This window comes from Coregonus lavaretus (assembly GCF_964263955.1).
Source record: "Coregonus lavaretus genome assembly, chromosome: 14".
Classification (NCBI taxonomy): Eukaryota; Metazoa; Chordata; class Actinopteri; order Salmoniformes; family Salmonidae; genus Coregonus; species Coregonus lavaretus.
This window is the reverse complement of record NC_140001.1, coordinates 46422559-46566737: the sequence shown is the minus strand read 5'-3', so window position 1 is coordinate 46566737 and position 144179 is coordinate 46422559. Positions and strand designations below refer to the sequence as shown.

At 43.5% G+C, this 144179-nt stretch overlaps 1 protein-coding gene across 1 annotated transcript; it reads left to right on the top strand.

Annotated features, from left to right (window-relative positions):
• The first annotated feature begins 64195 nt into the window (after window positions 1–64195).
• LOC311141625 (zinc finger MIZ domain-containing protein 2-like) lies at window positions 64196–134620 on the top strand. The gene is made up of 19 exons (XM_084177014.1): window positions 64196–64683; window positions 103461–103565; window positions 110520–110634; window positions 110904–111097; window positions 111932–112112; window positions 112613–112837; window positions 113302–113511; window positions 113681–113779; window positions 114052–114226; window positions 115441–115582; window positions 115803–116013; window positions 116294–116399; window positions 122009–122166; window positions 122519–122586; window positions 122703–122771; window positions 123071–123315; window positions 128047–128213; window positions 128823–129038; window positions 133782–134620. Exons 2-19 carry the CDS (start codon window positions 103516–103518, stop codon window positions 133887–133889), a joined length of 2739 nt encoding a protein of 912 aa, XP_084033140.1. The 5' UTR covers window positions 64196–64683; window positions 103461–103515; the 3' UTR covers window positions 133890–134620.
• Window positions 134621–144179: the final 9559 nt, after the last annotated feature.

The following is a 144179-nucleotide window of genomic DNA, read 5'->3' as shown; positions in this document are numbered from 1 at the left end:
CAGTCTTGAAACCTGACTGGTTTGGATCAAGAAGGTAATTCTGAGAGAGATAGCAGGAGAGTTGGCTAGAGACGGCACGCTCAAGAGTTTTGGAGAGAAAAGAAAGAAGGGATACTGGTCTGTAGTTGTTGACATCAGAGGGATCGAGTGTAGGTTTTTTGAGGAGGGGTGCAACTCTCGCTCTCTTGAAGACAGAAGGGACATGGCCAGCGGTCAAGGATGAGTTGATGAGCGAGGTGAGGTAAGGGAGAAGGTCTCCGGAAATGGTCTGGAGAAGAGAGGAGGGGATAGGGTCAAGCGGGCAGGTTGTTGGGCGGCCGGCCGTCACAAGTCGCAATATTTAATCTGGAGAGAGAGGGGAGAAAGAAGTCAAAGCATAGGGTAGGGCAGTGTGAGCAGGACCAGCGGTGTCATTTGACTTAATAAATGAGGATCGGATGTCGTCAACCTTCTTTTCAAAATGGTTGACGAAGTCATCCACAGAGAGGGATGAGGGAGGGGGAGGAGGAGGGGGATTCAGCAGGGAGGAGAAGGTGGCAAAGAGCTTCCTAGGGTTAGAGGCGGAGGCTTGAAATTTAGAGTGGTAAAAAGTGGCTTTAGCAGCGGAAACAGAGAAAGAGAATGTAGAGGAGGGAGTGAAAAGATGACAGGTCCGCAGGGAGTCTAGTTTTCCTCCATTTCCGCTCGGCTGCCCGGAGCCCTCTTCTGTGAGCTCGCAATGAGTCGTCGAGCCACGGAGCAGGAGGGGAGGACCGAGCCGGCCGGGAGGATAGGGGACATAGAGAGTCAAAAGATGCAGAAAGGGAAGAGAGGAGGGTTGAGGAGGCAGAATCAGGAGATCGGAGGGAGAAGGATTTAGCAGAGGGAAGAGATGATAGGATGGAAGAGGAGAGAGTAGCGGGAGAGAGAGAGCGAAGGTTGTGACGGCACATTACCATCGGAGTAGGGGCAGAGTGAGTAGTGTTGGAGGAGAGCGAGAGAGAAAAGGATACAAAGTCGGAGACTTGGAGGGGAGTTGGAGTGAGATTAGTAGAAGAACAGCATCTAGTAAAGATGAGGTCAAGCGTATTGCCTGCCTTGTGAGTAGGGGGGGACGGTGAGAGGGTGAGGTCAAAAGAGGAAAGGAGTGGAAAGAAGGAGGCAGAGAGAAATGAGTCAAAGGCAGACGTAGGGAGGTTAAAGTCACCCAGAACTGTGAGGGGTGAGCCATCCTCAGGAAAGGAACTTATCAAGGCATCAAGCTCATTGATGAACTCTCCAAGGGAACCTGGAGGGAGATAAATGACAAGGATGTTAAGCTTGAATGGGCTAGTGACTGTGACAGCATGGAATTCAAATGAGGAGATAGACAGATGGGTCAGGGGAAAAGAGAGAATGTCCACTTGGGAGAGATGAGGATTCCTGTGCCACCGCCGCGCTGACCAGATGCTCTCGGGGTATGCAAGAACACATGTTCAGACGAGGAAAGAGCAGTAGGAGTAGCAGTGTTTTCTGTGGTAATCCATGTTTCCGTCAGCGCCAAGAAGTCGAGGGACTGGAGGGTAGCATAGGCTGAGATGAACTCTGCCTTGTTGGCCGCAGAACGGCAGTTCAAGAGGCTGCCGGAGACCTGGAACTCCATGTGGGTCGTGCGCGCAGGGACCACCAGATTAGAGTGGCAGCAGCCACGCGGTGTGAAGTGTTTGTATGGCCTGTGCAGAGAGGAGAGAACAGGGATAGACAGACACATAGTTGACAGGCTACAGAAAAAGGCTACAATAATGCAAAGGAGATCGGAATGAAATGAACTAAACATCTGGGAAAGCAGGAGAGCGGGGCCTCCCTCACTTACATTTCACTGAAACACTCAAATATAAGTCTCCCAACGTCCACTTTAGAAATTATAATTGTTGTAAACTACAGCGGTTCAATGTTTTCTAGGAATAGACTCTAACTTAGTTTATTCAGCTAGCTAACTTGGTACAGTATTCTTCCGTGAAAACCGTCCAGGGCACCAAATCCTATGACGCCATTGCCAACTAGCATGCCAGCCTCCAATAACATGCTTTAGCACCAATACTCGGTTACAACAACCCAGTGTGTTAACACGCCAAACAGATCATTCGTGTCCGTGTCTAACGTTGTGTAAAGTCTTGGGTTAGTTTTGACAGTTTGAGTGAGTACGTCGTCAACTTATTCAGCCAGTTAGTTAGCTAGAATAGTTAGCATACTAGCTAGCCATTGCTCTCTGCCAACGAACCACCCCTCCTCCCACGGCACGAAACACACAGAGAGAGCCAAGCTAACGTTAACTAGTCACCCATGTCCCGAATTCCCTTGAACGACTCTTGTTACCAGTATGTAAAAACAAAAAACAAAATATGTAGGTTATAACTTACCCTTAGTAGCTACTGTTAGCCAGTTAAGTGCAAAGCTAGCCACTGAATCGATTCAGCCAGTTCGCGTCTGTCCCAACGGAGAGAAAGCGTCTCCAAATATTACAGCTAGGTCGTTCCAGCTATTGTTTAGTTAGCTATCCAGGTAGCAACAAGCTAGCTACATTTCGAGTACAGTATCTACTAACTACCTAACGTTAACGCTTCAGATAATGAGGTTAGAAAAACAGCTGAATGGTAGGTAGCTAGCTGGCATAATTACAGGTACTCTTAAGCGTGAAATAACATTGGAAACAACTATCCACAGTTGCTAATAGTTACCAGTAGCTACCCGCTAGCTAGCTTTATTGGTCCAGGTAGGTGGTTAGCTAACCTCGTGCTTCACCGGGCTCAGCCGAATACAATACTTACCTACAATAATTACCTACACTAACTACCTAGATAAACTACCTACAATACCTAACTACAATCTAAATACATGGTTTAAGCTTTACTCGACACCAGACCTAGAGAAAACACAACCTCACCTGACCAGACCACAAAGCATCAGTGCCATTTGACTTTTATCAGGTATCAGACAGCAAAAGTAATTTAATTTCACTAACATATCACTATATGTGTACATTCCATCAAAATACAACTGTTTTGATGTTGTTTCCAATGTTCTCCCAGACCTCTATACGTGTTCCCATTAAAATAAACTATACAATGGGAAAGTTTGACTCCAAACTGAGCAGATTTATTAGAAACTATAAACAACAAAATTGAAAAACAAAAAGTCCACACATCCCAAAACTATAAACAATGATATGGTGTCCTTGGGTGGGTTGTCACACAAAATGTAGACCTTTTTTACCCTAGACTTTGCTGTCATGCCAATCCTTGAAACAGTTACGCTTTGATGTAATGCACAAAGGGACTTGGGACTTCCTGCAGTACACAGGTGTTTTCACTTTGCCAACATCCAGACATCTCCTACAGTTCTTCCTGTCTTTGCTGGCATCATCACCATAGTATTCTGGCATTCAGGATGTTGTGGTTCAGACTGTTTAGCAAAGCTCACCATTTCTGTGAGTAGCTTTTCCCTGAACTTCTTTTTTGTTGTTGTCATTTAGCAGACGCTCTTATCCAGAGCGACTTACATGAGCAATTAGGGTTAAGTGCCTTGCTCAAGGGCACATCGACAGATTTTTCACCTAGTCGGCTCGGGGATTAGAACCAGCAACCTTTCGGTTACTGGCACAACGCTCTTAACCACTAAGCTACCTGCCGCCCTTCTTCTGTGTGTACGGCTTAGTGGGGTGTTCTTATGGAGTTCTTTGTGAAGTACAAAACTATTTACAACAGCAATATCAACAAAATGAAAAAGAAAAGTCTTATACCATTTCATCGTCTTGTGGTGAACACTGTATTATCCAATCAATGCGTCGGATAAAGGAAAGGGGAGACCATGACGCAGTGGTGTCGATTGTGGGGCCTGGGACTCTGGTGGGCATAAACCGGATTGGGTCTGGTCGTTCATCATTCTCTTCTCTATTATGACACCTATCTTCTTCTTCCTCTTCTTCCTCCCCGACTCTTGGAGTGGCAGGCCTACCTCCACCACGCTGACTTGGATGCGCTGACTTTGAGAAAGCTTTCCCTTTTCTTTTGGGTTGAGGGCTCTTTTACAGGGGACTCAGTGTCCGATGAAGACCGTGGCCGAGGGAGAGGAGCAAAGTGCGTTGTCTAGACAAGCGGCCAGGCTGAGGAAGAGGAGGCTCTGCCTGAGGAAGTGGAAGCTGTGGCTGAGGAGGCAGATGCTCTGGCTGTGGCTCATCACCCCTATAGTCATCTTCACTGTGCAAACAAGACAAAAGAGAAAATAAAATCATGACTAAAACACACTTGTATTAATTCATTGACAAATCTGACTCAAAACAGTCAGATAAAAAAATAAGTAAAATAAAATAAGTAGTTAGAACTATGAGAATGTTGACTAAAGTGATAATTCAGTGACAATAAATAATACACATAGCATTCTATTGTAAGTAAACTTGCGTGTGGGCCTCTAAGCTAAGCTAGCGCTAATTTACGTTGAGCTTCAGTTACTCAAAGAGATATTTTAGAATGTATGTTTTGTACTCATACAATAAATTAATAATAGTAGTATTAGAAGTAATAAATAACAATGGGATTACATACTCTTCTGATGCTTGAGTAGGGCCCTGGAACCTTCGTTCTCGTCGTTGGGGTTTGGTTCGTCCGGTCTAAGCAGGTCCTCATCGTCCGATTCAGAGTCAATGGGGATACATGGAGTCCAACTTTCATCTGTTACAATTAATAACGCCTCTGTAACTGTATATTTGTTACTAGAGCCTGCCATAATCCGAAATTCAAGTGCTGTTGTGTGCTCTGCGTAACCGTGCATAATGCAGCAAGTCAACTAATATGAGACAATGAGGTGCGCACTTGGATATTTCAACAACCGGTTGGTCGATTTTGACGTGACCCCTCTATGGAAAGCTCTGGATCAGTAGAATTCAATTAGCACAATTGCAAGCCACTGTGATTGCATCATATATCCAGAAGGTGGCGACAAAACAGTGCCTGTTGTGATTGAAACAAACTACTGACTTCATCTTCAAACACATTCTTGGCCATGTAAAACAATGGAAACTCATTGAAATCGACTCGGAATGAGAGAGAGACACTAGAGTATCTTTTCAAGTGATTTTATTCGATCAGACACTACTTTTGGTAACAAAAACAACAAAGGTAAGACGCAGTTTGTTGTTGTGATAAAAAAAAATTGAAGTTTGTTATTGACGTTCTTTGATTAATAGTTTAGTGAGTGTTGGTCATAGAGGAACACAGCTATCACTGTTGGAATCTGTGAGGTAGCAGCTTTCGAATGTTGTATCATTTGTGTAGATAGATTGAGAAAAATAAGTTATCTGTCTACGAATATACGGGCATGCACGGTTTCAAAATACTGTACTCGTTTTGCTATATGCTTATATATTTGCTTGGAGTCTGAATATTATTTAATTTGGGCAACAACAGTTTAGCTAGATTCACAGTTGAGACGCTTCTCGTTCCAGTAGTGTATAACATTCAGGTATTCACACGTTTAAAAACCGTACTACGTCATTGTTTGAGATTGCGGGAGGAGTACCCCGGATATGGGGAACCTCATGATGAAGAGGTTAACACCATCCATATTGGATTTCTATTTGCCATATATTTTTCAACTGTGCTGTGATGTTTCACAAAAGTTCTGAACCTTTCTATTCTTATATCAATCAATCAATCAATCAATTTTATTTTATATAGCCCTTCGTACATCAGCTAATATCTCGAAGTGCTGTACAGAAACCCAGCCTAAAACCCCAAACAGCTAGTAATGCAGGTGTAGAAGCACGGTGGCTAGGAAAAACTCCCTAGAAAGGCCAAAACCTAGGAAGAAACCTAGAGAGGAACCAGGCTATGAGGGGTGGCCAGTCCTCTTCTGGCTGTGCCGGGTGGAGATTATAACAGAACCATGCCAAGATGTTCAAAAATGTTCATAAGTGACAAGCATGGTCAAATAATAATCAGGAATAAATCTCAGTTGGCTTTTCATAGCCGATCATTAAGAGTTGAAAACAGCAGGTCTGGGACAGGTAGGGGTTCCATAACCGCAGGCAGAACAGTTGAAACTGGAATAGCAGCAAGGCCAGGCGGACTGGGGACAGCAAGGAGTCACCACGGCCGGTAGTCCCGACGTATGGTCCTAGGGCTCAGGTCTCTCAGTTGGCTTTTCATAGCCGATCATTAAGAGTTGAAAACAGCAGGTCTGGGACAGGTAGGGGTTTCGTAACCGCAGGCAGAACAGTTGAAACTGGAATAGCAGCAAGGCCAGGCGGACTGGGGACAGCAAGGTGTCAGCATGCCCGGTAGTCCTGACGTATGGTCCTAGGGCTCAGGTTCTCAGAGAGAAAGAGAGAACGAGAGAATTAGAGAGAGCATACTTAAATTCACACAGGACACTGGATAAGACAGGAGAAGTACTCCAGGTATAACCAACTAACCCCAGCCCCCCGACACATAAACTACTGCAGCATAAATACTGGAGGCTGAGACAGGAGCGGTCCGGAGACACTGTGGCCCCATCCGAAGAAACCCCCGGACAGGGCCAAACAGGAAGGATATAACCCCACCCACTCTGCCAAAGCACAGCCCCCGCACCACCAGAGGGATATCCTCAACCACCAACTTACAATCCTGAGACAAGGCCGAGTATAGCCCACAGAGGTCTCCACCACAGCACAAACCAAGGGGGGGCGCCAACCCAGACAGGAAGATCACGTCAGTAACCCAACCCACTCAAGTGACGCACCCCTCCTAGGGACGGCATGAAAGAGCACCAGCAAGCCAGTGACTCAGCCCCTGTAACAGGGTTAGAGGCAGAGAACCCCAGTGGAGAGAGGGGAACCGGCCTGGCAGAGACAGCAAGGGCTGTTCGTTGCTCCAGAGCCTTTCCGTTCACCTTCACACTCCTGGGCCAGACTACACTCAATCATATGACCTACTGAAGAGATAAGTCTTCAGTAAAGACTTAAAGGTTGAGACCGAGTCTGCGTCTCTCACATGGGTAGGCAGACTGTTCCATAAAAATGGAGATCTATAGGAGAAAGCCCTGCCTCCCGCTGTTTGCTTAGAAATTCTAGGGACAATTAGGAGGCCTGCGTCTTGTGACCGTAGCGTACGTATTGGTATGTACGGCAGGACCAACTCGGAAAGATAGGTAGGAGCAAGCCCATGTAACGCTTTATAGGTTAACAGTAAAACCTTGAAATCAGCCCTTGCCTTAACAGGAAGCCAGTGTAGGGAAGCTAGCACTGGAGTAATATGATCAAATTTCTTGGTTCTAGTCAGGATTCTAGCAGCCGTATTTAGCACTAACTGAAGTTTATTTAGTGCTTTATCCGGGTAGCCGGAAAGTAGAGCATTGCAGTAGTCTAACCTAGAAGTAACAAATGCATGGATTAATTTTTCTGCATCATTTTTGGACAGAAAATTTCTGATTTTTGCAATGTTACGTAGATGGAAAAAAGCTGTCCTTGAAACAGTCTTGATATGTTCGTCAAAAGAGAGATCAGGGTCAAGAGTAACGCCGAGGTCCTTCACAGTTTTATTTGAGACGACTTTACAACCATCAAGATGAATTGTCAGATTTAACAGAAGATCTCTTTGTTTCTTGGGACCTAGAACAAGCATCTCTGTTTTGTCCGAGTTTAAAAGTAGAAAGTTTTCAGCCATCCACTTCCTTATGTCTGAAACACAGGCTTCTAGCGAGGGCAATTTTGGGGCTTCACCATGTTTCATTGAAATGTACAGCTGTGTGTCATCCGCATAGCAGTGAAAGTTAACATTATGTTTTCGAATAACATCCCCAAGAGGTAAAATATATAGTGAAAACAATAGTGGTCCTAAAACGGAACCTTGAGGAACACCGAAATGTACAGTTGATTTGTCGGAGGACAGACCATTCACAGAGACAAACTGATATCTTTCCGACAGGTAAGATCTAAACCAGGCCAGAACTTGTCCGTGTAGACCAATTTGGGTTTCCAGTCTCTCCAAAAGAATGTGGTGATCGATGGTGTCAAAGGCAGCACTAAGGTCTAGTAGCACGAGGACAGATGCAGAGCCTCGGTCTGACGCCATTAAAAGGTCATTTACCACCTTCACAAGTGCAGTCTCAGTGCTATGATGGGGTCTAAAACCAGACTGAAGCATTTCGTATACATTGTTTGTCTTCAGAAAGGCAGTGAGTTGCTGCGCAACAGCTTTTTCTAAAATTTTTGAGAGGAATGGAAGATTCGATATAGGCCGATAGTTTTTTATATTTTCCGGGTCAAGGTTTGGCTTTTTCAAGAGAGGCTTTATCACTGCCACTTTTAGTGAGTTTGGTACACATCCGGTGGATAGAGAGCTGTTTATTATGTTCAACATAGGAGGGCCAAGCACAGGAAGCAGCTCCTTCAGCAGTTTAGTAGGAATAGGATCCAGTATGCAGCTTGAAGGTTTAGAGGCCATGATTATTTTCATAATTGTGTCAAGAGATATAGTACTAAAACACTTAAGTGTCTCTCCCGATCCCAGGCCCTCGCAGAGCTGTGCAGATCCAGGACAGCTAAGCCCTGGAGGAATACGCAGATTCAAAGAGGAGTCCGTAATTTGCTTTCTAATGGTCATGATCTTTTCCTCAAAGAAGATCATGAATTTATTACTGCTGAAGTGAAAGCCATCCTCTCTTGGGGAATGCTGCTTTTTAGTTAGCTTTGCAACAGTATCAAAAAGAAATTTTGGATTGTTCTTATTTTCCTCGATTAAGTTGGAAAAGTAGGATGATCGAGCAGCAGTGAGGGCTCTTCGGTACTGCACGGTACTGTCTTTCCAAGCTAGTCGGAAGACTTCCAGTTTGGTGTGGCGCCATTTCCGTTCCAATTTCCTGGAAGCTTGCTTCAAAGCTCGGGTATTTTCTGTATACCAGGGAGCTAGTTTCTTATGACAAATGTTTTTCGTTTTTAGGGGTGCAACTGCATCTAGGGTATTGCGCAAGGTTAAATTGAGTTCCTCAGTTAAGTGGTTAACTGATTTTTGTCCTCTGACGTCCTTGGGTAGGCAGAAGGAGTCTGGAAGGGCATCAAGGAATTTTTGTGTTGTCTGAGAATTTATAGCACGACTTTTGATGCTCCTTGGTTGGGGTCTGAGCAGATTATTTGTTGCGATTGCAAACGTAATAAAATGGTGGTCCGATAGTCCAGGATTTTGTGGAAAAACATTAATTGATTGTAAATTAACGATAAACAATTTTGCTAAAAGTATTATATTATTGATCATGACTTTAAAAATGTTAGTAGACGCTCTTATCCAGAGCGACTTACAGTTAGTGAGTGCATACATAATTTTTTTATACTGGCCCCCACAACCCTGGCGTTGCAAAAGCCATGCTCTACATCCCTGCCGGCCATTCCCTCCCCTACCCTGGACCAATTGTGCGCCGCCCCATGGGTCTCCCGGTCGTGGCCGGCTACGACAGAGCCTGGATTCGAACCAGGATCTCTAGTGGCACAGCTAGCACTGCGATGCAGTGCCTTAGACCACTGCGCCACTCGGGAGGTTATCACCCAGTACTGCTATCTGCAGAGTTGGCTCCAGGTAAACGTTGCAATTCTTCAGCTATTCCTGGACCTGTGACCAAAAACAAGCTACATATGGACAGTATAAAAATTATACGTTTTGGTCTTTAATTCAGGGCCGACAGACAAGTTCCTTACTTTTTCCCCCCTTCCACTTGCCTCTTCCATTTTTGCGGTAATGCTGCAATTAGTTGGTTGTAATTTTGGGTAGAGCAGACATTTCCATATATTTTTGTTAGCCGCATGTGTGACATAACTCCACGAGTCTTATTAGGGATATAATTTACAAAGATTGTACATTTTTGAAACATTTTATCGATTTTTTTTTTTTTTTTTATCAATTAGAATATTTGAGTTTAACCACAATATTTGTTAAAGTATTTGTTCTGTCTTTTCTGTTGGATTAAACTGAAATTGCAACCAACTTTCTATGGCTTGTTTTAAAAATAGCAATATTTAGAAGATTATTTCATTTTAAAATAACCAAAAGTGAGAGGTTGTTATCAGAATAAAGGGAAAAAGGCCATTCTTGAACATGGGGTGAGACATTCTTACTAATTTGCTAGAGAACCAGTTCGCATTTAAGTAAAACTTTTGTATGACTGATGCCTTCAGTGAGAGGTCTAATGCTTTAATATTTAATAATTTCTGCCCCCCCCCCCGGCTTGCCATTTCAAATACAATTGAATATTTTTTTGCTCATATAATTAAAAGAACAGGTCGCTAGGTGTAGGCAAGACCATAAGCAAATAGGTAAACTGGGATAATACTAAACAGTTAATCAGGGTGATTTTCCATAAATTCCATGGTAGAAAGATCTTATCTATTTTTGCTAACGTTCTATTAAAATGTATTGGAGTGAGATCATTTATTTATTTCGGGATATGTATACCGAGTATGTCCACATCACCGTCAGACCATTTTATTGGTAAACTACACTGTAATGTAAAAGTTTTATTTTTTTAATGATCCACTTATCATAATTTGGTTGTAATCCAGAGAGGTTAGAAAAAGTATCTAGATCCTCTGAGGCTGTGGAGGGATCCAAATTGTGGATTTAAAAGAAAACCGGAATCATCAGCGTACAATGACACCTTTGTTTTTAAGCCCTGGATTTCTAACCCCTTGATATTATTGTTGGATCTGATTTTAACAGCTAGCATTTCGATGGCAATAATAAATAGATATGCTGATAGTGGACATCCTTGTTTTACTCCTCTTCACAGTTTAAAACTTTCTGAGAAGTAGCCATTATTTACTATTTTACACCTATGGTTACTATACATAACTTTAACCCATTTTATAAGAGATTCTCCAAAATTGAAATATTCCAGGCATTTATACATAAACTCCAGTCGTACTTTATCAAAAGCCTTTTCAAAGTCAGCTATAAATACCAGGCCTGGTTTCCCAGATTCTTTATAGTGTATCGTCCATGTAAAAAAAAACTGTCTGATTAGGATGAATAATATCCGACAATACCTTTTTAATTATATGCGCTATGCATTTTGCTAGAATTTTTGCATTATAACACTGAAGTGTAAGAGGCCTCCACTTTTTTTAATGGACTGGACCTTTATATTTACTACATAGATCCTGTTTCAGCAATAATGAAATCAGACCTTCTTGTTGAATGTCTGATAATTTACGATTTATATAGGAGTGGTTAAAACATGCTAATAACGGTCCTCTGAGTATATTAAAAAAGGTTTGGTATACCTCCACTGGTATGCCATCCAGCCCTGGAGTTTTCCCGGACTTAAAGGCTTTAATTGCATCAAGAAGTTCCTCCTCTGTAATTTGGCCTTCACATGAGTCTTTCTGTACAGCTATTAATTTTACATTATTAATAGAAAAAAAATCCATACAATTAGCTTTGGTTAGTGGAGATGGAGGAGACTGAAACTAAAACATATGCTTAAAGTACTTTACTTCCTGTTTCAAAATATAGTTTGGTGACTCCATCATTTGTAACAAGTTTCAGTAAATTCTTTTTGGTAGCATTTCTATGTTGAAGACCATCCCCATATTCCATCCAGTTTGCTTTATTTTTATAATATATTACACTTGGTCTTTCTTGAATAAGTTCCTCTATTTCTTTTTGTTTTTCCTCTAACTTATTCTGAGCCTCTATGGTACAGTTTTATTGCTATCTATCTGTACTGTTAGTCCTTCCATTTTTTGTTAATATGGACTCTTTTGACCTAAATTGCTTTTTGTTTTAGAGATGAGTACTGAATTGCATGGCCTCTAAAGGCACATTTAAAAGTGTCCTATACAATAAGGGGATCTGCTGTACCTATCTTATGTTGGGAAAAAGTAAGTTATACATTTTTCTGTCCTTGTTAAAAACAAGTTATCATCCAATAGGCTTTAATTACATTTCCAATACCCTCGCCCACGTGGAAATTCTGTAAGAGTGATATATCTCCCCAGAGAACACTGCTACTCCAGCTGCTCTTTCTTCATCTATGTTTTCTGTCATAGTCCGAGAGCATCTGGTCGTCGCGGTGGTGGCACAGGTCTACTCATTTCTCCTAAGTGTAGATTTTCTATTTTCTCCCTCTCTCACCTGTCCATCTCTTCATTTGAATTCCATACTGTCACTTGTCCACTTAAGCTTAACATTATTGTAATCTATCGCCCACCAGGTGCCCTTGGAGAGTTCCTCAATGAGCTTGACACCTTGATATGCTAATTTCCTGACGATGGCTCACCGCTCTTTGTACTAGGCGACTTCAACCTCCCGACGTCTGCCTTCAATTCATTTCTTTCCAACTATCCCATTCCCCTCCTTGCCTCTTTTGACCTCACCCTTTCCCAATCCCCTCCAACTCACAAGGCAGTCAATACGCTTGACCTCTTTACTAGAGGCTGCTCGCCTACTAATCTAACTGCAACCCCGCTCCAGGTCTCTGATCACTACTTTGTTTTCTTTTCTGTCTCCCTTTCCTCCAACCCTAACCACTCAGCCCCTACCCAGATGGTCATGCGCCGTCGCAATCTTCGCTCTATCTCCCACTACTCTCTCCTCTTCTATCCTATCATCTCTCCCCTCTGTGTGCCTGGCAGATATCTCAACTTGGATGTCGGCCCACCACCTCAAGCTCAACCTCGACAAGATGTAACTGCTCTTCCTCCCCGGGAAGGCCTGCCTGCTCAAAGACCTCACATTTAACCAGCACTCCCCCCATCCCACCCCCTCTTCTAGCTCTGACTCTACTGATAACTACTTTAATGAGGAAAAATGTACTTTCTATGCCTGTGATATGTGGTTGTCCCACCTAGCTATCTTAAGATGAATGCACTAACTGTAAGTCGCTCTGGATAAGAGCGTCTGCTAAATGACTAAAATGTAAAAAAAATTAAATTATTTGATGGTCCGACCGCATTCTGTCCCCTATCAACACTTTTTAAACTTTTGGTGCCAACGAGAATGACATAAGAAAGAAGTCAAGATGACTAGCTTGATTGAGTCTCCGCCATGTATATCTCACTAGGCCAGGATATTTAAGCCTCCATATATCCACTAGTTCCAATATATCCATGACATTCGTTATTTCCTTAAGTGCATAAGGGTGATAGTTTGTAGAGTGGTTTCCTTTACGGTCCATATAGGTATTTAACACAGTATTATAATCTCCCACCATAATAATAGAGTATTGTATTGCTTGCAGGATTGATAAATTATTATATATATTTTCAAAGAAGCGTGGATTATCATTATTTGGACCGTATAGGTTAATGAGCCATATCTGTTTATGGACCAATAACATATTTAAAATCATCAATCTCCCTTGAGGATCTGTTTGGACAATTTGCACATTCGGATCAAAATTAACATCATCACCCCTTTAGCCTGTAATCGAACGCACAATTGCTGATGCTCCAGAAACTCAACTAGTCTCAAGAAGGCCAATTTTATTGCTTCTTTAATCAGCACAGCAGTTTTCAGCTGTGCTAACATAATTGCAAAAGGGTTTTCTAATGATCAATTAGTCTTTTAAAATGATAAACTTGGATTAGCAAACACAACGTGCCATTGGAACACAGGACTGATGGTTGCTGATAATGGGCCTCTGTACGCCTATGTAGATATTCCATTAAAAATCAGCCGTTTCCAGCTACAATAGCCATTTACAATATTAACAATGTCTACACTGTATTTCTGATCAATTTGATGTTATTTTAATGGACAAAAAAATTGCTTTTCTTTCGAAAACAAGGACATTTCTAAGTGACCCCTTTTGAACGGTAGTGTATGTATTACATTTATACACTTCAACAGTGTTTACCAATCCTGGTCCTGGGACATCAATGGTCACACATTGTAACTATGCAATAGACTACAAACATGATTTAACTAGTTAAAGGCTGATTTGTAATTCATATATACAGAAACAGATTTTTTTTAAACAGTACACTACACTTCCCATGCATCATGTAAATACTCTAAAACCAGTTCATCTCACTACCTAATTTCCTTCATCTGCATTGATCTGAGGACACAGGATAGGTGTAGGATTTCATCAAATGAGACCTAATTTAAACCAGTAGAGAATGTGAAATGCTTTATCGAAAGAAGTTAATTATCCAAGTGTTATAAATACATAATACATGCATTATAAATATTATAATTGTAATATTATATTATAAATACAAGTTAAATCTGTACTTCAATGCACATCTGGGGTGCATTATAAAAACAGAGGAAGAAAGAGGAGGTGGGGAGAGAGGTGTAAGAAAGAGGAGGTGGGGAGAGAGGTGTGAGAAAGAGGAGGTGGGGAGAGAGGTGTGAGAAAGAGGAGGTGGGGAGAGAGGTGTGAGAAAGAGGAGGTGGGGAGAGAGGTGTGAGAAAGTTGAGGTGGGGAGAGAGGTGTGAGAAAGAGGAGGTGGGGAGAGAGGTGTGAGAAAGAGGAGGTGGGGAGAGAGGTGTGAGAAAGAGGAGGTGGGGAGAGAGGTGTGAGAGAGTGTAAAAGACAGAAAGGGAAAGAGGTAAGAACAGAGGAGCAGGGAAGACAGCATATGATTAATGAATTACAGCGCTACTAAACTTCATATTCTCGTTGTTCATCACAATTACACAATAGCTAGAGGTAGAGCGTGGCGCTTGCAACGCCAGGGTTGTGGGTTCGATTCCCACGGGGGGCCAGTATGAAAAATGTATGCACTCTGGATAAGAGCATCTGCTAAATGTCTAAAATGTAAAATGTAAATGTAATAGTGTCTCTAGCAGTGTCTCCTAACCAGCCTTGGGCCCCCAGTTGGCCCAAAGGTTATCTTAAGAGCGGGTGAGATGGTGATGACGGGACTGGGGGTTGGCACCCTCTCTCACATCAAAACATACCTGCAGACGAGAGACAGATGGAGAGAGAGATAGCATGATTAAGCCTTGTGTTTTTTTTATTCTAACACTCAGTCATCATAATCATCAGGAGGTGAAATGCAAAACTGACCTTGTATCATTAACTATGGGACTACTACATCTCTCTGTATTTCAATGTAAAGCATCTCTTTAATAATACTTCCTGTTGACCCGACCAAGTGACCTCTCACCGCTGATCATGCTGTGCCCTCTGTGTGTCAGTCAGTTCAGATGCGGGAGGGTTTCACCGACACAGCTGATATAACCTAGAGGATTTAGGGAGAAGGGGGGAGAGGGATGAAGTGAAGGAGAGAGACTGTCATTGAGAAAATAAGGTAGTTAAAGAGACAATGTTCAACAGGAATCTGTGTGTGTGTGGTCTCACCTGGTGTCCCACTATTCCACCCGCTAAAACTCCTTCTTAAGTGGCTGCAGAGTACTTTATACTGAAAAACAAGCACAGACACATGAGGACAAACAATATAGCGTAGTTATATAAATAATGAAGTGTCTTACTATTCTCCATGGTTGGTCCTCTTGCCTATTCTTTGAAGGTGGAAGGAGCCAGTTATACGCCTGAATCTGCTTACTGCACAACACAATCCATCAATCAGATTGATACACAAGTGTGTAGGTGTGGGTTATAGGGTGTCCTATTGTTCTACATTTTTTCAATTTGGGTGACTCTTAAAAGAGCCTGTTTTGTTTTTGTACAGACATCACCCTTACCTGAACAGCACCCTCACCTGAGAAGTAGAAATCAAAAGGAGAGAAATTGGGAATTTAATAACTACAGTTGACATAGCTAAGTAAATGGAAGAATACTCTTATTGCAATGTAGATGGCTCTTAAAAGAGCATTTGGTTGTGCATAGTGTAGTCTATGGTGTTGTTAGGGAACAACACCCTCTTCGAAGAAGTAGGAGGTGAAGATCTCCCGCACTTGGATTGCCTCCCGTGCTGCATTGTTGGCCCCCATCCTTGAAACATCCTGCAGAGCAGCAGACCTCTCCTCTGGCAAACTTCGGCGAGCTGCAGATCCCCTCCTGGTCCTTGTGTCCATCCTCATGAACTTATGCAGAACGCAGGTAGCCTTCACACACGCCTGAATTCCCCCAGGAGGCAGTCCCAGATGGCCCTGGTCACCCAACCTTGCAGTGCCCTACACGGTAACTGTAGGCAATAGTTTTGAAGGAATCTCCAGTTACAAGGTATCTGTAGGAATATGGAAGATAATGTAATTATTAGACTTACATCAGCAGGTCATTGTGGATTACTAAAGTATAATATCCCTTATAACAAATCATGATAACATTGGATAGATATGTGCATGTGTAGCATGTGACAATAGCAGGATCATCTCAAGGATAGCGTCACAAATGAATACATAAATACCACTTGAAGCTTGATGATGACTTGATCATTTGAATCAGCTGTGTAGTGCTAAGGCAAAAACAAAAATGTGCACCCCTTTGAGTCCCCAGGACCATGACTGAGAAGCACTGCTCTTCATTGGGACCTCTTCATCTGCATCTGAGGACAGAAAACCACACAAGAAACAGACTAAATTATACTCAAATTAGACAGCACTGAATATTATGTTCTCTGTCCTCACTTCTAGGGACGGGAACTACACAAAAATACCTGCCCTATCCAGAATAGCCTACTCTCTCACTTTGACAGATGGGGCTGCTATCCTTTCACCCTCCTCCATGGCTGTTAGCTAGCCACTCTGGGCGGCTGAAGCGGCACGCGGCAGTTTACCACGTGCTAGTGTACATGGGGCATAACTTTTTCACCGCCTCCCACGCCACCTTCGCGCTGCCCGAAGGTCCCCCGCCCTCTCCGCTTCTCACCGCTTTCCTTCCATTGAAAATGAATGGGAAGCGGTGTTTCTTAATTTCGTACATTTTAAATGCTAGCTTTTGATGACAACTGAGTACGCTGCCCAGCCTTACATCATTACAAAGAGGAGATTCTCCTGATTAAAATGGTGTATGACTTGTAAAAATGTAAATATAAACATTGAGATATTTTGTGAAATAAACAGACATACCTCTATTTCCCCTATAGGAAACAATGGGATGACCTCAGAGTTCCATGAGTAAATTTGGTATTTTTGACGTTAACTTCCAGCAATTGGTCACAGGATAGTACGCTGCCCAAACTTTCATTATTAGAAAAAATAGGTTATCCTGATTAAAATGGTGTAGAACTTCAAAACATCAAAATACATACACTTTGAGATATTTGGCGAAATAGACAGACATGTGTCACGCCCTGGCTCTGGGGACTCTTATATGTTGAGCCAGGGTGTGGATTTTCTATGTGTTATTTTCTATGTTTTGTTCTAGTTCACGTATTTCTATGTTGGCCAGGGTGGTTCCCAATCAGAGGCAGCTGTTGCTTGTTGTCTCTGATTGGGAACCATACTTAGGCAGCCTGTTGGCACTTTTGTTTTGTGGGATCTTGATCCGTAAGGTTTGTTGTTTAACCTAGGACTTCACGTATCGTTTGTTTTGGTTCGTGTTGTACATTTAATAAAGTATGTACGCCTATCACGCTGCGCCTTGGTCCGCTTCATCATGTGACGATCGTGACAACATGTCTCTATTTCCCCAAAACAATGGCAGTCTGAAAGTTCTAAGAGCAGTCTTATTGAACCAGTTTAGCGTTGATCTGCTACCATTTGCCTTTTTGTTTTTAAAATTGTGGTTTGAACTAGGTCTCTATGTGAAACCGTGGCAATAACATATTAACTTTTCATTATTCACAGATCTACTCCTCTGATGATATGTTAGACAGGCAGACTCCTCTGATGGCAGGCACACTCCTGAAAACAAACTCCTCAGCAAAGCAAAGGCTCTTTTGAAAGCCACCAGATTTATTTAATAAAGCTAATTTTCTGTGTCCAGTGTCTGTGTTTACATGTTAAGAGGGTGTTACTTTGGCAGATAATGTAACCCATGTAAAGAAATAGTGTTTTTTAATAATTCAATGTATGGTTGTTTTGGTTTATGTGTATGGCCCGTCAGTTGTATTGTTCATTGATATGCTTGCTATAAATGGTTATTTTATGGTTGTAAGTGATAAAATGAACTAGAAAATATTGTATATTTTGCAATTCTGAGTAATTACTACTTAATTAAGGATATACCCTTTAAATCAAATCAAATCAAATTGTATTTGTCACATACACGTGTTTAGCAGATGTTGTAGCGAAATGCTTGTGCAGTAATATCTAACAATTACACAACATATACCCAATACACACAAAAAAGTCAGGAATGGGATTTAAGAATGTATACATATATGGACAAGCAATGACAGAGCGGCATGGACTAAGATACATAAGAATATTATAGAATAGAATGCAGTATATACATATGAGATGAGTAGTGCAAGATATGTAAACATTATTAAAGTGACTAGTGTTCCATTTCTTAAAGTGGCCAGTGATTTCAATAGCCAGCAGCAGCCTCTACTGTGCTAGTGATGGCTATTTAACAGTCTGATGGCCTTGAGATAGAAGCAGTTTTTCATTCTCTCGGTCCCAGCTTTGATGCACCTGTACTGACCTCGCCTTCTGGATGATAGTGGGGTGAACAGGCAGTGGCTCGGGTGGTTGATGTCCTTGATGATCTTTTTGGCCTTCCTGTGACATCGGGTGCTGTATGTGTCTTGGAGGGCGGGTAGTTTGCCCCCGGTAATGCGTTCGGCAGACCGCACCACCCTCTGGAGATCCCTGCGGTTGTGGGCGGTGCAGTTGCCGTACCAGGCGGTGATACAGCCCGACAGGATGCTCTCAATTGTGCATCTGTAAAAGTTTGTGAGGGTTTTAGGTGATAAGCCAAATTTCTTCAGCCTCCTGAGGTTGAAGAGGCTCTGTTGTGCCTTCTTCACCACACTGTTTGTGTGGGTGGACCATTTCAGTTTGTCGGTGATGTGTACGCCAAGGAACTTGAAGCTTTCCACCTTCTCCACTGCGGTCCCGTCGATGTGGATAGGGGGTGCACCCTCTGCTGTTTCCTGAAGTCCACGATCATCTCCTTTGTTTTCTTGATGTTGAGTGAGAGGTTATTTTCCTGGCACCACACTCCCAGAGCCCTCACCTCCTCCCTGTAGGCAGTCTCGTCATTGTTGGTAATCAAGCCCACTACTGTTGTGTCGTCTGCAAACTTGATGATTGAGTTGGAGGCGTGCTTGGCCACGCAGTCATGGGTGAACAGGGAGTACAGGAGGGGGCTGAGCACGCACCCTTGTGGGGCCCCAGTGTTGAGGATCAGCGAAGTGGAGATGTTGTTTCCTACCTTCACCACCTGGGGGCGGCCTGTCAGGAAGTCCAGGACCCAGTTGCACAGGGTGGGGTTCAGACCCAGGGCCTCAAGCTTAATGATGAGCTTGGAGGGTACTATGGTGTTGAATGCTGAGCTATAGTCAATGAACAGCATTCTTACATAGGTATTCCTCTTGTCCAGATGGGATAGGGCAGTGTGCAGTGTGATGGCAATTGCATCGTCTGTGGATCTATTGGGGCGGTAAGCAAATTGAAGTGGGTCTAGGGTGACAGGTAAGGTAGAGGTGATATGATCCTTGACTAGTCTCTCAAAGCACTTCATGATGACAGAGGTGAGTGCTACAGGGCGATAGTCATTTAGTTCAGTTACCTTTGCTTTCTTGGGTACAGGAACAATGGTGGCCATCTTGAAGCATGTGGGAACAGCGGACTGGGAAAGGGAGAGATTGAATATGTCCATGAACACACCAGCCAGCTGGTCTGCGCATGCTCTGAGGACGCGGCTAGGGATGCCGTCTGGGCCGGCAGCCGTGCGGGGGTTAACATGCTTAAATGTCTTAATCACGTCGGCCATGGAGAAGGAGAGGCCACAGTCCTTGGTAGTGGGTCTTGTCAGTGGCACTCTGTTATCCTCAAAGTGGGCGAAGAAGGTGTTTAGCTTGTCTGGAAGCGAGACGTCGGCGACGTGGCTGGTTTTCTTTTTGTAGTCCGTGATTGTCTGTAGACCCTGCCACATACGTCTTGTGTCTGAGCCGTTGAATTGCGACTCCACTTTGTCTCTATACTGAAGTTTTGCCAGGTTAATTGCCTTGCGGAGTGAGTAGCGACACTGTTTGTATTCTGCCATATTCCCAGTCACCTTGCCACGGTTGAATGCGATGGTTCGCGCTTTCAGATTTGCGCGAATGCTGCCGTCTATCCACGGTTTCTGGTTAGGGTAGGTTTTAATAGTCACAGTGGGCACAACATCACCTATACACTTCCTGATAAACTCTGTCACCGTTTCAGTGTATATGTCTAAATTATTTTCGGAAGCTACCCGGAACATATCCCAGTCCGCGTGATCAAAATAATCTTGAAGCGTGGATTCCGATTGGTCAGACCAGCGTTGAATAGTCCTTAGCACGGGTACTTTCTGTTTGAGTTTCTGCCTATAGGAAGGGAGAAGCAAAATGGAGTCGTGGTCAGATTTGCCGAAAGGAGGGCGGGGGAGGGCCTTATAACCATCCCGGAAGTTTGAATAGCAATGATCGAGGATTTTAGCAGCGCGAGTACAACAGTCGATATGTTGATAGAACTTCGGCAGCCTAGTCCTCAAATTTGCTTTGTTAAAATCCCCGGCTACAATAAATGCAGCCTCAGGATGTGGTTTCCAGTTTGCATAAGGTCCAGTGAAGTTCTTTGAGGGCCGTCATGGTATCGGCTTGAGGGGGGATATACACGGCCGTGACTATAACCGAAGAGAATTCTTGATAATTCTTGATAATCTTGCATTTGATTGTGAGAAATTCTAGGTCGGGTGAACAGAAGGACTCGAGTTCCTCTATGTTACTACAATTACACCATGAGTCGTTAATCATGAAACACACACCTCCGCCCTTCTGCTTCCCAGAGAGATATTTATTCCTGTCTGAGCGATTAATATGAACTGAGAACCTATCTGGCTGGACCGATTTCGACAGAATATCCCAAGAGAGCCATGTTTCCGTGAAACAGAGTATGTTACAGGCCTTGATGTCTCTCTGGAAAGAAATCCTTGCCCGTAGTTCGTCGACTTTGTTAACCAAAGATTGAAGATTAGCGAGTAGAATACTTGGAAGCGGTGGGTGGCCACTGGAATCAGTTCAGTTGCCCTGGGGAGAGCAAACAAAGGATCTGCTTTGGGAAAGTCGTATTCCTGGCCGTAATGCTGGTGAGTTACCGCCGCTCTGATATCCAATAGTTTTTCCTGGCTGTATGTAATGATGCAAAACACTTTCTGAGCTAATAATGTAAAAAAGAATACATAAAAAAAACAAAATACTGCAACGTTTCCTAAGAGCTAGTCGCGAGGCCGCCATCTTGGTCGGCGACAGGTACAATCGAATCGGCGCCAGGTATTCAGTGTCCTTATGTATAGAAACTTTGTTGATTTGATCAACACATTGTTAAAAAAATATGTATGAACTGGGATTGCTAAATAATTCCAATAGATGGCAGCATAAGACCACGAATGACATTTCAGGAGATTAGTTTTCTCCCTGGATACACCACTCCCCCTCACCAGCAGCCAGCTCGCCGTCACAGGAAAACGCCTGCGCATGCTTTTTTCTGTCCGGTTCCACACTTTTTACGCAAGAGGAAGGACAACAAGTATTTTAACAGATTACTGTGAATCAACATAATGATGATTTATTATTACCTGTTTTCATGCTCATGTTTTGAAATGATACTTGATGACTATTTCAGTAACGATTGTCAATAATCCCTGAACATTAATTCAGTCACCTCTGGTCGAGAAAAACGTATTTTCCGAGTACATTCATTGTCAAATTCATCAACCAGCATCAAGCCGGTCTGCCTGCTCGCATAGGTAGCCAACTCAACAAACCCCGCCACAAGCTCGTGCCCAGGCAAGGGGCATGTTGAGGTAATTTGCTAACCGCGAGGGTTGCATGATGTAATCTCTTGGCGGGCTGTGGAAGATGCACTCTTTTGTACTCCGAGGCTGTTCACCTGCACTGTCAAATGTGATATTAAGATGTTTCTAAATGCACGCATACTAGGGTTAGCTCATCTCACTAGTAATTATTTGGCAGGGGTTCAATACCTGCAATATAAAAAAATGTGTTTGCTCTCCCAAAACCAACACAGGCCTAATTCGATAGCTATATATATATATATATATATATATATATATATATATATATATATATATATATATATATATATATATATAGCTAACTGTAAAGTAATGAGTGGCCATTTTTAGAAATTCATTGGACATTTAATCTTTGGTTGCATGCTATTTTATGTCAATCATATTGCTGCTTGTAGCCTATAATTTATGCTTCGTGGTCTTAAAAGTTATTATTTCACAGCAGACCATAAAGACATTGGAGAGGCAGCTGAGAAATAAAGTGTATTTTTCTTAAGCTAGAGATGTTTTTTTTTTGCATGGGCTGCGTTTCAATCCACCACATCCGCCAATATCGCCCTTCTGCATCTTCGGTGAAAGGTGGCAGAGCTAGAGCGGTGTTTGTCAGACCATGAGAAGAAAGACCGGAAGATCTTCTCACAAAAACGTCTGTATTGTCCGAACGGTTTGGCCTACAAACAAATACGATGGTGTTCTGTTTTGCTCTAGGACGCCCAAAGGCCTCACAAGACTTGTCTGAAGGTCCCCGGTACCAAAACAATTAATGTATATATGTATATATGGAAATAGTTTAGTGCCTAAAATAAGGGGATGTTAAAAGAGTTTCCTGATCTTTCTTATATCTCTCAGATATACACTACCAGTCAAAAGTTTTAGAACACATACTCATTCAAGGATTTTCTTTATTTTTATCATTTTCTACATTGTAGAATAATAGTGAAGACATCAAAACTATGAAATAACACATTGAATCATTTAGTAACCAAAAAAGTGGTAAACAAATCAAAATATATTTTATATTTGAGATTCTTCAAATAGCCACCATTTGCCTTCATGAGGTAGTCACCTGGAATGCATTTCAATTAACAGGTATGCCTTCTTAAAAGTTCATTTGTGAAATGTATTTCCTTCTTAATGCGTTTGAGCCAATCAGTTGTGTTGTGACAAGGTAGGGTTGGTATACAGAAGATAGCCCTATTTGGTAAATGACCATGTCCATATTATGGCAAGAACAGCTCAAATAAGCAAAGAGAAACGACAGTCCATCATTACTTTAAGACAAGAAGGTCAGTCAATCCGGAAAATTTCAAGAACTTTGAAAGTTTCTTCAAGTGCAGTCGCAAAAACCATCAAGCGCTATGATGAAACTGGCTCTCATGAGGACCGCCACAGGAATGGAAGACCCAGAGTTACCTCTGCTGCAGAGGATAAGTTCATTAGAGTTACCACCCTCAGAAATTGCTGCAAAGTTCAAGTCACAGACACATCTCAACATCAACTGTTCAGAGGAGACTTTGTGAATCAGGCCTTCATGGTCGAATTGCTGCAAATAAACCACTACTAAAGGACACCAATAAGAAGAAGAGACTTGCTTGGGCCAAGAAACATGAGCAATGGACATTAGACCGGTGGAAATTTGTCCTTTGGTCTGGAGTCCAAATTGGAGATTTTTGGTTCCAACCGCCGTGTCTTTGTGAGATGCAGTGTGGGTGAACGGATGATCTCTGCATGTGTATTTCCCACCGTAAAGCATGGAGGAGGAGGTGTTATGGTGTGGGGGTGCTTTGCTGGTGACACTGTCTGTGATTTATTTAGAATTCAAGGCACAATTAACCAGCATGGCTACCACAGCATTCTGCAGCGATACGCCATCCCATCTGGTTTGGGCTTAGTGGGACTATCATTTGTTTTTCGACAGGACAATGACCCAACACACCTCCAGGCTGTGTAAGGGCTATTTGACCAAGAAGGAGAGTGATGTGAGTGCTGCGTCAGATGACCTGGCCTCCACAATCCCCCGACATCAACCAAATTGAGATGATTTGGGATGAGTCGGACGGCAGAGTGAAGGAAAAGCAGCCAACATGTGCTCAGCATATGTGGGACCTCCTTCAAGACTGTTGGAAAAGCATTCCAGGTGAAGCTGGTTGAGAGAATGCCAAGAGTGTGCAAAGCTGTCATCAAGGCAAAGGGTGGCTATTTGAAGAATCTCAAATATAAAATATATTTTGATTTGTTTAACACTTTTTTGGTTACTATATGATTCCATATGTGTTATCTCATCGTTTTGATGTCTTCACTATTATTCTACAATGTAGAAAATAGTAAAAATAAAGAAAAACCCTTGAATGAGTAGGTGTTCTAAAACTTTTGACCGGTAGTGTATGACAGACACTTTTGAACCAACTTCCTTTAGAATTTTTTGGGGACTATCTGTTGTTCGATGTAGTGAATCTGTTATTCAATGCATTTCTATTGTCTAATAGCAGTAATGCCAAATTCAATGTTTCATACAATAATTTTTTTTATATATTTTTTGCCCACGAATGAACAGATTTTGACCCATATCAAATTAGCCAGCAGCCATTTAGAAACAACAAAAATAAAAATGTTATTTTTCATTAAAAAATGTATTCTGGTGGTTTAAATTGGCAACATATTGAAAAAGAGGACAGGGACATTTTTTTAGTAGGTTTTACAAATTTTTCTGAAAAGAATATGGTAAACCATGACCAGAATATTTTTTCTTTTTGATGGATGGGCGTCAGCCATCTCTTGCACTGTGGGTCACCACAACGTGTACCCAGGCGAACAGTGATATCGCTCAGCAAGTAGCCTTAACCGTGTTAATATTAAGTTACCTTAGGTAACCCTTCAAGGTTTACGTAGGTAAATATCATTGATAACAATTGTAAAGCTGGCATTGGGACGCAGAACAACGGGCTGGGAATAGAACGTTCGGAAGGCGAGTTGGTGCCACGCAGGGTTGCCATGTCCGTGGTTTTCCTGAAAATTGGGCTACTTTCAAAACAATGTCGTTTTGTATCGGTTGCAGGGTTTTGGGCTACTTCTAAATTGCACTGCGGTCGCCATGGCAATTTCTTTAAAATATATATTTCACTGTGACCTGCTACTGCAGACTATCAGGCAATGAGGCAGCCTGTTTCTGAGTGAGAGGTGGGGAGGGCTGGAGGGATGTGTATGTATTGAGACTGATCGCTGCAGCAGGCAGCCGAGTCATGTGGGTGAACAGAGACAGAGCAGCACGAGTGCCCCTCATGACAACTTTTTACCAGTTGTAGGTAGGCTATTTAGATTGTCATTATGGAGACACCTATTTCCAACCCTTTTTCCATAAAACATATTAACGCGTTAGAATTGATGCGCATCAAGAAATAACGGTGACAGCACAGGAAAACGACATTAGGTGCTATATAGCGCATTAGATAAAGTCGCTTGGAGGTGGTTTAAACTTGCTTATGGAAAACAAATCGAAGGGTTTTATGCATGCTCAGTTCTTGGGTCTCGAGCGCTGCTGGAGTGGACATTTGAAATTGAAGTTATGGAACTCTCTCACGTGCTTCTGTCATGGGGGAAAAGTCCACAATGAAACTGACATTAAATGTGGAGAATGATACATTTGCATCTGTTGGCCATCAATTAGCCTATACATTTCTATGCCTATGTAGGCTACTGTAGCCTACTATTTTATAGAATAAATATGTTGAAATGACATACTGTATCACTGGAGTCATTGCAAATAAATTTGTGCCACTTGTGTTGCCTACCTGGAGCTGGCAAACAGATTTAATAAATAGCTTATAACTTCAGGTTATTGTTGTTGTAGCCTTGTGTTATTATGCAATTATTAATGGGCATGTTTAGTTAATTAAATTGGAAGTTAGCAATTGTGATCATGGTAACAGTTCTATAGCAATTTCTGATCAGCTGTTGTTAGAATGCATTAGATTGATGGTAACAGTCAGTCAGATTAGGCTACAGGTAAAAAACAACAACACTGGATGTTGTTGACAAGCATAGGCCTATTCAGTTCATATCCATATTATTAATATTTGATTCAGTGATTGAAATTACGACCCCATCCTCGGTAGCCTATTCCAGCAGGCTATTGGGCAACGGAAGCACTTCTTATCACGAAATCGCCTCACTATTCATGTTGAATGTCAATTTGAACTATGAAAGCTGCTAAATCTTTAATCTTACATCTTGCCTAGGCTACTGTAGGCTATCTGAAATTAGATGTAGGCCTATCAGGGGCTATAGACTACCTGCATCTAGCTAACCAAACCATGGAAAAGTTTAATTACAATCATAAACTCAGATTTTAGTCAGTACCTACTGTACCTACTGAAGTCAGTTTCCCAAATAGGCCATTTATAACGGTTTGTAGTCTTAACATCTGGCACATAAATAAAGACACAATTGCCAGAAAACAACCTAACATACTTTTTAAAAAGTTTAGTAAGGGCGAATTAACTTTTCTCTTGCAACACATACAAATTCCTTTATTAGTCACAGCTCGCAATAATTATTATTTTGATGGAAAACCGAATTTAGCTTCTTAGGTTGTTAGAAGTTAAGTCGAGATTCCTTCTTAATTTGGTCAATAACGTTATGGAAAAGGAGTTTATTTGATAAATGTGGCAACTCCTCTCTTGCTTCCCCAAACATCTTTTGGGGCTAGTTTTCAGGCCTTGTGGGCAGGTTTTGAGTAGTAATTTGGGCTAGACCAGGCAACCCTGGTGCCACGGTGCTCAATAGAACTAATAGGAACTGGCAGGGTGAAAGATGTCCTAAATAAGGCCAGTTCTTTTTGCAATTACTTCAAAACTACGGCAAGCAGCTGGGACATATGGTAATATTATGAAACTGGGCTCCATGGCCGATGCAATGAACTTATCATAAAAAAGCTGTACAGTCTACAACTAACCAACCATAGACAATTTATACATACAGTGGCTTGCGAAAGTATTCACCCCCCTTGGCATTTTTCCTATTTTGTTGCCTTACAACCTGGAATTGAAATTGATTTTTTGGGGGTTTGTATCATTTGATTTACACAACATGCCTACCACTTTGAAGATGCAAAATATTTTTTACTGTGAAACAAACAAGAAATAAGACAAAAAAACAGAAAACATGAGCGTGCTAACTATTCACCCCCCCCAAAAGTCAATACTTTGTAGAGCCACCTTTTGCAGCAATTACAGCTGCAAGTCTCTTGGGGTATGTATCTATAAGCTTGGCACATCTAGCCACTGGGACTTTTGCACATTCTTCAAGGCAAAACTGCTCCAGCTCCTTCAAGTTGGATGGGTTCCGCTGGTGTACAGCAATCTTTAAGTCATACCACAGATTCTCAATTGGATTGAGGTCTGGCCTTTGACTAGGCCATTCCAAGACATTTAAATGTTTCCCCTTAAACCACTCGTGTGTTGCTTTAGCAGTATGCTTAGGGTCATTGTCCTGCTGGAAGGTGAACCTCCGTCCCAGTCTCAAATCTCTGGAAGACTGAAACAGGTTTCCCTCAAGAATTTCCCTGTATTTAGCGCCATCCATCTTTCCTTCAATTCTGACCAGTTTCCCAGTCCCTGCCAATGAAAAACATCCCCATAGCATGATGCTGCCACCACCATGCTTCACTGTGGGGATAGTGTTCTCGGGGTGATGAGAGGTGTTGGGTTTGCGCCAGACATAGCGTTTTCCTTGATGGCCAAAAAGCTCAATTTTAGTCTCATCTGATGAGAGTACCTTCTTCTATATGTTTGGGAAGTCTCCCACATGGCTTTTGGCGAACACCAAACGTGTTTGCTTATTTTTTTCTTTAAGCAATGGCTTTTTTCTGCCCACTCTTACGTAAAGCCCAGCTCTGTGGAGTGTGTGGCTTAAAGTGGTCCTATGGACAGTTATTCCAATCTCCGCTGTGGAGCTTTGCAGCTCCTTCAGGGTTATCTTTGGTCTCTTTGTTGTCTCTCTGATTAATGCCCTCCTTGCCTGGTCCGTGAGTTTTGGTGGGCGGCCCTCTCTTGGCAGGTTTGTTGTGGTGCCATATTCTTTCCATTTTTTAATAATGGATTTAATGGTGCTCTGTGGGATGTTCAAAGTTTCAGATAATTTTTTATAACGCAACCCTGATCTGTACTTCTCCACAACTTTGTCCCTGACCTGTTTGGAGAGCTCCTTGGTCTTCATGGTGTCGCTTGCTTGGTGGTGCCCCTTGCTTAGTGGTGTTGCAGACTCTGGGGCCTTTCAGAACAGGTGTGTATATATACTGAGATCATGTGACAGATCACGTGACACTGAGATTGCACACAGGTGGACTTTATTTAACTAATTATGTGACTTCTGAAGGTAATTGGTTGCACCAGATCTTATTTAGGGGCTTCATAGCAAAGGGGGTACATATGCACGGACCTCTTTTCCGTTATTATTTTTACATTTTTGAAACAAGTTATTTTTTTCATTTCATTTCACCAATTTGGACTATTTTGTGTATGTCCATTACATGAAATCCAAATAAAAATCCATTTAGATTACAGGTTGTAATGCAACAAAATAGGAAAAACGCCAAGGGGGCTGAATACTTTTGCAAGGCACTGTATTCATCTACTACCAACACACAGAGAGAGAGTTAGCTATATCGACAATTCTATTTGTAGTAACTGAGTGTTTTACAGACAAGGTGGCTACCAGAGTTACTCTTGTTTGATAACGTTAGCTAGCTTACGTTAGCTGACTTTACTCAAAGATAGAACGAACAGACAAACATGTTTACTCTGCTGAATTTACGGTAGTTACCAGTCTAGCAGTGACTACCATGGCATAGGCGAAATTGATTGACAGTGTGTATTCAAATGATTGCTAACTATATGATTTAGCTGATGGCTTTCAGAGTTCAATATTAGCTAACATAGATAATTTACCTAGTCCAGCTAACGTTACATTACCTCTACTGTAATCGAGAATCTTCCACTTTGTTGTGGGAGAAAACGATGGTATCGCATCCCTTCTCAGCTGTCGTCTAAATGGATTAATGGCTTCCCCATCCATTCAGCCTAAAAATATACGTCTGATAATCTTTGGTTACCATAAGCATAATTCTTGATAGCCTCAAACCACTGGCAGCATCTGGGTAAATCTCTGGTAGGTAGAACGGTGAAAGATAACTCATTTTCGAGCTTATTTGTACTTAGCACAGACAGAACACCAAACGGGCATGATGACAAACGTTAGTGAAAACAAAAGTAAAAATTAAAAAATGCTTAGAGAAGTTCTAAGATTACTGTGTGTTGGTCGTTCTAAGTAAACAACGCCATGAACCAAGTTTGTGGCCACGCCCCCTCTATCTAGCGGGGCTGTATCTGCATTCGCTATGAATGCTGGACTTGGGTCTACTTTGAACAGACGAATACACAGGAAGTCAAAACTTCCCGATTCTACCATTTAATTGAAAATACGCTCGTTCTAGCTTGTGGTTTGGATAATGTTGACATAATGTTATTAATATAGTAACGTCTATATGCCGCGTCAGAGCCAGGGTGAAATTCCCCGTTAAACAAAATACAATCATCTATTAATTTGACATAAAAAAAATTGAAATTCAGTTGAAATCGCACTGTGGATGTATTAGACTTCAGAATTGCATTGGGGGCATACTTATACAATCGATCTTGGGTCAATGAAATGTGGTATAAACCTACTCAGTGACACCTGTATCAATATTGATGTTACTCATATTGATGTTACACAGGAAACGGAAACCAATTCTTACTTATCGTCTTCATGTTCTTGATGTGCTGGTTGACAACATGCATAGTAAAGTTTGCTTAACTAGATATCGTTGTCTGTCGTGACTGCAACACAAAGCATATTGAAACATGGTGGCAGTGGTACTCAAAAGAACCTGGATCTCATCAATTTAAATGAAGAATACATCCCAGGCGGCAGTTTGGAAAAGTGCAGCGTTTACAAGCACGTAAACGCTAGCTGGCTATCGTGAGTGACTCTGTGCTAAAAGCTAACTGGCTATTGGACACAAGCAGATTCGTGAGTAGCTAACATTACATTCTACAAATAAATCGCCATGGAAAATGCACTGAAACCTCCGGGAAAAATAAACTTTGATTGTAATTTAGCACTGACCTGGTAAAGATGGAAAGAGGTATTCAATTTGTACATGGCTCTTACAATGGGAGGAAAACCTGATGACTACAAAGTGAAGCTACTGTATTATCTCATTGGGGAAAAAGGCAGAGAGATTTGTGAGACCCTCCGTGTGGGCAGTACAAAATACAATCTCTTTGTTGAGGAAGTAATTGCAGCACTGGATGCATTTTGTGATCCCAAGAAAAATTAAACAATTGAGAGATATACTTTTTTAATGCGCAGTCAGGTGCAAGAGGAGAGTTTAGACACATATCTCACTGAATTGAGGACTCTAGTGGCCACCTGCAACTTTGGAGTAATCACAGACTCTCTTATCAGGGACAGGATTGTGTGTGGCATGTGTGACCCACACTTAAGAGAGCGCTTGCTCAGAGAGACTGATCTCAGTTTAGAGAAATGCATACGGATTGGAAGAGCTGCAGAACTGTCCAGACAGAGAGCTAAAGTCATAAATGTGCAGGGCCCTGTAGCAGTGCATGCAGTCACACAGAAAGAGAGACCGAGAGGGAGAGGAGACCCTACAGAGGGACAGAGCATTATACAATGCAGATACTGTGGACGGACACATGAGACAAAAAATGAAAAATGTCCTGCATATGCACAAAAATGTAAATCCTGTGGAAAAAACAATCACTTCTCTACGATTTGCAAAAGTGCTGGGACCAGCAAGAGAAACAAAGTCCTGGCAATGGAAAATGTGTCAGCTGACTCAGAGAGCAGTGAGGATGTTCTCTGCATCACACTAGGGCCAAAATCAGAGAGCATCAACGTGGTACAGGAGAAAACCACATACCCCAGTGCAGCTCTCTTTGCAACCATTTTCAGCTAGATTGTGGTGCTAGTTGTAATGTTATCCCTGTAAACCTCACAAAAGCCAGTCACCTAGAGCCCTGCAGTCAGGTATTGGTGATGTATAACAAGAGTACTCTGACACCACTGGGGAAGTGCACACTTAAAGTGATCAATCCACACCATAAGAAAACCTACAGTTGAGTTCATCGTAGTCAACAAGAACACACAGGCCCATTCTAGGCAGTAAGGCTATCCAGGCAATGGAGTTGATTACTGTGCAGCATCACAACATCCTGGCCATCAAGAAAACAACAGGATCCTGGACTAAAGAGCAAATAAAACAGGAGTACGCTGATGTATTCCAGGGAGATGGATGCTTACCCGGCAAACTGAAGCTGGAAGTGGATGAACGAGTGAAGCCTGTCCAGCTGCCAAAGAGAAGAATGCCAGTAGCACTATATAAACCACTCAAAGATGAGCTCAGTGGTCTAGAGAAAAGAAGGATGATAAAAGCAGTTAAAAAAAGCACAGATTGGATTAGCAGCCTGATCGTAATGCAAAAACCGTCTGGAAAACTATGAGTGTGTATTGATCCAACACCTCTCAACAAGGCGCTCAAGAGGAGCCATTATCCACTTCCCACTATTGAAGATGTGCTGCCAGATCTGAACAGAGCACGCGTGTTCTCTGTTTGTGATGTAAAAAATTGATTTTGGCATGTGGAACTGGAGGAGGAATCCAGCTATCTCACCACATTCTCTACTCCCATGGGACGCTACAGGTGGCTGCGCATACCAATGGGAATCAGTCCAGCCCCAGAGATCTTTCAGAGGAAGTTGAACCAGACAATGGAAGGTCTTCCAGGAGTCAAAATCATTGCAGATGACATCCTGTATTGTGGGAGTAGGAGACAACGATGTAGCAGCGACTCTGGACCATGACAAGAACCTGAGAATGCTCCTGGACAGATGCAGGAAGCTCAATATCAAGCGGAGTCTGGAGAAGCTGCAGCTCAGGCTGAAGGAAGTGCCCTACATTGGCCACCTGCTAACATCAGAGGGGTTGAAAGTGGACCCAGGACAAGTGACAGCCATCAGACAGATGCCTAGGCCTACAGATGTGCAGGGGGTGCAGCGCTTCCTGGGCATGGTAAACTACCTAGACAGGTTCTGTAGCCACGCCACGGAGCTCTGCGAGCCACCGCGACAGCTAACTGTGTGAGTGGTCAGAGAGACATGAGCTGTCTTTCAATAAAATCAGACATACCATTGCACAGACCCATGTGCTGAAATACTACAACCCAACAGAGCAGCTTGTACTACAATGTGATGCTTCAGATAGTGGGTTAGGAGCAGCTTTGATGCAGAGAGGACAACCAATAGCATATGCCAGCAGAGCCCTGACAGAGACTGAAAAAGGGTATGCACAGATAGAGAAGGAGCTGCTTGCAGTGGTGTTTGGCATGGAGAGGTTCCACCAATTCATATAGGGACGAACTGTGGATGTGCAGTCAGATCACAAGCCTCTAGAGAGCATCATGACAAAGCCTCTCCTCAGCGCACCAAAAAGACTATAACGCATGCTCATGAGACTCCAAAACTACGAGGTCAGTCTCCGATATGTTCCTGGAAAACATGTGGTGCTGGCCGACACCCTGAGCAGGGCGTACCTCACGGAACAAGAAAACAGAGGCCCTGTGGAGGTCGAAGTGGAATCAATCAACATGATACACTACCTGCCTGTGTCAAGCGAGAGACTAAAGGCCATCCAGAGAGACACTGAGCTGGACCGGGAGCTCCAGACACTGAAAAATGTGATCCTGCAGGGGTGGCCTGAAGTGAAAGAACATGTAACCTTGGAAGTAGCCATGTATTTTCACAACAGAGATGAGCTGAGTGTGCAAAATGGAGTTATCTTCAGAGATGAGCGAGCCATTGTGCCTGCTGCCCTCAGGTCAGAGATAATGCAGCGAATCCATTCCTCACACATAGGAATCGAGGGATGTCTGAGAAGAGCTCACGAGTGTGTTCACTGGCCGGGAATGAATGCACAGCTGAGAACATACATAGAGCAATGTAGCACCTGCATTGCATGGGGTGTGAAGCAGCAGAAAGAGACACTGAGGCCACACAAAGCACCAAAGCGTCCCTGGGAAAAAATAGGGATTGACCTGTTCCAGTTCAACAACAGAGACTACATGGTCACAGTTGATTATCTCTCAAACTTCTGGGAAGTGGACCATTTGGAGAACACACAGTCGAAAACGGTCATTCGAAAACTGAAGACACTTTGCACGCTATGGTATACCTGACATCCTTTACTCAGACAATGGCCCCCAGTACTCTTCAGACGAGTTCCGAAGTTTCAGCAAGGCTTGGGACTTTAAACACAAAACATAGTCTCCAGGATACCCGCAAAGTAATGAGAAAATGAAATACCTCATCCGAGTCTGAGTGGTTCCTCCTTCTGAAAATAATATGTGGCACAACCTCTTCCAGGTCCAAATAGGCCTACTTATAATAATATGGTTATGTAGCACTATACCGGATCACTCCAATATGGTATCCTTCCGCTCGGCAGGATACATTCCGAGTAAGAATTTCAGATTAGTCCCGTGTACTGGGTAGTGCTGCGGCTGACCCCCTTAAATAGCTGCCGCCGCACTACTCCCACCTCTTCCTTTTCTCGGCTCATTCCAGAGAGGATTCCCTTGGTAAGAGCTCTATGTTAGAGTGTATAAGCGCAGAAGTGTACCCGCAGCTATTCAATAGCTTGGAGCAGCTAGCTAGCTAGCCTCTCCACCTGGGTGCTCTGCTGTCCCCCCACTCAGTTTGGCTTGTGCCATCTCGTTTTGGTTTTGTCCTGGTATTTAATTACTTGTGACATTGTACCAACTACAGGAGGTTGGTGGCACCTTAATTGGGGAGAACGGGCTTGTGGTAATGACTGGAGTGGAATACGTGGAATGGTATCAAATACATCAAACACAAGTTTTCCAGGTATTTGATGCCATTCCATGTACTCTGTTCCGGACATTATTATAAGCCGTTCCCTCAGCAGCCTCCTGTGGTACCAACCTGGGCGATACTTGGTTTGGTCGGCGCTGAGGGTTTGTCCTAGTTGTCTGTGTCTTGTCTGTCCACCGGAACCTTCCCGGTTAGCCTTCGGGCTCGGGGACCACGCCTAAACCCGCAAGATCGGGACTCTGTGTATGTTTCGCTCTGGCGGGCTTGCAGTTCTCCCCGGAGAGTGAATCGTGTCGCTAGGCGCACCACGCTTATCTCTCACAGGACGCAGCCATCTTGCCTAGACTCTTGTGTGTTCCATGGTGAACAAGCTATGTAGTAGCGATCTTAACGAGAGCAGACCACTGCAGGACTAAGCACACTCCTTACATCCTGCCAACACCCCTACGTATAGTAGAATAAACTATAACGTGGCGTGAGTTACAGCTGACCCACACTTATAAGCTAAGATTGAGCTAACGTGAGTTTGCGTGCTCTGCCTCTCCCCGCACGATCAGGCAGTTCACATCCCGTTCACTTCTCCTCTCCTTCAGATAGTGTATGAGACTAAGGCTGGTACTGTAGGTCTGTAGTATCTGACTAATACAGTATTGCGCAGTGTATACTATAGATACATAGTAATATCACACTGTTGGCTTCACTTTCACAGAGAAACTACATAACTATTATGGTGTTTCATTTTGAGAGATGTGGGGTACCCCTGCCTATGGGGGATGCACACTCTGCCTGCATAACCTGTCTTGAATTGGATCACGCACAGAGAGCAGTTGAGAACCCAATAGTTGTTTGGCCTGCGCCGCCTTTGGAGAACGCATGTGCTTAGCACGGCTGGATGGGATGAGGGTCACAGTACAGTCCTCCCCATCTGATGACCGTATTCCCCCCTCTGGGGTGATGTGTCATCCCGGCAGCACCACTTCGGCTGCTTTGGGCCCCCCCCCCTCCCCCCTCCCCCCCCCCCTCCAACTCAGTATGGCAGAGGAGTTGATCCGCCTCGAACGTCAGGCGGAAAGCCTGTGTGGAGAGATAGGGTGATGACGCCCTCTCTCTCCACGCTGGAGACGAGTTTGAGTTGGGTGACAGTGCTTCAGTGTTCCGAGCACATCAGGGATCGACCCCCTCCCCCCCCCCCACACACACACATGCATACACACACAACCCACCCGTCTCTACCTATTGTCGTGGAAATTCTACACATGGGACACTCAAAATCAATCTTAAATGAATCATTGTTTATTAACAGCAAGCTGGAGAGGTCACAGTCAAACTTAGATGCATAAAGTACAGGTCTGAAGTGAGCTCCACCGGGGCAGTCCCGTTAGATCTTTGATATACTGCTTACAGACACATTACATAGGCATGGTTCATAGGGTTGGTTCCGGCATGTGTCTGGCACCGTCTCCTATCTTAACTTATATAACATATTCTGGGCATTCTGCCAGATGGTCCTAAGGAGGGGGTCATGTCGCTCCCCCTCATATCTTCACCAAGCACAGGCAGGAACCAAGGATTATTTATGACACGAAAGACAAGATGAACATTTTCAAGGCTGTCTCTTCACATGATAACATCTTCCATCACACTATGTATGTAACCACGGTTCCTCATGTAAATAAATCTGTGGCGCAACCTTTTCCAGGTCATAATACTTATAATAATATGGTTATTATGTGCTAAAAGAGCAAGGATTTCCTTCTTACTAAAGCCAATTCTAAAGTATAGTTTCACCAGGTCATCTAACTCAGTGTTTCCCAACCATGGTCCTCGAGTACCCCCCAACAGTACACATTTTTATTATAACCCTGGACAAGCACACCTGATTGAACTTGTCAACTAATCATCAAGCCCTCAATGAGATGAATGAAGTGTATTTGTCCAGGGCTACTGTTATGATGAGTTTTCTGGTATCAAGTAATTCAGTATGCAAGAGAATAGTTAAACACTTAGATGGAGAGTTGGTTCAAAGTATTTAATATTACAGTACCGGATTCAGCATAGGTTGGTTGCCCCCAGATAATAGGTTGCCCCTCGTTATCTGAATGATAGGCATACAAAATCTCTCAGTTTATATACAGCTTTGCAAGCTAATTCCATCCAACAGTTGCCAACCATTATTGAGTGTCACTCCCAACAACAATACTATCATCTTGCAACCCAGTCAGCTTGCACCCTAATAAGGCTATTCCATCACGTACTCATTCTAAGATTAACACAAGTGGGCCCCCTAGACCTCCTTGGACCGCATACCTTCTGGCACCCACCAGTGACAGACATAAATACATGGAATGTCCTCATCCTCCAACTCCTATGCAGCTCATAAGATAACATGAACTAATACTGTATAAAATACGAAATATCAGCTACAACTAAAATGTGTACTGTTGGGGGTACTCCAGGACCAGGGTTGGGAAACACTGATCTAACTCAGACATTTCAACGATGGCGTGCACAGCAACAGGGAGCCAGGGAGACATGCACTTAGACAAATCCACTACATTAATCTTGAAATATAACTGAGACTTTGTTCTCAAAATATTGGCACTTTATTCACAAAATTTAATTTAGAGTTTATTCTCGAAATATTGCCACTTTATTCTTGAAATATTGCCACTTTTTTTAAAGTACTATCGTGCAAAAAACTATAATCCAAGTACCACCACCTGACGCTTGTAACACCATCTCTACCCTTGTAAAGTACAATCAAACTCACAGTCACAATATGCAAACTTAAAAATATATATATATTATATGACTGGAGACATGCAAAAGGTAACAGCAGATGTGTACAAAAAAACTATTCAAACATTTGAGTGAAACATATGGTAAGAGCAGCCGTTTCATTTGGAATGGTCTATTTTTGAAAGCATACTAAAGAAGAATTCTCATCTCCATTGTGAGTCATATTTACAGTTATCCAATCACCTCAGCCCAGATCTAACTGATTAGTTATTACCTGTATCCAAGTGCATTGCTGGATAATTCTCACTGCATAACCATCACCATGAAAAAGCATAATCCTTGCCTTCCCCAGTCACGGTTATTCGAGTCTTAATGTGAACAATGGGTCTGGTCACCTCTCTTGGCAAGGGCATCAAAGTCTGGTGTCATCTTTGATGTAGAGATTCTCAGAACAGCTGACAAGTGGTCATTTGTTAAATTTGACCTGTGACAGGATTTGTTGTAATTCATGACTGAGAACGTTTGTTCACACACATATGTGGACCCGAATAAAACAAGCATCCTTTGGGCGTGCTTTTTAATGTTTGGAAACTTTGTTGCATTCAGTGAGCCATAGAACTGGTCTGTTGTTGCTGTTTTGTACTTCTCATTCAAAGCACTGTCACATTGAATGTCGATGAGCTCCAAATGTGTGTCTGGTGGTGCTTTCTCACTGTCGAAAGACAGGGGGCATGATACAAGCTCCAGCTCAGTCTCAATCTTGGTGAAGTCTGAGAAGCGGCGGGAAAACTCAGCATGCAGGTCGATCAAAGTGCTACTGTATGTCTCAGTGCGGCACTGCGATGTGGCCGCGTTCAGTGCGGCAAGTGTCTAAAAATGAGCGAGAGACTGGCTGCTCATTTGTCTGGAGAACAACATAAGTTTGGCCTTGAATGCTTTCACGTTGGAATACAGTTCATGCACAAAAACACTATTTCCCTGCAGTTTCACATTTAGATTGTTCAGATACCCCAATATGTCCACACCGAAAGCAAAGTCGCCCAGCCAGTCTGTGTCTTTCAACTCGGAGAAGTCGTCAGCTTTACCAACCGTATCAAGGAACATACCTATCTCCCCTCTCAGTTCCCACACACGGCGAAATACTTTTCCCAGGCTTAGCCAGCGCACATTTGAATGGTACAACAAGTCCTGGTGCTCTGCCTCTGTGTCATTGAGCAGCTGAATGAACTGACGATGGTTAAGCCCCCTTGCCCGTATAAAGTTGACAAGTTTTACAACCACTTTGACAACATTTTCCAGCTTTAACACACTTTTACACAGGGCTTCCTGGTGAATAATACAGTGAAAAAATATAAATTCCTCTGAGTTAGGGCTTTCTTCTTTTACTTTGTCTTGTAATCTTTTTAGTAGGCCAATGTTTTTACTGGTTAGATTTGGTGATCCATCTGTTGTGACGTTTGTCAGTTTTCTCCATGGTAGATTAATTTTTTCCAAGAAGGCAGACACCCTGTCATATAAGTCAGAGCCCATGGTTGTTCCCATCATTGATTCCATTGCAAGAAGTTCCTCTGTTATTTCAAAGTTCTCATTTATTCCTCTCACAAAAATTTAAAGTTGAGCGGTGGCTCTGATGTCAGTACTCTCATACAGTGCTATAGAAAAAAGATTGAAGCCATCTGCTTTTTTCTTTAACTCGGAGATTAGCTCCTCACCTATCACTTCCACGCGCCTGGTGATGGTTCTGCGTGATAAGCTAATTTTCTCGAATTGGCTTTTACTCTCAGGACAAAGTATACCAGCAGTCTCCACCATACACTCTTTCACAAACTCCCCTTCAGCAAAAGGCTTGCAATGCTTTGCAATTTTATGTGCCACTACGTAGCTTGCCTTAGTTACGGAGTCTTGAGTAGAGCACCATTTAGTAAACGTATTTTGTTGGGCTTTTAAGTTTGTGGCAAGTTTTGAGGCCTTCCTTGCCTTTTCCTGAGAGGACAGATTGCTAGCGTAGTTAGCGTGCTTGCTTGAAAAATGACGATCTTTCTTGGCCAATATTAGTAAAAAAAGTATTTTGCTGTCCATTCTTCTTTAAACACACGACATTCAGAGTCCACTTTTCTCATTTTCACAGCACTCATTTTCACGTCAAAAGTCGTTAAGCAATGAAGTGGCTATGATGACTGAGCACATTCTGAATCTGACTCTAGGCCCAAATACAGAGTGCATTGCCAGGCTACAGCGCCATCTATTGGAGGTTGTTTGTATATCATGGAATGAGTAATTTTAGGCCAAAAATCGTAACTCAAATATAATAATATTTGGGCCGGATTGAAGTGCCCGGCGGGCCGGATTGAAGTGCCCGGCGGGCCGGATATGGCCCGCGGGCCATTCTTTGTTCCCCCTTGCTCTAGGTCCTCTACTCTTTTCTATTTTTACGAATGACCTGCCACTGGCATTAAACAAAGCATGTGTCCATGTATGCTGATGATACGCATCAGCAACCACAGCTAATGAAGTCACTGAAACCCTTGCAGTCTGTTTTGGAATGGGTGGCCAGTAATAAACTGGTCTTGCACATCTCTAAAACTAAGAGCATTGTATTTGGTACAAATCATTCCTTAAGTTCTAGACCTCAGCTGAATCTGGTAATGAATGGTGTGGCTGTTGAACAAGTTGAGGAGACTAAATTACTTGGCGTTACCTTAGATTGTAAAGTGTCATAGTCAAAACATATAGATTCAATGGTTGTAAAGATGGGGAGAGGTCTGTCTGTTATAAAGAAATGCTCTGCTTTTTTGACACCACACTCCAAAAAGTCCTGCAGGCTCTAGTTTTGTCTTATCTTGATTATTGTCCAGTCATGTGGTCGAGTGCTGCAAGGAAAGACCTAGTTAAACTGCAGCTGGCCCAGAACAGAGTGGCACATCTTGCTCTTCATTGTAATCAGAGGGCTGATATAAATACTATGCATGCCAGTCTCTCTTGGCTAAGAGTTGAGAAGAGACTGACTGCATCAATTCTTATTTTTATAAGAAACATTAATGTGTTGAAAATCTCAAAATGTTTGCATAGTCAACTTACACACAGCTCTGACACACGCACTTACCCCACCAGACATGCCACCAGGGGTCTTTTTACAGTCCCCAAATCCAGAACCAATTAAAGAAAACGTACAGTATTATATAGAGCCATTATTGCATGGAACTCCTTTCCATCTCATATTGCTCAAATGAACAGCAAACCTGGTTTAAAAAAACAGAGAAAGTAACACCTCACGGCACAACGCCTCTCCCCTATTTGACCTAGATAGTTTGTGTGTATGTATTGGTACAGTATGTAGGCTATGTGTGCCTTTACTTTATTTATGTATTATGTAGTTCTGTCCTTCAGCTGTTCTTGTCTATTCATGTTCTGTATTATGTCATGTTTCATGTTTTGTGTGGACCCCAGGAAGATTTCTATTTTTGGGGATCCTAATAAAATACCAATACCAATATGAGCAAAGACGCTAATATTTGTGAAAACTCTTCACAGTTGTGTTCTGTGGGTGTCAGTGAGTAGGCTGATTCCCCTTTCATGGACCCAAGATCCATACGTAAAGCTGTACAGTGCAATAGGAATGTCAATATGCACAACAGGCTGAATAGTGAGGTGATTTCCCACAGTTAAAGTTCCTTAATATGAGCTACGATGCTAATTTTTGTATAAACTCTTCAGAATTGAAATGATTCCACTATTTGTATCCGTTTGCATTACTTTTAATAGGTGACCTTTTATTTTGAAGGCGAACCGCAAATTCCACTATTATGGCTAATCCTTATTGTGGCTAGCTTCACATAGCTTTAAATACGGAAGTCATTTGCCTCCCGCAGCTGTCAGCAGTATCTATCTAATGTGGCCAGTTGTTTCTACCCCACTTTATTTGTAGAAGGATAGCAGCCTACACGAAAAATAACATGTAATATTGGTAGTAGCAATCTGTCACCGTGACAGTCTACTGCTCAATGGGGGAGTATGCGCTGCAGCAGGGCACAGTGTCACCTGTGTCCCGCAGTACAGTGAGGGAAGTAGCTTGCTAGTGTAGCCAATATCAGGGTAACAGCTAAAGCACAGTTATTGCAGTGATTTTCACCAAAAATGTACAACTACTACTGCATTAACTAATCTTGAATGAATGATTCTGAACCCTTTACCAACTCCCCTGCTGATAAGGCTTACCCTGGCGTGACGTTTTGATAACCATGTAAATCTCTCTTGGACAAGGTGACTTTTATCAATATATTCAGCTTTATTTACTCTCAGATTCAAAAATGCTAATTAGTATCAAAGTAGACATCATGCAAGACTACAAATCCCTGCAAGCTCCTGCACGTCATCTCTAGCTGACACGTTTGCTAACAGGTATTGTCAATTTAAAACTTGCACAAGGCAGTTCACAGAATTGTCGATTTAAATAAATGTAGCCAATTACTAAATTTAGCTAACTTTAGATTCTTACCTTCGACTCGATTCGGCAGTCTCGTCCAGATCATCATGACATTTGTAGTTCTTTATGATAGCCACATTAGCAGCTTATTAGCGTTTCATTTTTGGGGGGTAAATACAGGTGAATACATTGATAAAATTCACATTGTCCTAGAGAGATTTACACGGTTATCAAAACGTCACGCCAGGGTAAGCCTACACAAAACACAGTCCTTATTTGAAGTGTTTCTAAAAATCCCCTATGGGAAAAATTAATGGTGGACAAATGATTGGAACCATTTCCTTGTTTGACCACTAGGTTTTATGGGTATTATGAATCATACTGTGGTACTCTATTGTGTGGATTGAGGTGTAGGGGCGGAGCTTATGATTGAAAGACACTGCTCCTCCTACCTGCGTGACCGTGCACTCCTCATAATGAAAAGCTTATATCTCGAATGGAAGATGCGCGTCACAACATGGAAATGCTAATGCCGAATAGAAGCCGCATAGCTCGAATGTGCTTTCACATGCTCATTAACATTGCTCAATACAAGCATTGAGATTTAAACATTTGAGGTGTGTTTATGTTATTTGTAACTCGACACAGCCCATTATTCATTATACAATGTGTGGATTCTATTGTTGAATTTTTTATAAAAAATGTTCTCCATATTTTTCATTCCTTAGGGAGAGGTCAAAATGTACACAATAGTTACCCGGATGAAAATGGGGGAGGGAGAATTATTATAGTATTTCATGTGTGCTCGATGATGCCCCTCATCCCTGATTCTCTGCTGGGCGCGCAATATTAAGTGTGCCTAGTGTGCTTTCAATAAAATGATCCATAGCCTATACCAGCCTTACGAAAACCTCGGCCCGTGGACCGGCGCCGGTCCGTGGAGGAATGCTTGCTGGTCTGCAGCATATTTGTCTTGAATATGATTGGGGTTTTTTTGTGGTCTGCGGCATATTTGACTCAAATAAATACTTGCCATAGGCCTACTTGCGCAATGCGCTGAACTATGCATGCCACAGTAAACAAATTGTGTTGCCATGACTAAGTATAGCCACACCCAACACACACAAGCTAGCCCTGTTGTGCTCTCTCTCTCTCTCTCTCTCTCTTTCTCTCTTCCTGGATTTGTTTAAAATAACAGCCTCCCACCAAAACCGGTCTGTGTGATATGTTAGACTTGCCATCGAAAATGCACACAAATTCTGAAACAAAGCATCCACATCTCAAGGATAAACCAGACAATTTATTTTTTACAAAAAAGAGATCAACAACCAAACAAAAATGAGAGTTTACTGAAGACTTCATACTTACTCTCTCATAACATTTCCAAGTGCCAGGCTCCTTTCACTATAGTTGAAAAGCTGGTCATGCTCTCAGTTGTGGATGCTTGCTGAGAAGTTTTAGGCCCAACTGCTGCTACAAAGATCAGTGAAATCCCACTTTCCAATGACACTGTCATGCGTAGAATCCAGGATATGGCAGATGATATTGAATCACATGCAGACTTTAGACAGAGCCCGCACATCAAATTGGTTTGCAATCCAATTAGATGAGAAAACTGACATTTCAAATGCCCGCTTCTTGTATATATTCGCTACATTTATTAATAATTTATTTGTTGCAAAGAGTTGCCTCAGAATACAACTGCAGGTGAAATATTCTGTGTTCTGATCGAGTACATAACGGGGCATGGATTACAATCGGGCTGTTGTATCGGGATCTGTGACAAGACTGCTGCTGAACCTCTCCATGCAGGGACGCACAAGTGGCATTTTCCAAGCAAACAATAAAATTGCAGATTTCAAGAAAAGTGGATAGATGCATTTTCAATATGTTCCCCCTATTCTCAACTCTGGCTGATGTGGGTGATGTAGACATGGATCACATGCATACATTGATAGGGACATCTGAGCAAAACTCAAATTCGAGGATTACTTCCCCTCACAATCTGATCCACGCCCGGGAAAGCAGTGGATGGGTAATCCGTTCACCAGTACTGAAGAGACTCACAGCTTGTCACCGGTTCTTGATGATAAACTTTTGGAGCTGTCCTGTGACCAATGCCTGCGTGCTCGTTTGAATGAGATGCACCTGTCCACATCCTGGCTGTTCAGCAGCGGAGAATACCCGCAACTCAGCGAGATGGCAGTGAAGACCTTAATCCTCTTTCATTCTACCTACTTATGTGAGTCCAGCTTCTCCTCTCTTGCTGCAACAAAATAGAAATATCTCAACAGACTGGCTGTTGAAAACATCTTGACACCTCTGGGGTGTCCCTGGCACAAAAAAGTTAGGGAAAGTCTGGCCTATAATATAGGCTATAGGCCTAGGCTATTCGAAGAGCATGCTCGGAGAAGCACAGGGCAAAGTTATATTTCTAAGAAAATGTACTTGCCTCCCAAGTTTTCGCGTTGCTGCGATGGTGTATATAAAACTAGGCTACACTGCATTACACTCTGCAATGGATAGGTGTTCCCAATCATAAGCCCCGGCCTGCCCTGCTCTTGCTGATGTAAACCCTTTTGTGCTGCCTAACCAATGACTGTGCTGTGTACGGTGGCACTTCAGGAGGCGAGTCAATTTGTTTTTTTTTTTTAAAGCAATATCTGTGCGCACGGACCAGGCCTACTGATGTCCTATTCAGCTTGAAAGGGAGAGCGTGAAAATGAGAAGGAGGACCGGAGGTAAGCTTGCTATTGCTATAATTGATTTGAATAAAAACTATGTTTCGTCGCCCATAATGAAGCTATTTATCAGAGTTATTGACCTCACAATAAACCATATTCGAGTAATTTACATACATTACTATGAAGCGGCGGAGATGGACAGCGCATGGGTGCTGAAAGTAGGCTAATTCGAGAAGACCTAATTCATTTAAATAGTCTTCATTTTAATTTGACTTCAGGCTACTAACAACAAGAGGGCTTTGTGTTGGAGACTATTTCTTCCTATTCAAGAAATAAGAGGTAGCCCTACCTGTTTTACAGATGAAATTATAGTCAACTGTCCATAGATTTTGTCTGCCAATTCCTTCAGTCACCATGCACTCCTTACATATCTGTGTCGGTGAAGAGCTTGGTGTGTTTAGTTAAAACCATGGCTCGAATTGAGGGGGTATGTGAAGGTATTGTGGCTTTTGTTAAAGAAAATGGCTAAAGGCCTACCCCTTGTAAAATTGTGAAAACATTTCATGGACCTGATTATATAAAGCGATCTGTAATGACTCTTTAGTCCGCAATGCTTTATGCTAGAAATAAGCTGTGAAATGCCGGGGAAAGACTCGATGCATATGGGATATATTTTGTTTGTCTCTATGACATTCAGAGGCTGTGCTACAAACTTCTATAGCCGAGGACGAGGAGACACATTTTTTTACTTTGCTTGGGAAGTAATGATTCTGTCACTATCAATTGACATTCGACAGGCTATTAAACAACATACTAACTCTATATCAGTCATAATGTTATAATTGATATATTTTCACCCTTGTCCGCGGTGGTCTGCGAATCCACAACCTTCTGGCTACTTCGCCATGTGGTGATTTTAGCATGTAAATCTTGGTGGGGCAAAAAAGAAAAAAAAAATGTATGCATGCCAGCAAAGCCACTACACAACACAACACTAAATAATACATTAATTGCACAATAACGGTGACAAACAGTGCCCACAAACTGTTAGAGCCTACATAAAGCTGTCTCAACAACAGAGTCCCAACACCTTACCACTGCTACACCTGGCTATCAGCGGAGCCTTGTCTGGCAGCGAAACAGTTCATTCAGAATAATTTACTGCCTTAATTTTTTTTTAAACATAGCTGATATGGCTGACTTGCTTAAACAAATGTGGTTTCTACTGACAATTGAGATGTACAAACTATGTCATAAAGGGACGACGAGTGGATAACAGGCAATCCGTGATTTTGATTAAGACATTAATGAGCGAGCTAGGACGGACGTAGTCAATATAACTATTTGTTCAGCACTTTTTTAATGTACAGCGACAGAATTCAGAACATGAGCCGTTCTTACAGTATTCTTCCTGTACACCAAGTCAGAACTGTAGGATAAATAAAGGGGGCATATAAGCAGACAATGAAAGCTCTTACAATATTAAATGATGACATTTCTCTAAAACAGGCTATAGGCTACATGTGCACCATCAACAGCTAACAGCTTACTACACAACATACACTTAGTATTACTTTCTTAGCTACAGTGGGGGGAAAAAGTATTTAGTCAGCCACCAATTGTGCAAGTTCTCCCACTTAAAAAGATGAGAGAGGCCTGTAATTTTCATCATAGGTACATGTCAACTATGACAGACAAAATTAGAAAAAAGAATCCTGAAAATCACATTGTAGGATTTTTTATGAATTTATTTGCAAATTATGGTGGAAAATAAGTATTTGGTCAATAACAAAAGTTTCTCAATACTTTGTTATATACCCGTTGTTGGCAATGACACAGGTCAAACGTTTTCTGTAAGTCTTCACAAGGTTTTCACACACTGTTGCTGGTATTTTGGCCCATTCCTCCATGCAGATCTCCTCTAGAGCAGTGATGTTTTGGGGCTGTCGCTGGGCAACACAGACTTTCAACTCCCTCCAAAGATTTTCTATGGGGTTGAGATCTGGAGACTGGCTAGGCCACTCCAGGACCTTGAAATGCTTCTTACGAAGCCACTCCTTCGTTGCCCGGGCGGTGTGTTTGGGATCATTGTCATGCTGAAAGACCCAGCCACGTTTCATCTTCAATGCCCTTGCTGATGGAAGGAGGTTTTCACTCAAAATCTCACGATACATGGCCCCATTCATTCTTTCCTTTACACGGATCAGTGGTCCTGGTCCCTTTGCAGAAAAACAGCCTCAAAGCATGATGTTTCCACCCCCATGCTTCACAGTAGGTATGGTGTTATTTGGATGCAACTCAGCATTCTTTGTTCTCCAAACACGACGAGTTGAGTTTTTACCAAAAAGTTCTATTTTCATATGACATTCTCCCAATCCTCTTCTGGATCATCCAAATGCACTCTAGCAAACTTCAGACGGGCCTGGACATGTACTGGCTTAAGCAGGGGGACACGTCTGGCACTGCAGCATTTGAGTCCCTGGCGGCGTAGTGTGTTACTGATGGTAGGCTTTGTTACTTTGGTCCCAGCTCTCTGCAGGTCATTCACTAGGTCCCCCCGTGTGGTTCTGGGATTTTTGCTCACCGTTCTTGTGATCATTTTGACCCCACGGGGTGAGATCTTGCGTGGAGCCCCAGATCGAGGGAGATTATCAGTGGTCTTGTATGTCTTCCATTTCCTAATAATTGCTCCCACAGTTGATTTCTTCAAACCAAGCTGCTTACCTATTGCAGATGCAGTCTTCCCAGCCTGGTGCAGGTCTACAATTTTGTTTCTGGTGTCCTTTGACAGCTCTTTGGTCTTGGCCATAGTGGAGTTTGGAGTGTGACTGTTTGAGGTTGTGGACAGGTGTCTTTTATACTGATACAGTGGGGAAAAAAAGTATTTAGTCAGCCACCAATTGTGCAAGTTCTCCCACTTAAAAAGATGAGAGAGGCCTGTAATTTTCATCATAGGTACACGTCAACTATGACAGACAAATTGAGAAAATAAAATCCAGAAAATCACATTGTAGGATTTTTAATGAATTTATTTGCAAATTATGGTGGAAAATAAGTATTTGGTCAATAAAAAAAGTTTCTCAATACTTTGTTATATACCCTTTGTTGGCAATGACACAGGTCAAACGTTTTCTGTAAGTCTTCACAAGGTTTTCACACACTGTTGCTGGTATTTTGGCCCATTCCTCCATGCAGATCTCCTCTAGAGCAGTGATGTTTTGGGGCTGTCGCTGGGCAACACAGACTTTCAACTCCCTCCAAAGATTTTCTATGGGATTGAGATCTGGAGACTGGCTAGGCCACTCCAGGACCTTGAAATGCTTCTTACGAAGCCACTGCTTCGTTGCCCGGGCGTTGTGTTTGGGATCATTGTCATGCTGAAAGACCCAGCCACGTTTCATCTTCAATGCCCTTGCTGATGGAAGGAGGTTTTCACTCAAAATCTCACGATACATGGCCCCATTCATTCTTTCCTTTACACGGATCAGTCGTCCTGGTCCCTTTGCAGAAAAACAGCCCCAAAGCATGATGTTTCCACCCCCATGCTTCACAGTAGGTATGGTGTTCTTTGGATGCAACTCAGCATTCTTTGTCCTCCAAACACGACGAGTTGAGTTTTTACCAAAAAGTTATATTTTGGTTTCATCTGACCATATGACATTCTCCCAATCCTCTTCTGGATCATCCAAATGCACTCTAGCAAACTTCAGACGGGCCTGGACATGTACTGGCTTAAGCAGGGGGACACGTCTGCACTGCAGGATTTGAGTCCCTGTCGGCGTAGTGTGTTACTGATGGTAGGCTTTGTTACTTTGGTCCCAGCTCTCTGCAGGTCATTCACTAGATCCCCCCGTGTGGTTCTGGGATTTTTGCTCACTGTTCTTGTGATCATTTTAACCCCACGGGGTGAGATCTTGCGTGGAGCCCCAGATCGAGGGAGATTATCAGTGGTCTTGTATGTCTTCCATTTCCTAATAATTGCTCCCACAGTTGATTTCTTCAAACCAAGCTGCTTACCTATTGCAGATTCAGTCTTCCTAGCCTGGTGCAGGTCTACAATTTTGTTTCTGGTGTCCTTTGACAGCTCTTTGGTCTTGGCCATAGTGGAGTTTGGACTGTGACTGTTTAAGGTTGTGGACAGGTGTCTTTTATACTGATAACAAGTTCAAACAGGTGTCATTAATACAGGTAACGAGTGGAGGACAGAGGAGCCTCTTAAAGAAGAAGTTACAGGTCTGTGAGAGCCAGAAATCTTGCTTGTTTGTAGGTGACCAAATACTTATTTTCCACCATAATTTGCAAATAAATTCCTAAAAAATCCTACAATGTGATTTTCTGGAATTTTTTTTCTTAATTTGTCTGTCATAGTTGACGTGTACCTATGATGAAAATTACAGGCCTCTCTCATCTTTTTAAGTGGGAGAACTTGCACAATTGGTGGCTGACTAAATACTTTTTTCCCCCACTGTAACAAGTTCAAACAGGTGCCATTAATACAGGTAACGAGTGGAGGACAGAGGAGCCACACACCCACTCCACTGAATAGCAGGCTAGTGATTGCTTTGCAATGCTTGCAGTTAGCCATTGATTCCTTCCAAACCACTCATTGTTGAATTTGCGATTTCCAACTTGTTGTGTAATGTCCAATGGCCGATGAGAACTGATATGACAAGGATTGAAAAGGATTTGCCAGTAGATTGTCGACTTGATTCATGATTTTGTAAGTACACTGCTCAAAAAAATAAAGGGAACACTAAAATAACACATCCTAGATCTGAATGAATGAAATAATCTTATTAAATACTTTTTTCTTTACATAGTTGAATGTGCTGACAACAAAATCACACAAAAATTATCAATGGAAATCAAATGTATCAACCCATGGAGGTCTGGATTTGGAGTCGCACTCAAAATTAAAGTGGAAAACCACACTACAGGCTGATCCAACTTTGATGTAATGTCCTTAAAACAAGTCAAAATGAGACTCAGTAGTGTGTGTGGCCTCCACGGGCATGCTCCTGATGAGGTGGCGGATGGTCTCCTGAGGGATCTCCTCCCAGACCTTGACTAAAGCATCCGCCAACTCCTGGACAGTCTGTGGTGCAACGTGGCGTTGGTGGATGGAGCGAGACATGATGTCCCAGATGTGCTCAATTGGATTCAGGTCTGGGGAACGGGCGGGCCAGTCCATAGCATCAATGCCTTCCTCTTGCAGGAACTGCTGACACACTCCAGCCACATGAGGTCTAGCATTGTCTTGCATTAGGAGGAACCCAGGGCCAACCGCACCAGCATATGGTCTCACAAGGGGTCTGAGGATCTCATCTCGGTACCTAATGGCAGTCAGGCTACCTCTGGCGAGCACATGGAGGGCTGTGCGGCCCCCCAAAGAAATGCCACCCCACACCATGACTGACCCACCGCCAAACCGGTCATGCTGGAGGATGTTGCAGGCAGCAGAACGTTCTCCACGGCGTCTCCAGACTCTGTCACGTCTGTCACATGTGCTCAGTATGAACCTGCTTTCATCTGTGAAGAGCACAGGGCGCCAGTGGCGAATTTGCCAATCTTGGTGTTCTCTGGCAAATGCCAAACGTCCTGCACAGTGTTGGGCTGTAAGCACAACCCCCACCTGTGGACGTTGGGCCCTCATGGAGTCTGTTTCTGACCGTTTGAGCAGACACATGCACATTTGTGGCCTGCTGGAGGTCATTTTGCAGGGCTCTGGCAGGGCTCCTCCTGCTCCTCCTTGCACAAAGGCAGAGGTAGCGGTCCTGCTGCTGGGTTGTTGCCCTCCTACGGCCTCCTCCACGTCTCCTGATGTACTGGCCTGTCTCCTGGTAGCGCCTCCATGTTCTGGACACTACGCTGACAGACACAGCAAACCTTCTTGCCACAGCTCGCATTGATGTGCTATCCTGGATGAGCTGCACTACCTGAGCCACTTGTGTGGGTTGTAGACTCCGTCTCTCATGCTACCACTAGAGTGAAAGCACCGCCAGCATTCAAAAGTGAACAAATCATCAGCCAGGAAGCATAGGAACTGAAAAGTGGTCTGTGGTCACCACCTGCAAAACCACTCCTTTATTGGGGGTGTCTTGCTAATTGCCTATAATTTCCACCTGTTGTCTATTCCATTTGCACAACAGCATGTGAAATGTATTGTCAATCAGTGTTGCTTCCTAAGTGGACAGTTTGATTTCACAGAAGTGTGATTGACTTGGAGTTACATTGTGTTGTTTAAGTGTTCCCTTAATTTTTTTGAGCAGTGTATGATGTTGACATGATCAGTACAATCAAAGCTACTGTAGATATAACGTCATTTGACATCATTTTATTTGTGGCCAATGACCTTGAGCCTTCTTGGATGGGCACTTCTAATGTAACTCTATGGCAGCACCCAAGGGGCTTGGATTTTCGAGCTCTACCCTTAGATTTTGCGATGAGGTAGTGTCCCCATGAGTGACAGAACACTAAGCCAATCACGGCGCAACTAGAGAACATTACCAACCCCTACGCTCCGTATTTTCCGCTTGCTGCCCCCCCACCACAGAAAGCACTGAGCTAGGCTGAAACACATGCATTTTGGAGCTGCCTTACTCAGGAAAGCAAAAATGAGACCATGTTTGTATGCGGCTTTATTAACTCAATGATGATTATTTATTTATTTATTTGCATTGTTTGCAAACTGATATGTGACACGTATTAATGCCAAAATAACAGTGTGTTCATTGTCATAGTGACAACTGCAAATAATACTTCAATGTAGGCTACATGTAGTCTAATCAAAAATACAATATAGAAACTCGTATTTAAATTAAATGTAGATAGGTTATTCAACAACAAACATGGTTTAGCCTAGGCATCTTTTACATCATGTCATTGTTTGCCTCGTTGCTCAAGTGGTTTGCAAGTGTCAATTAGTTTGGATCTTCTTTTTCACTGTGCTCAACACTGTCTGTCCTGTGCAACCATTTAATACATCAGTGCAACAATGTTATCATCACTGGCGGCCAGTGATGCACTCTCTCCGCAACTTTCCCCGACAGTTCATTTGGCCTATGCCTATTTTACATTCAGCAATTAGCAAGAGCAAACCGATTACACTAGTATAAAAAAAATAAAATAATCTCCTATAGATTTTGTAGCCTATAGTTTTTCCTGGGATTTCAGGAGAAGAGGAATAACAGAGAGTCTTGCGTCCATATAGCCCATGTCAGTGGATGCTGTAGGTGGGTGTGGTGCAGGAATCAGGCGCAGGACGCAGAAAATTAGTCCACAAGACTTTAGTGAAAGCACACTCAATACACGAGCCAAAAAGCCCGGAGGCGAGAAAATACGCACACAGGCGTAAACCAAAATGCGCACTAACATGTGCGAAATTACCCTCCTAAACAGAGGAGGAAAACCACGAAGAGCAGACGGGCAACAGTAGCGCACAAACACGACAGTGAAACAATCACACACAACACCTGACAAACACAACGAGAACTTATAGGACACTAATGAGCGCTAAACGAAAACAGGTGTACAACATAAAGACAAAACCAAACGAACATAGAAACATTCAACGGTGGCAGCTAGTACTCCGGAGACGACGACCGCCGAAGCCTGCCCGAGCAAGGACGAGAGGCAGCCTCGGCCGAAACCGTGACAGTACCCCACCCCTTGACGCGCGGCTCCAGACGTGCGCCGACTCCGGCCTCGGGGACGACCAGGAGGACGCGGAGCAGGGCGCGTCGGGTGACTACGGTGGAATTCTGTCAGGAGAGACGGGTCCAAAATGTCTCTCCTCGGCACCCAGCACCGTTCCTCCGGGCCGTACCCCTCCCACTCCACTAGATATTGGAGACCCCCCATCCGACGTCTTGAATCCAAGATGGACCGCACGGAGTACGCCGGTGCCCCCTCGATGTCCAATGGGGGCGGAGGAGTCTCCCTGATTTCATCTTCCTGGAGTGGGCCAGCTACCACCGGCCTGAGAAGAGACACATGGAACGAGGGGTTAATATTTTTATACTCAATAGGCAGTTGTAATCTGTAACACACCTCGTTCAATCTTCTCAGGACTTTAAACGGCCCCACAAACCGCCGACCCAGTTTCCGACAGGGCAGGCGGAGGGGCAGGTTTCTGGTAGAGAGCCAGACTCGATCACCAGGTGCGTACACCGGCCCCTCACTGCGGTGGAGATCGGCGCTCGCCTTCTGACGACGGAGGGCCCGCTGCAGGTGGACGTGTGCAGCGTTCCACGTCTCCTCCGAGCGCCGCACCCACTCATCCACCGCAGGAGCCTCGATCTGGCTCTGCTGCCAAGGTGCCAGAACCGGCTGGTAACCTAACACACATTGGAAAGGGGTTAGGTTAGTTGAGGAATGGCGTAGGGAATTCTGGGCCATTTCTGCCCAGGGAACGTACCGTGCCCACTCCTCCGGCCGGTCCTGGCAGTATGATCTAAGAAACCTACCCACATCCTGGTTCACACGTTCCACCTGCCCATTACTCTCAGGATGGTAAACCGAGGTGAGGCTCACCGAGACCCCCAAACGCTCCATAAAGGCTCTCCAGACTCTGGAGGTGAATTGGGGACCTCGATCAGACACAATATCCTCGGGTACCCCGTAGTGCCGGAAAACATGGGTGAATAGAGCTTCGGCGGTCTGTAGGGCAGTAGGAAGGCCCGGCATAGGGAGCAAACGACAGGCCTTAGAGAACCAGTCCACAACGACCAGTATAGTAGTATTCCCCTGCGAGGAGGGAAGGTCAGTGATGAAGTCCACCGAGAGGTGAGACCATGGTCGTTGTGGAACGGGCAGGGGTTGTAACTTACCCCTAGGCAGATGTCTAGGCGCCTTACACTGGGCGCACACTGAGCAGGAGGAGACATAAACCCTCACATCCCTCGCCAACGTGGGCCACCAGTACTTAGCACTAAGGCAGTGCACTGTCCGGCCTATACCAGGATGTCCAGAGGAGGGTGACGTGTGAGCCCAATAGATCAATCAATCCCGAACCTCGAGCGGGACGTACGTCCGACCCTCCGGGCATTGAGGAGGACTAGGGTCGGTGCGCAACGCCCGCTCGATCTCAGCATCGACCTCCCACACTACTGGTGCCACCAGACAAGACTCCGGCAGTATGGGAGTGGGCTCCACGGACCTCTCCTCCGTGTCATACCGCCGAGACAGTGCGTCTGCCTTACCGTTCTGTGACCCAGGGATGTACGTGATCTTAAATACGAACCGGGCCAAAAACATGTTCCACCGCGCCTGCCGAGGGTTCAGTCTCCTAGCTGCCCGGATGTACTCCAGGTTACGGTGGTCAGTCAAAATGAGGAAAGGGTGTTGAGCCCCCTCAAGCCAGTGCCTCCACACCTTTAGGGCCTGTACCACAGCTAACAGCTCCCTGTCCCCTACATCATAATTTCGCTCCGCCGGACTGAGCTTTTTGGAATAAAAAGCACAGGGGCGGAGTTTAGGTGGCGTGCCGGACCGTTGCGAAAGCACGGCTCCTATACCGGCCTCTGACGCGTCCACCTCTACCTGAAATGGTAAAGAGGGATCCGGATGCGCCAGCACCGGAGCCGAAGTAAACAGGTCCTTCAGCCTCCCAAAAGCCCTGTCCACCTCGGCTGACCACTGCAAACGCACCGGACCCCCCTTCAAAAGAGACGTTATGGGAGCTGCCACCTGTCCAAAACCCCGGATAAACCTCCGGTAGTAATTCGCAAACCCCAAAAACTGCTGCACCTCCTTAACAGTGGTTGGAGTTTGCCAATTACGCACGGCTGACACCCGGTCAACCTCCATCTTCACCCCAGACGCAGACAACTGATAACCCAAAAAGGAGATCGACTCCTGGAAAAACAGACATTTCTCTGCCTTGACATACAGGTCGTGCTCCAACAGCCTCCTCAACACTCGGCGCACCAGGGCCACATGCTCGACTCGGGTAGACGAGTACACGAGAATGTCATCTATGTACACGACCACCCCCTGCCCCTGCATGTCCCTGAATATCTCATCCACGAATGATTGGAAAACTGAAGGAGCGTTCATCAACCCGTATGGCATGACAAGATACTCGTAATTCCCCGAGGTGGTACTAAATGCTGTCTTCCATTCATCGCCCTCCCTAATGCGCACCAAGTTGTAAGCGCTCCTGAGATCTAATTTAGTGAAAAAACGCGCCCCGTGCAATGACTCCGTCATGGTCGCAATCAGCGGAAGTGGATAACTGTACTTCACCGTGATCTGATTGAGACTACGGTAATCAATGCACGGGCGTAACCCTCCATCCTTTTTCTTCACAAAAAAGAAACTCGAGGACGCAGGGGAAGTGGATGGCCGTATGTATCCTTGTCTCAGGGATTCATCTATGTAAGTCTCCATAGCTCTCTTCTCCTCTTGAGACAGAGGATACACATGGCTCCGTGGGAGCGCAGCTCCTGCCTGGAGGTCTATCGCACAATCTCCCTGCCTATGAGGAGGCAACTGCGTCGCCCTCGACTTACTGAACACAATAGCCAAATCCTCATACTCGGGGGGAATGTGCAATGCGGGCACCTGGTTTGGACTCTCCACCGAGGTAGCCCCCACGGAAATGCCTAAACATCGACCCACACACTGGGCAGACCACTCCATCAGAGCCCTCTCCTGCCACGAAATAGACGGGTTATGGATACTCAACCAGGGCATGCCCAGCACCACCGGATACGCAGGCGAGTCGATCAGAAATAGCTGGATAATCTCCTCATGACCCCCCTGCGCACACATCCTTAGTGGTGCCGTGACCTCCCTGATCAAGCCCGATCCCAACGGACGGCTATCTAGGGCATGAACGGGGAATGGGACGTCAACAGGAAGAAGGGGAATCCCTAATTCTAAACAAAATGTTCTATCAACAAAATTCCCAGCCGCGCCTGAATCTACCAGCGCCTTATGCTGGGAATGAGGTGCTACCTGTGGAAAACTCACAGGTATACAGAAGTGCGCAACAGAGAGCTCTGGGTAAGTGGGGCGCCTACTCACCTGGAAGGACTCCCCAGTGCGGAGCCTGTCGTCTTCTCCCCTAGGAGACCCTCCCCAGCACCTAGCCGCAGTGTCCTCCACGGCCACAGTTGGTGCAGAGGACGGCCCCCCTCGTACTCCGACCCCTCCTATCTCTAGCGCCAGCGCCCCCAAGCTCCATAGGGCTCGGCTCGGAGGCGCTGGAGGATGAAATGGACGGACCCCCCTCGGAACGTCCGCGGGTAGCCAGCAGGGTGTCCAGCCTGATGGACATGTCCACTAACTGATCGAAAGAGAGGCTGGTATCCCTGCAGGCCAGCTCCCGACGGACGTCCTCTCGTAGACTACAGCGGTAGTGATCGATGAGGGCCCGCTCATTCCACCCTGCATCCGCCGCTAGAGTACGGAATTCTAAAGCGAACTCCTGGGCGCTCCTCCTCCCCTGCCGGAGGTAGAACAGACCCTCCCCCGCCGCTTTCCCCTCAGGTGGATGGTCAAACACAGCCCTGAAGCGGCGGGAGAACTCAGAGTAGGTGATGGTGGTGGCGTCTATTCTCCTCCACTCGGCGTTGGCCCATTCCAACGCCTTTCCGGTAAGACAGGAGATGAGGGCGGACACGCTCACGTGTCCAGAGGGCGCCGGGTGCACGGTGGCCAGGTATAGCTCCACCTGTAGAAGGAAGCCCTGACACCCGGCAGCGGTCCCATCATAGGCCCTCGGGAGCGAGAGTCGAATTCCCCTGGGTTCCGGAGCTTGAATGGGCTGACTGGCCGATGGTGATGGCAGGGGAGGTGGAGTTGGGGGTGTCCCTCTGGTCTCCCAGCGTTGAAGGGTGTTAATAACGTCCTGCAGGGCGGTCCCGATACGAAGGATCTGGTCATTCTGCTCACGGACCCGATCCTCCAGCGACTCATGTGCTGCTGCGGCTCCTGCTGATTCCATCCTTCAGGTGTGTGATTCTGTCAGTGGGTGCTGTAGGTGGGTGTGGTGCAGGAATCAGGCGCAGGACGCAGAAAATTTGTCCACAAGACTTTAGTGAAAGCACACTCAATACACGAGCCAAAAAGCCCGGAGGTGAGAAAATACGCACACAGGCGTAAACCAAAATGCGCACTAACATGTGCGAAATTACCCTCCTAAACAGAGGAGGAAAACCACGAAGAGCAGACGGGCAACAGTAGCGCACAAACACGACAGTGAAACAATCACACACAACACCTGACAAACACAACGAGAACTTATAGGACACTAATGAGCGCTAAACGAAAACAGGTGTACAACATAAAGACAAAACCAAACGACATAGAAACATTCAACGGTGGCAGCTAGTACTCCGGAGACGACGACCGCCGAAGCCTGCCCGAGCAAGGACGAGAGGCAGCCTCGGCCGAAACCGTGACAGCCCATATATGCGCACGGGAATAGCTGGAAGAGAGAGGCTACAGTTGTGTAGCCGAAGCTAGATATTAGGCCGCTCAATAGCTAAATATTACGGCCTATAAATATTTACCTGTCAATCAAAAAAGTTTGATTATGAAATGGCAGATCTGTGCATTCCTCCGCTCTGCAGCAGTCGGGCACAGCAAAGCTCCACTATTGATTAGGCCTAAACAATAACATTATCCTACCTAGGCTACAACAACACAGTGCAATGAGGAAAGTATTATTGTTATCAAGTGAGTACACAATCATTGGCTCGGGCTGTAAGCTGCAGTGATGTAGGCTAATTTGAATTTTGGTATATGTTTTTGTTTTTTTATTAGGATCCCCATTAGCTGTGATGATTGTAGCAGCTACTCTTCCTTGGGTCCACACAAACCATGAAACATTACATAATACAGAACATTATTTGGAACAATTTGGAATTTAACACATTTGCTTCTTATATTAAAACAAAAAGTGATGCAGTCAGTCTCTCCTTTACTTTTAGTCAAGAGAGACTGGCATGCGTAGTATTGATATTAGCCCTCTGATTACAGTGAAGAGCAAAACAATAACCGCTCAAGAATCCCTTTTTGAATGCTTCATGCTGAAATAACTGCATAAAATCACATTGTATTTGTCACATGCGCCGAATATAACTGTAGACTTTAGCATGAAATGCTTGCTTATGAGCCATTCCCTACAATGCAGAGTTGAACAATAATACAAATAAAAAGTTACACGAGGAATCAAATAAAATACACAAGAATGGCGCTATACACAAGGAGTACCATATCCAACTATTTGGATCACTTATGGGTCTATTTTCGACAGTTTACGCGGTCCAGAAAGGTACATTGGCAGGCTACTCAGGGTGTCTTTTGATCACACCATCGCATGCGCTCTCGCTCTCCTTCCAGCCAGGGGCGTTTTCATTACGGAAACCGTTTACCGTTTCTAACCAACCGGAAGCAAACAGAGCATAACGAGAGTTTATATTGGACAAATTCAGGTAGGTCCCGCCCCCTTTCGTTCGCATCCGTTTAAGAAACATTTTGCAGAAGTGTCGGCGTAATGAATACGCCCCAGTTCTTTTGTACTGCATTTAGACGAGGGACGCAAAAACCGTCATACCAGTCAGCATAGCTGGACAAGAAAGCAAGAAAGACGGTGAAGGCAAAAGCAAGCCAGCACGAAGGTATACGTTACTATGGTGACAACACTAATACTGCGTTTAGATGCCACGAAGTAGACAACAAAAACCGTATTTTGTTGTTTTCAATGAGAGAACAACGGTAAATGCCATTGAGCCTGGGGGTGAATGCAGTCAGCGCCACAAGTAGACGGAGCTTGCCGCCAGAGTTACAATATTTCAACTTTGGCCCTCTGCTGTAGCATTGTTTTCTACCGGATATTGATTTGCACTATTTGTTTACTGAAATCACCATACCAACGCATACCTCGTGCTGGCTTGCTTTTGCCTCAGTGTTTTTCTTGCGTTCTTGTCCCGCTATGCCGACTGGCATGACGGTTTTTGTGTCCCTCGTCTAATGTAGCATAAGGCAAACACAAAAGTTGCAATATCTTAACTCTGGCGGCCAGTCCCCTCAACCGTGGCGGCTGACGACGTCAATGACGCGTTCACCGCTTGCCTCAATAGCATTTACCATCGTGCTCTCATTGAAAACAATGACATCCGGTTTGCCGTCTACCTCCTACCATCTAAACGCAGCATTACGTTCTGCAAGCAAGAGAAAGCTGTTGTAGTAAATAAAATGTGTACAACAAGCTATTGTAGTCCTAGTCTGGCTTTTCCTGGGCCTCCAAAAACTAAAGAGGAATTATTAGGAATAATACTGCAGTAATAGGCTTACCAATGAATTTACAAGGTGAAATCAGATTTTTATGAAATGACAGGCAGCCTAGGATAAACATATCGCTCAAAACGACTCATAGGCATACATATAGTCCAGCCATCCACATGGACTGTTGTCCTCCCCATTTGGTAGCAACTCCCCCAACACCCGATTTAATCCATTCACTTTTTTCCGCATTGAGGAACCATCTCCTTTCAACTCCAAAATTCCATTGAACTTTTCGGGACTCTCTTCAGTGGACAGAGACTAAAAGAAACCCTTAAATTATTGTGAAGATAACTTTTCACAAGCTGTGGTCCTTACGTAATTGTGTTACGCCATGCTTGTTGTTGTGATAAAACATGTTTTTTGTGCTTTCAAGACAACTGGGAACTCGAAGAAGAAGAAAAAACGAGGTCAAATCATGACAGTGATCTTCAGGTCGAAAAGTTGGAGCTTTAGAAAGATGCCAGAGTTTCCGACTATGAATTCAGAGTTGGATTATTTTCCCAGTTGGAGTTCGTTTGTTTCCTGAGTTCTTAGTTGTCTTGAACGCACTGAAGTCGGAAGTCAGAGATCCCAGTTGTTTTAAATGCAGCATTTCTGCTAGCTCGCTACATCATCACTACAAGCACTATTTTATTCGCCAGATACTCTACATGCCCATGTTCTGGATACGTCAAGCACAAAGAGGGACTGATCAAACAGCCAATGGAAAGTCAAAAGTGAAATGCCCACCCAGCCGTGCTCGGCAAGGACTATGAGAGAGAATACAGGGTTCTACACCAAAGTTACACATATAGTCAAATTCAATATGTAAATTCCCAAATGCTGACATTTAATCGAAAACATATTACATGACCCTCCCCTGGATAAAATTTAAAAAAGACGTAAACCCTCCCCCTAAGTGAAATATAAAAAGCATGACCCTCCCCCATTTCCCACCAGGTAATAATTGCATACATTTCGACCGGTCCCTAAATGTCTCCTCCAAGGCTAGCTATCTGGCCACTGTAGCTATTATAATTAAATCACAATGGATTTGTTTCCATGAAGCAGCTGCCTGTAGCTGGCTGCTGAGCCAGCTAGCTAAACATATATCTATGGGCTATATGGTATTATGGAGAGTGAATTAAATTGTTTATTTGTCATCTTGTTAGCTAGTTATTTAGCTGTGGCCATCTGGCTAGTATCAACAAGTGCTTTCTACAACAATAGCAACATTAGGGCAGAAATTGGCTATCTAGACCATAAAGCAACAGACACGGACATGTATTGCCAACAACGCTACTGCCACCTTCTGGTTTGGAGTATTTTAACAAGGCTGAGGGGCTGAAGCCTTCAAGGTCTTTGCTGTGTGAACACAAAAGAGATTGACTGCTGACACTCAGGCAGGCAAACGTTTGACAATCCTACCGGTGTGTCTGAGCATTAAGATTTACCAGAGAGGATATTTTCCATTATTGTAAGATAAGATCAAGGATGCTATCAGTCTCCAGTGCAAGATAATAGCGATTCAGAACATGTACTGGTCAGCTGGTCAGATTCAGCTTGTGGTGAGTCTACCAATATGTTCTACAGACACAGAGAAAACCTAACTGTTATTTGTTGACTGTGGGCAGATATGTTATAATAATAATATGCCATTTAGCAGACGCTTTTATCCAAAGCGACTTACAGTGTGTGCATACATTTTTACGTATGGGTGGTCCCGGGGATCGAACCCACTACCCTGGCGTTACAAGCGCCATGCTCTACTAATTGAGCTACAGAGGACCATGTTCAGGATAGGTGTTGGCCAAACGTGCAGCTCCTTATTGCTTGCTCGTGGGCAGGTTTTTCAACCCCCCATTTCATTTATGATAACCCCACCATGTCCCCTGAGACTCCTGCGTGGTGCCTGGCTGTACCCCTCCCCCACGGGCGGGGATCACCTCTGGTGACAGGAACAACCGCTTGTTTTAAATGAGAAAGGCTCCCTCATTGTGTCAGATGGCTCTTCCTCAGGGCAAAGTCCTCTGCTCTTTGGCACGTCACATGGTTTAAGCCTGTCCCTGCACGCGATCATCATTGGCTGAAGCCGGATTGTTCACGACGCCAGGGCTGCTCAATATCTATTATCTTGTATGCCACATCCCACCTCCATGGGCTCAAAAAACTAATTGCCATAACAATGCCATATAATAAAACCCGTTGCTCTAACCTTGACCCAGCTCCAACAATATCGCACCACCCATAATAACAGAAACCGACTGCCATGCCTATAATGTAGCTGACTTATTGTGGAATTGATTATATTTAGGTATATATTTAAGTGTTGCCTTTGAGATACATATTATTATAAATCATAACAATGTACTTAGAATAACGTAAACATGCCTCACATCACTATGTGACTATAATTGAGCTCTTGTAGTGTTTTAATTCCATAGCTGTGTGTGTCATAATCGTAGGACACCGACATACTCCTGGAGGGGACTCACAGCAGGATGTAGCACTCCCTGTGGACTTTCCTCCACTATCCTGGGACAAAGGGTGCATCAAAAATGGCACCCTATTCCCTACATAGCGCACTACTTTTGACCAGGGTCTATAGGGCTCTAGTCAAAAGTTGTGCACTATGTAGGGTATAGGGTGCCATTTGGGATATAGCGAAACTGTTATTGACAGTCAGCAACTTTAAAGGAATGTTCCTGTTCTAGCCAGAAAAGCAAAGTCACTGCGATGGAATGCAGAGTGAATCCAAGAGGTTAAAAAAAATCACACGCACACCCATGTAAAGTAATGACATTTCACAGTACAGTAGTGTGTGGTAATCGGATTTGGTGTTCAAGTCCTCCTAAGGGGCATGTCATGTTTTGTCGTATCTCTATTAGGTGGAAGAATACAGTGCATCCTTGGCATTTCTGTGGGGTCTTCAATTTTTAGCTACCATGGGACATACAGTACTTTATGTGTGCATGCATGACCAAATGATGATAGCTTGCAAGTATTATCTGACTAATAAACACACACTGATATCATAATATTCAATAAGATCCCATTTTCATTCCAGGCTCTCTTTCGTGAGAACATCCTTTGGGATTACTGGATTGGCTTCTTTGTTACCCTGTGCAGCTAAGGGTGAAATTGTTGCACCATAGCACAGCATGGCCCAAATCCCAGTCACACAGCATACATTCAATAGCAGTGCATCTCTGACCATTTAACAGGATACCTTCCACACTGTGAGTGTGTGTGCCTGCTGTTCTGACAGTGGTAAATGACTGCAGCAGGTTGGGGTGGAGGCTGTGCGGCAGGTTGAATTAGGGGGGGTGCACTTGGAAGGAACAGCGAGAATATGCCAAAAGAATGTAAGCTTCTGTTTCCAGGGCAACAAGGATCTGCAGATCACAGTTCTGTACGCTAGTCACTTGCAGACAGACCCCAGAAATCTGTCTAGTAGTGCACCACTAACATGAAATGGCATTCATGTTTCTCTCAGCTCTAGAAACAATTATTACAGGGTCGCTCCGTTTTGGACCTTTGGTCCTTTATACACTGTATTCCTATCATTATCATCATTATATAAAAGTCATATTTCATCAGTAGACTCCATTTGAACTAAGTTGGTCTTCATCTGTGGAAAATAGACAGCATGTATTGAATGATGCCACAAAAAAATATCAGGAATTGAAAGGCTGGACCTTCAATTAGGTAAGCATTTAAAACATTCTCGTAAAAACATAATGTGAACAGATTACTTTCCTAGAGACATATTTGCTCTATTGGAGCAAGGTGTACATATTATTTGTGTTTATTTATTTTGACCGTGACAAAGCTTTCCTCAACATGTATTTTGCGTCCTCTGGGTGATCATCTATAAGACATCCTCTTGAGCTCCTTGTATCCAGTGTGATCAGCTGACTGGTTTTTCCCAGTGTGAGAGAGAGAGCGAACATGCTGAATAGATGCCCTCAAGCACTTTGGCTAAAGGAATGCTACACTTGGCACTAAACCGTGAGGGCTCATCAAGGCCAGATCAATTGTTCATCTCTCTTCAGCCTATCCCCCAAGGCTTAGCACATCCACGGGTTAATTCCCATGGTATGCTGTGACAGTCACAGGCTGAGGAGACCTAGAAGCCCTCGAGGGGAATGTAGACCTACATTCCACAGACTCTGGAATGTAGGTCTACATGTTGTTATCAAATGTAAAAGACTACAAGTTTTCCAATTTTTTTGGGGTGCAAGACCGACTACATTTAGTTTCTTTAATCTTCTAACAGTATTAGAATTAGCTGCAAACAGATCCATTATTTAACTAGGCAAGTCAGTTAAGAACAAATTCTTATTTACAATGACGGCCTACCCCGGCCAAACCCGGACGATGCTAGACCAATTGTGCGCCGCCCTATGGGACTCCCAATCACGGCCGGATGTGATACAGTCTGGAATCGAACCAGGGTCTGTAGTGACGCCTCTAGCACTGAGATGCAGTACCTTAGACCGCTGCGCCACTCAGGAGCCCATTATAATGTAATTAACATTTTCATAGTCATAAGAAATTGATAAGAGCCTTATTAAGTATTGTTTCTTTAAGACTCCCTTTCAAGAAAACTATTGTTTGGCAGCATGTTATTATGATCCTATCTCCATGTGCCTGTATGTTCCTCTAAAAACAGAAACAAATTGTATTTCCATAGGCTCACTTGCATGCTGATTCATGATGAGAAGAGCACCACATTATTACCCCAGGGGCTTACATTGTTTACGGTGTTAGCAGTGAATCACACAGTAATTACACCTAGTGTTGCTCCAGACTTTTCTGAAATAATGAGTCCTCCAAATCCCAAGAGGGACTTCTGTAAAGATGGGGATTTACAGAGCAGGACAACAACAAATATTTATCAAAGTCATATAGACCTTGAGTGGATGTATGGGGATAGCAGCTATGACAAAAAAAAAGCCAATATTAAGACTAATCGTGTGCAAAAAATCTCTAAACTGAGGGACTCCTGTGTTCCGCTTTAGATCCTTTTTTGTGTATAGACTGATAAGCAGACAACCTGCTGTCAGCTCATGTCAACAGGATTATGACATTCTGGATACATTGCAATATATGTTCTGGGTACATTACATTTATACTACAGTGCAAAAACACTATCATCTGAAGTTGGAGACTCTCTTTGACCAACTACCACTTATATTTCAGCCCATATGGCAAATATATCTGTCCTTTACATTTTAGTAATTTAGATGACATTCTTATCCAGAGTGACTTATAGTAGTGAGTGCATACATTTTTTGTACTGGTCCCCCGTGGGAATTTAACCCACAACCCTGGCATTGCAAGCACCATGCTCTACCAACTGAGCCACATGGGACCTTGGCGTTAGAAATAAATTACCTGAATCTGATGCAGAGTTCTAACAGAGTTAATTGACTGCTCTCCATTTCCATCTGTAAAATTACAATTCCGGTAGTGATGACAACAACTATTATTGAATTAATTAATATTAATTAATTAATGGGATAATGTATTATTGTTATTATTATTGTTATACATACTTATCAATTACAACTACTCTGATTATTTAGGCTGTAATACACACAGCCTGAAACTAATGCCTGCAAAATCTTGTAAATGTTCCTTATATATCCACAGGAAAGTATTGTTTATATGACTTTTTAGAGAGCAGTACAGTTCTGCACCAAGATAAAGTTCGTTTTATATTGGATATTCAGTTCTCTCATGAACAGTTATTGAACCAAGGATGCCATGAAAATTGTATATTCTGAATCAGGGGAGGATGGGGGAACAATCAACCCCTATTTTTGGTGACTTTTTCATTTTCTTACATTTTCTATTCTGATCTATAATTAACACAAAAAAGGTGTCGGTTGTTCTTCATCCTCCCCTGATTCAGAATATACAATTCTCATTGTCATGGCATGCTTGGTTCAATAGCTATTGGCGAGAAAACGGAATATCCTATATTAAACTAAAATATTAAAAAAGGCAGATAAACAATACTTTCCTGTGGATATTTTGTCTCAAATTTCGAGCAGTTGAAGGACAAACCGCACATACAACCAGCAGAGTAAGTTTAAATGTAATTTCCTTCTACATTCTGCTTGTAAGGTACATAGTTTACATTTACACGATTTTGCAAGCATTCGTTTCAGGCTGTATATACAAAGTAATTACCTGTGTATTACAGCCCATTGTGCAACAGAAGGAGGCAGCTTGTTAGTTATGGTGGCTAGAAACACACTGTAACGTTAGTGGAGAGCAGAGCAGCAGAACAACAGAGCCAAGGAAAGTGCAGCCCTTCAACACAGCAGGCAAGCAGACCAGGCTGCCCTCAGTTATCAGGCCATTTAGCGACGTTATTGAGAGGGTAGGACAGGGTTCTCCATCAAAGTAACAAGCTTGGGTGATGGACAATGTTACACTCTTTTACAATTAATTGAATTGAAGCTGTACTTTATTTAAATAGCACTGATGGTGCCGAGCGCTGCGGGAGGTAGCTAGCTAACGTTAGCTGGTCAAGTAGCCTAAACAAGTTTCCTGGATAGACCAGCCTGGACAACCTTTCGACATTTAGGTAGCTACAGAAGCAACTTATCCTGCAAGCTAACGTTAAATAGCTAGCCAGGTTATTTTGTAAGTACAATTTATCTTAATGAAACCGGTTCCCTAGCATTCGGGTTTGCGCATTACTGCCGTGGAGCTCAGACTGCAGCCACGCAGACCAACCCCGGGCAGTTGAAGTTGCAAGGTAAGCCAGCACCAGCAGCCACTTCACTCCATTGTCACGTAAAGCTAACGTTAGCTAACATGTAGCTAACCAGGGAGCAGGCTAAACAATCCGCTAGCTAGTTAGCTATAAAACCTATAGATAGTGGTAGACTGTACTGCCACATCATTAACTTTTGCTAACTAACGAGCTATATTTTGGCACAGGATATTTGCTACATCGGAGTTGTTCACTAACTAGCAAGGCACCGAGCTAGCTAGTTAGACACAAATGGCCCAAGCCATCATTCGCGTGTTAGCCAAACGTCAAGCGTCTCATCATAGCTTTAGGAAAGTAACGTTAACGTGAGTAGGCTATGTAGTTACGATTTTGTCTTGGCATTGAACCACTGTCTCGTAAAATATCAAAATTCGTCTCAGGTGTTAGCAAATGTTAGCTAGCTGGCTAGCAACCATTTGTAAACACTGTCACACAGACAGTTGCCGGTGGTAGGCAGCTAGCTAATGTAGCTAGTACAAGGAAGACATTCAAAATGTCTTCCATTTATATTTTTTCCAATCATTGTGGTTTACATTTAACGTTACTGTACCACGACAATATGAATAAGATAACGTTCGTTTAAAGAACGAATGTAATTAATTGAATGTTATGATGGACACCGCTTTGTAGAACCAAAACATACACAGCCTCTGCTCAACGAACTCGAGAACGAATCGTTTGGGGTCTGCAGTTCGCGAACGATAGGCTATTGTGCGAATCACTCACGGCAGTCAAGCAATGCATTCCGCCAAGTGTCGTTCACAATTGCGGCCGCCACAAATAGACCTTATTTGTATGCCTAGAAATCAACAAATGTAGATTGTTTATGTAGATTGTTTAAAGCACACTTACAAGTCTGTCACAGATGACAGTAACAATAAGCCCCTTATGGTGAAGGACATGTGAACGAGAGGCTTGTAGAATTAGGACTCTTTCGAGTTTTCAGTGGCGTCAGTTCAGCTAAACCTAGGGTATGGCGAAGTTGCGTGTGGAAATACACCCACCAGTTGAAGCTCATTTACTGTACTTCTACACAATTTTTTAACTCTAAAATGCTATTTGGAGAACAGCAATAACAAACAAAAATGTCCCCCAGACATTATCACCTCCAAAATTAGGTTTATAGGTCTGTGCAATGATGTGTACAATGTACTACTCAACCTCTTCATACATAGGCTACATTACATTTACATTTTTACATTTTAGTAATTTAGCAGACGCTCTTATCCAGAGCGACTTACAGGAGCAATTAGGGTTAAGTGCCTTGCTCAAGGGCACATCGACAGATTTTTCACCTAGTCGGCTCGGGGATTAGAACCAGCGACCTTTCGGTTACTGGCACAACGCTCTTACCCACTAAGCTACCTGCCGCCCCCCATTGACTAATTTAGCCTACTTGTGGAACAGTGCAACATGAAATAAATGCATAATACACGCTATCAAGGCCGACATCAAATACAGACATCAATGTGAAAGTACCCAGAGCATAAAACAGCTCACTGCAAATGCAAACTATGCCAGATAAGTCCTACACATGCATTGAAATAAAAGGCATACATCAAAGGAATTACTTAGGCCTACAATCGACAAGGACGCATAAAGACAAACAAACTCGACCAAGGAATTTAAAAAATATCGACATATTAAGGCCGCACCCGTGATTCAGCACCACTGAATGGACAGCGCCTTGATACAGGTAGGCATAGTGGAGCTCCATGGGGTGTGGCTGAATGGACAGCGTCTCTGTCTAGTAGCCAGCTAGAATTAGGCTATTCAGTTTGTGGGCAGTTAGACATTTTCTGGGCACAGTTGAGTAGCCTACAATGCATATATGAAAATCATAACTGGCACGCAGATCTTTAGAAATTGTAGGATCAATTGTAAATTGTCACTCATATGACAAAGGTCGCAGACCTGTAGGCCATATATTTTCTTTATTAAATAAAATTGTATTGGTCACATACACATATTTAGCAGATGTTATTGCGGATGCAGCGAAATGCTTGTGTTCCTAGCTCCAACAGTGCAGTAGTATCTAACACTTCACAACTATACACACATCTCAAAGTAAAATAATGGAATTAAGAAATATATAAATATTAGGACGAGCAATGTCAGAGTGGCATTGACTAGAATACAGTAGAATAGAATACAGTATACACATATGAGATGAGTAAAACAGTACAAAAGCTGAAGAACATATGCACATCCAGGTACTTTCCGCAGGTGCTGGAGTAGGAAAATTCATGAAAAACAGAAAGGAAAACGCAGTGTGGCGTTTTCCTTTCTGTAAAACGGTATGTAAACATGATTTAAAGTGACCAGTGATTCCATGTCTATGTACATAGGGCAGCAGCCTCTCAGGTGCAGGGTTGAGGAACCGGGTGGTAGCCGGCTAGTGACTAAATTCAAGGCAGGGTACTAAGTGGATGCCGGCTAGTGATGGCTATTTAACAGTCCGATGGCCTTGAGATAGAAGCTGTTTTTCAGTCTCTCGGTCCCAGCTTTGATGCACCTGTACTGACCCCGCCTTCTGGATGATAGCGGGGTGAACAGGCCGTGACTTGGGTGGTTGATGTCCTTGATGATCTTTTTGGCGTTCCTGTGACATCGGGTGCTGTAGGGGGGTACGAACAAAGGATCCAATTCGGGAAAGTCGTATTTCTGGTCGGAGTGCTGGTGAGTTAACGCTGCTCTGATATCCTAAAATTATTTCCAGCTGTATGTAATAACACAAAAAACGTTCTGGGCTAATAATGTAAGAAATAACACAAAAAAAACAAAATACTGCAAAGTTGCTTAGGAGCTAGATGCAGAGCTGCCATGTCTGTCGGCGCCATCATACATTGTGAAGTCACCCTTGTGGAACGAGGGAGGGGGGACGTGGCACTGGATTTTTATTTTCACGCTACAGACGGCTAGATCGAACCTCTAATACAGGACACATGACACTACTTTTGTGAAGAAAAAATTATCCCAATCTCTTTCAGGTGGTGCTGCAGCATCCTTAACACCCCTACTTCCCGCGGCTATGGTGTATTCATGGATGCCAAGGGAAGCCAGACTTCCTCAAAATATTGACCAAGAAAAAAAACATATATAAAATAATTTATCTTTAGTCTCTCTGTGTTTCATAAATGTCCTTCAATTCGCAAGAGGCTGAATGTATTTCACCGGAGAAAGCATCTGAGCGAATGAAACAGTGCCCATCCGTTTCACTATGTGATGCTGTCTGGTCAGAAAGAGTATGACATTGTTGCCGCCCGTAGCATTGAATGCAAGGGAAGCCAGTGAGCATTTGGCCTCCCTTGGTAATTGTTTAAAATAAATAATAGCTAATCAGCGTTACGCTAAACTGAGTGAGCTCAGCTGTGAATGGTCCTGGCGCACCAAAAAAAAGTGTAAAGGGAAGCCAGTTTGGATTTGGCTTCAGACCAATCACATCACAAGCCAAACGACATTATTGACAGAAAGAAAACATGAATTGTTATGTTGTTGTCCTCCAGTGGCTAGCTAGCTAGCTAAAATGATCCCTTTCCTAAATGAGTCATGGATGGGGATTTGGACTTGTGTGTTTACTTAATTATCCATACTGTCCAGTGATTATAACGGCGATTATGATCCAACCATAATTTCATACATTGTGCCCCTGGCCTGAGAGGATGGAAGTTCAATATGTAGCTAGATGTAGTATGCTAATGTTAACTAGCTAGCTTGGCGTATTGTTGCCCATGAAAGGAAGTTAGGCTAGCGAGCATGTATTTTAGCCAGGTAGCCTAGGTCAACAAAAACTAAAAGCATGTACTGTATGACAAAGTCATATACCGTTTCTCTACAAGTAGGGTGAGTCAACATGTTTTTTCTACTTGCGCACATACACACATCAGTCCATGGACAGCCACATCATATTTAGCTTAAGTTGATTGGACTAAATCGTTTTTGGTATCTTTTAGTTATCACTGTATTAGACTAAGCATAGGTGATTAGATCAAATTGAAATGGTGCTGGAATAGTGGAGGCAGGTCCTGTTTTCTTTGCGACTTGCGGTAACTCTGCGTGGTTCTAAATCAGTAGTTGTTTATTAGTCCGAAAATGTCGGAAACATTGCCTTGCTTGACCATGCTGTAGGTCATGTAACTGTTTGTTAATGCAATATGTTTTGTGGACTTCACTGGACAGATGTTGCTTTCTGGTTTTGTAATGAAACAAATGTGTGGTTGAATTTATTCTGCCGCTGTGTCTCCTTACTGTCTCGGCCTTAGGCCTATATACCACGGTCACAAGGCATATGAACTAACAGATTATAGAGCAAACAACACAATTTTCACAACACACAGGTTGTGATATGGCTTTTTCTTCTGGATTGGCTTCCCCGGTGTTTTTACCCACCCACCGCTACTGTGTTCAGTACAAAAACGTTTTGGAACATTGCAGATAGAAATGCTATGAATATAACTGACACGATTCCTTAGAATCAGGGGCATGTTTATTCTACATAATACATTTCTATCTGAACGTTGGCAAACGTTGTCTCTCCTCCTACCGGACCTGGCCCTGGTATCCGCTTGTTCCTACCTATGTGAAGCTAGCCACAATAATGATTATCCACATTCCTCAATGATTTTACTCATGTGCATGGATGTCTTTTTCAAGTTTTATGTGTTCTATTAGTAAACTACACTAAACTACTATGTGTATTGAACATTGAGAGCTAATGTGGCTAATTTCAGTGATTTTAGAGTCCTGCAGTAAGAGCTAATACGCTAATATTTGTGTAAACACATGGCTGTGTTCTGTGGATGTCACTGAGCAGGCCGATACCCCATTTCATGGGTGCACAATGCATAGGTTAAGCTGTACAGTGCATATAAGTATGCACCCAATGCAATTATGCAGTATAATACATCCACAGTGGGATTTCAACCGTTTTTTGTGTTTATTGTCAAACTAATTAATTATTGTATTTAATTTAAAATATGTAACAACATTCCAACCTTGTTTAGCATTATCTTGTCCAAATACGCCATGATTCCACTATTTGTATCAGGTTGTGTCAATTTCAATGAGGGACTTTTATTTTGAAGGCGAACCGCAAATTCCACGCACTGAGGACAACAATCAATCAATCACATTTTATTTGTGACATGCTTCCTAAACAACAGGTGTAGATTAACAATGAAATGCTTACGGGCCCTTCCCAACAATGCGAAAAAGAGAGAAATAATAGAAAAATAATAACACAAGGAATAAATCTGGGATGTAACAACCGTTGAGCATCTGAGCTTATGGTTGATTGTGGAGGAAAGGGGTTGAGAGTGAGTGTGTGTGTGTGTGTGTGTATCCCACATTTTGGCCCACTCCTCCATACAAACCTTCTCCAGATCCTTCAGGTTTCGGGGCTGTCGCTGGGCAATACGGACTTTCAGCTCCCTCCAAAGATGTTCTATTGGGTTCAGGTCTGGAGACTGGCTAGGCCACTCCAGGACCTTGAGATGCTTCTTACGGAGCCACTCCTTAGTTGCCCTGGCTGTGTGTTTTGGGTCGTTGTCATGCTGCAAGACCCAGCCACGACCCATCTTCAATGCTCTTACTGAGGGAAGGAGGTTGTTGGCCAAGATCTCGCGATACATGGCCCCATCCAGCCTCCCCTCAATACGGTGCAGTCGTCCTGTCCCCTTTGCAGAAAAGCATCCCCAAAGAATGATGTTTCCACCTCCATGCTTCACGGTTGGGATGGTGTTCTTGGGGTTGTACTCATCCTTCTTCTTCCTCCAAACACGGCGAGTGGAGTTTAGACCAAAAAGCTCTATTTTTGTCTCATCAGACCACATGACCTTCTCCCATTCCTCCTCTGGATCATCCAGATGGTCATTGGCAAACTTCAGACGGGCCTGGACATGCGCTGGCTTGAGCAGGGGGACCTTGCGTGCGCTGCAGGATTTTAATCCATGACGGCGTAGTGTGTTACTAATGGTTTTCTTTGAGACTGTGGTCCCAGCTCTCTTCAGGTCATTGACCAGGTCCTGCCGTGTAGTTCTGGGCTGATCCCTCACCTTCCTCATGATCATTGATGCCCCACGAGGTGAGATCTTGCATGGAGCCCCAGACCGAGGGTGATTGACCGTCATCTTGAACTTCTTCCATTTTCTAATAATTGCGCCAACAGTTGTTGCCTTCTCACCAAGCTGCTTGCCTATTGTCCTGTAGCCCATCCCAGCCTTGTGCAGGTCTACAATTTTATCCCTGATGTCCTTACACAGCTCTCTGGTCTTGGCCATTGTGGAGAGGTTGGAGTCTGTTTTGATTGAGTGTGTGGACAGGTGTCTGTTATACAGGTAACGAGTTCAAACAGGTGCAGTTAATACAGGTAATGAGTGGAGAACAGGAGGGCTTCTTAAAGAAAAACTAACAGGTCTGTGAGAGCCGGAATTCTTACTGGTTGGTAGGTGATCAAACACTTATGATTTTTTGATAATTGATTGATAATGTCAAATTAACAGCCATACAGAAAGACTCATGTGAAGGCGAAATTACAGAGGAGGAACTTCTGTATGCAATTAAAGACTTTAAGTTCGGGAAAACTCCAGGGTTGGATGAGATACCCTTTTCCCTTTATTCAGATTACAACCTCTCACTTTCAGTTATTTGAAAACGAAATCTCCAAAACATCACTATTTCTAAAACAAGCCATAGAAAGTTGGTTGCAATTTCAATTTAATCCTCCAGAAACGACAGAACAAATAATGCAACAAATATTGTGGTTAAACGCAAATATTCTAATTGATAAAAAAATGTTTAATAAAGGTATAATCTTCGTAGATTATATCATAGATAGGACTGGTGGAGTTATGTCGCACATGCAGCTAACAAAAACATATGGAAATGTCTGCTCTATCCAAAATTACAACCAAATAATTGCAGCATTACCGCAAAAATGGAAGAGGAAAGTGGAAGGGGGAAAAAGTAAGGAACTTGTCTGTCGGCCCTGCATTAAAGAACATAATTGGTTAAAGAAATTTGTGATAAATAAAAAGGTATACCAGTTTCATTTAAGGACCAAAGGATTGACAGCCGTCCCATATAGATTGCAAAATAGTTGGGAAGAGATTTTTGACGTAACGATTCCATGGCATAGTGTTTATGAACTGATACGCAAAACGATGCTGGATTCAAAACTTAGAATTTTTCAATTTAAATTATTATACAAAATTCTTGCTACCAATAGAATGTTATTTATATTGAGGATACAATCTTCCCAGCTCTGCAGATTTTGCTGCGAAGAGACAGTCATTAGATAATTTGTTTTGGTACTGTCCATTTGTAGCTTGAATATAATAGTCTGATGGGTGACAATATTAGCCTATCACTTGTGAATTATAATCACTTGCCAAGCGAAAGGTTTGTATCAGAACTAAAGTGGCCAAATAACTTATTAAAATTAAGCACATTAATACGCTTTACAAGGGGTGTAGAGCAGGGTTCTTCAATTCCGGTCCTGGAGGGCCGAAACACTTCTGTTTTTCACCCTCTCCTTCTAATCAGGGGCTAATTCAGACCTGGGACACCAGGTGAGTGCAATTAACTACCAGGTAGAAATAAAAAACAGAAGTGTTTCGGCCCTCCAGGACCGGAATTGAAGAACCCTGGTGTAGAGTCTAACTGGCATACATAAGCAGCGCGTGAGTTTCAAGTTTGGGGAAGTTAATTTATGCATTACATGCATAATCGCAGTTGCGGTCACTTTTGATAATGGTGTTTTCCCGCTAATGGAACATACACGCTTATAGCCTACTGCCGTGTGCGCATTGCTGCGCTTATAATGTGATTAAATATTTTAAGCTAAATGTTCTGACCTGTTGCGTCAGCCACATTGCCTCTAAAATGTTGTGTTAATTTGGGATCTATCGCATCCCACAACTGTCCAAGACTATGTTTGGAATATTTATTAATTGAATAGAATAGGTTAACTTTTGTACTGTGGGGGATAGTATATTGACATAGGCTAGTGTTGGCTGACAAAGTAAATGTGGACAGTTCTTCCAATATGTTCAATATGCACCTCGGAATTGGATAAGGACGAGCGCTGTTGCGTCCCAGATGTGTCTGTCTTCACTTGTAGCCTGTGAGAAAGACCCGATCACGTGATTGAGAGCCATGTGAGTGAGCGGTGCTTCGGCACACGCAGCACTCAGGGAGAAGGCACAACGCAGCACTCCGGGCCAAGGAAACAACGGCCACTGGCCGCAAAAGGCATGGATTTTTTTAGGGTTCATTACGGCCACACAAAGGGGATGCCGCCGTGAAATTAGAGGCATTATCAAGTGCTTGTCAAATTGTGAATGAGAGACTGATGAAGTGTGTACAGCCTGCGCAACAAACAAAGCAGAGCTCATGCCTTTCAAGCAACTTTTTTTTTTTCAAATCATCATTAGTCGCATCATGCAGTTTGAAACTATTCCACGAAAATGTGCATATGAAAATCATAAATGGCACTCAGATCAGTAGAAATGGTACAATAACTTGGCACTCCAAATTGAAAAGGTTGCCGACCAATGGTGTGCGTATTACTGGCACTGGACTTCAGGAGCATAATGGCAGAATCTGCAAAGGCCAGCAGCAGCGGGAGGAGGTGGTTCTGGTCGGGAACAGGTCTTTTTCTTCTGGTTATGCTATATGGATCTCTGGCTCCCTCTTTAGTAATTTGTGTGTATTCATTTTTAATTGCAGCGCTTAAAGCATCACGCAAAGTTGCCTAAATATAGTTGATTGGTCGAAAGAACAGACGACTCTTGGTCAACCAATATTTTATTTAGTCGGGGACAGCCCTAATGTGTATAGCAGAGAACATCCTTACCGTTTACCCTCACTTCTTTGACAGACCATTGTCTTAGATATGCCGTTTTAGAAACTGTTCTTAGTCCTGTAAGCATTACATGGCTACGCAGGAATTTTGATAGCTCAGAGGGCTGCGTGCCAGAAGGTTGTGGGTTCAGAGATCACCGTGGACAAGACTAGGGGTAGAAAGATGAACTTTATAGTAAAAGCATTGCATGAATCTATCATTGTATTTGCAGGTTTGAGGAAAAAAAACATTTTATAAACATTTCATACAATTCTAAATAATTTTACATATTAGCAGAATATTTTTTTATACCACACAAATTACCGAAGTTAGATAGGCCTATGTGTTCATCTTATCATATTTCTCCAATGCCAAATCAGTGTGTCTTGTTTGCAACGAAACTGTCCCTGTTTGCAAATAATTAAATCTGAGACATCATTAGGAATCAGAATATGGTACTTTCAAAAGTTAGGCATACCTTTTCATCCCAGACAGTAGCCCTACCGACGCAGAAAATGTTAAGCTTTAACTGCTGGCTACTCTTCTTCGGTGGCTTAACCCAACAAGAGAAGGTCACAAGTGTTTCCCTAAAAGCTGTCTGTGTTTAAATTATTTTCCAATCGTTTCGTTCTGAACAGAACCATTTTTTTTTTGTTCCGACCAGCAAAATATAGTTCTGAACCGGTTCGAACCAGAAAAAAGTACAGATTTTATATTGTTACTTTTGAAACCTCTGAAATTTTTATTTTATTTTTACATTTAGCTCGACATTAAATGACTTCACCAATCAGTGCAGATAGAGCAGCTTGCTGTAGAGCGTGTAAGCGATTTACTCTGTATAGGAAAGTCGATAAGAGCGAATTGTATTTTGTCGTAACAGCATGATTTAATCATAATGAACGACAAACGTAGGGCGTGAGATGCAACTGAAATGTTGAGGGTGAGGAGAGAGCGAGAGGATGGAGGAAGCTTGCCTTGAAGCGCTGGGCATCTTGTTAGAAAGGCATTATCTGAATTAGGCCCACAGAATTATACCTCTGGAGGAGTGGCTTCTATGTCGGAACTTTCAATGTCTGTGAACTAGGGCTGTGACTGTAATTGAATAACCGTGTAACTGACGGTTATGGATGAAGACCTTCATGAAAATAAAATAACCTTCAAAACCGTTTTAAATAGACCTACATTCATTTTAGGAATTGTAAAACATTTTTATTCACTTTATTTTCATGTAAATAAACTTTACCTAATAGCGTTTACTATTGATTATAAGCAATTGTTTTGCTAACTTAGTCTGTGTATTAAACTTTCTACAGCTCCTCTTTCCAACTGATGATGCGTGGCACTTAAGTTGAAAAAAATGTTTGTGTGGACTTTCTTTTATACAATGCACGTTTTCATTGCATGCGAGTAAATAAATAAATCAGTCTTTAAAAAAAAGTTTGGCTGTGTCTGACTATTGATTAATTACTAAACAGCAGTCGACAAAGGTTGTTCTGGCTCTGAGGTCTATTATGCGCTAAGGTTGTGTCAAATGGACAATGCACCAATCCTCTCCAACCTGCCATGGTATAATTTGATATGGAATCTTTTCTTAATTTATACTCTAATCAATGCTGATCATGCCCAGTCCAGGCCAATATGCAGCCCTTGACGAGACAAAAAAAATTGCCACCCTCCTATCCCCGCAAAGTAAAATAGTAGCCTAGGCAGTACAGTGTCGGCCCGCAATGCACTTTTATAAATGCCCATGTGGTAACCTACCGTTTGTAAAACAGGCAATTTACCGTTAACCCCTTTAATTTGTTTGCATTAATTTTAGTTAATGCATGTATTAATTACAGTAATTTACTGTTCTCATTCTCGGAGTGGAAACGTTATTTGCCGAGTTCACAACCAGCTACCCTTGTGAGAAACAAGTTTTGGTTTATTTCATTCCACTTATGCGGTCTATGTGAGCAATGAGCATGTCTGATTTCTCAGTCCTGTTAATGTTCACGGAGCGTGCGCGCCTGAGCACGCATAGAAGTACCTGGTCTGCTTCTCACAAATGTCAAATGTAGGAAAGTGCCAAGCTAGCCTTCTGGCATTTTTCTTCACCTCACAGTAAGTCAACAAAGTACGTTTTTTTAAAATTATGATATCCATTCAAATTATAATAGTTCCTCGCGGTATTTGCAAAAATTTTTTTTCCAAATATTTGCTCTTGTGTCTGACATATGCTGGTGGCTTTGATTTGATTGGTGCTTTTACGGGGGTGTGCGTGTGTGAGTTCGTCTACATGTCCATTCAGAAAGTTTCCTTAAGTAGCCTGTCTGTCGGTCATGATTTAATCGTGTAAAAAGCCAATTTTCATTAGCTTAGGCTACATTATTTCTCTCATTACGGCACCTTCTCTTTGAAGAACGGTCAAATGACCGCAGCAGTAGGGTTTGTGACACTGCGAATATTTCAGGAAAAGTGGGACAAAACCCATCGGACTTCGTTTGAATGGGTTTGTGCGAAGAAATGGGATCTGTACGAAAATATTTTAATGCAGAAAGGTAAGCATGCCTTTATTTTAACTCCGTTAATGTTGTCAATACAATAATGTGACAGATCCTCTCCAACCTGCATTTCTGAATTTGTTGATTTAATATTTATAAGTAATAACCTGAATAATAATAATAATAATAATAATAATGAAATGCCATGATAATAAGTGCAATGGCTTGTTTCAAATCATTTTTTATTAAGAAGCATATCCATATCCATCTGAATTGTGACCTCCCAACGTCTTTCCCTACCACTTATTTCTTAAATAGGAAGAAATGAATTATGCCTGTCACGCCCTGGCTCTGGGACTCTGTTATGTTGAGCCAGGGTGTGTTGTTTCTTTGTGTTTTGTGTGCTAGGGTGATAGTCTAGTTTTGTATTTCTATGTTGGCCAGGGTGGCTCCCAATCAGAAACGGCTGTAGCTCGTTATCTCTGATTGGGAGCCATACTTAGGTAGCCGTTAGGCATTCATTTGGTGTGGTTTCTTGTTCCGTATGGTTTATATTGTAGCCAAGGACTTCACGTTTTGTTATCGTTTGTTGTTTTGTTCGTGTGATCATAATAATTAAAGGATGTTCACATTCCACGCTGCGCATTGGTCCTCTCTTCCCGACGATCGTGACAGAAGAAACCACCAAAACTGGACCAAGCAGCGTGTCCAGGAGCCATCGCCAGGGGAATCTCTAGCGGATCTCCTGTGCCACCTCGACTGGGTCAAGCCGTGTGAGGAGGAGAGAGGCTGGAGTTGGAAGCAGAAGAGCGAGAGTTGGGCGAGAACTATGGAGGCCTGGTCCACGGGGAGGAGAGACACCCAGACATTTTTTAGGGGGGGGGGCTCACGCCGTGGACGACGGGGCAGCAGGAGGCCGCGATAGAGCGGTTAGCAGAGGAGGCCGCCAGGTTACGGGGGCCACTGGTCACCAAGGGGAAGGAGAGTGTAGAGGCACGCCGAGAGGTACTGGGGTGTGTTACCAGTCCGGTCCGGCCCGTTCCTGATCCCCGCGTAGGGCCAGTGGTGTGTGTCCCCAGTACGGTCCGGCCTGTCCCTGCTCCCCGCACCAAGCCAATGTTGCGCGTCGCCAGCCCGGCCCGGCCTGTTCCTGCTCCCCGCGCCAAGCCAATGGTGCGCGTCGCCAGCCCGGCCCGGCCTGTTCCTGCTCCCCGCACCAAGCCTATGGTGCGCGTCGCCAGCCCGGCCCGGCCTGTTCCTGCTCCCCGCACCAAGCCTATGGTGCGCGTCGCCAGCCTGGTTCGGCCCGTCCCTGCTCTCCGCACCAAGCCAATGGTGCGCGTCGTCAGCCCGGTCCGGCCCGTCCCTGCTCCCCGCACCAAGCCTGTGGTGCGCGTCGTCAGTCCGGCACAGCCCGTGCCTGTTCCACCGGTGCCTGGTCCGGCACCGGTCAGCTGCTCCACTCCGGAGCTAGAGCAATCCGCTCCACCAGTGTTCAGTCCAGCTCCGGCCAGCAGGGCCAGACCGGACCAGGGGCGCTTTGGGGGGTTGGTTGGAGGGTGGGGGTCAAGCCCGGAGCCGGAACCGCCTCTGTTATGTTGAGCCAGGGTGTGTTGTTTCTTTGTGTTTTGTGTGCTAGGGTGATAGTCTAGTTTTGTATTTCTATGTTGGCCAGGGTGGCTCCCAATCAGAAACGGCTGTAGCTCGTTATCTCTGATTGGGAGACATACTTGGGTAGCCATTAGGCATTCATTTGGTGTGGTTTCTTGTTCCGTATGGTTTATATTGTAGCCAAGGACTTCACGTTTCGTTATCGTTTGTTGTTTTGTTCGTGTGATCATAATAATTAAAGGATGTTCACATTCCACGCTGCGCATTGGTCCTCTCTTCCCGACGATCGTGACAATGCCTGCTCGAATTTGCCTACTTTCGGCACCATGAGCTGTCCATTTCCGATTGATTGCTTAAAGTTTCAACACCAGAATGTAAGTTACTTGAATCTGGCTTATTGTGAAGTCAATAACTCTGATGCCTACACAGCACAGCATTGGATAGGCAGCACAAAAAATAAGGTTTTGACCAGCAAGAGCAGAGCAGGCCGGGGCTTAGGGTTGGAATATCCATTGCACTGTGCCTAGTTTTATTTACACCTTCCCAGCAGCTATCTTAGAAATATAACTTTGCTCTGTGATTCTCCGAGCATGCACTTCGTAGCCTAGGCCACAGATCATTTCATTGAGACCACACTAAATAGCCTATAGGCGCACTTGATATTGTGCGCCCAGAGGAGAATCAGAGATGAGGGGCGGTATCGGACACACACCGATATACATTGCATTCGGAAAGTATTCAGACCCCTTCACTTTTAACAAATTTTGTTACATTACAGCCTTATTCAAAATTGATTAAATAAATGTTTTGCCTCATCAATCTACGCACAATACCCCATAATGACAAATAGAAAATAGGTTTGTAGAAATGTTTGCAAATGTATTAAAAATAAAAAACAGAAATATCTTATTTACACAAGTATTCAGACCCTTTGCTATGAGACTCGAAATTGAGCTCAGCTGCATCCTGTTTCCATTGATCATCCTTGAGATGTTTCTACAACTTGATTGGAGTCCACCTGTGGTAAATTCAATTGATTGGACATGATTTGGAAAGGCGCACACCTGTCTATATAAGGTCCCACAGTTGACAGTGCATGTCAGAGCAAAAATCAAGCCATGAGGTCGAAGGAATTGTCTGTAGAGCTCCGAGACACGATTGTGTCGAGGCACCGATCTGGGGAAGGGTACCAACATTTTTTTACAGCATTGAAGGTCGCTAAGAACACAGTGGCCTCCATCATTCTTAAATGGAAGAAGTTTGGAACCACCAAGTCTCTTCCTAGAGCTGGCCGCCCGGCCAAACTGAGTTATCGGGGGAGAAGGGCCTTGGTCAGGGAGGTGACCAAGAACCCAATGGTCACTCTGACAGAGCTCCAGAGTTCCTCTGTGGATATGGTAAAACCTTCCAGAAGGACAACCATCTCTGCAGCACTCCACCAATCAGGCCTTTATGGTAGAGTGGCCAGACGGAAGCCACTCCTCAGTAAAAAGGCACATGACCACCCACTTGGAGTTTGCCAAAAGGCACCTAAAGGACTCTGACCATGAGAAACAAGATTCTCTGGTCTGATGAAACCCAGATTGAACTCTTTGGCCTGAATGCAAGCGTCACATCTGGAGGAAACCTGTCACCTTCCCTGGTGGCAGCATCATGCTGTGGGGATGTTTTTCAGCGGCAGGGAGTGGGAGACTAGTCAGGATCAAGGGAAAGATGAACGGAGCAAAGTACAGAAAGATCCTTGATGAAAACCTGCTCCAGAACACTCAGGTCCTCAGACTGGGGCGAAGGTTCACCTTCTAACAGGACAATGACCCTAAGCACACAGCCAAGACAACACAGGAGTGGCTTCAGGACAAGTCTCTGAATGTCCTTGAGTAGCCCAGCCAGAGCCCGGACTGGAACCCGATCGAACATCTCTGGAGAAACCTGAAAATAGCTGTGCAGCGATGCTCCCCATCCAACCTGACAGAGCTTGAGAGGATCTGCAGAGAAGAATGGGAGAAACTCCCCAAATACAGGTGTGCCAAGCTCGTAGCATCATACCCAAGAAGACTTGAGGCTGTAATCTCTGCCAAAGGTGCTTCAAGACGTTTACTGAGTAAAGGGTCTGAATATTTATGTAAATGTGATATTTCCGTTTTTTATTTGTAATACATTTGCAAAAATGTCTAAAAACCTGTTTTTGCTTTGTCATTATGGGGTATTGTGTGTAGATTGATGAGAAGAAGAAAAAAAAAATCAATTTTAGAATCCTGCTGTAACGTAACAAAAAGGGGTCTGAATACTTTCCGAATGCACTGTATAGCCTACTAATGCTGCGTTGTTGAGCGTGGTGGAATGTGAATTGGCCTCACCCAATGAAAAAGTGTGGTGGGTGGGGCCGGCCCGCCAACCCCACCCACAGCTGACCCCGCCCCATTCTGTTTGCCGTGGTGAGGGGTACTTGGTTCAGATTTACATTTGTTCTCTGTAATGGGAGAGAGCCAGAGTTTCCCAGCAACTTGCCTGCCTCGGGACACCACCGGTGGCTGAGTGAGGTAGTGATGCAGGTAGCTAATGCATTTGTTAGGCTGTCAGCTTAGTATGTCAGTTTCACAACACAAATGGTATTGTAAATGAGTCATTACCGCTAGATTGTAACTGTATCTGTTAGCTAGCTAGCTGTATTGTTACGAGTTTACTTTGAATTGCTATGAGTATACTTTTAATAGTTACTTCAAGGGCTTACACTGCACTCTTGGGTAGAGTTACTGCCAAGCCATTGTGCCATCTGCAATATTTACTGCTGTTCAATGGTCATTTGAATTAATTATACAGTGTGTAGTTAGTAAAACTGTCTTACCCCATTATAACCCCAAATATAAGGTTGTTTTACTATTGTTTGTAAAAAATGTGTCTTAAAACGATTGATGGAGCCTATATATAGCTTCAAAATGTTTAAAACGTCCATGTTGTTTTCATGGAATGCCAGCATCCAGAGCTTCATATTCAGAACCTCCAAGACAATGCCTCCATCTATGAATTTGAGAGTGGTTATATCACAGATAGAACAAGGAGCCAGATCTCTCACAGGATGTATAAATCTGAAGCATCTGTTTATAACTTTTTTTCACCACCAAATATGGTGATAAGAGGAAATCCAGTGGTGGAATTGGGAGAAAATGGAGCTAGATTAAACTTTCTGCACGTTTTCTTATCAATGAAACGATTGATCTCAATACAGTTGTCTGTTCCCTAAACTAGAATCTGTTATGAACAGAGTGGACTAATGGCGCGTTCAAAACAACTGGAAACTCTGAAAAAAATTAGCTCCGACTGGGAAAGATTGTTTTGAACGGTCATCCAACTTGGACAAAGTGTGCAGACTCAGTGTATCAGCTATTGAGCTATAAAAGAGCGGCGCAAACCTTCTCCCCTATCCACCATGAATTGGCGCACATTTTATATAATTTTATAAACCATTTCGCAGGATGTTTTAAACTACTCGTGGGCCACGAGTTTTTGGTTTGATAACTAACAACGTTGTTTAGTCATGATACCTGGTTAGCTAGCTATGCACAAATGTGGATGGCACAGGAAAAACGGAAAAGGAATGCTTCAGAGGTAGGATGCATATGCCTAATCAATCTAAGCGAAATCTGAAAAGAAAATCTCTATTTTTTTCTGGTGTTCCTTAAATTCTGTTTGGTATCACGATACTACTCGGTATTGTGATACTTTGCCTGGGATCACGTCGTTAATAACATTTTGGTATTGTGACAACCCCACTCTGAAAATTGGCACATTTTCTTGCAGTTTACACAGATTTTTCGCAGTACTGTATGAGTGATTTGGGTTAATTTCCCATCCTTTGTGGGCTCTGCCTGTCAAGCAGCAGAAGGGTGCATTTGCCGATGTATTGTTAGCTAATAATGTAGAAACTTTGTACAGTTGTCTAAACATATAGTGGTAAGTAGACCTAATGTACACTTTTATCCAACCAATGTAGGCCTACCTAACGAATTTGTTTTTTTAACATTGTTTTTAAAGAGTGTTTAATCACGATTGCTGCTGACAGACATGATAGGCGACATTGATTGATGGACCACGTCAAATTGACTAGCTAGCTAAGAACAGATCACGTCAATATGGCTAGATAACAAGCTAGATGACTATATCCAAATATTGTTTGATTTGCTTGCCATCTATAGTGGTGATGACAGTAGTCCGATTGACAACTTTACGAGGACGAGGACTTGCCAATGTCAAGCTCTTTCCAAAAAGCTTATAGCTAATGCTAGCTAGCTACATGCCAAATGGATAGGCTGCCCTCACGTATCTGAAATTACATGATCAATTTATTTTTACTGATCATGAAAAGCATGCAGTTACAGTTCCTTCAGAAAGTATTCATACCCGTTGAAAACGTCCAAATTGTGTTCCAAATTGCGATTAAAATGGATTCATCTTTTTTTTCTTCTCAACGATCTACACAAAATACTCCAATGTCAAAGTGGAAGAAAAATTATAATATATATTTTTTACAATTAATGAAAAATAAAAACAGTGACTAGGCTGCTCAAGAACATTCAATGTCGTCTTGGTAAGCAACTCCAGTGTATATTTGGCCGTGAAAGGTGAAATGTATCTTCCGGTGTCTTTTGGAAAGCAGACTGAACCAGGTTTTCCTCTAGGATTTTGCGTGTGCTTAGCTCTATTCCATTTCTTTATTTATATATATATATATATATATATATATATATATATATATATATATATATATATATAAAAACGTCCTTGCCAATGACGAGCATATCCATAACATAATGCATGTTTTGGAATATTTTTATTCTGTACAGACTTCCTTCTTTTCACTCTGTCATTTAAGTTAGTATTATGGAGTAACTACAATGTTGTTGATCCATCCTCAGTTTTCTCCTATCACAGCCATTAAACTCTGTAACTGTTTTAAAATCACCATTAGCCTCATGGTGAACTCCCTAAGCGGTTTGCTTCCTCTCCGGCAACTGAGTTATGAAGGACGCCTGTATCTTTGTAGTGACTGGGTGTATTGATACACCATCCAAAGCGTAATGAATAACTTCACCATGCTCAAAGGGATATTCAGTGTCTATAGACATACTCCATATTGTAGGAGTATAATGACACCAAAATGTTGTCTGTATCATGTATGGTTCACGGATCATAGTCTTACAAGAGGCATGTGTAGGTCTAAAAAGGGCCTAAAATGTTCTTCCTCCCAATGAAGTTTCTATGTAAGAATTGCCAGAACAATCTGAGATACCAAAAATATTTTCTGTCTACACTGGTGTGGAATCGCCCTGTTGGCATTCTGACGATAGGCTAGGGCTGGGCGATATGGCCATAATATCATATCACAGTATTTTAAAAATTTATGACAGTATTTTACAGTTGTGTTTTGGAATAATAAAAGTTCCACATTTGCTTTATGAGTAGTGCGTGACATAAGTGATTTTAATGGGTCTTTCTCAACTATGATTGTTTTATAGTGTCCAATAAACTTCAACCCAAAATAATCTTCTGCATTGACATACATTTCTGCATTTCCTGCACTCATTTGAGATAATTTCCACCCTGCCACGTAGGGCTGCACGATATGGGCCAAAAAATCAAGGCTTTATTTTTTACCAAATCTTGCAATTTCTATTTGACTTGCGATTTAGATCAAAAAATGTGGGTGAACTATTGGAATCATGGAAAAATTATGATTATTCTAATTCTGTAGTTAGAAGATAATAGTGGGCACTTTGAATACACTGTTGTTTGACATGACAACGAATGAAAATGCCAGGGAGGAGTTATTGTGACAGGGTAGGAACCAAAGTGTTGGTTAGTGTTTCCTAGGGGACCCTATAATCTTTGGCTACATTAAATGTTTTCTCTTAGCTACTTCATGTAGCTAACATATTCATGCTTCGCCTATTCTTCTTTGATTTAGAACAGTGTTACTCACTATTTTTTTGTAAGGGGGCCACTTTGGGTTAGACAGTCATTCAGAGGGCCGCACAGATCTTTAATTTGTTGTACTTTGTCTTCCAATATTATCAATGATCAACTGAGAGAAAATTCAGAGCAATAGAGCACATGCAGTTGATTTGATGTACAGCACATCACAAATATATACATCCACACATCAAATAGGCTATATCACATGTATAAGGCCCATATTAAGGGTTACCTCAGTAGTTGGATGAGCGAAAATGTCCCTTCTGTTCCTTGACAGAATTCATTCTAAATGTATAGTCTGTTGTTGCTATTCTTGTGAGGCAATCCAGGTGTGCATTGGTCAGTCTGTTTCTCTGTTTTTGTTTCATAGTGTTCATTTGTTGAAAATGTTGCTTCTCATGAATAAGTGCTGACAAAAAATGATGTCACCTTTTGCACACCCTGCTTCAGAAGTGGATACTCTGTGTCTGACACAAGGCTCCAGAAATGGGTAACACCTGATCTTAGTTCACCTTGCAGTGTGTCATTTGCCTGCAGCTCCACTATCTCATTCTCTATTCCAGCACGGTCAGGACAGAGGGCTGTGATGACTGGGGTCAGAGATGACACTGGCAAATGAAAGGGGTTCTCAATGAAGTTGAAAAACTCCTTGTACTCCACGATATCCTTGAATCTTGACTCAAACTCAAACTTCAACTCTTCCAACACATGTACAAATGCATCATAGCTAAAATGTTGCAGTATGTCTGGGTTGGATTTGGTGACTGCTCTGAGTTTTGGGAAACTGTCTGTCAGGTATGAACAGTGTGGTGATTTTATTTTGAAATGCTGTGACCACACGCAGCATTTTGCCCAGAGTTTTAGCTTTCCCTTGGAGCTGGAGATTCACCGTGTTCAGGTGGCAGGTGATGTCAGTTAAAAAAGCCAGCTTTAATATCCACTGTGGATCATCCAGCTCTGGCTCCTTTCTCCCCTTGCTTGCAACAAATTCACGGATTTGAGGGAGGAGAGAGAGAAATCTTTCCAAAACTCTGCCACGAGACAGCCATCTCACCTCATTGTGAAATATCAAGTCGCCGTATTCTGTCTGGTATTCCTCCAGCAACTCGCGGAATTGCCGGTGATTCAGTGCCCTCGCAATAATAATGTTCACCATGCGCACGACTTGCTGCATCACATTCTGTAAGTCACAGTCTTTGAGTTTAGCCACAAGTGCTTCCTGATGAATGATACAATGAAATGTAACACATTTGGGAATATCCTCTCTTTTTTTCATCAGGCCTATGAGTCCCTTCTCCTTCCCTCGCATGTTTGGGGAGCCTTCAGTGCACACAGATGCCAGATTTGACCAGTCAATATTATTATCAGCAAAAAATGTAACAAGGGCTTTCAGAATATCCTCTTCTCGTGGTTTGTCCCGGAAGGGGCAGTAAACATAAAAGTTCCTCTCTGAACGACTCATTTTGAGGGAAGCAAACCCAAACACATAATTGGGCAATGTCACATCAGTGCATTTCGTCAAGCGCAATACTAAAACACGGTGCCACGGATATGTCAGTAATCAGTTGCTTACCGATGTCCTCGCCAATGTCTTCTATGCGTCTTGTTATGGTCGAGTCTGAGTTGCAGTCCCTTAATTTGCTTTAAAATAGCTTCCTTGTTTGTGAAATCAGCATACAATATTTTGGCTCCGGCCAAAAAACATTATTTGACAGTCTCCGCGTCTGTGAAGGCCTTCTTGTTTCTCGCGAGTATCCAAACAATCTCATATGTTGCCTCTGTCGTTTTTTCTGCAACAGTGCTAGATCTGTCCATCATTTGTTGTTGTCCTTTGAGCTGTCCTTTGAGTTGTGCTATTTTGTTGTTTCTGAGGTTGATTTGTGGCGGATATGTTTTGTCAAAGTGGGTATGGTGTGACTGGAAATGTCGCTCTAAATTTGTTTGTTTAAAATAATTTACTGCCTTCTGGCAAATAAGACAACGTGAGCTAGTCCCATCATGCAGTACAAACAATTACTTGTCTGTCCATTTCTCTTGGAACTTTCTGTGTTCTTCTTGAATCAACTTCTCTTAGCCACGTTAGCTACGTTAGCTACGTTAGCTACCTTAGCTACCTTAGCTATCTGCATTTCCCCGCCGCCATCTTCCTGATTTTCCTGGTTCTCCGGTGGTTGTTCGTTCATAGCTGTCACATTGTTCTCCAGCTCTTCCCCCTCATTTTCATTGTCAATAGATTTACGTTTCTTTTTTACAATAAATCGATCCATGTCGACCAGACTGCAGAATTAGCTAGTAGCAAACTGATATGTGTCGGTCGCTGTAGCTGAGCAGTTGTGTTCTATTTCGGCAAACATTCTATTTCGGCCTTTCTGTTCAACAGCTGTGCTATACTGCCATCTATCTGCCGTCCAGGGAACAATAGATATATTCAATGAAGTGATTCATGCCTGCATTAAACACATTGAATTGAAATTGTGTCATTGTTATGTTTTTATGAATGGAAAATAGGAAAATCACCACAAGCCGCAAATTAAGGGCTCGCGGGCCGCATGCGATGAGTACCACTGATTTAGAAGATACTGTTACACAAACAACATGCAGATTTAGGCCTACATGATCACTGGTATCAGGGTGTAAAGCTACGTTTGCTCTGACTCAGTATATTTATTAGCTAGCTAGCCAGCTAACTAGCGATTAGCATTAGTGGCTGACACGACATAGCCACAACTTGCTAAGAAAAGACAAACTAGCTGTTTGCAGATGTAAGAAACATAAACTAATAGTGTAATTATAGAACGCTTGTGGATTTATATTAAGAAGCAAAGTGGAAACCGCATCGTAGTCATCAACATTGTTGCATGTGCTGCATTGACCATGGTCGAGCAACAACAAATGTGCTCCTTGAGTGACAGGGGGCGGGGCTAGGTCTGTGTGAAAAGGAGAGAGTGGGAGCATAGAGAGAGAGAGAGAGCACAGAGAGAGAGAGAGCGCGGAGAGAGATGACTCAAGTAGCAGAGTAAACTATAAAAATGGACGTTACACACAGCGTATCACATTTAACAAACCAAACATTCAAATACCGTTATAGAAGGTAAAGTAAAAACCCAAACCGGTCCGTGCATCAATACCGGTGTGTGTGTGTGTATATAGTAAAATACGGTATCCCGCCCAGCCCTACGATAGGCCTACTACATGTGTGTTTTCTTGACACCACTCATTTGTCGTTTCATAAATCCTTGAATAGCTGTGTGGTTGCCAAACTGACAGAGGGATCGAGATAGAGGTCTGTGCGGGACTGATTTCTTCATCCCACCCGCACCCACAGCTTTTAATACCACACCTGCTTTCTGTCCGACTCCCACCCGCTACCGCAAGAACTGGTCCTCAACCCAACCGCAGTCCCGCAAGTTATTTTAGGCGTATGTGACGTAGCTCACTTGCCAGCCATGGTCACATTGCCCTATAGGCAATATCAAAATGTGCAAAAATAACCTAAGAAATAGCCTAGGTTAAATTACCAGAGATTCTCACATGGCACATTATATTAAGCTATCGGTATTACTGGGCTATATCAGCCAATATGCTAGATGTAGTTTCAAGAGAGCAGAGTTGGAGAGATTTGCACTTTCTCTACCTTCTTAATGCGTTTGAGCCAATCAGTTGTGTTGTGACAAGATATTTTATTTATTTATTTTACCTTTATTTAACTAGGCAAGTCAGTTAAGAACAAATTATTATTTACAATGACGGCCTACACCGGCCAAACCCGGACGACGCTGGGCCAATTGTGCGCTGCGCTATGGGACTCACACTCACGGCCAGTTGTGATACAGCCTGGAATCGAACCAGGGGGTCTGTAGTGACACCTCAAGCACTGAGATGCAGTGCCTTAGACCGCTGCGCCACTCGGGAGCCCGAGATAGGGGGGTATACAGAAGATGGCCCTATTTGGTAAAAGACCAAGACCAAGTCCATATTATAGCAAGAACAGCTCAAATAAGCAAAGAGAAATCCATCATTACTTTAAGACATGAAGGTCAGTCAATACAGAAAATTTCAAAAACTTTGAAAGTTTCTTCAACTGCAGTCGCAAAACCCATATGATGAAACTGGCTCTCATGAGGACCGCCACAGGAATGGAAGACCCAGAGTTACCTCTGCTGCAGAGGATAAGTTCATTAGTTACCACCCTCAGAAATTGCAGCCCAAATAAATGCTTCACAGAGTTCAAGTCACAGACACATCTCAACATCAACTGTTCAGAGGGGACTGTGTGAATCAGGCCTTCATGGTCGAATTGCTGCAAAGAAACCACTACTAAAGGACACCAATAATAAGAAGAGACCTGCTTGGGCCAAGAAACACGAGCAATGGACATTAGACCGGAGGAAATGTGTCCTTTTGGTCTGGAGTCCAAATTGGTGTCTTTGTCAGACGCGGTGTGGGTGAATGGATGATCTCCGCATGTGTAGTTCCCACCGTAAAGCATGGAGAAGGAGGTGTTATGGTGTGGGGGTGCTTTGCTGGTGACACTGTCAGTGATTTATTTAGAATTCAAGGCACACTTAACCAGCATGGCTACCACAGCATTCTGCAGCGATACGCCATCCCATCTGGTTTGGGCTTAGTGGGACTATCATTTGTTTTTCAACAGGACAATGACCCAACACACCTCCAGGCTGTGTAAGGGCTGTTTGACCAAGAAGGAGAGTGATGGAGTGCTGCATCAGATGACCTGGCCTACACAATCCCTGTGACCTCAACCCAATTGAGATGGTTTGGGATGAGTCGGACGGCAGAGTGAAGGAAAAGCAGCCAACAAGTGCGGGAACTCCTTCAAGACTGTTGGAAAAGCATTCCAGGTGAAGCTGGTTGAGAGAATGCCAAGTGTGCAAAGCTGTCAAGGCAAAGGGTGGCTATTTGAAGAATCTCAAATATAAAATCCATTTTGATTTGTTTAACACTTTTTTTTTGGTTACTACATGATTCCATTTGTGTTATTTCATAGTTTTGATGTCTTCACTATTATTGTACAATGTAGAAAATAGTAAAAAATAAAGACAAACCTTTGAATGAGTAGGTGTGTCCAAACTTTTGACTGGTACTGTAGGTTTCTGTTACACCAATGTTGTTGTTATTTGAACTTTGTATCGAGTCCCAGTCCAAGACCTTCATGTGAGTGTGAAACATTTTGCACTTGCGGAGTCTGCAAATACCTCCCTCCCTCAGAGCATGTGTGCAGCTACAGGTTGGATGTAATACATTCCAGCTAAGCCTTCAATGGAGTGGATGGTCCCTCAGGACTGATTAACAGACACTGAAGAGAGCCACGCTCTATTGATGGGTCCGTACCTCCCCAGTCATAACACACAAAGGCTGTTAACATTATTAACTCTGAAGTGATACATGTTCCCATGCTCACTAGAGAAGTGTCTTTGTATATGTTCTGAATGAGGAGGGACCGCTCGCTTTGTTGCCGAGCCACACAAACACACACACACACTCACTCTGACAGGGCCCCGTGCAGCAGGCAGCCAATGTCTGTCTGTGTGCAGCCGACTCCCAGTGAGTTGCTCCTGTCGGTGCCGATCAGCTGGCCGATCAGTCAGCAGTCAAGCTGTTTTTTCACCTCGAAGCAGGAAGGGGCCAGTGACTGTGTGCAGGGTGAGTCACGTTGCAGCAGGGAAGAGCGAGAGGGAGGGGGGAGAGAGAGAGCAGGGCCTGCACAGCACAACAGCTCTCTGACCAAGTTTATACAGAGAGGGATGCCTGCTGTGAACAAACCCACACACTCTTTTGTTTGAGAACAAAGGCAGGAGGAGGATAAATACAAGTTGAGCAGGTATTCATGCTCAAGGTCTTAATAACTGTGAAGAATTACTATGCGGTGGAAAGAGCGGAGTACGCACAAACATTCCTCTTTCAGCCTGTGCGTTGTGATGAGAGGAGGCAGTTATGGAGTCGCCAACATTGGAAGTGGAACTGTGACAAATGGCTCAATCAATTATGGCATGAAATTTGACAGAGGCAAACCACGAGACAAGCAAGCTTTTGCGTAGCTGACTCTACAGTGTAGTTGAGATGCATTATCAAAGGACTCTAAATGGTTTATGTTTTAGTGGTGCTAAATGTGTGAACTTTGGAATGAATTAAAAGTGAACACACCTGTGATGACTGGACATACCAGCTAAAATATAACCAACTGTAAACTAATGACCACAGTTTTTCATTAATATGAAGGTCTAATACAAGACTAAAATGTTTTATCTTAAATTATTCATGATAGTTCTTTTTTTCCCTCTTTTTTTTTGGCAATGGCAAAGTCTTGCTGCCTGTCACCAAATCTGTTATTTCACATATTGTTGTTGGCATTCCCATATGGCTTTATGATTCTGATGACTTCCTCGAGTAATGAGTTGATACATCCCAAAAAATATTGATGTATCATATCTTCGCTTCAGAAGCTTGTGCATTCACCACATTTTGTGTGCTTGTTCTGAGATGTATTCTTAAGACAAATCGTTTTTGACATCTTGAAAATCATGTTTTCTAGCTAAGATTCTCTGAATGCTGAAATGCATCTCATATATGGCAGTACAGTTAGATCTATCTATCTATACATACAGTGTCTTCGGAAATAATAATGACAAAGTGAAAACAGTGTTTTAGAAATTTTAGCACAAAAAAAAAGAAATACCTTAATTACATAAGTATTCAGACCCTTTGCTATGAGACTCGAAATTGAGCTCAGGTGCATCCTGTTTCCATTGATCATCCTTGATGTTTCTACAACTTGATTGGAGTCCACCTGTGGTAAATTCAATTGATTGGACATGATTTGGAAAGGCACACACCTGTCTATATAAGGTCCCACAGTTGACAGTGCATGTCAGAGCAAAAATCAAGCCATGAGGTCGAAGGAATTGTCCGTAGAGCTCCGAGACAGGATTGTGTCGAGGCACAGATCTGGGGAAGGGTACCAAAAAATGTCTGCAGCATTGAAGGTCCCCAAGAACACAGTGGCCTCCATCATTCTTAAATGGAAGAAGTTTGGAACAACCAAGACTCTTCCTAGAGCTGGCCGCCTGGCCAAACTGAGCAATCGGGGAAGAAGGGCCTTGGTCAGGGAGGTGACCAAGAACCCAATGGTCACTTTGACATAGCTCCAGAGTTCCTCTGTGGAGATGGGAGAACCTTTGAGAAGGACACACATATCTGCAGCACTCCACCAATCAGGCTTTTATGGTAGAGTGGCCAGACAGAAGCCACTCCTCAGTAAAAGGCACATGACAGTCCGCTTGGAATTTGCCAAAAGGCACCTAAAGGACTCTCAGACCATGAGAAACAAGATTCTCTGGTCTGATGAAACCAAGATTGAACTCTTTGGCCTGAATGCCAAGCGTCATGTCTGGAGAAAACCTGGCACCATCCCTACTGTGAAGCATGGTGGTGGCAGCATCATGCTGTGGGGATTTCATTCAGCGGCAGGGACTGGGAGACTAGTCAGGATCGAGGGAAAGATGAACGGAGCAAAGCACAGAGAGATCCTTCACGAAACCCTGCTCCAGAGCGCTCAGGACCTCAGACTGGGGCGAAGGTTCACCTTCCAACAGGACAACGACCCTAAGCACACAGCCAAGACAATGCAGGAGTGGCTTCGGGACAAGTCTCTGAATGTCCTTGAGTGGCCCAGCCAGAGCCCGGACTTGAACCCGATCGAACGTCTCTGGAGAGACCTGAAAATGGCTGTGCAGCGATGCTCCCCATCCAACCTGACAGAGCTTGAGAGGATCTGCAGAGAATAATGGGAGAAACTCCCCAAATACAGGTGTGCCAAGCTTGTAGCATCATACCCAAGAAGACTTGAGGCTGTAATCGCTGCCAAAGGTGCTTCAACAAAGTACTGAGTAAAGGGTCTGAATACTTATGTAAATGTGATTTTTCAGTTTTAAATGTTTTATAAAGGTGCAAAAATGTCTAAAAACCTGTTTTTGCTTTGTCATTATGGTGTATTGTGTGTAGATGATTGATGATCCATTTTAGAATAAGGCTGTAACGTAACAAAATGTCAAGGGGTCTGAATACTTTCCGAATGCACTGTATAAAAATGTCAAACATGGCTAAGAGGGTCTTCACACTTACTAGACTTTTTGTAAAAACTACCGTCGGCTACACATATTACTGCAATGTAAACTTGCGAAGTTGTCACATCTCGAACGCAATCTCCGGAGGTAGCGCATGACTTTCGCTCTTCAGTTGCCCACATCTAAGCAGGGCAGTGTAAACAGAATTGTCTCGTTGAGTCAACACTCTTACAGTATTATTTTTTTTCTAGCAGAGCAATGTTTTTGAAACAGCTGAAATTTAGGCCTACAGACATTTTTTCCAAATTCTTTAGATTTTTTTAGATTATTTTTTTTGTAACCTGAAATTCTAGTAACCGCCTGTTACAGTCTGAAATCATTGCCGTAACTTTAATTGTCAACAGAGGTTAAACATTTTTATATTTGCTTGACTACTCTGAGCCACCGAAGTCCAGGCAAGTAGCAACTCCCCTTGGAATTATCAACGTTTTCAGTCGCAATTTGCTTTTGTCTTATATAATGACTTCCATGATATTGATCAAATGAAGCCTGGTTTGTTCTAAGGTAACTTTAATACGCTAGTGTAAGCCTAAGAGCTACTATCTAGCTATGGGTTAGCTAAACATCAACATTCAGCGAACAACCAGCACGTTGTTGTGAGGAGGATGCAGAAATTATTTTGTTTAGCTAGCTAGCTTGCTAGCTAGCTAACGTTACCTAGCTGTGTAGCCTATATTATAATGTGAATGACACTGTATGATAACGTTACTGTACTTTTATATTCGTATGGGAGTGGTAAACATTTATTATTGATATGGTAATGTTACTTGATCTGAAGCATGTTGTTCGCTATCTAGCTAGCAGGAGTTAGTTGTGTATTGTCAGCTAATTTAATGTGGATGGACGAGAAAATAAACCATTTAATTGTCTGCACATGCTCGTGAATTGTTGCATTACTCAAGAGTGTATTATGGTTTGGTTGCATTAATCTATACAGTAATATGTTTTAGAAGAAAAGTTTCTCAGATTGTTAAATAGTTTGTTCTTACTGGCTAGTGGCTACTGTGATAGTGGCTACTGTCACGTTGCCAGTCACAATGAAAGGTAAGGCAAGGATGTAATGTGAATTGAAAAGTAGAAATCTCTTTCGCCACTTCGCTCCTCAGACTCCCCTTCAACTCTCGTAGTGGTAATATGTCTCTAAGCAAATAAGGGTGGCATTGAGGTTAACTCGAATGCGGTTATTTTGACTGTCGTTGCGTCTTGTTGCTTTGATTTGGTTTCGTGACAAACGGTTTGAGGAATAGTAGAGAAAAAGGGCGGTTAGGCTTATCACGTCAAGAGATTCTTTCAGGGTTATTTTAATGCTGCTGCTAAGTTCACCTCGAGTGAATGAATTACCGTCCTGAAAAAGGTCACCTTTATGTAGGCCAGGCGTTTCAAAGTCTGAGACAGTGGGCAACCCTTCAGAGAACATCAAGACAAGATTTTGCAACGGAAAACATTTGCAACTAAAATTAGCCTTCCTTATTGGACAAGTTCGGGTTTCGTCCCATTTGCTTCCGTCTTTGCTTCCATATAATTGACTTGACCTTACCTGTTCTTTAGGAGATGGAATACTGTCTGCAGTAAGGGCTTCGGGGGAGGGGAGCTCACAGCTCAGGCTATCCCAAAATCCTGTTTCTGTGAGGCATCCACTGCTATTGTCCCTCTGGGGGACCTTTCACCCCTGCTATACAAAGAGGCTGAAACAATTTGGTTTCAGTCCCTCCTCTAGCTTGTTCAAGTAGAGGCAGCTAGAGGTGGTGCATTTTCGAAACCCAGGTGGTTCTGAGACTGCATTCTCTATTTCTGGGATTTCTTTCTCTAGCTGCGCTCGTTGAGTTACCCAAATGAGTGGTTGAGGCTGGGGAATGCTCAACGAAACTTTATCAGATGACATCACTACGATGATTAATTACATCAGGGATGCCAAGCAAGTCTGTGTGAGCAACCGGGTCTCCACAAATGAGTGAGCACATCTGCGTTTGATTTTGGGGAGTGTAAAAGTGTGTTGTCTGACACTGTAGTGATGTTCAGGAATGTGTAATCTTGGGCCGGCCCCTCTCTGTTCCCTCAGCTCCCTCCTTCCCAGCACTCTTCCCTTCGCAAACCATTCCTCAAAGGGCCCGTGGTGGGGGAGGGGCCCCACACCGACCAGTCATGTGACTTCAGCCTCTGTCCATTTGGTGTTGGTGAATGGCTTGTTGGCTTGAGCAGTGGTTGGGATAAGCAGTAATGTCCTGTTTTCTGGAGCTCTTGTGCTGGACAGTGGACACCGCTTCATAAGCACCCATTGACGGGCAAGGGTTGCAACTAGGTTCTGTCGGAAAGGTAGCAACCGTCTCTCTGGGAGTACAAGCTTGTATGAAGAGGTAAGCCTTTCTCTCTGTGCTGTTTTCCGTCTAGCTACTCATACTGGAATGGGTCTTTTGATTCCTTTCACTATAGAGCACATCACATCACATAGGCTAAATCAATGGGGCTGCTGTTGGCTGTTCCATCCATGTCTTTGTGTTTCAGGACTCAGCCACACAGGATGGACTGTCCGAGGTTGGCTGGAATATTGCTGTTGAATATGTTGAGATTGTGGGTTGAATTGACTTGAGATGTCATCTAGCTAACCAGAAGACATCGGACACCAGGCCTGTATTCATGAAGTGCTGATTTAGGGTCAGTGCCTTTTTAGATTATAATGAATGGATAGGGGGACCTGATCCTAGATCAGCATTCCTACTCTGAGCTCTTCAGAAAGCTTTTCAACAGTTGTGCCTTTGGCCGGAGCTGGAGGTTTAGGTGAACTGGCCATTGAAGTGGTGCTGTAGAGAGGATGACACCGCGGGGAGGGTACCTTTACAATAGAATTAATGCAGGAGGAAGTGATTGAGTTTGTTTTGGAGGTGCAACCACCAGAATAAAGCTGCCTGTCTTGTCCTCATCCCCCCACCCCAAGAAAGTTTATTTGGGAACCAATAGGTCTTCAGGGGCAGGGCCCATACTCATAAAGCATCTAAATACCAGTGCTGATCTACATTTATATTTTAGTCATTTAGCAGACGCTAAAGGAGCAATTAGTGTTAAGTGCCTTGCTCAAGGGCACATCGATAGATTTTTCACCTAGTCGGCTCGGGGATTAGACCCAGCGACACAACGCTCTTAACCACTAAGCTACCTGCCGCCCCTAGGGAAAGCTTTGCTGATAAACCTGTGAATCCCAGGGGGTTGGTATAAGAAGTGGGCCCAAGGGTTTATGTGTGCAGTTCCGTGCCGGTCCCTAACACTGGGGGGGTTGGAGCAGGGCTGTGCGTGACCTGGATCTGTGTGGGGCAGAGTGTCTGAGTGTGTTTTAGGGCAGCTAAGTGCCGTGTGCGTGTCAGTCATTCACAGTGTGCATGTCAGGAATATTGATCTGAGACAGATCACACGGTTAGTGTGTCTGACACATTTTCCGACGTGGAATCCACCATCGTTCACTCAGCAGGGGTTGATGATGATGGTGACATTAGCTACATGTGTGTGTGTCTGTGCATGTGTGTGTAATGCCACCAGATCCTCCTACATATAACCAGTTCGCTCCATCAGACCAGACGCCATGACAATTAGTTGAGGAGGATGTCATTCGTTTTGATTGGCGTCTACATTAACTTGCCGTCGGTTCTCAGCCAACCTCTCAGAGGATTAAAGGACCATATGTTAAGGCTGTGTGAGCGGCGATCCACCGCACTCTGTCTGCCAGTCTACACAATGACTGTTCTCATCTCAGCAGCAATGCTCCCATACAGTCCTCCTCATTAGATCTAACCTCCGCTCTGTCTTGCCTCTGCAAAGGTATGCGTATGCTTCAGCACAGTACGGTTGTTAAGGGCAATTCCATGGAAACGGAATTACACTGAGACTCAGATTTTTCACTTTAAAATGTATGCCAAACAAAAAACGTTGATTTCAAAGTTTAACAAACCATACAACTCTATGCATAATGACTACTAGAAAAATGTACACAATAAATACAATTAAAAACATTTACTGGAAATAAACTGTGCAGATAAAGTTACGTAACAGAATTACAGTAAAATCTCCCTCAGTTTTATTCTGTTACCAAATTTTGTATCTGCACAGTTTTGTACCTGTAAATGTGTTTTTGTTACATTTTCTGTGGAAATTGTTCAAAACAGTCCTTGTGCATAGAGTTATATGGTTTGTTAAATTTAGAAATCAATGGTTTTTGTTTGGTGTACATTTTAAAGTGAAATATCTGAGTGGGCGATATATCAAATTAATGCTCCAACAATCTCACTCCCTCTCCCGCTCTCCAGTTATTGCTCTCTCCTCCCCTCCCTCTCTACCTTTGCCGGCCCACTCTCGGCGGGGAGGGAAAGAGGGAGGGAGGGGTGGACAAAAGGCAATGATTCCAACAAATGAGCATGTCAGTTAATGTTGCTCATCCCAGCGATGTGGTATGGCCCAGAGTGAGGGGACGTGGGATAGTGTGGGGTTGGAGGGGGGATGACAATCCTTTTGTTCAAAGGCCCCTCAAGGGAAATTAACCTCCTCATTCTGAAACAATCTTCTTCACCCGTGCTACTGCTCGGCTCTTCTACTCTGCTGCCTGCGTGCCATTTGGCCACAGAGAGAGAGAGACATCCACACTGTTTCCACTCTCAATATCACATTTTCCACCTTTTTCAAATCCTGCTGCTATTTTTAGCCCTACACTCCTCTCAGCTGTGAGGAATCTGTGGCGTGCAGCAGTAGCCGCAGAGGTTGTGATATTGTCCAAAAGCACCAACACAAGCACCGCATGGCATCATGCTGCTGCACCAGGACACAGGTGCACAACCTCCTCACGTGTTGCCCCAGCCCTAGCCTCAGCCTAACAATTAGTACTGATGCCTGATGCCTGAGCATACCACTTCACTGCACTCTGAAGTAGGATTAAGACGTCAGCATGCTTCGGTTCGAACTCGGCTGGGTAAACCGAACGAGTGTGCTCGCATACTCCCTTAAAAGACGTTCGCTTAAAAAAGGGGGAAAGTGGCAATATTACGCCGGGACAGTAGAGGGCAATAAGCTGGTAATAGCCATCTACGGCTAAGCAAGGAAGTCACGACACACCCAAACAAGGAAGAGATGTGCGGGACAATAAAATCAAAGACAGATAAAATAGTATAGACAGAGAGACCCGGGAATTGCCCGGGATCTACTAGATTTGCTTTACCTAGCAAGACATATAATATGGGAGAGGCAGAGATGGATGTAGGGGCATATGGCCGAGAGAGTGATGGTGGAGAGTTTCAAGAGTTATTTTGGGTAAAACTGCAGCAGGAGACACTTGACTGGCCGATTTACAGTGCCTTGCGAAAGTATTCATCTCCCTGGTGTTTTTCCTATTTTGTTGCATTACAACCTGTAATTTAAATGGATTTTTATTTGGATTTCATGTAATGGACACACAAAATAGTCCAAATTGGTGAAGTGAAAGGAAAAAAATTACTTGTTTCAAAAAGTGGTGCGTGCATATGTATTCACCCCCTTTGCTATGAAGCCCCTAAATAAGATCTGTTGCAACCAATTACCTTCAGAAGTCACATAATTTGTTAAAGTCTACCTGTGTGCAATCTAAGTGTCACAGAGCTCCTCAGCGGAGACTGGAGTATCTGTCCATAGGACCACTTTAAGCCGTACACTCCACAGAGCTGGGCTTTTCGGAAGAGTGACCAGAAAAAAGCCATTGCTTAAAGAAAAAAATAAGCAAACACATTTGGTGTTCGCCAAAAGGCATGTGGGAGACTCCCCAAACATATGGAAGAAGGTACTCTGGTCAGATGAGACTAAAATTGAGCTTTTTGGCCATCAAGGAAAACACTATGTCTGGCGCAAACCCAACACCTCTCATCACCCCGAGAACACCATCCCCACAGTGAAGCATGGTGGTGGCAGCATCATGCTGTGGGGATGTTTTTCATCGGCAGGGACTGAGAAACTGCTCAGAATTGAAGGAATGATGGATGGCGCTAAATACAGGGAAATTCTTGAGGGAAACCTATTTCAGTCTTCCAGAGATTTGAGACTGGGACGGAGGTTCACCTTCCAGCAGGACAATGACCCTAAGCATACTGCTAAAGCAACACTCGAGTGGTTTAAGGGGAAACATTTAAATGTCTTAGAATGGCCTAGTCAAAGCCCAGACCTCAATCCAATTGAGAATCTGTGGTATGACTTAAAGATTGCTGTACACCAGCGGAACCCATCCAACTTGAAGGAGCTGGAGCAGTTTTGCCTAGAAGAATGGGCAAAAATCCCAGTGGCTAGATGTGCCAAGCTTATAAAGACAGGGGGGTAGGTGGTGGGGGGGGGGGGGGGGGTGAATAGTTATGCACGCACAAGTTTTCTGTTTTTTTGTCTTATTTCTTGTTTGTTTCACCCAAAAAAAATATTTTGCATCTTCAAAGTGGAAGGCATATTGTGTAAATCAAATGATACAAACCCTCCAAAAATCCATTTTAATTCCAGGTTGGAAGGCAACTAGTTTTTCAACCACTCCACAAATTTCTTGTTAACAAACTATAGTTTTACTCCACTACATTCCTAAAGAAAATAATGTAATTTTTACTCCATACATTTTTCCTGAAACCCAAAGTACTCGTTACATTTCGAATGCCTAGCAGGACAGCAAATGGTCCAATTCACACAGTTATCAAGAGAACGTCCCTGGTCATCCCTACTGCCTGTGATCTGGCAACTCACTAAACACAAATGCTTCATTTGTAAATTATGTCTGAGTGTTGGAGTGTGCCCCTGGCTATCCATAAATTAAAAAAAGAAGAAAATCGTTGCGTCTAGTTTGCTTAATATAGTGAATGTGAAATGATTTATACTTTTACTTTTACTTTTGATACTTAAGTATATTTTAGCAATTACATTTACTTTTGATACTTAAGTATATTTAAAACCAAATAATTTTAGACTTTTACTCAAGTAGTATTTTACTGGGTGACTTTCACTTTTACTTGAGTCATTTTCTATTAAGGTATCTTTACTTTTACTCAAAAATGACAATTGGGTACTTTTTCCACCACTGGACAGGTGTGTGCCTTTCCAAATCATGTCCAATCAATTGAATTTACAATCAAGTTGTAGAAACATCTCAAGGATGATAAAATGGAAACAGGATGCACCTGAGCTCAATTTCGATTTTCATAGCAAAGGGTCTGAATAGTTATGTAAATAATGTATTTGTTTTTTATTTTTAATACATTCGCAAAGATTTCTAAAACCCTGTTTTCGCATTGTCATTATTGGGTATTGTGTGTAAAGATTGATTTATTGTATTAAATCCATTTTAGAATGAGGCAGTAATGTAACAAAATGTGGAAAAAGGGAAGGGGTCTGAATACTTTCCGATTGCACTGTATATGGCATCTTTTGGCCATTTAATGTGTTTTCCATTTTAAGTGTATGTATCAATTCTTTATGGAGATATGGCCATGTGAATCATGTCCAACAGAGCAGGGGTTCCCAAACTCGGGGCCCCCCTTCCAGCATTGGGGAACATGCCCCCCCCCCCCCGGCACTCGCATGCGCCACGGCTATTTTTATGGGCAAAAGCACTGTTCATGACACAAACTGTTCACACCCCTATTGTTGGTGGAGAGAATTTTGCAGGGTTAAAGCTTATTTCCTGCAATTCTACACATTTTGTCATGGGGTGCAAAGAAAGTTTTGCAGTTTTAAAGATAATTTTCTTACAATTCTATATTTTGCCATGTCTAATATGTATTCATGTGATATTTGAGTAACAAAAATAGGAAAATGTTAGCTGACATGGGCTAGTTGATCTGGACATTATAGTTATAAATAGCTCTCTAAGGTCTGCAATGACTAACATAACAAGAGGAACTGATGATGCACTACTACCCATAAAAACTAGCGGTCAAACAGGGAAATGATTCCAAAAGTTTTTTCCACCATTCATTTTTAATTTTAGAAACACTTAATAAGGGCTGTGTTTTGTGTAGGCTTACCCTGGCGTGATGTTTTGGTAACCATGCAACTCGCTCTCGAACAAGGTGACTTTTATAATTATATTTGGCTCTATTTACTCTCAGATTCGAAAATGCTATATAGCATCAAAGTAGACATCATGCAAGACTACAAATCCCTGTAAGCTCCTGCATGTCATCTCTAGCTGACACCTTTGCTAACCGGTGTTTTGTCAATTTAAAAGTTACACAAAACAGTTCACAGAATTGTCAATTTAAATAACTTTAGCCAATTTATTATTTACTAAATTTAGCTAACAGAGATTCTTACCTTTTGATTTGGCAGTCTTGTCCAGATCATCATGGCATTTGTAGTTCTTTATGATAGCCACATTAGCAGCTAATTAGCATTTCATTTTTTCGGGGGAAATACAGGCGAATATATTGATAAAAGTCACCTTGTCCTAGAGAGATTTACATGGTTATCAAAATGTCATGCCAGGGTAAGCCTGCACGAAACAAAGCCCTTATTTTAAGTGTTTCTAAAATCCGCAATGGGAAAAATGAATTGTGTAAAAAAAATTGAACCATTTCCTCGTTTGACCGCTAGGTTTTATGGGTATTATGACTCATACTGTGGTACTCTATACAGCCCCATGCAGCTGGTTGGCGGCTGTACAAAAGCCCTTGGAGTGGAGCAGCATACTACTGAGATGAACTTGATCAACCAAGTTGATTTCACCTGTTGACTCTCTCTCAATGCCAAACACTTGCCACTAATTATCAGGACTTCCCTGGCTCATTCACACCTTTTTAGTTTGTGTTTAAATCCAGTCAAGTCATTTCTCAGTTTCTTTCCAGTTGTGTTAAGTTAAGAGTAAGTTTGTTTCCTATTCCCATGTATATTTTAGTTAAGTCATAACGTTAAGATGTCATCTAATTTCCTTATTTGAGATATATTGGTTTAATTGATCGATCCTTATCACATCTTTTATGTTATGCAACCTGCTTATGTCTCTCCTTTGTTGCAGAACCATACACAAATTCAACTTTACAATGTCGAACCACAAGTCCATTTACACATGAAAAGCTGAAATGCCAATAAGTATTCAACCCCTTTGTTATGGCCAGCCTAAATAAGTTCATGAGTAAAAATGTGCTAAACAAGTCACATAATAAATTGCATGGACTCTCTCTGTGTGCAATAATAGTGTTTAACATGATTTTTGAATGACTACCTCATCTCTACCACACACATACAATTATCTGTAAGGCCCCTCAGTCGAGCAGTGCATTTCAAACACAGATTCAACTACTAAGGCACTGTATACGTAACAACATTACATTCAATACCACTCAGTCTCACTTCCTGGCTGCTCATAAATTCAGTGGAGGACCGGTTCTCCAACAACTAGGACCATCCCAACCCTCCCTCCCGTTTCCCTATGGAATTTTTGGTTTGGCCTGATGTCATTATGACAATGTACGTCATGACTTTGATCGTGTAACAAAACTTCTCTCGATCTGATCTGCCCGAGGCTGAAATAGATAATGTGTCCATCTGTCCTGCTACAGTACCTTCAGAAAGTATTCATACCCTTGATTTATTCCACATTTTGTTGTGTTATAGCTTGAATTCAAAATGGATTAAATAAAAAAAAACTTCTCACACATCTACACACAATACCCCATAATGACAAAGTGAAAACATGTTTTTACAAATGTTTGCAAATTTATTGAAAATGTACATAAGTATTCACACCCCTGAGTCAATACTTTGTAGCTTACACAGAAAGCGGCACAGGTCCTAATCCAGGCACTTGTCATCTCCCATCTGGATTACTGCAACTCGCTGTTGGCTGGGCTCCCTGCCTGTGCCATTAAACCCCTTCAACTTATCCCGCTCAGCCCAGTCAAAGCTATTCGCTGCTCTGGCACCCCAATGGTGGAACAAGCTTCCCCACGATGCCAGGACAGCGGAGTCACTGACCACCTTCCGGAGACACTTGAAACCCTACCTCTTTAAGGAATACCTGGAATAGTATAAAGTAATCCTTCTCCCCCATAAAAAAAAAAAAAAAGGTGGTTGTCCCACTGGCTATCATAAGTTGAATGCACCAATTTGTAAGTCGCTCTGAATAAGAGCGTCTGCTAAATGACGTAAATGTAGAAGCACTTTTTGCAGTGATTATAGCTGTGAGTCTTTCTGGGTAAGTCTCTAAGTGTTTTCCACACCTGGATTGTGCAACGTTTGCCCATTCTTTTTGAAATTCTTCAAGCGCTGTCAAATTGGTTGTTGATTATTGCTAGACAACCATTTTCAGGTCTTGCAATATATTTTCAAGCAGATTTAAATCAAAACTGTAACTAGGCTACTCAGGAACATTCAATGTCGTCTTGGTAAGCAACTCCAGTGTAGATTTAGCCTTGTGTTTTAGGTTATTGTCCTGTTGATAGGTAAATTAATCTCCCAATGTCTGGTGGAAAGCAGACTTAACCAGGTTTTCTTCTATCATTTTGTCTGTGCTTAGCTCCATTCTGTTCATCTTTCATGCTAAAAAACTCCCCAGTCCATAACGATTACAAGCATACCCATAACATGATGCAGCCACCCCTATGATTGAAAATATGGAGAGTGGTACTCAGTAATATGTTGTATTGGGTTTGCTGCAAACATAACACTTTGTATACAAAAAATGAATTGCTTTGCCACATTTCTTGCAATATTACTTTAGTGCCTTGTTGCAAACAGGATGCATGTTTTGGAATATTTGTGTTCTGTACAGGCTTCTTTCTTTTCACTCTGTCAATTAGGTTAGTATTGTAGAGTAACTACAATGTTGTTGATCCATCCTCAGTTTTCTCCTATCACAGCCATTAAACTCTGTAACATCACCGTTGGCATGGTGAAATCCCTGAGCAGTTTCCTTCCTCTCCGACAGCTGAGTTAGGAAGGACGCCTGTATCTTTGTAGTGACTGGGTGTATTGATACACCATCCAAAGTGTAATTAATAACTTCACCATGGTCAAAGGGATATTCAATGTCTGCTTTTCATCCCTTTTTGCGAGGCATTGGAAAACATCCCTGGTCTTTGTGGTTGAATCTGTGTTTGAAATTCACTGCTCTACTGAGTGATCTTACAGATAGTTGTATGTGTGGGGGACAGAGATGAGGTAGTCATTCAAAAATAATGTTAAACACTGTTATTGCACACAGAGTGAGTCCATGCAACTTATGATGTGTCTTGTTAAGCACATTTTTACTTCTGAACTTATTTAGTGTTGCCATAGCAAAGGGGTTGAATACTTTTTGACTCAAGACGTTAGAGCTTGTTATTTGAAATTAATTTGGAAACATTTCGAAAAACATAAGTCCACTTTGACATGATGGGGTATTGTGTGTAGTCCAGTGATAAGAAATCTAAATTTAAACAATTTTAAATTCAGGCTGTGACACAACAAAATGTGGATAAAGTCAAGGGGTGTGAATACTTTCTGAAGGCACTGTATACGTAACAACAACATTGGGTGGTAGGCCTATGTTGATTTGCTCAGTAGTGTCCCTCTTGTAGCTGAGGGATGGCAATCATTGTTTTGGTAGTTTCTCCTCTTATAATTATAGACTTTCTGAATATGCAAATGATAGCAACATTGCAGGAACATTTCTCATGTCTATTCTCCAATGTGGTACGGTAGACTGCTATCTTAATAGTTGGCCTCATGTCTAAACACGTGTTCTTTTGTTTTCAGGCTGCCTGCTGGTTGCGGAGTTGTGGGGCTCCCTGCTGACCCCAACGTCCCTCCGATGAACCCCATGAACTCCATGAAACCTGGCCTGCCTCCTAATCCACACAGGTGTGTACCAACTACCCACCCAGCCAGACAGCCTGCCCATCTCTCCTCCCTCTCCGTTCGATAAGGATGATTCTAAGCTTTGATGTGTTTTGTAGATTGGAAGAATAGCTATGTGACTTTCAGGGCCTGTATTCACGTGTCTCAGAGTAGGAGTGCTGATCTAGGATCAGGTCCCCCCTCTTATTCATTATGATTTAAAACACGAAACTGATCCTTGGTCATACTCTGAGATGCTTTGTGAATACGGGCCCAGAAATACATCCTATCTGTGAATTTCTGTCAAGGAGGCAAGGGAGAGTCGAGATGAACTGACAGATAAAGTGAACTTATTTTGAGGATGGCTGGCTAGACGTGGGAGTTGAGAAAAGAGTGTGACAGTAATGTTTTTATTTGAATGAGAAAGTACACCCACACAAGGCAAAAATATGCCACCACCTTTCACTCCAACGTAGCTTTATTTTAATATAGAAACACTTACTCAACACAGTTTTGTGCTGATATAGCCTTCTAACCCTCACTTCAGTACAGTTTGCCTGGATAGAGGCCTGGGTCTAGCCCAGCAAATCTCTCTCTCCCAGTTGAAATTCCTGTACCACCAACATCAACTTTCTCTAGCAGTTTACCATAGTCACCTCTCAGTCCAACCAAGTTGGATTTTGTTGACAGTATGAAGTAGCAGCTAGCCTTAACAGCTTTCTCAATTGGTCCGTATGTCTGATGATGATGAAGTAGTAATTTTTTTTTTTTTTTTTTTTTTTGTCATTTAGCAGACGCTCTTATCCACCCGGTGTGATCCCTGTCCCTGGCCTTTGTGCTCTGGGTTGAAGTTCCCCCTATGTACAGTTCTAGGATAAGCATCCCCTCCCCAAATCCTAACCTTAACCATTGGGGAAAATGCTAAACTGACTCAAGATCTGTATCTATGGCCAACTTTAACCTACACCTGCAGTAGCACTTCAGGGAATCATCATTGCACAACATTTGTGCAGAGCCACACGTTCTAATACAGTTTGGACCTTGGATTTGACCAAATTCAGAATGACCTCACCTGAAGTAAACTGTTCAGTGAAGTCACAGAGCGTAGCCCCATCTTACCTGGAGTATGTTGAACATGTAACCTAAAGCAAGGAGACTTTAGTGTTGTTGCTCTCTGGCTGCTGGGTATAACTAGCCTACATACTGTAGTGTAGGGACTTGGGAGCAGTGGCTCTGCTGCAGCAAGGCTGCACACCAAGTTTGCGTCCCCAGCCTGTTCCCTATTTAGTGCACTACTTTTGACCAGGATAGGGAATAGGGTGCCATTTGGTAAATGTGTTGTCACATCCATAGATGTGTGGTGTGCAGCGTGTGAGTCAGTGTGACCTGTGGACAGGTTCTGTGGAGCTCTGAAGAGCTCTGTTGTCTGAGAGTGGAGAGGGGCTCAGAGAAACATGCCACTGTCCTTTGTCCCAGTCAAGGGATCAGGCCCACAGGAAGTAGTTTGCAGGAGGTGCCGTGTTGTGGTGTACATACATGGTTCTTCTCATCTTCATGGTCATTGAAGGTGTCCCACATAGTTCAAGGCCGCCTGTACACACACACACCGCGCACACACGCACTGTACACATGCACACACACACACTACACACACACAACACACACACACATTTACACTCCCAATGGGTTTGTGCAGATGCCTGAGTGTTGTATCTGTGCATCAGGGTTTCTGTTAGGAAAATGTGGCGCCTGACAACATGACTGGGAAGATTTTAATTTACCTGCCATTTGAGAAATTTACCGGACCCATGTGTATTGTGTGTATAACCCATTAGGGCATCCACCCACGGTGCTCAGAATGACAGAAATACCATTTAGATTATGGTAATGCATTTTAACAGAACATGCAACTCGTAATGTCCCCACCTATCTTCCAAAAACATCTGAAACCCTACCTCTTTAAACAGTACAGTGAATTCGGAAAGAGTCAGACCACTTCCCCTTTTTCCACATTTTGTTATGCTACAGCCTTATTCTAAAGTGGATTAAATATTTTTTCCCCCTCATCAATCTACACACAATACCCCTTAATGACAAAGCGAAAACAGGTTTTCAGAAATGTTTGCTAATTTATTACAAATAAAAAACAGACCTTTTGCTATGAGACTCAAAATTGAGCTCAGGTGCATCTTGTTTCCATTGATCATCCTTGAGATGTTTCTACAACTTGATTGGAGTCCACCTATGGTAAATTCAATTGATTGAAAAAGAAAAGGAGAGCCGCACACTCTAGGAGCTCAGATGCAATAATTTAATAACCTAATAACCAACGTTTCGACAGACAAGTTTCTTCATCAGGGTATAATGACAAACACTGTGGGTCACTTGTTTATATAGTTTCAAAGGACACACAGGTGTCTGTAATCATGGCCAGGTGAGGCTTGATATCATTGGTTAATTTACAGATATAAATAGAAAATATAGAAAACATGAATGGATAGCATACGATCATAGAGACAATTTGGCTACATAGGCCTACAAACATTTACAATGAATAGCAAAATCACAATAATGACAAGAATGGCTTCAGATCAAAATCTATGTTGAGACCGAAGGGAGCAAGGGTCTTTAAATTAAAGATCTGCCTGGATCTCCTTTTCTTTTTTAGGTCTTCTACTCCGCTAGCCAGCACCTAAACAGGTGTGCGTTTCTTTCACCTCCAAATTCAATTGATCGGATATGATTTGGAAAGGCACACACCTGTCTATATAAGGTCCCACAGTTGACAGGGCATATCAGAGTTAAAACCAAGCCATGAGGTCAAAGGAATTGTCCGAAGAGCTCTGAGACAGGATTGTGTCGAGGCACAGATCTGGGGAAGGGTACCAAAACATTTCTGCAGCATTAAAGGTCCCCACGAACACAGTGGACTCCATCATTCTTAAATGGAAAAAGTTTAGAACCACCAAGACTCTTCCTAGAGCTGGACGCCTGGCCAAACTGAGCAATCGGGGGAGAAAGGCGGGAGAACCTTCCAGAATAACAACCATCTCTGCAGCACAGCACCAATCAGGCCTTTATGGTAGAGTGGCCAGACAGAAGCCACTCCTCAGTAAAAGGCACATGACAGCCCACTTGGAATTTGCCAAAAGGCACCTAAAGGACTCTCAGACCATGAGAAACAAGATTATCTGGTATGATGAAACCAAGATTGAACTCTTTGGCCTGAATGCCAAGAGTCACGTTTGGAGGAAACCTGGCACCATCCCTACGGTGAAGCATGGTGATGGCAGCATCATGCTGTGGGGATGTTTTTCAGCGGCAGGGACTGGGAGACTAGTCAGGATCGAGGGAAAGATGAACGGAGCAAAGTACAGAGAAATCCTTGATGAATACCTGCTCCAGACTAGGGCGAAGGTTCACCTTCCAACAGGACAATGACCCTAAGCAGACAGCCAAGACAACGCAGGAGTGGCTTCGGGACAAGTCTCTGAATGTCCTTGAGTAGCCCAGCCAGAGTCCGGACTTGAACCCATCGAACATCTCTGGAGAGACCTGAAAATAGCTGTGCAGCAACGCTCCCCATCCAACCTGACAGAGTTTGAGAGGATCTGCAGAGAAGAATGGGAGAAACTCTCCAAATACAGGTGTGCCAAGCTTGTAGCGTCCTACCCAAGAAGACTCGAAGATGTAATCGCTGCCAAAGGTGCTTCAACAAAGTACTGAGTAAAGGGTCTGAATAGGAAGGCTGCACACCAAGGTTTCATAACCAATATTTATGTAAATGTCATATTTACGTCTTCTTTTTTGTTTGTTGCAAGAATTTCTGAAAACCTGTTTATGCTGTCGTTATGGGGTATTGTGTGTAGATTGATGAGGGGAAAAAACTATTTTATCCATTTTTGAATAAGGCTAATTTCTGTTAATTAATCCATTAATTACTGTCATTTACCGTTCTCATTCTCGGAGTGGAAAAGTTGTTTGCAGAGTTCACAACCTGCCTCACTTGTGAGAAACATGTTTTGGTTTATTTCATAACCATCATTTACGAGATTTATAAAATTTTTCATTGCCTTTTGTTTGGCGTGCTCAGTGTGAACAATGAGCATGTGTCTGGTTTCTCTGTCCTGATAATGTTGAGGGATCGTGCACGCCTGAGCACGTATAGAAGTACCTGGCCTGCTGCGTGGAAATGTAGGAAAGTGGTTTTTTAACATCCATTGCGAATTATAATATAATAAAACTATAGTTCTTCACTGTAAGCTATTTGAAAAATCTTTCCAACATTCTCCCCCTCGATAATCACCAATCCTCAGTGTGAAAGAACAATGGAAGTTATAAGCCTACTGCTGCATTGGCCTATACATTGGCATTTTCCCTATTTTGTTGCCTTACAACCTGGAATTAAAATAGATTTTTTGGGGGTTTGTATCATTTGATTTACACAACATGCCTACCACTTTGAAGATTTTTTTTGTTTTTTTTTGTGAAACAAAAAAGAAATAAGACAAAAAAAACAGAACTTGAGCGTGCATAACTATTCACCCCGCCAAAGTCAATACTTTGTAGAGCCACCTTTTGCAGCAATTACAGCTGCAACTCTCTTGGGGTATTTCTCCATAAGCTTGGCACATCTAGCCACTGGGATTTTTTCCCATTCTTCAAGGCAAAACTGCTCCAGCTCCTTCAAGTTGGATGGGTTCCGCTGGTGTACAGCAATCTTTAAGTCATACCACAGATTCTCAATTGGATTGAGGTCTGGGCTTTGACTAGGCCATTCCAAGACATTTAAATGTTTCCCCTTAAACCACTCGAGTGTTGCTTTAGCAGTATGCTTAGGGTCATTGTCCTGCTGGAAGGTGTACCTTTGTCCCAGTCTAAAATCTCTGGAAGACTGAAACAGGTTTCATTCAAGAATTTCCCTGTATTTAGCGCCATCCATCATTCCTTCAATTCTGAGCAGTTTCCCAGTCCCTGCCGATGGAAAAACATCCCCACAGCATGATGCTGCCACCACCATGCTTCACTGTGGGGATGGTGTTCTCGGGGTGATGAGAGGTGTTGGGTTTGCACCAGACATAGCGTTTTCCTTGATGGCCAAAAAGCTCAATTTTAGTCTCATCTGACCAGAGTACCTTCTTCCATATGTTTGGGGAGTCTCCCACATGCCTTTTGGCGAACACCAAACGTGTTTGCTTATTATTTTCTTTAAGCAATATCTTTTTTCTGGCCACTCTTCCATAAAGCCCAGCTCTGTGGAGTGTACGGCTTAAAGTGGTCCTATGGACAGATACTCCAATTGCCGCTGTGGAGCTTTGCAGCTCCTTCAGGGTTATCTTTGGTCTTTTTGTTGCCTCTCTGATTAATGCACTCCTTGCCTGCTCCGTAAGTTTTGGTGGGAGGCCGTCTCTTGGCAGGTTTGTTGTGGTGCCATGGACTATTTTGTGTATGTCCATTACATGAAATCCAAATAAAAATCCATTTAAATTACAGGTTGTAATGCAACAAAATAGGAAAAGCGCCAATGGGGATGAATACTTTTGCAAGGCACTATAGGCTATGAGTTCCATGCGCTCATTTCTTTATGCGCCATTGGATCATGGCGATCTCGCATTAGTTGACTTTTAACTTTTCGATTTTGATCATTTTAATTCCGATTTTTATGATTAACCATGTGACAATGATTTTGAGAAACGAAAATGTTATTATTTAAATGAAACTGTTCCACGAAAATGCGCATATGAAAATCATAACTGGCACGTAAAACAGTAGAAATGGTAGGTTAATTATAAGCTTTCCCAAACTTGAAACTCACTCGCCGACGAATTCTTTATAAAATAATTGCCTCCACGCTTTATGGTCAGATTTTGCCTATAGGCTACTTTGAAGCAAGGTAAGACATGCCTCATAAAATGAAATAAAACATTCAGGTTTCAAACAATTAAGTATGTCTTCAAAATGCATACTGGCTCTAGCTCACATTGTAAAGTGGTGGGTGACGCGCTGATATCCTGTTGCCTGCACTTGAATAGTGATTGGGAGGCACGCTTCAATTACCTATTGAGAAATAAAAAAAGTATTATTTTTAATCGTGCACCAAAACTGTTTTTAACACATGATTGCCTTTAGAATTGTTGCGCAAAGAATGGGCTTATAAAAGCAGGTTTTACTGTTCCAGCAGCTAACAGCTGAGGAGCTCTGTATGCTGTGCACGTGTGATAGTTGTGTTGGATAAATAAGACACATGATGACTAACGAAAATACACACAGGCCAATTTCATTTCACTAAATTATGCAAATTACCTATAGACCCATAAGAATGACGGTCAAATGTATTTCTATCGACTGGTATTTCCATCAATGAATATAAGCATAATTTTGCAATGGGATTTTTTAAAGTCTCCCAGTCATTTTGGCCGGCAACAGGCTTTTCATTTTTTTTATCGGCCAAAATAACGGAAACCCTGCTGTGCCTGTGTGGCCACCGTGCCAGACTCAACAAGATGTGCGCTGCAAGGCTGATTATGGAAAGCAAACAGGAATAACTAGAGCAGGCCTGTTTTACCCAGTATGAGTCACACACACACACGTAACTTCTCTCTTGGCACTGCTACTTTTACCCCTATCTAGGTGACGGCTTTATCTCCATGGAGACATGGTGCAGTGTCGTGTGATAATGTGACTGACATGCACAAGGCAAATCCACTAAGTAAAGCACAGGCAGCACACATGCTCAGCAGAGATTTTAAATATGAACGGGCTATAGCAAAGCCAGAATCTTCAGGCATGCATGTTGCTTACATGTATAAATACATTTCCATATTTCTCTCCTGACAAAGCAAAGCTCCAGCATCAGCTCAAAGCTCCGACTTATCCACCTTATCCCATAGTTGAGGTCCCCGAAGCGCCATAGAGGAAGTGTTGGTCACGACCCAATTCTCCAGTCAGTAATCTCTCTCTGTCTCTCCTCCTCCTCAGTGACTGCTCCTACCCTTATGACCCTGTGTCCTGGCAGCAAGGCAGCAATCAGCCGGCAGGCTCCCTGTCTGTGGTAACCACAGTGTGGGGGGTGACCAATCCTTCACCCAGCCAGGTATGGATAGACCCGTGACCCCATGAAAGCAAACATTAAGGCTGCGTCCCAAATGGCACCCTATTCCCTATGTAGTGCACTACTTTTGACCAGGACCCATTTGGGACGCTACCTACAGCTGCGATACAATGTCACCCTCCCTTCCCTTCCTCCACAGGCGATAGATCAACATTCCAAAGTACAAGTATCATCGCGGTGCGATATTAGAACTAGGTTGATAGTGATTCACCTCGTAACGCTCCTCTGTTTGTTTCTCCTCCCCCTCTCAGGTCCTGGGTGGGAACCCGATGGGCCCAGGTGGGAACTCTGGCGGGGGCAACATGATGCCTGGCCACAGCCCTGGGATGGGCCAGCAGTTTATTGGTCAACAGGGCTACCCGGAGCCCAACAAAGGCTACATGCAGCAGGGCATGTACGGCAGGGGCAATGGGGGATACCCTGCCGGGCCTGGCTACGTGGGCAGGTAAGCGTCAGACAGACAGATATAGCCCAGGCCCAGGCCACATGTTTTTACCTCCGCTCATTCATGTGGAATTACCTCGTGGAGAAGGAGAGGAGAGATTTGGAGGCAAAGATTAAGTGAGTCAACATCTTGACCACACACACATGCCCGTGTTGGCAATATGCCTCTGCCAACTCCAGTATGTGAAGGCTGGATAGTGTCAGAGCTCCTCATCCATCTTCCTTTGCTGCAACCGTTTCCTTTTAGTGAGACCTGTCTCTGACTCACCCATTGACAGCAGCATCCTTTTGCCATCCCCTCTCATACCATTGTAGATTCAGTCGACTAGTAGGCTATTTAATCCTGAATAGACTAAATTGTTAAACATTCAGGGTGACACTAGTGGTTAAGAGCGTTGTGCCAGTAACAGAAAGGTCGCTGGTTCTAATCCTCAAGCCGACTAGGTGAAAAATCTGCCGATGTGCCCTTGAGCAAGGCACTTAACCCTAATTGCTCCTGTAAGTCGCTCTGGATAAGAGCGTCTGCTAAATGACAAAAATAAATAAATAAATACAAATAATCTCTATGCACCATTCGTTTTTGAATAGCTGGAACTATTCCCTCCGAGCACAAGGGACAAGAGTCCAAACCAAAACAGAATGAATTAGCTGTCAGACATGTTGTATAGTAGTCCTCCTTTAGTCTTTGTATAGTAGCAATGAGGATGATGGTTTCTGGTTATACGGAACAGTTACTGTTTTACAGGGAGAAAATGTACCTGTGTGTGAAATACTGGAGACACACACTATTTTCAGATTGGTTTATTTTGAAACAACCATTTCTCTGCCGCCTCAGTTACCCCAATAACGGAGGGGGGTCTATGGGCATGCCCCCTCACGGCATCCGCCCTCAAACCGACTTCACCCAGGCGGCGGCGGCAGCTGTGGCCGCAGCGGCTGCCACAGCAACGGCCACAGCCACGGCAACGGTTGCTGCTATCCAGGAGAAGCAGAACCAGGAGATGAACTATGGCCAGGTAAGGAAGGAGGGATGGAGGGAGGGAGGGAGAGCAAGGTAGTACATGCTCTAGAGTTAATTTTTCCATAGGTATAGATCTAGGATCAGCTTGCCTTCTCCCAAATCCTAACCTTAACCATTAGAGGGGAAAATGCAAAACTGACCCAAGATTAGTATCTAGGGGCAACTTAATCCTACTCTGCTATTGTAATACTATTGTCTCAGGATGACCACAAGCCAGGGGTTGAGACGTAAAAGCCTTATGGGAGTTGCCTGTCAGACTCATGTATTGTGTTGAAACATCCAACCAAAATGGTGGCCTCTGTGGGTCTGAGTGGATACTGCACCCCCTGCTGGCTGTAGGAGTGAGTGTCTTATGAGCAACACCGCTCAAATGGACTGTATTTATACGTTATTATAACCACGTAAACCAGGGAAAACAGAGAACATCAAAGAGACTTCTGTTTGCTTTATCTCATCTGCCATGTCACGCCCACACTAACCTAGAGGACTTTTCAGATGGCCGGCGGCGCGGGCTACAACACACAGTTCATGCAACACCCGGGCCCCAGAGGTCCCCCTGGCATGTCCCCGGCAGGGATGGGTCCCGCTCGTCCCCCGTCCATGGGGCCCATGTACGGAGCCCCTCAGGGCCAGAGGATGCCCCAGCACCCGGGCTACCCCGGGGCTCAGCAGGGACCCCCCAGGCCGCAGCAGGGACTCAAACGCCCATACAACGCTGAGGTTCGTCTCTCCCGGCGAATTACTTCACATACTTTCTAATGCAAACCATTTGTAGACTGATAGCCATAAATTGGAAATATACAGTGTGAATTATAATACTATGTTAACACCTACATACATCCATAATCATATTTCATTTAATTTTATTAAGCTTGATCTTGATATGTAGTTGTTTTTGGGTACACTGTCCAACTTCACCAAAATGGGCCATTTTCTTATAGTAGTCCCTTCACATTTTAGCAAGTTAACGCCTCTAATAAATGCTGGGTATCAAAGTGTAATTTCGCCAGCTTAAAACTCAAGTAAGCTCAACTTCCTTATTTGGTGAGGTCATTCTCTGTAACATTATAGCTTTCATTTCGTTGTATCCCCATCATACCAGAAATATAATTGTGTGCCCAGTTTTGTTTTGGGGTCAACACATATCTCTGTTCCATTTTGCCCCCTCTGTGTCTCTCCCTCAGGGCTTTCCCGGGCAGCAGTATGGTCCAGGCATGGCTGGCCCTGCTCCTGGTCAGGGGCCCTACCCTGGGCAGCCCATGCAGTACCACGGGGGCCCGGGGCCCCAGCGCTCAGCTACCTCCCCCTCCTACCAAGGCCACAAAATGCCCATGCAGCAGGGCAACATGGGCCAGTACCCCTCGGGACCAGCCCACCCAGGACAGTACTACAAGGTAACACTTCCTACGCTGTCCAGTGTCTGTCTGTGTGTTTCACAGCCTGGTGGCCTGTGCTGTTTTCACACCCTCCTTCCTATGTGTGTGAATGCCCTGGTTAGCTACTGTAATAATACCCAAACTAGAGTCCAGAGTACAAACCAGTGTTTTGCGATTTGCCTTTCAGTCGGAGCAGTTCAACGGGCAGGGCAACACGCTAAATTCACTAGCAGCTGGGGGAGTCGGTGGACCTTACAACACCTTCAACCAGGCTGCAGTCAATGGGGTGAGAGAGAGACCGAGAGAGAGAGAACTCATTCTACCTTCATTATGTTTTTGTGTAACATGGTCCCAGATCTGTTTGTGCTCTCTTGCCAATGGCCATAGGAGTTGGCAAGACAGCACAAACAGATTTGGGACCAGGCTTGTCTTTGTGTGTGGAGATGTAGACCTACGTCGCCTCTGAAAGGCAACATCTCAAAGCACAGCACATTGCTGGTATTTTTAGTCCTCCGAGTACAGCAACCTAACCCTACTCTTGTTCTCTTTGTGTCCCAGCCGGGCAGGGCGATGCCTGGTTATCCAAGCTCTCCCCTTCCTGGAAACCCCACCCCACCCATAACCCCGGGCAGTGCGGTGCCCCCCTACATGTCTCCTGGCCATGACGTCAAGCCCTCTTTTCTGCCTGACATCAAGCCAAACATGAACTCCCTACCCCCACCACCCCCCACAGGTAAACCCAAACATATCATTTACATTTACATTTTAGTCATTTAGCAGACGCTCTTATCCATGACACACTCACACACATAATATGCTTTTGAAATCCCCTGTCTCTCAGTAGCTAGGCTTCCATCCAATTGGGGACAGATTTTCATGCGAATATTCAAAAATCTGCATAAAGAAAATAGGTACATTTTCCCACCGGTGGTGTGTTTCCACCAAACGGACTTATTGCAGATAAAAATCCGTGCTGATGACGTAGTGCACTCAAAATGTACCTTTTTGCGTACGTTCTATGTGTTGTCACAAAAACTGTTGCATTAAATAGAAGATGTGCCTACTATGGTCTTGTTACGTGTACTTTAGCCAGCAGCTCGCAGATACAGGGTAATGGCTAGAAGTGATCTAGCTTTTGTCGACTCACCGTCAGATTTGACTTTTCGTAGCAGGTTAGGAGAATTTACGCAGCAGGTTATAATAATTAGGTAAAGGTTAGGAAAATGATTAGGGTTTGCTAAAATATTTTTTTTTTTAAACTTTTGACGTTAATTTGACAATAACTGGATCCCATCTAGCCATGGCTCAGATACAGTGCGGGTAGGCTGGTTTACATGATGAGATTATGGATATTTTTCAAAACGGCAGTCAAGCATCGATCATCATGTCACCAGAATAAGACCCTCGACATTTATTGGAGAGGAGCATCAAGCTCATACCATGCACTTTCTCCACCCTGTGAAGTTCATCATAACTTACTTAATCTGTAGCCTAATTTAAACTGCATGGTTTCCCGAGTCGTAGTGGGAGGACCACACACCATGTCGTCGCGTGACTCCAAGTTTACTTCAATATGATGGTTATTATATCAATATTAGCACATCAATGCGTTTCCACTGCCATTTCTCGCATAATTAATTTTACAGACACAAAAAGGTCCCACCATGTCAAACTAACAAATTATCTGTCGGTATTTATAAAATTGTACTGAAACTTCCTGTTTCCATCACAACTGTCGTGATTAATTTTTATATGGTATGACATTACTCGCATAAAAACTGTGGATGGAAGCGTGGTTAGTGTAGTCTTTGGTTTCACCGATTATCTACATTTACGCAAGTAACGCTCGGTGCCTCCAGAAAACAGAGAAACCAGTGTTGTGTGTGTTTGGACGGTCTAACAACGAGACATGGTGGCTGATTGATTGCTCCTGGCCTCGCTCAACAGGTAACCCCAGCGACGACCTGCGGCTGACCTTCCCCGTACGAGATGGCGTGGTGCTGGAACCCTTCCGCCTGGAGCACAACCTGGCCGTCAGCAACCACGTCTTCCAGCTGCGCGACTCCGTCTACAAGACCCTCATGATGAGGTTCGAGCTCTGCTGCTCTTCATGTTATATACTGCTATGCTATACTATATTATACTATACCATGCTATACTATAATATACTGTACTGTGCTATACTATATTATACTATACCGTGCTATACTATAATATACTGTACTGTGCTATACTATATTATACTATACCATGCTATACTATAATATACTGTACTCGTGTGTGTGTGTGTGTGTGTGTACCGTACGCAGGCCGGACTTGGAGCTCCAGTTTAAGTGTTACCACCACGAGGACCGTCAGATGAACACCAACTGGCCAGCATCGGTGCAGGTGAGCGTTAACGCCACGCCCCTCACCATCCAGCGCGGTGACAACAAGACTTCCCACAAGCCCCTGTACCTGAAGCAAGTGTGCCAGCCTGGCAGGAACACCATCCAGATCACTGTCACCGCCTGCTGTTGTGTAAGTGTCCTGCAGCGCACACACACACACACACACACACACACACACACACACACACACACACACACACACACACACACATTCTCTGTTGAATGGAGTCTCACCATTGTAACCAACTCTTCTGCAAGTGTCATGTCACAGTTCAAATTGAGGCACAGTCAAACCTGTAGCCCTCTATGTAGAGACAAGTGTTCACCATTGCACTGATCATCTCTAATCCTAAATATCTCTTTCGCTGTCTCTTTCCTTCTCTCAACCCCTCGCCCCTCTCTACCTGCAGTCGCACCTGTTTGTGCTCCAGCTGGTCCACAGGCCGTCAGTGCGCTCGGTGCTGCAGGGCTTGATGAAGAAGAGGCTGTTGCCGGCGGAGCACTGTGTCACTAAGAGTGAGTGGAGCATTTATTTAACCTTTAATTTACCAGGAAAATCCCATTGAGATATAAAATCTATTTTAAAAGGGAAACCTCGCATTGGAACTAGGACTACCACTGGTACCACCATTTGCCATTCTCAGTTGTCTCAAATCTATTGCAAAGTCTGAACAAGCTTTTAGTAGTATACAGTCCATTCGGAAAGTATAATGACCCCTTGACTTTTTCCACAATTTGTTACGTAACAGACTTAATCTAAAATGGATTAAATCGTTTTTTTCCTTCATCAATCTACACACAATACCCATAACGACAAAGCAAAAACATGTTTTTTGAAATTTTTGCAAATTTAATAAAAAACTGATATCACATAAGTATTCAGACCCTTTACTCAGTACTTTGTTGAAGCACCTTTGGCAGTGATTACAGCCTCGAGTCTTCTTGGGTATGATGCTACAAGCTTGGCACACCTGTATTTGGGGAGTTTCTCCCATTCTTCTCTGCAAATCCTCTCAACCTCTGTCAGCTTCAGGTTCTGGGTCACTCAAGGATATTCAGAGACTTGTCCCGAAGCCACTCCTGCGTTGTGTTGGCTGTGTGCTTAGTGTCATTGTCTTGTTGGAAGGTGAACCTTTGCCCCAGTCTGAGGTCCTGAGCGCTCTGGAGCAATCTCTCTGTACTTTGCTCCGTTCATCTTTCCCTCGATCCTGACTAGTCTCCCAGTCCCTGCTGCTGAAAAACACAACCAGAGCATGATGCTGCCACCACCATACTTCACCGTAGCAATGGTGCAAGGTTTCCTTCAGACGTGACTCTTGGCATTCAGGCCAAATAGTTCAATCTTGGTTTCATCAGACCAGAGAATCTTGTTTCTCATGGTCTGAGAGTCCTTTAGGTGCCTTTTTGCAAACTCCAAGCGGACTGTCATGTGCCTTTTTACTGAGGAGTGGCTTCCGTCTGGCCACTACCATAAAGGCCTGATTGGTGGAGTGCTGCAGAGATGGTTGTCCTTCTGGAAGGTTCTCCCATCTCCACAGAGGAACTCTGGAGCTCTGTCAGAGTGACCATTGGGTTCTTGGTCACCTCCCTGACCAAGGCCCTTCTCCCCCGATTGCTCAGTTTGGCCGTGCGGCCAGCTTTAGGAAGAGTCTTGGTGGTTCAAAACTTCTTCCATTTAAGAATGATGGCCACTGTGTTCTTGGGGACCTTCAATGCTGCCGAAACGTTTTGGTACCCTTCCCCAGATTTATGCCTCGACACAATGCTGTCTAGGAGCTCTACGGACAATTCCTTCGACCTCATGGCTTGGTTTTTGCTCTGACATGCACTGTCAACTGTGCAACCTTATATAGACAGGTGTGTGCCTTTCCAAATCATGTCCAATCAATTGAATTTACCGCAGGTGGACTCCAATCAAGTTGTAGAAACATCTCAAGGATGATCAATGGAAACAGGATGAACCTGAGCTCAATTTCGAGTCTCATAGCAAAGGGTCTGAATACTTATGTACAGAATTATTAATACATTTACCAAAAATTATAAAAACCTGTTTCGCCATTTGGGGGTATTGTGTGTAGATTGATGAGGAAAAAATGTATTTAATCAATTTTAGAATAAGGCTGTAACGTAACAAAATTTGGAGAAAGGGGTCTGAATACTTTCCGAATGCACTTTTAGTAGTATTTAGTAGCCATTTAGCAGATGCTTTTATCCAAAGCTAATAACATTTACATTTACGTCATTTAGCAGACGCTCTTATCCAGAGCGACTTACAGTTAGTGAATACATATTTTTTTATACTGGCCCCCCGTGGGAATCGAACCCACAACCCTGGCGTTGCAAACACCATGCTCTATCAACTAAGCTACATCCCTGCCGGCCATTCCCTCCCCTACCCTGGACGACGCTGGGCCAATTGTGCGCCGCCCATGAGTCTCCCGGTCGCGGCCGGCTGCGACAGAGCCTGGATTCGAACCAGGATCTAGTGGCACAGTTAGCACTGCGATGCAGTGCCTTAGACCACTGCGCCACTCAGGACACCTAATAATAACAGTAGTGCGTGCATAAATATTCATATTGGTGGCCCCAGCGGGAATCAAACCCACAATCCTGACATCGCAGGCACCATGCTTTACCAGCTGAGCGACATAGCCTTGTGAAACCTATGCATTCATTTCTCCATCCCTTTTACGCTACCGTCCCATGATAAGGCACTGAGTACTACGGGCATCATAGCATTAGCATTACATCCTGTGACTCTAGAATGGGGACTTCACTCACCACATGGCCTATAGGTCTCTAAAGCCCTGTTCACACAGCACTTAGCTAAGGGAGCTTTTAGCCTGGGGCTAAGAGAGTGTTCACACTTGCATATTCTAAAGTGGGCTAGCACCAACCTTAGCCCAGGGCTAGCCAATCAGATTTCCATTCAAATCAAATCAAATATTATTTGCCACATCGCCGAAAACAACATGTGTAGACCTTACAGTGAAATGCTTACTTACAAACCCTTAACCAACAATGCAGTTTTAAGAAAGAATGCCAAAAAAAATGCAAATAGTCTGGGTAGCCATTTGATTAGATGTTCAGGAGTCTTATGGCTTGGGGTAGAAGCTGTTTAGAAGCCTCTTGGACCTAGACTTGGTGCTCCGGTACCACTTGCCATGCGGTAGCACAGAGAACAGTCTATTACTAGGGTGGCTGGAGTCTTTGACAATTTTTAGGGCCTTCCTCTGACACCACCTGGTATAGTGGTCCTGGATGGCAGGAAGCTTGGCCCCAGTGATGTACTGGGCCGTACGCAGTACCCTCTGTAGTGGCTTGCGGTCTGATGCCGAGCAGTTGCCATACCAGGCAGTGATGCAACCAGGCAGGATGCTCTTGATGGTGCAGCTGTAGAACCTTTTGAGGATCTGAGGACCCATGCCAAATCTTTTCAGTCTCCTTAGGGGGAATAGGTTTTGTCGTGCCCTCTTCACGACTGTCTTGGTGTGCTTGGACCATGTTAGTTTGTTGGTGATGTGGACACCAAGGAACTTAAAGCTCTCAACCTGCTCCACTACAGCCCCGTCGATGAGAATGGGGGCGTGCTCTGTCCTCTTCTTTTTCCTGTAGTCCACAATCATCTCCTTTGTCTTGATCACTTTGAGGGAGAGGTTGTTGTCCTGGCACCACATGGCCAGGTCTCTGACCTCCTCCCTATAGGCTGTCTCGTCGTTGTCGGTGATCAGGCCTACTACTGTTGTGTCATCGGCAAACTTAATGATGGTGTTGGAGTCGTGCCTCGGCATGCAGTCATGAGTGGACAGGGAGTACAGGATGGGACTGAGCACGCACCCCTGAGGGGCCCCCGTGTTGAGGATCAGTGTAGCGGATGTGTTGTTACCTATCCTTACCACCTGGGCGCGGCCCGTCAGGAAGTCCAGGATCCAGTTGCAGAGGGAGGTGTTTAGTCCCAGGGTCCTTAGCTTAGTGATGAGCTTTGAGGGCACTATGGTGTTTAACGCTGAGCTGTAGTCAATTAATAGCATTCTCACATAGTTGTTCCTTTTGTCCAGGTGTGAAAGGGCAGTGTGGAGCGCAATAGAGATTGCATAATCTGTGGATCTGTTGGGGCGGTATGCAAATTGGAGTGGGTCTAGGGTTTCTGGGATAATGGTGTTGATGTGAGCAATGGACCAGCCTTTCAAAGCACTTCATGGCTACACACGTAAGTGCTACGGGTCGGTAGTCATTTAGGCAGGTTACCTTTGTGTTCTTGGGTACAGGGACTATGGTGGTCTGCTTGAAACATGTTGGTATTACAGACTCGGACAGGGAGAGGTTGAAAATGTCAGTGAAGACACTTGCCAGTTGGTCAGCGCATGCTTGGATTACACGTCCTGGTAATCCGTCTGGCCCTGCGGCATTGTGAATGTTGACCTGTTTAAAGGTCTTACTCACATCGGCTACAGAGAGCGTGATCACACAGTCGTCCGGAACAGCTGATGCTCTCATGCATGTTTCAGTGTTACTTGCATCGAAGCGAGCATAGAAGTAATTTAGCTCATCTGGTAGGCTCGTGTCACTGGGCAGCTCACGGCTGTGCTTCCCTTTGTAGTCTGTAATAGTTTGCAAGCCCTGCCACATCGGATTAGCGTCGGAGCCGGTGTAGTACGATTAGATCTTAGTCGTGTATTGACGCTTTGCCTGTTTGATGGTTCGTCGGAGGGCACAGCGGGATTTCTTATAAGCGTCCGGGTTAGAGTCCCGCTCCTTGAAAGTGGCAGCTCTATCCTTTAGCTCAGTGCGGATATTGCCTGTAATCCATGGCTTCTGGTTGAGGTATGTACGTACAGTCACTGTGGGGACGACGTCATCGATGCACTTATTGATGAAGCCAGTGACTGATGTGGTGTACTCCTCAATGCCATTGGAAGAATCCTGGAACATATTCCAGTCTGTGCTAGCAAAACAGTCCTGTAGCTTAGCATCTGCTTCATCTGACCACTTTTTTTTATTGACCAAGTCACTGGTGCTTCCTGCTTTAGTTTTTGCTTGTAAGCAGGAATCAGGAGGATAGAATTATGGCCAGATTTGCCAAATGGAGGGCGAGGGAGAGCTTTGTACGCGTCTCTGTGTGTGGAGTAATGGTGGTCTAGAGTTTTTTTCCCTCTGGTTGCACATTTAACATGCTGGTAGAAATGAGGTAAAACGGATGTAAGTTTCCCTGCATTAAAGTCCCCGGCCACTAGGAGCGCCGCCTCTGGATGAGCATTTTCCTGTTTGCTTATTGCCGTATACAGTTCATTGAGTGCGGTCTTAGTGCCAGCATCGGTTTGTGGTGATAAATAGACAGCTACGAAGAATATAGATGAAAACTCTCTTGGTAGATAGTGTGGTCTACACCTCAGGCTAGAAAAACATCATAACCTTCCTTAGATATCGTGCACCAGCTGTTGTTTACAAATATACATAGACCGCCACCCCTTGTCTTACCAGAGGCTGCTGTTCTATCCTGCCGATACAGTGTATAACCCGACAGGTTTATGTTATTCATGTCTTCGTTCAGCCACGACTTGAAACATAAGATATTACAGTTTTTAATGTCCCGTTGGTAGGATATACGTGCTTGTAGTTCGTCCACTTTATTATCAAGTGATTGTAAATTGGCCAATGGTATCTATGGCAAAGGCAGATTAGCCACTCGTCGCCGGCTCCTTACCAGGCTCCCCGATCTTCTTCCGCGATATCTCCTTTTCTTTCTACTGCGAAAGACGGGGATGAGGGCCCTGTCGGGGGTCTGGAGCAAATCCCTCTCGTCCGACTCATTAAAAAACAATTATTTGTCCAGTTCAAGGTGAGTAATCGCTGTTCTGATGTCCAGAAGCTCTTTTCGGTCGTAAGAGACGGTAGCAGCAACATTATGTACAAAATAAGTTATAAACGGCAGCCATCCCCGCCGGCGCCATTGAATATTCTACTCCAGAAAAGTGACAGTTGCTTTCAGTTAACCCTGCTTGTGTGAACACAGGCTAAGTTAACAAAGGGCCATTCTTAGCATGAGGCTAAGGATAGCCCAGGGCTAAGAAAAATGCAGTGTGAAAAGGCCTTAAATTCACTCTCTCCCCCGCTCCCCACTGCAGTCAAGAGGAACTTCAGCAGTGGCACCATCCCAGGGACGCCGGGGCTGAATGGAGAGGACGGGGTGGAGCAGACAGGTATCAGGGTATCCCTCAAGTGCCCCATCACCTTCCGCCGCATCCAGCTGCCAGCGCGGGGCCATGACTGCAGACACATACAGGTCAGTACTCCTCGCCAGTACCACACCGCTCAGCTTCACTAACACTGCTCCCTCCGGGTGGAAGAAAACACAGTGCTGCATCTGAAATGGCACCCTATTCCCTAAATAGTGCACTACTTTTAGGGCACTATATAGGGAATAGGGTGTCACTTCAGACGTAGCCAGTGTTGATCCCCCACCTCTTCCCTGGAGATAGGCTATACAACGCTTGAGTGCCAAGGAAGTCACATGTCAGAGCTCTATACACATGTGAGGGTGAGGAGTTGTGAAAGGCGGATCAATGTTATGTTTCTGTATCAGGATGTTGTTGAATTTTCCGCTAAACCTACTATCTCTCTCTACCTGGTTTCAGTGTTTCGACCTGGAGTCCTACCTGCAGCTGAACTGTGAGAGGGGGACCTGGCGCTGTCCTGTGTGCAAGTACGTTAGAATAGTAGACTACTACATAACTCCCTTGCACGGTTCAAATAGATTGAAGCTCACTACTATGTCCTAAATAGATTGAAGCTCACTACTATGTCCTTTCCCCCTTGCAGTAAGACGGCTCTACTGGAGGGTCTAGAGGTGGACCAGTACATGCTGGGGATCCTCATCTACATTCATAAGTAAGAACCAACTCCTGCATGTCATGCTGACTTGTACCTGATTCTGCTTTATATTCTTCCCCCCATATTCCTCTCCCATTCTCTATTATTTCCCCCCTCCCAACCTCCTCACCAATATATCTCTCACAAAACCCACACCACAGTTACGTCCTGAATGGCAGCCTATTCCCTATATGGTGCACTACTTTTGTCCAGAGATCTATCTGGTCAAAAGTAGTGCACCATATAGGGAATATGGTGCTATTTAATCTGCAGCCACGTATCTAAAACGTTCACCTCTGAATTGTACACGCACGCAGCTCGGAGTATGAGGAGATTACCATTGACCCGGTGTGCAGCTGGAAACCCGTTCCCATCAAACCCGACCTTCACATCAAAGAAGAGCCGGACGGTCCGGCACTGAAGCGCTGCCGCACCCTGAGCCCCAGTCACATGATCTTGCCCAGTGTCATGGAGATGATCGCCTCCCTGGGCCCAGCCTCATCGCCCTACCCCTCCATGCCAGCAGGGGGAAACGGCAGTACTCCGGACTACCCCAGCCAAGGTAGACTGACTAGCTCCTCTCATGCGGTAGGGAAGCGTGGTGTCCTTTTCACTTCCATATCCACTTTTTTAAAGTATTTTTTTTTATGGACTTCAAGAGTAGTCTGTTTTGTGCTAACATTCCACTCCTTGGACTCTGTGTCACTGCCAAACGTGTATGGCATTAAAAGGAGTAGAAAGACAGCACAAACAGAATGGTATAGGGGAGAGTTGGGTCAGTCGAGCCAAAGGGTTAGTTGAGCCACCCTTTGTTTCTAGAAAACTATACATAAAATGTATTATGTGACCAAATATCATCAATGTGACCAATATCATCAAATCAAAATGTATTTGTCACATGCGCCGAATACAACAGGTGTAGACTTTACCGTGAAATGCTTACTTAGGAAGCCTTTCCCAACAATGCAGTTAAAAGTAATACAAATTTGCTAAATAATAGAAATTGTAACACAATAAAATAACAATAACGAGGCTATATACAAGGAGTCCCGGTACCGAGTCAATGTGCAGGGGTATGAGGTAGTTGAGTTAATTGAGGTAATATGTACATGTAGGTAGGGGTAAAAGTGATCCTTTCATGGAATCTGTGAAGAAAGAAACCACATGGAAAAAGTGGTAAGCAAATGAGGTGCTTGTATCTAAACCAAAGTGGTAAGCAAATCATGATGCTTGTATCTAAACCAAAGTATATTGTTTTTCTTTACACCAGTTGGGGTCTTTATGAGTTTCAGTATGAGATCCTTAACCTATCATGAAAGTGCATCCTTGTAGGTGTGTGTAGGCTAATATAGTCAAAATGGTTGCTGTGGGGTAAATTGAGCCATTTGTCCAGGTGCAAGTTCAGCCAATGGATGATCCAATGGCAAGTTGAGCAAATTGTTGCAAAGTGTTTTCTTCCCAGGCGTAAGGCATGGTATTATCGCCGGAATATGAGGTAACTCCAGGGCCTGGCCTATGTTAAAAGTGTTTTAAAAAAGTACAAAGTGTTTGTTAGTTGTTAAGCGTATGTTAAGTGTTACATCTGTGTTAAAAGGTGCTTAAAAAGATTAAAATAAAAGTGATTGTGTTTGGGGAAAAAATATGGACATTTTCTAGGTTTCCATCCAATTGGCGACAGATTTAAATGCGAATAATCTCAAATCTGCATAAAAACATGTGCGTTTTCCCTCCAGAGATGTTTGACTTGTTGCGGATAAAATGCTGTGCGTGATGACGTAGTGCGTATAAAAATAACTTTTGCGGTTAAATTCCCATGTACCGAATAAATAATACAAGTTAAATGGGTTTCCATTGCATTTTCAACTCTACTGATGGTTTTGTCACAAAAAATGCTGCGTTATATAGCGAATGTGCCCCTCTGGTCTAGCCAACAGCTAGCAGATACAGTGTGGGTAGGCTACCTACATAATGAGATTATTATGGACAAAAGAGCTAGATTATTTTTATTTGTCAAACGGTAGCCAAGCGTCGGTCATCATGTCACCAGATTAAGACCCTAAATATAGATTTATTGGAAAGGAGTAGCAAGCTCATCACTGTGCACTTTCAACACCCTCTGAAGTTAATCATAAATGATTTGATCTGTAGCCTTATAAACTGTATGCTTTCCCGAGTTGTAGTGGTAGGATCACAATATATCATCGCGTGACTCCCAAGTTTACTTCGGTATGATGGTTATTATATCAATATTTGTTCATAAAGGCATTTCCACCGCCATTTCTCGCATAATAAATTTTACAGACACAAAAAGATCCCACCTTGTCTAGCGTATTTTGTTTTGTCGACATTTGGAAAGTTTACTCACAAATGTTCTGTTTCCATCTGGCCTGTCGTGAATTTTTTTTATCAGACTTTACTCGCATAAAAAGGTTGGATGGAAAACTAGGTTATGGTTTTAAAAAAGATTAATGATAATATTTCAACCAGTACAGACATGTGTAGGCAGCTCAACTTACACTGTCCCTATACTCAAATTACCCCATACCCAGGGTACGTTCTGCCAAGAGTCCACTTTTTTAGGACAAGCTATGTTTTCAAAACTGTTATGTTTACATTAATTCTGATTATTTCCAGGGATACACAACATCCTGAAAGATATTTCCTGAAATATATTTATTTGTTAGAAAGAATATTACATTTCAAGAATATTACATTTACAAGGTAATTACATTTCCCTTGACGTAATGATGCTACTTCAAGCACAAAATCGCAATTGAAAACCTTCGTCAAATGCATCGGCATCAATCCAAATGCATAAATTTGTTGCATAAATCCAACAAATACGGACAACTTTATATATACAGTGCCTTCGGAAAGTATTCAGACCCCTTGACTTTTTCCACATTTTGTTACGTTACAGCCTTATTCTAAAATGGATTAAATAAATAAAAATCTCAGCAATCTATACACAATACCCCATAATGACAAAGCGAATACATAAGTATTCAGACCCTTTGCTATGAGACTCGAAATTGAGCTCAGGTTCATCCTGTTTCCATTTATCATCCTTGAGATGTTTCTGCAAATTGATTAGAGTCCACCTGTGGTAAATTCAATTGATTGGACGTCTATATAAAGGTCCCACAGTTGACAGTGCATTTCAGAGCAAAAACCAAGCCATGAGGTTGAAGGAATTGTCCGTAGAGCTCCGAGACAGGATTGTGTCGAGGCACAGATCTGGGGAAGTGTACCAAAACATTTCTGCAGCATTGAAGGCCCCCAAGAACACAGTGGCCTCCATCATTCTTAAATGGAAGAAGTTTGGAACCACCAGGGAGGTGACCAAGAACTAGATGGTCACTCTTACAGAGCTCTAGAGTTCCTCTGTGGAGATGGGAGAAACTTCCAGAAGAACAACCATCTCTGCAGCACTCCACCAATCAGGTCTTTATGGTAGAGTGGCCAGACGGAAGCCACTCCTCAGTAAAAGGCACATTACAGCCTGCTTGGAGTTTCCAAAAGGCACCTGAAGACTCTCAGACCATGAGAAACAAGATTATCTGGTCTGATGAAACCAAGATTGAACTTTTTGGCCTGAATGCCAAGCGTCACGTCTGGAGGAAACCTGACACCATCCCTACAGTGAAGCATGGTGGTGGCAGCATCATGCTATGGGGATGTTTTTCAGCGGCAGGGACTGGGAGACTAGTCAGGATCGAGGCAAAGGTGAACGGAGCAAAGTACAGAGATCCTTGATGAAAACCTGCTCCAGAGCGATCAGGACCTCAGACTGGGGTGAAGGTTCACCTTCCAACAGGACAACAACCCTAAGCACACAGCCAAGACAACGCAGGAGTGACTTCGGGACAAGTCTCTGAATGTCCTTGAGTGGCCCAGCCAGAGCCTGGACTTGAACCCGATCGAACATCTCTGGAGAGACCTGAAATTAGCTGTGCAGCAACGCTCCCCATCCAACCTGACAGAGCTTGAGAGGATCTGCAGAGAAGAATGGGAGAAACTCCACAAATACAGGTGTGCCAAGCTTGTAGCGTCATACCCAAGAAGACTTGAGGCTGTAATCGCTGCCAAAGGTGCTTCAACAAAGTACTGAGTAAAGGGTCTGAATACTTATGTAAATGTTATATTTCAGTTTATTTTTAATTAATTTGCAAACATTTCTAAAAACTAGTTTTTGCTTTGTCATTATGGGGTATTGTGTGTAGATTGATGAGGGGGAAAAAAACAATTAATTCCATTTTAGAATAAGGCTGTAATGAAACAAAGTGGAAAAAGTCAAAGGGTCTGAATACTTTCTGAATACACTGTGTCTTAAGTGACTGCGTTTTCATGAATTTCATTATGTCATCTTGAAGTCCAGTCAAAAACAGTATGGGACTTTATACGGAAGTGGAGATGGAACTAGACATGACTTTCCCAGTGGATAACAAACCACGGTCGTGTCCAGTTGGCATGAAATAGAAGAAAAGAAAACACTGAACCAGATACCAGTCCCTTTAGGATTCTGCGATTATTATGCGAGGGGTTTCACATTTGACCAATCACCGCACTATTACTGCATAAAACAGTCAAATCACTGCAATATTACCACATAAAACTGTATGATCACCGCACTACAAAAAGAGTGCTCACAATTTTTACCAATTGCTACACTTTTAAAGTATAAAATGGTTAAATCAAGCCACACGTCAACAAACCTTTCCCCCTGTTTTCATGACAAAGTCAGTGCATTTTTGTGACAAATTGGACAAAATCATCGCAAATTGAGAAGGGAAAGGGGATACCTAGTCAGTTGTACAACTGAATGCATTCAATTGAAATGTGTCTTCCGCATTTAACCCAACCCCTCTGAATCTAAAACCAAAAAACGCTGCAAAGGGGGACTGAGATACGATAGGATATTGTCTCACAAAGGAAACACCTGTTTTTATTTTCTGTCACAAAATATTTGTACACGTTTTTTTATGGAGTGCCCTAATGAACACAACGCAGAGTTCATTCAGTAAAGAATGGTTCTGGCGTTTTTTCTTTAGTGTACAAATACAAAGGTTTTGGACTGGTTTTCCCTCAATAGCCAAATCACCTCTCATAGCCATTCCCTGCTAAAACATTACTCTTATTTTTTACAAAGTATTGCCGAGTCAAGAATTTGAAATTGATAAATTAGCAAATGCTCTCTGTGAGAAAAAAATATGAAACGTTCTTCTCATGTAAATTGATGGTAAAAGGGTGGAAAATGTGTGAGTAACAAGAGTGTATGTCTGTTTCTGCCTAGGATTGGGATACCCTAACCAGCCTGGGTTCTCAGACTTCCCAAATTCCCCTGGCACCCCTAATGTTGGGGAGTTCTCCTCGGGACCACCCCCCCTCTCCTACCAGGCTGATTTGCCAAGTGGACTCCTCACTCCAGACAAACCTATCGGACATCCCATGTCATCCCAGGTACTAACCTCTACCCTGCTGAGTGCTTTGTTCTTCCTGTTCTCAATAGTCTGGAGTCTTGATTAACGAATCCATCGCACCTCTAAAATAATAATGTTTGTGCTCTTACGTATTATTGTTCACTTTTCTTGTAGCCAGCTGTCGTTTAGAGACCGAACTGTGGAGTGTTGTTGTAGACCTGGTCTTTCTTTCTTTTGTATGTGCATCCTGGTTGACTAATCAGTGTTGATGAGACATGTCGTTATGATAAGTTATCCATAAAATTCATAATGTAATCTGAATGAATTAACCATATAAAGTTGAAGTTCAACTATAAAAAATATCCCAAGGTTAAGTGTGGGTTAAGATGGTTTCATATATTGCCTTGTTCTCTTGGCCGTTCTACAAATCACAGGTGCCATCAAAGTCATAAAGTATGTAATGAATTGATGATGATTTCTAATTGAAAGCAGCATGACACTTTTGAAAAGTAGTTGAATTTGAGTTGAATTGGCATGTTATTTAAAAAGAAATGTTTTCCTTCTAACACTCCGAACCATGATAGACTTCGATGTGGCACTGACGTGTATTACAGGAGCAAATAATCCTGTCACCTTCTTTTCAACTCAGATTCCCCATTTGGGCCGCATGGACTCCTCCCACAGTTCTCTCCAGCATCAACAGCATCAGCAGCATCAAGGCCTCCACGGCAACTCGCACCTCGGGGGACCAGGGGCACCCATGATGCAGCCTCGCAATCCCTCCCAAAACACCAGACTACACACAGAAAGCTCCTTTGGGTTAGGGGGTCCCGCTTGCTCGGAGGTGCCAGAGCCTTCCTTGGATGTGAGTAGCAACATTTTTATTCACTTCATTCACTCACTTCATGAACTAGCTACTCAGTGCATTGCTACACGACATTTACATTCACACTGTACACAATGGCTGTATCGCATTAGTGGAATCCAAGACTGTTTTCAGGGCAGGTCTGCTGGTTTTGACTAGCATAAGTTACTTTTCTGTAGCAGGTTAGGAGAATTAGGTTAAGGTTAGGAAACGGGTTAGGTAAAATGTTAAAATTGTCCCAAACGTGGGGCCTCCCGAGTGGCGCAGCGGTCTAAGTTACTGCAGTGCTTGAGGCGTCACTACAGATCCAGGTTCGATCCCGGGCTGTGTCTCAGCCGGCCACGACCGTGAGACCCATGAGGCGACGCACAATTGGCCCAGCGTTGTCTGGGTTGGGGGAGGGTTTGGCCGGCCGGGATGTCCTTGTCCCATCTCGCTCTAGCGACTCCTGTGGCAGGCCGGGCAGGCGCATGCACGCTGACACGGTCGCCAGTTGTACGGTGTTTCCTCTGACACATTGGTGTGGCTGGCTTCCGGGTTAAGCGAGCAGTGTGTCAAGAGGCAGTGAAGTTTGGCAGGGTTGTGTTTCGGAAGACGCATGGCTCTCGACCTTCGCCTCTCCCGAGTCTGTACGGGAGTTGCAGTGATGGGACAAGACTGTAACTACCAATTGGATATCACGAAATTGGGGAGAAAAAGGTAAAATAAAATGTTGATCTTGTCTCATTGCTGCAACTCCCCAACGGGCTCAGGAGGTGACGGTCGAGTCATGCGTCCTCAGAAACATGACCCGCCAAACCGCGCTTCTCAACACCCGCCCGCTTAACCCGGAAGCCAGCCGTACCAATGTGTCGGAGGAAACACTGTTCAACTGACGACCGAGATCAGCCTGCAGGATGCCAGCCTGCCACAAGGAGTCGCTAGAGCGCGATGAGCCAAGTAAAGTCCCCCTGGCCAAACCCAAGTAAAGTCCCCCTGGCCAAACCCTTCCCTAACCCGGACGACGCTGGGCCAATTGTGCGCCGCCCTATGGGACTCCCAATCACGGCCGGTTGTGATACAGCCCGGGATTGAACCCGGGTCTGTAATGACGCCTCTAGCACTGCGATGTAGTGCCTTAAATTGCTGCGACACCCGGGAGGTAACTCAAACATATCTAGCTACAACCAGGCCTGTCCTGAGAACAGTCTTGGTTTCCACTAATGCAGAGCTGCTACGCAATGGCCCTCATTCATCAACATGTTCATAAATAGGGCAACATTTTCATAGTGCCAGATTGAGGTTTATGGTAAGTTTTGAACTTTTCACAATGCTTTTGCACTACGTAATGTGTATTATGTTGTTGAGGAAAAATAGTTTGAGGAATCAGGCAGAACTCATTTATCAGCAATAACAGATTTATTCAAGCAATTGGAAGGAAGATCACTCTCAGGATGAACCTGGAAAGTAACTTCCAGGATCTACTGGAAAGGAATTCTCAGTATATACCGGAAAGGATCTCAAAGATTTTACATTCACAGTCTTTATATACTTCATCTACACAAAGAGCTGCTTAACCCTCCTAGGGGGAGGCAAGCTTACATGAGAGATAAGGGGTACTTAGCTCTACTCCCTTAAAGCATACAAAAAATAAAAGCTAGTTCTCACAGCCTATGTGTCTAAGATAGGGGAGTGATAAGATCTTTAGAGCCTAAACAGACAGGAGAAGAATTCAGCCTGGATGGCTTTTAGTGTCCCAGAGATAAGGCCGAATAACAAATCACTCCTTTGTAGGGTGTATGAAGAGGTTAATGGACAGCTGTGGAAAATTACCAGTGACACTGGAAAATTACCATTGACTGTAACAAACCATTTTGCACCCACAATAGCATTAGACTGTAATAAAACAATTTTGCGCCAACAATGTGTAATAAACATAATGTGTGGATTTGATCTTATGAAAAACCCATTTGCAAAACCAACACAAGTTTAATGTTTGACTTCTACAAGCAGGGCTCTAAAGTGCGACCATTTTGATCGCATATGCTCCTAAATATTTTTCTGTGTGACCTGACGTTTAATTTTGGGAGCACCAGTGCGACCAGGATAAAAAATCATCCAGATAATAATTGTTGTAATGATAGGCTTCACTGTGCAGGTGTTTCCGAGTGCCCTGATGCATCAGTCATTTCTTGCAACTTTCTGAAGACGTAACGGCATGGGAATGCCTGTGTCTACCATTTTGTGTACCAGTTAGCGATGCCGAAACAGTAATTTCTAAAGGCTTTCCCATAAAACTTTTCCAAATTAAATGTTAACTGCAAAGTAGGCTTACCTGGCTGAATATGATGATATGATGATTTATCAATCGGGTGGTCTTTTGTTTTGCAAACTCTGCTGTTGCAAATTATTACACTGAACAAAAATATAAACGCAACATGTAAAGTGTTGGTTCCATGTTTCATGAGCTGAAATATAAGATCCCAGAAATGTGCACAAAAAGCGTATTTCTCAAAAATTTGGTGCACACATTTGTTTACATCCCTGTTAGTGAGCATTTCTCCCTTGCCAAGATAATCCATCCACGTGACAGGTGTGGCATATCAAGAAGCTGATTAAACAACATGATCATTAAATAGGTGCACCTTGTGCTGGGGACACTAAAAGGCCCTCTGTGTCCAGTTTTGTCACACAACACAATGCCACAGATGTCTCAAGTTTTGAGGCAGCGTGCAATTGGCTTGCTGACTGCAGGAATGTCCACCAGAGATTTTTCCAGAAAATGTAATGTTCATTTCTCTACCATAAGCCGTCGTTTCAGAGATTTTGGCAGTACGTCGAACCGGCCTCACAACCACAGACCACGTGTAGCCATGCCAGTCCAGGACCTCCACATCCAGCTTCTTCACCTGTGGGATCGTCTGAGACCAGCCACCCGGACAGCTGATAAAACTGTGGGTTTGCACAACCGAAGAATTTCTGCACAAACTGTCAGAAACCGTCTCAGGGTAGCTCATCTGCGTGCTCGTTGTCCTCACCGGGGTATTGACCTGACTGCAGTTCGGCGTCGTAACTGACTTCAGTGGGCAAAGGCTCACCTTTGATGGCCACTGGCATGCTGGAGAAGTGTGCTCTTCACGGCTGAATCCCGGTTTCAACTGTACCGGGCAGATGGCAGACGTATGGTGTCGTATGGGTGAGTGGTTTGCTGATGTCAATGTTGTGAACAGAGTGCCCCATGGTGGGGTTATGGTATGGTATGGGCAGGCATAAGCTACAGACAACGAACACAATTGCATTTTATCGATGGCAATTTGAATGCACAGAGATACCGTGACAAGATCCTGAGGCCCATTGTCATGCCATTCATCCGCCGCCTTCACCTCATGTTTCAGCATGATAATGCACGGCCCCATGTCGAAGGATCTGTACACAATTCCTGGAAGCTGAAAATGTCCCAGATCTTCCATGGCCTGCATACTCACCAGACATGTCACCCATAGAGCAGTTTGGGATGCTCTGGATCGACGTGTACGACAGCGCCCCTACCTTTTAAAAAAGTTATCTGTAACCAACAGATGCATAATCGATATTCCCAGTCATGTGAAATTAATAAATTAGGGCCTAATGAATTTATTTAAATTAACTGATTTCCTTATATGCATGTACAGAAACACCACTAGCCAAACACCAGTCTCTTGAGGTGCGCAATTGAAATTAAAAGGCAACAATACCCTACAAAATATGTTTTATTTTGTTCCCCAGACCTCAAAAGTATAAGCGTTGTTGTGGACTTAGAACATGCAATTTTGTTGGTTTTCTATTTTTTTAAAGTGTGATTTTGAGAGAAAAACTGGGGGAAATCTGAAACCTGGAAAAACAAAACAGAGAAGAAAATAAATCAGATCTACCTGCCACAGTGGTTGGTGGACCAAAAAGTTCATTTTTAGGCACTGTTCATAAACCATGTCGCGGATTATTCCAAAACCACTCACAGGTATTTGTTTACACCTTGTTCAGTCATGTTACCTCATTAGCTAGCTAGCTAGCTAACAACCTGGTGACTTTACCGGTACATCTAAACAGAAAGAAAGGAAAAGGCATAGCTTCTTTAGAAGATCAATGATCATAGCAATGAATGAATGACTGATCTCTTGCATCTCACAAACCTGACGGTCTTAAAAATACTTTCAATGTAATGCATCTCAATAGGTAGTGCTTTTACACAATGTAGAAACCTAATATTCCACAAATGACTTTGTAATTTCAATGACAGGTTTTTGTATCAATATTTTAGCTTTTTATAACAAACAAATGTCTTTACAGGGTTAAATATTCATTTCTAGAGCACAACATGTGCTTCAAAAGTAGCTAGAATTCATATAGGCCCAATATGCTATATCTCAATCAATTAAAACAAATATATTCTGGTGCTCCTAGATTTTATGTTGTGCTCCTAACACCAGTGCTACCAATGAAATAAGTTAATTTAGAGCAATGTGCATACGAGTGGTCTCGGACCAATTTACATTTACGTTATCCAGAGCGACTTACAGTAGTGAGTGCATACATTTTCATACAGATCTGAGCTACAAAAAAAATCAGAGCTACAAAAAAATTTGCAAGACAATGGCTAATGCCAATGATGACTATATTTGTGCTGTGAATGATTGATTGATGAGCGAGGCACAATGTGTTCATAAGCACAGTACCTGTTGTTGTACATAATCTTTAGGGATTCTCATTTCTCTTTCTCCTCTGCAGTTACTTCCTGAATTGACAAATCCAGATGAGCTGCTGTCTTACCTTGGCCCCCCCGATTTACCGAGCAACAGCAATGATGACCTACTCTCCCTCTTTGAGAACAACTGAGTCCTGGTGCTCCTCTCCAGTCTCCCATGGTTCCCTGCAACACATAAACTACAAACGAGAAGTATCCCACCTACAATGTGGGTATTAAAAATACTTCCTGTAATATAAGAGCTCCCCTTGAGCCGAAAATGGCCGTCAGTGGTGGGGGTGTCGAGAGGACTTTTGAATATGCGGAAAATCTTTGATGTCCTTTGTCTGACTATAAACTATGGTAATATTTTGTTTTATATCTGTAAACAATTCCCGCATCCATTCCCTTGTTACTACCTTTCTTGCCCAAGGATCCAATTTTATTTAAATGCTTCCTTACTAGAATCACATTTATTGTATGTCATTCAGAAGGGATTATAAATGTATGTACATTTTCTTAGTCGATGCAGTTGTGATGCAAACTTATGTCCAACTGAATTTGGTGAGTTTGAAATGTCCATCAAAGTATGATTAAATAACACCTTTTTTAATTTACAATAATAAATTGAAGATTAATACATTGAGGGGATGCCCTATGTGTTTCAAAGATAAACGAGAAAATATGTATTTTCACTGCCTTTTACTGTGATTTATCAATGCATTCATTCCAAGCTATGATCATTTAGCACACTGGCACACAAACAATTACTCAGTCTTTTTCTATTCTAAATTAACAGATTTTTATGCATAAATGTTTGACATTATATTCATTACAATGGTTAACAACCTGGAAGGCAAATGGAATAAATGGCAATCTGTAAGGCTTTGTGAGACTCAATTATTTGGAGCAGCTATGGAGCCAGATCCATACCTTTATGGCTACATGTAAATGCATGTCTCTAGCTAAATCAAAGATATCTACAGCAACCAGATGTAGTCCCCTATTCCATTTTTTTATGTGAATTCATATGCAAACTACTGGTTCTTACTGATCCAGATAAACCTTTATTTTAGCCTACTTTATATTCTTCCCACACTAACGCTTTGTATGCCTGCTCTTTGCAGAATGACAGAAACATTTACTACACAGGGATGGGCAACTGGCGGCCCTTTTGTAGGCCCCCGGATCAATTATTATAAAACATTTTTGGAACTCATTCGGGGTCCCATTACTGTCGAGAGTTAGAATAGTAGAATATACTAGGTGCAATTTCGTCATTTGGTTGTGCGTCAGCAGATTTTCTCTTGTTATGTCAGTCACTGACAGTCACTTAATTAGCCCATGTCAGCTAAAATTATTTAGATTGTAAGTTCGTCTAGCCAACTATCTAAACTTGTAGTAATCATGGTCCAATTACAGACCGGGGGGCCTCCATTCATTTTGTTAGTCACTCTCACTCAGATATCGTATTAAAAACTGCAGACATTTCTCTTCATCCCATGGCAAAATGAGAAGAATTGCATTAAGTTAGCTAAATTGCTAAATCTTCTCTCCGCCCCATGGCAAAATGTATAGAATTGCAGCAAACTTGCTTTAAAACTGCAACATTTTCTCTTCGCTCCGTGGCAAAATGTGTAGAATTGCAGGAAATTAACTCTAAAACGTATATTTTTTCTCTCCGCTGTCAAAAGCGGGGCCTCTAAAATGTTTTGCTGGCAAGGTGGGTGCCCCCCAACAAAATTTCAATTAGAGCCCACAAAAGGCTAGGGCTGGCTCTGACTTCATTTAAAATCAAATCACATTTTATTTGTCCATGTGCTGAATACAGAATACAACCTTACCGTGAAATGCTTACTTACAAGCCCTTAACCAACAATGCAGTTTTAAGAAAAATAAGAGTTTACTAAATAAAGTAAAATACACAATAAAATAACAATAACAAGACTATATACAGGGGGTACCGGTACCGAGTCAATGTGCGGGGGGTACAGGAAGTTGAGGTAATTTGTACGTGTAGGTAGGGGTATAGTGACAATGCATAGATAATAAACGGCGAGTAGCAGCAGCGTAAAAAAAGGGGCGGTCAATGCAAAAAAGTCTGGGTAGCCATTTGATGAACTGTTTAGCAGTCTTATGGCTTGGGGGTAGAAGCTGTTAAGGAGCCTCTTGGACCTAGACTTGGCACTCTGGTACCACTTGCCGTGCGGTAGCAGAGAGAACAGTCTATGACTAGAGTGGCTGGAATCTTTGACAATTTTTAGGGCCTTCCTCTGACACCGCCTGGTATAGAGGTCCTGGATGGCAGGAAGCTTGGCCCCAGTGATGTACTGGGCCGTACGCACTACCCTCTGTAGCGCCTTGCGATCGGATGCCGAGCAGTTGCCATACCAGGCGGTGATGCAACCAGTCAGGATGCTCTCGATGGTGCAGGTGTATAACTTTTTGAGGATCTGAGGACCCATGCCAAATATTCTCAGTCTCCTGAGGGGGAATACAGTGAGGGAAAAAAGTATTTGATCCCCTGCTGATTTTGTACGTTTGCCCACTGACAAAGACATGATCAGTCTATAATTTTTATGGTAGGTTTATTTGAACAGTGAGAGACAGAATAACAAAAAAAAATCCAGAAAAACGCATGTCAACAATGTTATACATTGATTTGCATTTTAATGAGGGAAATAAGTATTTGACCCCTCTGCAAAACAAGACTTAGTACTTGGTGGCAAAACCCTTGTTGGCAATCACAGAGGTCAGATGTTTCTTGTAGTTGGCCACCAGGTTTGCACACATCTCAGGAGGGATTTTGTCCCACTCCTCTTTGCAGATCTTCTCCAAGTCATTAAGGTTTCGAGGCTGACGTTTGGCAACTCGAACCTTCAGCTCCCTCCACAGATTTTCTATGGGATTAAGGTCTGGAGACTGGCTAGGCCACTCCAGGACCTTAATGTGCTTCTTCTTGAGCCACTCCTTTGTTGCCTTGGCTGTGTGTTTTGGGACATTGTCATGCTGGAAAATTCATCCACGACCCATTTTCAATGCCCTGGCTGAGGGAAGGAGGTTCTCACCCAAGATTTGACGGTACATGGCCCCGTCCATCGTCCCTTTGATGCAAAGTTGTCCTGTCCCCTTAGCAGAAAAACACCCCCAAAGCATAATATTTCCACCTCAATGTTTGACGGTGCGGATGGTGTTCTTGGGGTCATAGGCAGCATTCCTCCTCCTCCAAACACGGCGAGTTGAGTTGATGCCAAAGAGCTCGATTTTGGTCTCAACTGACCACAACACTTTCACCCAGTTCTCCTCTGAATCATTCAGACGTTCATTGGCAAACTTCAGACGGGCCTGTATATGTGCTTTCTTGAGCAGGGGGACCTTGCGGGCGCTGCAGGATTTCAGTCCTTCACGGCGTAGTGTGTTACCAATTGTTTTCTTGGGGACTATGGTCCCAGCTGCCTTGAGATCATTGACAAGATCCTCCCGTGTAGTTCTGGGCTGATTCCTCACCGTTCTCATGATCATTGCAACTCCACGAGGTGAGATCTTGCATGGAGCCCCAGGCTGAGGGAGATTGACAGTTATTTTGTGTTTTTTCCATTTGCGAATAATCGCACCAACTGTTGTCACCTTCTCACCAAGCTGCTTGGCGATGGTCTTGTAGCCCATTCCAGCCTTGTGTAGGTCTACAATCTTGTCCCTGACATCCTTGGAGAGCTCTTTGGTCTTGGCCATGGTGGAGAATTTGGAATCTGATTGATTGCTTCTGTGGACAGGTGTCTTTTATACAGGTAACAAGCTGAGATTAGGAGCACTCCCTTTAAGAGTGTGCGCCTAATCTCAGCTCGTTACCTGTATAAAAGACACCTGGGAGCCAGAAATATTTGATTGAGAGGGGGTCAAATACTTATTTCCCTCATTAAAATGCAAATCAATTCATAAAATTTTTGACATGCGTTTTTCTGGATTTTTGTTGTTGTTATTCTGTCTCTCACTGTTCAAATAAACCTACCATTAAAATTATAGACTGATCATTTCTTTGTCAGTGGGCAAACGTACAAAATCATCAGGGGATCAAATACTTTTTTCCCTCACTGTAGGCATTGTCGTGCCCTCTTCATGACTCTCTTGGTGTGTTTGGACCATGATAGTTTGTTGGTGATGTGGACACCAAGGAACTTAAAGCTCTCGACCTGCTCCACTACAGCCCTGTCGAAGTGAATGGGGGTGTGCTCAGCCCTCCTTTTCCTGTAGTCCACTATCAGCTTCTTTGTCTTGATCATGTAGAAGGAGAGGTTGTTGTCCTGGCACCACACTGCCAGGTCTCTGACCTCCTCCCTATAGGCTGTCTCATCGTTGTCGGTGATCATGCCTACCACCGTTGTGTCGTCAGCAAACTTAATGATGGTGTTGGAGTCGTGCTTGGCCACACAGTCGTGGGTGAACAAGGAGTACAGGAGGGGACTAAGCACGCACCCCTGAGGGGCCCCTGTGTTGAGGATCAGCGTGGCAGATGTGTTGTTGCCTACCCTTACCACCTGGGGGTGCCCGGTCAGGAAGTCCAGGATCCAGTTGCAGAGGTAGGTGTTTAGTCCCAGGGTTCTTAGCTTAGTGATGAGCTTTGAGGGCACCATGGTGTTGAATGCTGAGCTGTAGTCAATGAACACTATTCTCACGTAGGTGTTTCTCTTTTGTCCAGGTGGGAAAGGGCAATGTGGAGTGCAATAGATATTGCGTCATCTGTGGATCTGTTGGGGCGGAATGTGAGTTGGAGTGGCTCTAGGGTTTCTGGGATGATGTGAGCCAATGACCAGCCTTTCAAAGCACTTCATGGCAACAGACGTGAGTGCTACAGGTCGGTAGTCATTTAGGCAGGTTACCTTGATGTTCTTGGCCACAGGGACTATGGTGGTCTGCTTGAAACATGTAGGTATTAGACTCGGTCAGGGACAGGTTGAAAATGTCAGTGAAGACACTTGCCAGTTGGTCAGCGCATGCTCTGAGCACACGTCCTGGTAATCCGTCTGGCCCTGCGGCCTTGTGAATGTTGACCTGTTTAAATGTCTTACTCACATTGTTAACGGAGAGCATGATCACAGCTGGTGATCTCATGCATGCTTCAGGGTTGCTTGCCTGGAAGCGCGCATAGAAGTCATTTAGCTCATCTGGTAAGCTTGTGTCACTGGGCAGTTAGTCAACAACGTTCTAGATAACATGAAAACAGCCTAACCAAGTCTGCTAGGGCGAGTAAAATGGTCAGAGTGAGGTGTTGTCTCATTTGTGTCTGGAAGTACCTAGCAAGCTAGCCAACTTAAGCCAGTTAGCTTGGGTGCTTGACTGCCGTTGTGAGGTCAGAAAGCTCGGATCAACCCTATTCCTAGGCCAGAGCATCCAGTGTGCGTTCTGAACACTCAGAGAGCGAAATGAACGGACAATCTGACAACGCTCTGAATTTATGAATGCCCAGAGTGCACTCTGAGCGCACTCTGGCACTCCAGAGTGAACTTAACGAACACACCCTTGAGAAGGGCGCTCCTCCCTCCCCGCTTTCGCCCGATGAAATGACATTGCCCGGTTCAACCCGGGCCAGTGTAATAGAACTCCCTCAATGTCAATTGAGGGTTGTGCTGTACTACCTTTGGCTTATTCGATAGGAACAGGCAGAGCTATCTTGGACATGTCATTGATTTGCTTAAATCCATGTCAGTCAAAATGTATAGCTACTACTCATTGGCTGTTGTTTTCAGGTCATTCTTTCACGTTATAAAAAGTAAACACCACCCTTTCAATCTTTTACGGTTTCTGGTGTGGTTGTATTTGTGCAGGGTTCCGCAGTCCTGAGCTTATCTGTTCACAAACATGCCTAACCCAAATGTCTATTTTGAAATCAGTGCTGTTAATACCGCCGTCAGAGGGTGGAGATGGAGGTAAGTAGCTTGCTATTCAGTCTCGTACGTAGGTTTCAAACGAGATGGCTAAACGAACCGCTACTGCTTGCTAGCTAACTAGCTAATGGCTTAAAGCACACTCTTGACAACACAAGCTAGCTAATGTTGTCACGTGTGTCGCTCAGGACATGACTAATGTGTCGGTCTCATTAATAAACACTGCACAATCACTAAGCTACTGGTGTCTAAAAAACTAGCTAAGTCGAGTAACGTGGCGTATGTGATTGCTAATGAAACAATTGTGCTTGAAGACGAACTTGAGTTTATCGCACCAGTCTTGAAGATTAGGCGGGCACAATTTTTTCTGTCAACTTTAAATAGCATGTTTTCGAAGTTGTCTGATGGAACATGTTGGCCAGTCCATGAATGAGAAACAAGCAACTCCTTCATTGCATTTGCCGATTCGAGGAAGTTGATTAGCTACTTATTTTATGGAAAGGGGGGAAGAGAGGCCCAACTCAGCGGAAAATCTTTCTCCCTCCAGAAGGTGGATTTTTTCGTTGTTTCGCCCACCAAGCAAGGAGATTTTGTATGGAAGTCAATGAGAGTGTCGAATTTGGTCAACAACAAAAATGAATGGCTTATTTGCTAGTTTCGTAATGCTGGACACGTGACATCCCGGCAACTTTGAGAAAAAACGCTTTATATCGGAGTTGTCTCGAGGTGGCTATGCATATTCATGGCATGATGCTAGTAGGGTAGCATTTTCCTCCATTGACTACAGGCGGTTGACATCAACAACCTTCATTGAATATTCAAAAAAGGATTACAATAATGAGATTTATCTATGAGGGGTGATAAAGGCCTTATATAAGGCAACAGTACCACCATGTGGCTGTCGCCTACCATTGAACTCATGACGTGAAACCAATGCCTTACTAACGTCTGTGTGACGCCTGCATGTTAATAAAAGTTAATTACATTTCAATCATAAATGTTAGAAACTTACCTTTTTTCCCTTGCAAGCTAACATTCCGATGTAGCTAGCCTAATGGTGCTATAGTGTAGCCTACGGCTTGTATATTTCCAGTTATTTCCGGCCTAAAAAAGATGACTTCCTATCTATAGGTAACCTGGCTTTCCCTCAACACCTCATGGGATGGTACGTCATCTTATCTCGCTGTAAACAGATCTAAACATTGTTAGCCAATCACATAATGTGTTGTTCCCAGTATGTCAGACAACCAATAGGAGTTGTCTCCGTGACTTTCAGTTGAATAGACAAGTTCATAGGATTTCCCAGAGGATCCATGCTATCCGGGATCCTTGGAATGTACCTACCTCAATCAAGCACAAATGTAAAATGGTTAAGGTAAGGGTTAAGTTTAATGTTAGGTAAGGGTTATGGTTAGGGTTTAGGGTAGGGACGTCCCAATGAATCCGGATAACAGTGACCGGCTAAATGACGTAAATGTAATGTAAATGTAGAGTGAGAGACGGGCACGGTAATTTGTTTGTTTGTTTTTCACAGTTAAAACGATGGCAAAGAAATAGTACACCACACAACAAGAGGCAGATGCGATTTTCAACAGTGTCTGCCCAAGACAGTTTCCATAGAGACAATGAAAATACACTATACAAAAGTATGTGGACACCCCTTCAAATTTGTGGATTCAGCTTTTTCAGCCACACCCATTTCTGACAGGTGTATAAAATCGAGCACACCGCCATGCAATCTCCATAGACAAACATTGGCAGTAGAATGGCCTAGACTAAAGAGCTCAGTGACTTTCAACGTGGTGCCGTCATAGGATGCCAGCTTTCCAACAAGTCAGTTCGTCAAATTTCTGCCCTGTATGGTGGAAAAATTACAAACTTTGTTATGCACATGCGCTGTATGAGCCTTAAACCTGTACATTTCCACTGTCTGTTTCTCTCATGTAAGAAGAAGCCAGTGTTTTCCCTCTCTTGTTTCTGAGTAACTTAGTCACGCGGCTAAAGACAAAGGGCCATCTGAGAGTGACCAGTTTTTGGTCCATCCTGTTCTTTTGGTATCTTTCAAGGGCACAGCTGTGTGGAGATATGAAGAGAACAGAGGCTAGCTTGAGCAGCAGCTACAATTCTATCTGCAGAAAGGAGTAACAAAACTGGCGTTATCCCTTGTTTGTACGCTATGTTCCCACCATGATCTCACACACCTGCTAAACTGCCACGTAGACAGAGGTTATACTTTCCTATAAAGGCTGAGACCCAACTCTTGTTTGTTGGGCTCTTAATGCTGCGCTGTTTGAGTGATTGTTGACCAGCTCCAGATTTGCAAATCTTATAATAAAAAGTTGTTGTTTTGAAGAATCTGTTGTCTCTATTCCTTTTGATTAGAATTTCCACGACACCTGCTAAAGCTGCCCCGGTCAACTGTAAGTGCAGTTATTGTGAAGTGGAAACGTCTAGGAGCAACAACAGCTCAGCTGCGAAGTGGTAGGCCACACAAGCTCACAGAAGGGGACCGCGGAGTGCTGAAGTGCGTAGCATGTAAAAATCGTCTGTCCTCGGTTGCAACACTCACTACCGAGTTCCAAACTGCATCTGGAAGCAACGTCAGCACAATAACTGTTCGTCGGGAGCTTTGTGAAATTGGTTTCCATGGCCGAGCAGCCACACACAAGCCTGCCAAGCGTCGGCTGGAGTGGTGTAAAACAAGCGTAGGCTGGAGTGGTGTAAAGCTCGCCGCCATTGGACTCTGGAGCAGTGGAAATGCGTTATCTGGAGTGATGAATCACGCTTCACCATCTGACTTTGGTTTGGCGGATGCCAGGAGAACGCTACCTGCCCGAGTGCATAGTGCCAACTGTAAAGTTCGGTGGAGGAGGAAAAATGGTCTGGGACTGTTATTCATGGTTCGGGCTAGGCCCCTTAGTTCCAGTGAAGGGAAATCTTAACGCTACAGCATTCAATGACATTCTAGACGATTCTGTGCTTCCAACTTATTGGCAACAGTTTGGGGAAGGCCCTTTCCTGTTTCAGCATGACAATGCCCCTGTGCACAAAGCAAGGTCCATACAGAAATGGTTTGTCGAGATCGGTGTGGAAGAACTTGACCTCAACCCCATTGAACACCTTTGGGATGAATTGGAACGCCGACTGCGAGCCAGGCCTAATCGCCCAACATCAGTGCCCGACCTCACTAATGCTCTTGTGACTGAATGGAAGCAAGTCCCGCAGCAATGTTCCAACATATAGTGGAAAGCCTTCCGAGAAGAGTGGAGGCTGTTATAGCAGCAAAGGGGGGACCAACTCCATATTAATGCCCATGATTTTGGAATGAGATGTTCGATGAGCAGGTGTCCACATACTTTTGGTCATGTAGTGTAATTACCAAGATGTCCTTGATCCGATTGAGGAGTAAGTATATTTAAATTGTGATATTATTAGGAAATATTTACGCCTACTGTGTTGATAAGGCAAATTTGGTTTATTTGAAAATAATTACTTTTTGCTGAGTTGATAACGTATTGTCGAAGGCATGTAGGCAATATTATTTACTGTGTCGATAAGGGAGTAGGCTAGTGTACAATCATAACGTAATTTGATGTGCTAGTATTATTTATTTCATGAATGAATTAAATTGTAAATGAAAAGAGAATCTAGCAACCATGGATTGTGTGTGGGGGGTACAGCGATGGGGTAGTCATACAATAATCATGTTGTTGTATACATTTTGTTCATCAAGCAGACCAGATCATTCGAGATCGTCTACTGCAGCATTTGGTTGTCGAAGTTGGTCGCTTAATTGGTCCAGTATGTCAGCTATATGGTCCAACACTTCCTGGGGGATTGGAACCTCAACCTGTGCCAAGGTTGCCAACTAATCCAGAAAAGTAGAATTCTCGACGCCACCGAAAACAGAAATAAACTCCTTATTGTATTGTGGCTATGTATCTCAATGTCAGGACGTGAAAAGACACACAACAATAGCATGATCTTTAAATAGAACCTCAGTAAAAGGCACATGACAGCCAGTTTGCCAAAAGGCACCTAAAGGACTCTAAGACCATGAGAAACAAGATTCTCTGGTCTGATGAAACCAAGATTAAACACGTCTGAAGGAAACCTGGCACCATTGCTACAGTGAAGCATGGTGGTGGCAGGATCATGCTCTGGGGGTGTTTTTCAGCAGCAGGGACTGGGAGACTAGTCAGGATCGAGGGAAAGATGAACGGAGCAAAGCACAGAGAGATCCTTGATGAAAACTTGCTCCAGAGCACTCATGACCTCAGACTGTGGCGAAGGTTCACCTTCCAACAGGACAATGACCCTAAGCACACAGCCAAGACAACGCAGGAGTGGCTTTGGGACACATCTCTGAATGTCCTTGAGTTGCCTAGTCAGAGCCCGGACTTGAACCCGATCGAACATCTCTGGAGAGACCTGAAAATAGCTGTGCAGTGACGCTCCCCATCCAACCTGACAGAGCTTGAGAGGATCTGCAGAGAAGAATGGGAGAAACTCCCCAAATACAGGTGTACCAAGCTTGTAGTGTCATACCCAAGAAGACTC

What these genes read in the sequence shown, in the direction of transcription:
- LOC311141625 (XM_084177014.1), top strand. Translation starts at nt 103,516, where the DNA reads ATGAACCCCATGAACTCCATGAAACCTGGCCTGCCTCCTAATCCACAC. An exon ending in TGGCGCTGTCCTGTGTGCAA is followed by an intron (nt 122,587 to 122,702) that starts GTACGTTAGAAT and finishes TCCCCCTTGCAG; the next exon opens with TAAGACGGCTCTACTGGAGG. An exon ending in TCCGGACTACCCCAGCCAAG is followed by an intron (nt 123,316 to 128,046) that starts GTAGACTGACTA and finishes GTTTCTGCCTAG; the next exon opens with GATTGGGATACCCTAACCAG.